The sequence below is a fragment of the Diprion similis genome, chromosome 10 (genome assembly GCF_021155765.1).
Source record: "Diprion similis isolate iyDipSimi1 chromosome 10, iyDipSimi1.1, whole genome shotgun sequence".
Taxonomy (NCBI): Eukaryota; Metazoa; Arthropoda; class Insecta; order Hymenoptera; family Diprionidae; genus Diprion; species Diprion similis.
This window is the reverse complement of record NC_060114.1, coordinates 10396155-10507914: the sequence shown is the minus strand read 5'-3', so window position 1 is coordinate 10507914 and position 111760 is coordinate 10396155. Positions and strand designations below refer to the sequence as shown.

Below are 111760 nucleotides of genomic sequence, written 5' to 3'. Positions count from 1 at the left end.
GAGAATTCATGTTCAAAAATATTCTCAGACTATCATAATTTTTTGAAAAATTCAAAAAACCTTTGTTAAGCCAAATGCACTTGATGTGATTTATTCGAGGATTTTAACTACATATTTTTAAGTAATACATGAATATAATTAACCAATGACATAGTCAAATCCATTTTGCCAACTGTTAAAAAATTACCTACAGAGGAACACTGTGTTGAAACTTAAAACTTTTTTCAACTGCTATATATACATTTGATTTCGATCTTTCATCAATTAGAATCGTTATGCCCATATTTTCCCTGTGCCCAGATCGATAGCCGCAGAAGAACTCAGGCAGGCCGTTTATTCATCACGAAAAATGGAGTCTTCATTTTGTGAAGACATGCACAGCAGGGTTTTATCGACTTTATGACAATTCCCAAATACAAGGTTCAAACAAGCGCTCCATCAAAGCAGAGCTGGAATCATATTCTTCATATGAAGAAGAAATAAAAATACGACGACGACCGAAGAATCAGAGAAAAAGGACGAAGGGAAGGATCAGGAAAAACAATATAGTCTGAACCAGTCGACCGTCGATCTTGAGACGCCTCCTTGACTCGAGGGGATATAAAAGAAATCCAAGGAAGGAAACGTTGGGATTCCCACGAATACTGCCATTATTTTGTAACGATTTCTATCAAATTAAAAGTACACGGTGAAGAAAAATTTATTTTCTTTCGATGTAACATCTTGTGTAAAATTTTCATCAAAATCAATCACGGCACTTTGGATAAAATGTAGATTTTTGAACTATAGGCGAGGAAACTGTGTGAAAAAAAAATTTTATTTTGAAAATTTTCCTTCAAATTTTACTTCAAAATACTCTAAATCATGGATAATTGCATAACAAATTCATCACATTGAATTTCACGGGAATTAGTGACGAATATTCGGAAAATTGAAGGTTAAGAAAATATTATATTTTGTAAAATCACATCTTTAGTAGTTTTTCCAATTAAGAGCTAAAATATAGAGAAATATCTCCTTTTCGATGACACTATAATACGAAAAACTATTTTTGGAGAGAGAAAAAATCAGACACGTGAGTTCCGTTTTCTGGTTAAATCGAGTTGGAACACCCCATGTATAAGTGCAATGCTAAGCGCCTAAGTACTCTAATTACACGAGCACACCGGGATTTGAATCCAATTTCAAGCTAGATCGGATAAACTGGTGCGATCCGTGGCCATCCTAATGCCGCACAAATCTGTTCATCCACTACCACACGCCGTAAATTATACATCTGGCGATGTAATGATGCATACATGTATCTATATGTGTATGTATATAGGTATAGTATAAATTAAATTAGTACGAGAGCACGCAGTTTCCTGAACGGAATATTTTCACTGCGAAAAGCTCATGTTTTGTGTAAAATTTCTCAACTTCAATACCAGAATTTTTTAAAATAGTAAGTTAATTCTGTAATACATTAATGGTAAATTTTTTTTACAATATTTCAAGAGTTTGTACAGAAGACACGAGCGAAAAATTTTTTGAATTCATTTACTAAATTCATTACTCTATTGCTTATTCATAATTACAATAAAGTCAACAAATTTAGAAATAATCGAAATATAACTTCGCAATACCCATTCCTACAATAATATGAGATCATAGAATTTCCGTATGAATTCTAGTGAGCAAATATTTCAATCACACTTTATAGTACTTCCAGTAATTGAACTAGTTTGTTGTACAGTGATGAAAAGTAGTGCGAAAATAGCATATTCTGCAACAAGGAGGCAAACTTGGTCTTTCGGGACGAGCTTAAGCTTGTCGCACACGATTCTTAATATAATAAAAGTACATCACGCGTTTTTCACGAAGCCCGAGATTGAGGTTAGGGTCACCTAACGTCGGATTCGTTCGCGACAGCGCATGCGCGCATTACACTATTCCGTGCATGCGCATTCGCAGACTTACTCAGGCGTCAATGAAACGGGTACCTCGTGTACGACGTACGGAAGACACGCATGAAAAAACACATAAAACATAAGAGAAATCCATATATCAGAATCTAAATGTATTTTCAACTCAGCAGCGAATCCTTCAGGAAATGGACGAAAGACCGATTACGATGATTTAGAATTCACGGGTTGGTTCGCTTCTATCTTCAATATTATCTCGACGCTGTATTGCAGACGTCTGGCTTATAATCAGACATCGACCTTCAAGCGGCAAACGTCTAGCCAGAATACGCCATTAACATCAACCTTGAAATTTGCTAACCAAACTCCTGCCACTAGACATAACTCGAGAAATTTCGTACTATATTTAACATATCGTAATTTTTCATCACCTTTTTGAAGGGTTTAAATCTTCTCAGCTTTCATGGACTGAAGATAATGATACGTTGAAATGAAAAATTTTTTACTGCTTTCTGCGCGTTCACTTTTTGTCCTTTTGAAAAAGAAAAATCTGGAGCATTATCAAATTTGAATGAATGATTTTAAAAATACTGTGGTATTACACTACTCGTGTGTATAGATAAATATTTTGTCATTTATAAAAGCGTATAATCGTTAGAAACTCGGTAGATGAAATTTGGAAACGTTTATAACTGTATAATCCGAAATATAGCTAATCGCAAGCTAATATTTTATTTACTTTTTTTTTTACAGATTTAGCTCTTTTCTGTAAAAGTAAAATGAGTTTGTGAAAATTATTTACGATGTGCTTTCATTCGATTTTATTGTTCATAGAAAAAATGATTATACAATATTTTGTATAAAGCATATAAACGAAATAAAAATAAATTTCAAACGTTTCGCAATATTTTTACTTAGATCTTCGATTTAAAAAATCAGATATAAGGACTCGAGATTCTGTAGACCGATTCTACTTCATTGAAAACTCGACTTGTCATCGCTTAATATTGATCACCGATAATGATTTTTACAGAAACGAATGAGACGTAGTTCGCGATTGGAGAGTATGAAGTAAAAAAATCTTTAATCCCTTTGAAAACCATGCCGTAAAAATTCATGGACCGTTTTCCTTGGCTCTTCCACCCACCGTAATTCCAAAAAAATATGCTCAAATTCGCTGCCGAAATTTATCCGTTAAAAAAAAAATAGAAAAAATATGGCGACTAATTAGCAAGGTGCATGGATTACACACAGTTATTTGAGAAAAGTTAACGGTCTCACAGGCTCGAATCCAGGGGCTCGTTCGCATGGAAAATAAACAAACCGATTCTGGCTTTACCGAAGGATTAGGTGAGACACGTAAATTGGCCATTTTGGTCCGATATAGAACGCAAACGGCCTTTTGACTAGCATCAACCTACCTAATTGCCGTGTAGAATTAACCGCTTAATTTTCTAACCACTAATTATGCCTCGACTCCCTCCCTCTCTCTTTCTCTCTCTCTCTCCCTCTCAACTTCACCCTCTGAGATGCTGCAGCAAATTTACATGTGTTTTCTTACCCCAAAGCCTTGTCATTAGCGGCCCGCAAGATATTACAAATTCCGCCGAAGAGAACCAAGAAAAATTAAACGCTGATATTTATTTACACGCCCATTAATTTTCCTGTTCTTTTCTCTTTCAGTTCGTCGTAGTTTCATTATTTTTATTTTTATTTTTTCCCCCTCTCATTTGCAATGGAGCTGATACTGTACACTCAGAAAAAAAAATTTTGCTCGTAATAACAAAACTTTGATCCTGGTAACAAAATTTCAGGATTAATATACTCACGTCCGAGCAAAAATTATTTTCTCAGAACTAAAAAGTTTAGTTTATCGTGTAATCCGAGGAAAATAAAATGTTTAAATAATGTTTAAGAAACAGTTTAGCACTACAATACCATAGATTCTGTTGCTGTTTCTTAATCGGATCTGGACAGTAAAATTATTTTGCTTGAAAGATTGAAAAATAATTGTTCAACAGTTGTACCTAACTGAAAAAATTATCGTTTGATTCTAATTTACGCTGCACGAAGCAAGTGCTTGTATTATTGAAATTACTGGAAAAGATCTAACGAAAAATTCCTTCCTACAAGATTGAGGTTAAAGTCGCGTGTGTCTTGAAAAAAATGTTCTTTGCCCCAAAATTTTTTGAGATCTAAAAAACCTTACGGTGCCCACTTTGCCCCACTCTCCCCTAATAATTTGCTAAGCCGACACATATAATATACATATATACATATCAGTTGCTCAGAGGTTCCAAAGTGAAGACAGGAAACAGCTTCAAAGATGAAAATCGCTCGAGGAAATAACTAGCGAGAATTTTGTAACATTAGTAATTTAAGCCCGGATAAAATGTTTAATTTTCCAAACATCGCATTCAACTTTGATGATATTTTATCATCAATTTTTCATCAATCCGTCGCGTTTACAGTTGTAGAGTCAAGTGTAGGTTTTAATTGAGGTTTATCTCGGGTTTCTCGATTCTATTGATTAAAGTTGGGGAGATTAATCCGGCAGCGATCAGGTTTCCTGTACCGTGCGTAATTAGAATCCTTGATTGCTAAAGCGAGGGGTTATTTAAAACGAGGACCATGTAGCATCGCGCAGAGTACGTATGTTCAGAAAGGATTATGCAAGAATTGCAAGAGATGTGAAATCCGTCGGCTTAAATTTCACGTCCTTCCTTCTTCCCGGTATGATAAAACGATCTGTCATTCAACGGCTTACAAATGAACCTCGATTAACTTGCCAGCAAATTCAAATCGAATTATAGGTCTGCAGGGCGAACGATTTCATCGTCACGGGATAAGATTGACAGTGACAGTTATTGCTGTCATGATAAAAATGACAGTAAAGGAGGAGCAGGCAAAATGTGGTACCCTCAAAATTTGATAAAAAAAAATTTGTTCCTCAAAACCATTTTTTAAATAGGCAAAAATGATTTTTATAAACATTATTGAGCATTATTGTGAATTTTTTTAAATTTTCAAAATTTTCTTTTATTTCCTCACATCTGAAAATCATTTTTATTTTCTTTGGTTACAGTTTAAAAAAAAGGATTTAGCGAATTTGCCATTCAACTCTATACTTCCATCTTTGTGACAATTTGTGAACATTTTTCTATGCAACGACTGAACATTTTTTTGCAACAATACAGGTAAGTATGTGAAAATTGTTATCATCGGATATTTCGTTGCAAGCAATTTCGTTTGGGTAGCGACTTTTTTCCAACTAGCATAATCGCTTAATTTTCTTTTTCAAAATGAACTTTAACACAATGTGACAATCAGTAGAGATAGAGAAGATCGATTAAAAGCAAAAACAATCACCAAGACGTTGGCGAAAAGAATAAATAAAAAATCAAAGTCAATCTAGTTGCAACGTATCAAGAGGCTGTATAATCACAAATTTTCATCGCGTATTTCGCTGCTCAAAGTATTATTTTATTCGTTTACGCGAGCATTAATTAATAAATACGAATCGTGCATGACGGCTGAAAACGGCTGAAAGAATATGACTTTTGTTTTTTGAGTATCATGAATCAATTTCCGACAACACGGTACCCCTCACCTTCTTAAAACCCCTTCAACCTACAAACTAACCTTTCGCCTGACCTTTAAACTATTTTCCTCACGCACGCTGGGGAATTGCGGTGAGATTCGCGTACAATTTGCTTCTTGATTTCTGACACCAGGGTGAATTTCGCGCTACTTGCGAAGCTTAACAAAACAACAACGCCCTAAACCTTCGAGGAAATGCGGATTCTAATTACCCGCAGACACGAACAAGGAACCGTATTCGAATATGAAAATAAAACATCTGCCTCAAGTTAATTTGAACGCCGAAATATTTTCCTAGAATTGAAGGTCAAAAATAAATATGCGACACACTTTTTGCACTTTTCAAATATAATCGAATCAAAAAAATAGTTTCATAATTCTAGAATCAGGTTTCTTATTTATATTTTTTACGCACAATGTTTTTTTTTTTTTTTTTTTTCATTATTATTTTTCAAAGACAATTTATGCAGTCAATCATTATTACGTCACACTGTAATCAGTTTTCGAAATTGTTCAGCGTTTGGATAGATTTTTGTCGATTGTTTGACTGTCGCAAGTTTTTTAATTAGAAAATTAATTGATATTATCTGATGAATTTTGTTGCCAATATCGTAGTGAGGAAGAAATATTACAATTTAATCAACTTTTCGAAGTTTCAAGATTTCTCTGTTCACAAATTCATGAACAAAACACTAAAAAAAACTTCTCAAAGCGTGGAAAAATTAAAAAAAAAAACAAACCCTTATTTTCGCTGAAGATTAATTTCAGTGATTTTCAATCATCGTCATCCATTCGTTGAATAAAAAATCAATGTTAAGCAATTCGTAATAATCAATGATAATCTGCAACGATCGAATAAAAATAAGCCTCAACGATCTTTCTAATAAATTAAAAATGGGTTCATCAAATGTTTGAATATAAAATATGACGGTAATAATGATAAACAAGTAAGTTTGTCAGGATTCCTCCCATTCCTTCGCCTTCCACAGAAAAGAAAAATTAAATTTGGAGCCATTATAAAAATATCATCATTAAAGTATCGCAGCCCTCTCGGTGCTTTTAACACCGTAATATGAGTATCAAACCCCATCTGTCGCTATACTATCCGGGAATTGACGGTACGTGGAACTCTGGATATTGATATACATATATGAGGCATTCTGTGCCAACTTGACGATAACAGTTTGGCCTTGACCTTCTCACACGTGATCCCCATTCTCACATTATTATTTCAGCTGTAAGATATAACAGCAGAAAATATTTTCCGATATTTTTGTCAACAATTATACTCGTATAATTGAATTAGATTGTTCATTTTTTTTTTTTTTTTTTTCCTACGAATGACTATTCCAACGATTTTGAATATTTTTTTTTCAAAATTATCAGTAAATAATATTTCGGAAAAAAGATGTTGATAAAGGTAAGAAAAAAAGATTTCAGTTTAGCGAAATTCAATTCTCTCGAAATCCATTTTCTAAATAGTATAAAAAATAATTTACACCTCTCAATTTTAATATTGACACAAAATTGTTGTCGTTTGAACAAAAGATTCCGAAGAATTCTTAAAAGAAAATTTTAAACAGATACAGCTATATTTTTTCTTTGATTAATTTATTTATTTATTTATTCTATTCTTTCTCAAGTACAATAAAAATTTGATTAAAAGATTTTGAAGAATGTACGAATGCATTTTAAAATTGAAAGAATTGTGCAACAAACCGAGATTTGGATCCGGGGAGATGGTCAAATAAGTCTTAGTCAAACTTGTCATGGAATGCTCCATACATGTATACGTATTGTAGACCAATTATATTTCGGAACTGCGAATAAAATCACTTAGTAATCGCTGAAACAAGCCGTGCGTACGGTGAAACCGATTTTTACCACGTTTTTGATCATGAATAACTTCCACTGCTCGTTAATCAACTTTCCCAATTTCGATGTAACCCATTTATAATTTACTCCGAGAGCAAAGCAACGAATTCGTAAAAATCCATCGTGTTTTCTCGAGCACAAGAAGAAAAAAAAAAAAAAAAAAACTAACGCTAATTGATGAAGTTTAAATTTTCAATACTTTATTCATCATTTTTTATCAGAATTAAAAGCAGGAAAAATTTTATATTTTTCAATGCTTGAATGTTTTATTTGTGAATCAAGCGTATAATTTTTTATTTAAAAACAATTTTACTTTCGTCTTGGGTTTAACAATAATTCGTCAAGTATAAACAAATGCATCACAAATCATGCATGGATCATAGATTATGCATCCTTTAACCAATAACGTAAAGCTTAAAAGTTCTGAAGCTAAATTTTTTAACCGTAAAATTCACTATCCGTGTATGAACGCATAATTATTTTCGATTTCTAAAACCAAAATCTGTGAAAAATCTCAATATTTGATAGATTTTTCAAACCCCAGGATTATTGAATGGAAGAAGCTTAAAAAAATACTGCAAAAAAATAAAACAGCTCGAATTTAGAAATTAAAGTAATCGCCTATCCGAAAATGATTCGGAGAAAAAAAATTCCAGAAGCAGAATCGAAATCAACGAAGTCGGAACGGTAATTGAACACAGTACACAGGCTTGCCCAATAAAAGAAAAAGGATCAAAGAAAAAAAAAAAAAAAACCCAGAGAACAGATTTTTTTTCTCCTCTTTTTATACGGCTGGCAAGGGTTGATTAACGTCCTTCTAGATATAAATACAGCACATTGAACGCGATGTATAACGTAGATTATTTGTTATTTCGTTCCGTATCTCTTTGATCATTCAAAGGCAAAATAATGTATAAATAATATGAAAATAATGATAATACGTAAAAAGAGAGGAAAACCTGATAAACATGAAACAAAAGCTACGAAGGAATTAACTGGATATACGCTGCACCGCATATAAAGAGAATGTTTTATCGTTGAATCGGTTTACATGTCGCAAAAGAATCAAAAGCCTTATCTTATTATGCGGGTGATGCGTATAGAATCGACGTTATATGTATACGAAACGAAATTGGGACTCGAATCTTCTGGCTTTTATTATTAATAATAATATATCTATATATTAGGGTGGGCCAAAAAAAGAGATTATTTTTTTTCGTTAGTCAGCATGAAAATATCGTTCAATATGGCGGAAAAAAAAATTCTGTAAAAGTTTGAGCTCTCAATATTAATATTAAGAGGTGCCTGTTTGCGATTTTCCATTTCCTGTTTAAATAAAACGGGAAATTTTTCTTTTTTCTTTTTTTTATTGTCATTTTATTACTCAACAACGGATTGAAGTATCGTAAAGAGGAATTTATGTTTTTTTAGGAAGTTGGACGATCTACAAAAAAGGTGTCCTCAGATTTTTTCGTAAATCTCCTGGCTCAAAAGTTATTAAAGGTTAAAAATTAGTTAAGTAAAATTTCACTATGAAATAATGGTTGAAAAATGAAAGAAATATAATATATCTCAAAGTTCATGTTATCTTCTTTACCGAAACGTCGACATTTTTCCAAAATTTCCGATAACTTAATAAGAAATAAGTTTCTAACGTAAATTATTGTACAAAATTTGTATTTTTATCAACTTTTGATACATATATACATATACGTTTAGAGACAAAAAAAAGAAAATTAACGGAATTCAATTCAAGCTACAAAGATGGAATTACAAAACCGCGGAAGTCAAATGCCTCTCGTTTTTCGTTAATCTGAGGAATTTCGAAGGAATTTCGAAGCTTCGTTTAAAGCGAAGGGTAGACATGAAAAATTAATCGTTACTCTGAATTTCGATTAAATAATCCTAAGAAAATTTACCGGTGAAAAATCGATTTTTCAAAATTTTTCGGATGATCATATCTGTCACAAAATCGGTGTGACATTTTGATCTCAGGAACGAAAAATTTAATTGGTTCGATTCTTAGATCGGTGAATAAAAAATATGACGGCAACTTATATTTTAGGCAAACAAAATTGAATCAATCATAATTACAATTTGCGCACAGTCAATATTATATAGACAAAATTCAATATTAACACAAGCGAAGAAAAATCTTTCAAACGAACTTCTCGAACGAAAGAAGAAATATTTAACGTACCAAAATGAAATAAATGCTTTGAAGATAATGAACCTGAATTCAATATTTTTACGTACAAAATGGCGGACCGTTATCAACGGGTCAAATATATATTTAATTTTGAAAAAATTGTTGTACAAGGATTTTGATGTTGTTGTTGTTCTCAATTCCAAGATCTAATTGTAAGTTCAATTGTGAAAATGAAATTATACTCAAAGAACTTGAAAACCATAAAAATTATGGGATTTTATTGAATAAAGCACAAAACATTTGATGAAATAATTTGAAAAAACGTTGATTTAATTTCCATCGCAGTGAAACGGATGGATGCAAGCAGGAATTCATCTCGCATTATTAAAATTCCATCTCTCGTTTAATCGATAAGACGAATCGAAAAAATTGTACAACGAGAACCGCATTGAAGTCAAAAAATCGACGAACAACCTCTTGAGCAATATTTCAAAACTCAAAATCCTTAGAAAACTTTTCCAAAATTCAAGAATTCTCATTTCAAGACCTTCGTTTCGTTTATAAATCAACAACTTTGAAAAGTATCAAAACAACAATAAAAATACTAGATTCCAGTTCGAAAATTGAGCTTAATTTTTGTCAACTAGGAAAAAAAAAGAATTGAAAAGAGAAAAAAATATCGATTAACCTTGCTTATATTTTTTTCAACCGGTTGTTAATTATTATCAATTGACTATCGTACAATAATAACAAATTTTCATAGGAAATTTCGAAAAATAAATCTTACCTAGATTTAAACAATTTCAACGGTTGATTTAAAAAATTTCGAATGAAAATTCTTCTTCGGAAACCTGCCTGAGTAGAAATCACACAATGCATAAATTAATGATGCCAATATCTGAGTATCCAGTAATTAAACAATTCACCCGAGCCGTGAAACGCGTCGTTGATTTCACATGAATTTTATTGAAGCAACAGGCAATACCGATAAATTTTCTACCGCTTGTCTGGCCACACATTTCGCTGTATATTACACGTAATATTCACAGTATAGAATTACTTTTCCTTGCAAATGTAACAGATGATTTATGAGTATACGAGATTGTACATATAGTGAAAGCAAAAATATTCACCAATAATAATTGTGTGAATGGTTTTAGTTGACAATATCCTAAGGTTCTTAAAAAATCTGTAAATCATTCCAATTTTGACAAAAACTCCGAAAAAGTTGATCACCTTTCGCAAATCTCTGCAGAGAAAGTTAAGTAAAATTTTTTAATGAATTTTGTAACAACAAAGGTATTATTTTCTCTTAAAAATTCTCTAGAATCCTTACGAATATTTCCTCTTTCCTTTCGACGCAAGTGAGAAGCGAGAAGCCACACATACTTTCTCATACAAATGTCAGATCGAACTTTTTTCCTTTTCTTGACAACAACGCATTGCGATTGGTAGACAGAAAACGTGACGTTGACGGGACGAGCTTCACGCATGTTCAATATTTACGAGTGGAAAATCGATGGCGGGTAAATTTCCATTTTTCCACATTACAAGATTTGCATTGCAGATATTCCGTTTAAACATAAAATTTACGAAATGAAAATATCTTACTATCACGTATTTCAAATGTGATTATGCAAGAAAATGAACGTATCAAATCTGCATTTTTCTGTTTCTGTTTCAACTGTTTTCTTATTTTTCAAATGATTTCGATGTAACTAGGATCGCGGATTATAAGTATGTTTTCTTTCGTTACGTTTTACTGAATTTCAAAGAGTCACAAAATTGCGAAATAACGATTTTTTATCGGCATGAATGTTACTAACTTCAACGTGATTGCATACGTTGGAGATTTCATGACTGAATCATTGCAAGCGTTTCGAATCATCGATAACTGAGTTCCGACATATCGGAATAAATTGAAAAGTTGAAGATAAATTATTACACAAATCGATAAATATTAATTAATTTTATTAGTTCTAGCTGTAATGCGGACTTGTTATAAGCCGATCGGTTTCTTTTTTTTACACTGCATGTGGCAAACGATAACGCATGACGATCTAATTCGTATCAATCATCGGCTTAGAACTGTACGACGATTAAGTGTCAAAACAAGAGGTGAAAATCAAGTTTATTAAATACAAATGTCAAATATTAATCTGATGATCTTGGACAAACTGATTTAATGGCTGAATACTGCTAGTATTTTTGGAGTGCATGAAACAAAAGGTAAAACAAACGAAGCCTTGGTTTCATAATAATTCAAAGTGGCTCAAATAATTGTTTTTATTTTTAAAAGAGTAAACAATTGATACTAAATTCAAAATTAAAATCAATTTAAAAAAAAAGTAAACAATTTCTTACGAAACTGTAATATGTAACCTGCATGGCTTACTTCATCAGATTTTTAATATTATTTATAATATACTCTTCTGCGCGTGAAATTCAAACTTAAAAGTCTCCTTTCAATCCAAAATGATCTTTCACGTTCCGTTAGTTTGAAATATTCGACTCTTCTTTCCTTCTGAGTTTGATAAAAATGCGCAGGAACAAGCAAATTTTTAGTTAATGCGTAGCGGCCGGTTTTTGTAGCATTTTCTAGACATTTTTTTCTTTTTTTTTTTTTCTCTTCCTCTCTTTTTGCTGACCAATAAAAAGATAGAATTTCGAAATTTTTGTGATACGTTTATCAACATTTCAGCAGTGTTTAAAAAAAATTTCAGGCATAAATCTTCATAAGAAAATGAGTTGTACCACCTCGAAGTCACTCATCCTAAAAAAAAAAGGTTGTCGAGTATCTCCACGATATCTCAAAAACGGTTTGACCGAATTGCTTTGAAATTTTCATGGTAGTTTCGACACATGATTAGTCGTAAGATGAACTAGAATCATTTAAGCGATACTATTTTTTTTTCAAGGCGGTACTTAAATCATTGAAACGTTGATAAATATATCATAAAATTTTCAAAAAAAAATAATCTTTTCGTTAGTTGTCAAAAAAAAAAAAAAAAAAAAAATGTCTAGAAAATGCTTCAAAAAATGGCCGTCTCACGGGACGATCCCCTGAATAAAACTCAACAATCGACCAACACCAGTCCGTCTTTCCAATCCTAAACATTCGATATGCAATCCTGCCCACAACTGCAGCGAATAATAATAAAGAAAGAAAGAAAAGCCGCATGCAATAAGATATAATAATTGATTAAAGCTGAGAGATTCTGATTTCTGATAAACCGTCGGAGAGGAATAAAATCTAATAACGCAAAGCAATGAGAATAAGAAAACGGCGCTGCAGTTATTCTCGGTGTGTGCAGGAGCTGCATTTCTTCCCATTTATTGCAACAACACCGCAACGCTGACGTGTCACGCAAGTTGGTTTAAAGTCGTGCCTGCCTAGCTACCTTGTGAGAATCTAAGCGCTGAAGTTTGCCTCTATTATATATTTAGAATTTATAAACCCTCGGTCGAGTGGGGCTGCATACTTAAATAGCCATCCTTCACTTCACTGCTTGAACAATTTGGATTTACATCAAGAATGACGGAACGTGCCTTAAGGGGATGGAATATTGCGATTTATTTTAGCCAAAGGTTAATTATTCACTTTACGATAACAAAGAAGCGATCAATTAAGCGGTTACAAAGCGACTCGCGTTTCCCAAAACTCATCTCAATCGCCCAGAAATCAACGGATTATCATTTCATAGCGAAATAACAAAAGCTTTGGACAATTCGTTGGCTCGATTTATAAAAAAAAAAAGAAAAAAAAAAAGAAAAAAAAAACTTTTCATTCTTTAGTGAGAAAAACATAAGAAGCAATCAATTATTTTATAGTTATTCGACTTGCACCTTATTTAGAAAATTATATTTCATGGAGATTCATCTTTTATGTTCAAATGGCGTTTGAAAACATTTGAATTTAAACAGACCACTTAATTACTTCTGCAAATATTTATATACATGTATATTAATATATTATTTCACCAGTTATCGCTCAAATTCAACTATAAAATAACAAAAACAATACATTGTCTTGAATTTTCAAATTGTCATCCGTTTATACCGAAATCCATGTTCATAGAATTTCGATGATAAATTGACCAATTCACAAAAACTAGACATTAACTCAACATTTTATCGCTGAATTCAATTTCGTGTAATACATATGCAATTCAGATGACCCACTTGATCACGGGTTACGAGAAAAACTTAAGATAAGAGTGAAATGAAACTGTAACACGAAAGCACCGAGCAATAAAGAGAATCCGAAAAGTTCATACGCAATAAATTTGTTTTTTTTTTCTTCGCTTTTTTTCTCTCCCTTTCTTTTTTCTTATTCTTCTTCAATGATTTTCTTTACCGCAACTTAAATTAGCATGATATCCTTACCGAAGCGTTAAGAAATGTAAATTGAAAACCGACCCGCCGGTAACTCGGTTACGTGAAAATATCAAACTTTGGTGAAAATACCGGAGCAACTACGTCCTCGCTTAACCGGTGCCGAAAATATTCCTTATCAACAACGACGAGCGAGCTCTAATGGACTGTTTAAGGAAACAAAAAATAGCAAATAGCAACAATAATTAAAATAATAAAGCAAAGAGTAAAATGACAATAATGTAGAATAATAATAATTGTGATTGTTTTTTTTTTCTTTCTGAATTAGATCGTAAAAAAAACCTTCTTTTCTTTTCATTTATTTTTTTATTTTTTTCGTATTCAATAACACGAGTCTATTAGATAATTTTTACAATTTATACATCGATGAAGTTTATTCAGATCTAATAAATTTTTTACCTTACCCACCAAGTTTTATATAACAGGTTTGTATTTCAGTAATAGTACTTAAAAGAAAAAAAAAAACTGCCCTGCATTCTCGAGTAATAATCCTCACCTCTGAATTCCACCCCGAACAATTTTGTACAATAATTCACAGATAATTGCCGCATTCAGAGATAACAACGCCATACATGTCCAAACTGTATTATAATTGTCTCGAAAAGAGGCATTAAGAATTCAATAACGACGTTAAGAGGTATAAGGTATAAGCATCAACGATATGCGAACGAAACCCTGACATTAAACAGAAAAAAAAAGTGAATTCTATCTTGCATTCCACCCTCACGAAGGTTCATCACAAATAAATTTCCACTTCCTAATAACGTAAAACTTTTCGAAACTGTAGTGAAATTTGTCGCGGAAATAAATTTTCCACCGCTATGCGGAATAAAGATATTATAAAAATAACGATATTGTTTTGCAATAAAAATAATGAAACTTCCTGTCGTACTGACTTTGAATAATAATGTTCTTAATAATTAAATAATGTTTTAACAATACCGAAACTGAATTCAACAGCAAACATTCGCATTAAAAAATTATTATGTGTGTTTCTGGTATTGTTTAGAGTGAATAGAAAAAAAAAACAAATCATACAACAAGCACAAAAAATTGCGATAACTTTTTTAATGTCCCGAACCTGCCTTGAAGTTTAGTCACCTTGTGAACAAGATGACCTCGGAGAAAGCTCCGGATCAAGTAACAGGAATAAATTGCGAGCTGCTACAAGCAAAGTTTTTGCCGGAAAAGTAAGTTTGCAAGTTCGACGAGATCGAAAGAATTACGGCCGAGGTAAAGCGAGGGAATCCTTTTCAACCTTAGTACCGAAATAATGGTTCTTCTTGTTCATGATCCGCAATATTTTGAGTCCAGCCACGGGCGCGATTCTCACTTTCCAAAATAATTCGAAATCTCGGTTATCATGATAAAAATGTATTTTATTTTTGCTTTTCGCTCTATATTTTAGCAGTCATTATACCGAAAAACTCTTTTCGCAATCAAAGGAATCGCGGGTGAAATGAAGAAGCAAAAACAAATCTCTGAGAATTTATTACCCTTCAATTTCAATCAATTGCGTGAAGAATCCGAGGGTGGCAGCCCTTCAAGATAAATCACTAGAACCTGATCTAATCTCGGTCTCAACGCGCGCGACGAAAGTCAGCCAACTGAGCGAGAGAACATCTGCTAATCATTGTCGGTCTTTTATCTTTTCTTTCAAATTTTGGCCCACGATATTAGAGTCTAAAAAATTGCATTTCATTTTCCGAAAACAAAATCCTTCGCGTTTCCCACCAAAAAATTCATTTCTCTAACAATAAGACAAACGTTCTCCGAATCACAAAGCAAAACTCACACTCAGAAAAATAATACGGTATTTTCAACAATATTTAATCACATTTCTTACAATTTACATTCGTGTTAATGAAAATTTGTGAATTATGTAAACAAAGGACTCTTCCAATAAAACAATACTTTCTAAAGCGAAGATTTCGAATTGCCGAATGAAATCTGTCAACCATTAAATCAAACCATAAATAATTTCATCAGTTAATAAATCCAACGATTCAAAATTCAGACTTTCACATACAATTTTCATCAAAACCGACTCACCCAAATCCGTCGATTCGTTGCTCAACGATTTTCCTCACCGTACTCGATCATCTTGATCACACACAGTTGAAACCCGCGTACTAAATTAAAAAAAAAAAACAAAACAGCGCTATACCGAACCGTTTCAAAAGTAAAAAGAAAACTTAAACAAAAAAAACTTTGCTAAAAAAATCACACAAGTGCGGTGCGTACGTTTGTGCAGAATTGCGATACGACGATGGCGCTAACGAGGAGCGAGCGAACACTGATAGTCGTCGGCGAGCGTCTGACTTAACGTTGAGCAAGACCACTTGTAGCTCGGCGAGAGTCTCCGGCGCGCGTCAGCGAGACTGGCTGGATGGCGGGCAAACAGGTGAGATCGTCGCGACGCGCCTCTCTCTCTCTCTCTCTCTCTCTCTCTCTCTCTCTCTCTCTTTCTTTCTCTCTCTCCCTCTCTCTCGCTCGCTGGCTAGCTCGCTCTCTCGCGCTTACGAGCTGCGCGCGCAACTCGCCATCGATCTAATTTGGCCTCACCTACGAAGGAGAGTTGCCTCCCCCCTTTTGCGTCCTTCCTGCGTAGGTTCGTCGTCCTTATTGTCCCTGCCGGACAGCTGCTGCCTAGACCGATTACAGGGCATTGCGATCTTTGCAACTCGGATGAAGGTGGACGGAAGATACGACGTTTTCACACTCTCGATTGTTTTCGGGTAGCTGGATGGGGGTGGGGGTGGGGGTGGGGGTGAAGATAGATGGAAAAATGGCTCACATTGAATTCTTAAATCTGCACCGATTAATTATCTGTAATGATATCGTTACGTCTGACTACTTTTGGGATTCACGGTATACCTCGGGAGTTTTCCAATGTTAAAAAATTTCTATGAGTAAAAATTTTTTAATGCAAAGTATTTGATTTTTTAAAGAATTTTTCGATACTTGTAAGGGGGTTAAAATGGCCAAGAAACGGATCGTAATAGATGGCCAGGGTTAAAGAAGGAAAAATTTTATTTACAGAATTTTATAATTTTGAACGTCAAAGTGTGGAGAAGTAAAATGGAATGTTAAAATATAAAATCTACGAAATTCGTCTCGATTGTCTGAAATCGTGAAGCGAAAATTGCCCCAGCTGGTGAGGATGGAAATATCGAAAGATGAGAAAACGAAGAAGTCACGTTAGGCAAATTTTTTGAAGACACATTTTTTTAAATCTGTTCTGTAAAGAATTTCTAAACTTAGAATGCCGAAAAAAAAATTGGAAAAAACAGCAAAATACAGAAAGATGAACAAAAAGAAATCCAAGACATGCAACCGTCAATTTTCTAATCTCTGTATTGCCAATAAATTATCAGTATACAATTCACCAGTTAATAACTGTCCGAGTCTGTTATGAATGTGATTTCAGCAGCTCGCATTTCTAATCCAAACTCGAGATGAGTTAATGTGACTAACGGAGTTTAAAACATACAAGATTTTGACGTATCGCCAACTTTACGAACAATGAAATCATCCAATCTCGATGAAAAGAAAAAGTGCACTGTCTGACCTGTCAATTAAACTATAATTGATATTAATTATAGGCAAAGTGCAGTCTGATGCAACCGGGTCAAACTCGAGCTGTCATTACAGATTCTAACGATGAAAGCAAACACCGCTGGATTAATTTTTCACTCAACATGTGTGTTGGATAATTAATTCAGTTTTTGTTAATCACGCATGTTTTTTATTCTCATCTTCACCCTCGATAAAGTATTTATACTTAGCGCAAAAGTGAATTTACGTACCTTGCTACCTCAGTAATAGTTGTACATAGAAATTTATAGGAATCTGCGGAATAAAATCTTTCTTTGCAGTATTGAAAATAATCGTGAATCATTATTAATTACCTTGGATTCTTTGAACGTAAATGACTGAAAATTGTTTAAATTGCATACTAAATGTATTTCAAATATTTTCGCAAGTATAACGATTAAGATTTATTGATTGCTGTATTTCTGGTGATAAGTTACAATATGGAAAAAATCGTTATAAAATTGAGTGAATAACTTTCATCGCAATTAAAAAAAAATTCTCTTGAAAAATAAACTATTCATTAGCTTAAAAATAACATAGATTTTGAGTTTTCGCTCATCAAATGTGCTTGAAAATCATTTCTACTGAAATTTTTCAAAGTTCTTTTAAAACAGCAACGTTTATCAGGCTAAATTTTCAAATGTGATAGCTAAATCGAAGTGTTTCACTCCTAATTTTGAAACATTCTAAATTGGAAAAATTTGAAAAAAAAAAAAATGTTTCATATGAAATTTAAAATTAGAGAAAATTTAATAACTTTGGGCGACGTATATCGCCTCCTTTTTTCGCACCTAAAATTTATTTACCCATGCTTTTTAACGCCACAAGGTTCCAGATTTTTTTCATTTCATTTCTCCCCGACCAGCTTGGTGTCCAAAAAATGCGAGGGCTGTAGCGGACGTGAATGAATATTTACTCAGGTCACGGTGTGAGGCTTAAATTTTTAAAGTGTTTTGAAAATGGAAATTCTGTTCTACTAACTCACTTATACCTACTTCATTTCTTTCTTCCAGCAAAGAATTCAACTCTCTAACTGAAACAAAGCTTCTATAAACTTTTCAAATGTAAGTGAGCTGCTTTTCTTCCAATCGTTTACCTAATTTAAAATGAATATTACATTGTAAAAAATATTCGACAATTCGTAATCCCGAGACTAAAATAAAATTTAAAAAATTTTTCCCTATTTTACAGCATTCTCTGGAAAATCGAATTTCTCGTACATATTTATTAAGTTGGAGAATAACAGAAAAAAAATGTCACAGTGTGAAGTGGCGGACCGCGAATATCATAGCACAGGGACAAAGGGAGCGATAACCGTGCGGCAGAGGAATTAAACGAGCGTGTAGAATTCACGGCTTTAATAGGAATCACGTGATTAGGTGTGAATGAGACTTTATCCCTCGGAGCGCCGTGGAAGTTAGGGTAATTACATTGTAATTATCGCCGCAGGGTGGCAGGGCTATATATTGATGAATTTTACACAAATTGACTTGTGCAAGTCGTGAAGAGAATTCGACCTAATCAATAGACACTTGGCAGTAAAATTCACGCAGATTATTTCACGAAAGAAAAATACAAGTTATCGAGAAAATTATGAATCTTGTGAAGAGAAATTTATAATCAATCAAGGCAATTCTTCCGCTTTCGGAATCGGGTAAACATCCTCGGTTGGGCATCGGGTGTATATTTCATGCTCAACCTGCAATCCGTTACCGAATCTCGCCAGAAAAGTAACGAGAATTTAGTTAACTGCTTGAATAATGGATTCGGTCGTTTGGTTAAATTCGAAGAAAGTATCAAACGCGCAAATAATTTATAGAATAAACGACTCTTTGAATTAATTCATGGCGTCGACTAAAATCTGGAAGCAAAACTATTTATCTCTGTAATTATTGAAGCTCTTTAAAAATTAGTCGTGAAATAATAAAGTAAAAACCTTAAACAATTTTTTATCAGAAGACAATAATTATCCCAAACCAAAACATGTTTTCTGAACTTTGTCAGGCACATGAACCAATAAATCATCTACAAACTCAACTTCCCTTTATATTATGACAGATTTTTATAACAACGAACTTTCCAAGTGAATGCATCTAAATTACTTTTAACAAAATATTGTTATCTCATAAATTTTTAATTATACATATTTTGCAATACATGCAAACATCGTGTCCTGATTTTTCCATACTTTCCCAAGTCAATCATCTGTATTGAAAAAAATTTCTGTCAATCGTACGCATTGCCAACATAAAGAAGCTTAAGAGGTATAAGAAATTGAATTTAATGGCTCGAAACTGGCAAATTCACCCTTCTTAATAAATTTTAGCATTACAATCGTTGATTCCGGACCGCCGAATAATTTTTCCTGATTTTCAGTTCCACGTCGATGACGCGAAAAATTACCTTTTTTGTTTGTGTCTGTTTGAAACCCGTCGAATAAGGTGTGCAAAAATCAACGAGCTTATTATCCAAGTACATCGATCAAGCAGTTGGCCTTCGGTCCCACCCCCTCGATTTCGCGGTCTTTCAAACTTTCCTCAACTAAGCCTCGACGATTCTGGAGGCATTATATTTACAACAAGCTAAGCGGAAGTCGAAAAGAAGGAAGACGGTGAGGAACGGAAATTTAAGCAAGGATGAAAGTAAAGTTAATCCCTGTGAGAGTAAAGAGTGTTTTTACGGCTGTTTCCCTGTTGATATTGATGAAAACTTGTCGGTCAAAAAATTACTCGACATTCTAAAAAATGTTGGGAGGAATTGTTTATATTAGAGCTGAAAAGTACGTGGATAATAAAAAAAGGATAATTTTTAGTATAATCTCGATGAAATTTTCCATTAAAAATTATTACTACCGTTATTTTTCTGCAAAATGTATGGATGTAAAAAATATATTGCAAGCGTACTTGAGCCATCAACCCACTTCAAATTTTATCAAAAGTTTCGTCCGATGCGGTGACTCGTTATAAAGTGAGCGAAATTTTTATCGCTAGATACCCGAAACATCCAACGGCGATAAGCTAATCAGCTTAGCGGCATTCAATTAAGCTGCGCACATATTAGGACAGCAGTTCGGATATGCGTTGTATGCGCTGCTCAATTATAGGGGACCTCTTCATATTCGCATATGGTTTTATGTTATGTTGTAAACAATATTTGGCACCGAATATCAGTTTCAAATATTCAAGATGAACCTCGAGTGTGAAGTTTCGCCGACTTGGAATTTGTTGTTAACGATATTCGACACGTAGTCGGATTTTTGAATTTCGGAAATTCAACTATTCGACAATCAGAATTATGAACAGACATAATTTAACTACAAATTTTTAATATGGATATACCGAGATTTTTTCTTCACGTTCAGAACCATGGAATTCACGTTAGATAAACTTTATATCGGAAAAAAACATCGTTGTTGAAAATTTAACAACCAACATTGCAAAAACTTATCTAAACACTTGCTTGGTTCCTTTGAATAATCTGATTCTTTTTTATAATCAACAAACACAGGCAATAATCAATACCTAAGGTTTTTTACTTCCATTAACTTTTTCAAAAACAAAATTTATAAAACATTTTTCTTTATCGCATGTTAAACTATGCAGTTTGCTTTTCTTTGTTTTCAAATTCAATATGAATCGTAAAGACAATATTTGAAGGGTTATCTATCGAAAACGTGACAACTCTAAATGAAAAATAAATTTCTGAGAACACGTTTCGGTATTTGAAGACTGAATAAACATCTTAGTTTATATTTTTTGAAATCTCATAAGTAAACAATCTTGAACGCATTAATCCATTTGTATAATACAAGAAGAAGAAAACAAATCACAAACATATTTATTTCGTTTTAAAAAAGTTTAAAGATTATAAATTCTCTGATCTTCGTAATTTTTTCGGTTCGTCATATTGAACGAGAACAAAATTCTCTTAACTTTTACGTCAACGAGTAGATACCCACGTATAAATTTGTGAGTAATTCGAGATAATTTAAAAATTTCTTTCCATGCATCTAGATACTCTGAAATTATAATATTTTTCAAAGGGTTGAAAGGAAGAAAAATTTTCAATCTATCTCGAATATCATTCACAAATTTATACAGTCTTTATAGACGGTTATCGACTCGTTGATACAAGGGTATTAAGACTGAAATTCATTAGCATCAGTTGCCCAGCACATCATTCTTCAAGCTTTTAGGTTTTTATATTCGCAATTCCCACAGCCCCAGACATTTCTGTCTAGACTAAGTGACCTTTTAAATCATCTTTAAAATACGTAGTCTTCTCCGAATCTGTTTAAAAGCTTTATTAATTTCATTCAGTATAATTTTTTACCAAAGTAACTAATTCAGATATCATCCGCTCAAAAGACGAAGCTGGTAAAATCCGAAGCATATCGTTAATTCATTTATTTTCAAATACTTACGATTCCAATTCAAGCTGACAGGATTAAAACAGTATTCAATGAAAGAATTACGAAATAATTCAAACCGAAGAAGCTAAACTAGACTAAAGAACATAATCAAATATCATCAAGTCCGAACTTCGTACCCTCGATAAATTCTGAAACTTAAAAAATAAAAAAACTAACATATTTGTGCGAAAGAAGATCAGTCATCGATAACTTTGCGACATAATACGACTGCCCTACCGTTTTTTTTTTTTTTTTTCTTTTTAAACGAAGCAGCCCTTTTGCGGAGAAAAAATTTTATAAGAGACTTCGAGAATTGGCGAGATAAAAAGAAAAGTTGGAAATCGGCGGAAGGGAAGGGAGATAAACTGAAGCGAAGTAAATGGGGCCACCAGCCTACAATAAACCCGAGTACTGGGAGGACTACAAGCCTGGTAATGTGCGGGGTCGGAGGTCGCCAGCACGGCTCAACGAGTCAATTCGTATAATCTAACTAGAACATTCGAGAATAGGGGGTGCATAAAAAGAAACAATGTAATTCCACACGCGTCTGTCCAACTTCCTAATTGAGTTCCACGCTTACTAGCGGATACCTTATCACTGTACTTTATTGGCCACCGTTACTACCGAGTTGCATGCATCTGAGCAGGTTGACAAGTGGATACGATTTTGTGCGACTTTGAGAGTTTAGATATTTTTTTGGTGATTCGATTATGGTTACATTGTTTGAATGCAATTAAGGTGTTTTTCAACTTCTCGTTTCTCGGTTTTTATACAAAAATTAATGTGATTGTAATCATTCCGAAAAATATGCAAAGTTGAGTTTATCACTAATTCTCGACGTTTCGGGATCTAGAGAATCATCTTCTACCATTTTTGAATTGATGATTTACTTATGTATTATTGCAAGGGGTGAGGTTACCCGTTTTGTCTTTCTTTCTGACTCGAGGAATTCTTCTCAATTTTCCAACGGAAATACAGACGTGTCACATTTTTTACTCTTGTATTTTGTGTAACATGTTTCGTCTAAAGCACCGATATAGACGAACCCAGAAGCGATTTGTGGAGGAATTCCGATTTTTCTCACGTCACGTTCACCGTTTTTATTCAGGGAAACTTTTCGTAACAAGAATTGCCACAGTGACTGTTCAAATTTACGGATGCCTCGTACTTTTTAACGATATTTCATAGTATTATAAGCCCAGAATAATCAAGTAATTTTATAATATCAATTACTATAAAAAGTTTAGTTAAATTTCCTATCTTTAACACAAAGTATCGTAAAAATGTGCAAGCTAAGCTGTCTGCAAATTGACAATAAATATGAGCTTATGTTTTCATTAGCTGTTTATTTTAATGTTACTTCACTTTTTTTTCAAGTTACTTACAAACTAGAATAATTATTTCTAAAGTCAAGATTCACATAAATTTCCTGTAATTTCTCAGAGGCTTTTCACATCATTCTTTTCATAATCATAGAAACTATTCAACAAGAAATTCTCCGAGTTAAAAATGTGGAATAAAATATCCAACATAGTGCAAGCAATCGAATTAAAATACGTCCAGGTATTAATGTCTACTTAATTCGATAGTAAAAAAAAGTCTACGATCATCTAAAAAAAAGTTCCGTATCTTTTATCGCTAAAGTCTATTCTTTCTTTACTTGCACCGCATTCGTTGGAAACACGGCAGTACTAACAAAGTTAAAATCATCAGGGAATTGGAAGCGAGTAATCACATGTATACATATAGATTATACGTAGGTAGCCCAAACTTTTCACCGGAGTTTAATTCAGTTACTTTTCAAACAACTCCGGTTCTACTTCTGTTCCGACACTTCCGGCCACCACTGAACCGAATCGAATCTGAGGCCGAACCAGAGTTGCAGGTTTTAGAAATTTTGAGAAAATTGTTGCTGTATTTGTTTTCCTTTATTTTTTACCGGTTACACCTCATGGAATGAAATTTTTTCACAATAATTTTAACACCGAAAAGATATGGAAGAATTTTACTTTAGATAATTTGAAAACCATCCACCTCTCCGGCGTTCCGTAATTCCTATTCATTTCCAACAACTTTATATTCGTTTCAACACTGTAACAGCCCCATAATATCTTTTTATGGCCGTTCTTCGACTTGGCTTCAAGCCAAGTCCGACGGTGTACGTCGAGTCGTAACTCGAACAGCGGCCAACTGGCTCAAAAGTGCATTAGACCAATTCTATTGGAATCATATTGAGAATTATGCCTTCTTAACGTTCGACTTACCATATTGTTTTATTGAAAATTCAAAAACGCATTCTTTGTCAAATTGAAAAGAAATGAAAAGTGAAATAATCGAGGAACGTCATATTGTATACGAGAGATAGAAGCAGTTTTGATTGGTTGAAAAATTGACGAAAAATTTTGCATGACATAACTGCATAGTTAATACGCGGCTATAGAATGAGATTTAATAATCTCCTAACCATTAATAACATTTTAAAATGACGTGCCATGCACGCAGTTAAGAATTCAGTCCGAAGACAGCATCTCACAGCTGACTTTTCAAATTGAAATGAATGAATGCGTGAGGTGGTGAAAAGACAAAGGAACAGGTATACCTTAACAAATATAAGGTACCTTCATGACGTTGGATGCCGCAATTCTAAATAATTTAATTGAAACCCACGCTACCTCATATTTCAACATTTGAATTGTCCAAAAAAATGTATTTTGTTGTAACGAGATCTTTTTATAATTATCGATTAAAATCATTCCGATGGATTGAAAAAAAATCAATCAATTCATCTGGTGAAATTTTTTATTTGCAGATTTTCGTAGAAACATTGAATCAAATATCCCTCACGTGACTATTTTCATTTCTTTTTCTCGCAAGTTCAAAACGAAATTCAAAAATTCAATAATATTTATCAAGTGAAATAAACTTTTTTTAAAATTAAACACATCATTTGATCTAATGAGCTAAATTGCATTTCCAACCTTCTAATTTTTCCCTGGTGTAGAATATAATGAATATTAACGGAGCATAATTACGTATTGATCACTATTGTTATCATGGAAGAATGTGTGACGTGATAGTTGTGAAATTTTCAAAAGTGGCCGGAATAGTTTAAGTTTCCACGTTAAGATCACAAATCGTTGATAAAATTGAGTCAAAAACAGTATCCGTGAAAGTAGAAAAAGATCAAGACCCACTTTCCTCCATTGGTTTTGTGTTTTTTTGGTTTTCTTTTTTTGCATATTTCATTTTCTCCTCCTTATCCAAAAGGTATCACGCTTTTCCTACACGAGGTGTCTGACGTAACCACATAAGCTTAGCGGCAGGGTTCCCAAGGAAATTAAATAAGAAAGAGAAAGTCGGCGGCAAGGGTGGTTGGAAGGAGAAAGAAAAGGGGCTACTTTAGCATCGGCAGCTGCGGTTCCACACTGGAAAAGGGCTATAAGCTACCCGCACTTTCTTCTGTCTGCGATCTGATTAAACCGCGTGCTAAAGCCGCGTTCCGGAGGTTCGCCAATCGCCTATATCTCCCTGCAGAAAGGAAGGGCTAAGTGCCGGTAAAAGTTTCCACCCCCGGACAACGACGCCGAAGTAGATGCAGCCGATAGGAGGAACTGGATAGGAGAAAAAATTCCGATATCCATTTGGCACGAGGCTCCGTACATCCATTCGAATCCGCAGTACGCACATTTTCATTTATTCGGATCCCGATTTTACTTCGGGATAATCCAGACGCTCGTGTTGCAGATCCATTTCAGTAGTAGTAATTTGCTAGAGAATTTGAAATATTTTTGAAGAGAATATCTTACTGTATGATGAAATTTCTGCACTCCGTTAAGAAAAGGTTCATTTTTATAACCTATTTTATATCCATTTAAATAGATTGATTGAAAATAAAACCAGATTCGATCAAATTTAAAATTTCGGTCCACCGTCTTGAATTTTTGACCCCAAAAACCATCGAATACTATCTTGTTTCAAAATTTCACTCAGCACAAGAATTAATGTGTGACTCAAAGGGTTAAGAAGAAATCGTAAGTAGAAATGAATTGGTCGTGACATTTCACTCTTCTTTCATTCGCAGTAATTTTTTCAATTTAGAGCCATGGCACTAACACCCCAGAGCAATGAAACTTCCATTTTGTAGGTACTCGAAAAGATTCAGAGCAAACGTTTACGGGTTGTAATCTCTCCCTCAAGTTGACCCTCGTTTTAGCCACCCTAAGCGGGAACCCTCCTTTAGGGAATGTCCGCAAACAAAAGTGAGTACTTAGCTCTGTGCCATTTTCAAATGTCTTCCACAGTCTGGATGGTTTTACTCTCTGGCTATTTGTTGCCGTAGTTGTGTAAAATTAAAACATTTGGAAGACTAAATCAGTCCGATCGAAACGATAGTCGATCGCCAGATAGTTTAAACCATTTGAAATGGAGTATTAAAAAAGTCTGTAAGAGTCTGAAACCAAAAGTTTTCAAAAGGCATTTAATCATTCACGCATCTTCTTTTCTTCTTTTTCTTCATCCGTTTCACCATTGACGTCAGTATCCAGTTGCCACAAAAAAATTCTTCGTTATTTCTAACCGATTCGAATGTCAATTTTTAAAAACCATTAACCAAAGCACACTAAATTCAGACTCAATCAACCGATTGCTTGTCGCAGAATTCGTGCGTCCCAATTCAAGTAAAATCTCTATGATTTTGAAAAAAAAGTGCTGAAAAGTTTTCAAATTTCAACCGAACCTTTGATAGTTACTAAGTCAATCCGTTCACCCAAAACCATGAATGGATCATTCCTCACGACCGTAAAACCTTGCGTTTGCAAATCTTGCAACTCTTCAAACAGCAACAAATGTTGTTATAATATTTTCCACGCATTTTTTCCAATCGTTGAAGTAAAAGAGAGTAAAAAATGAACGATGGTTCTGTCAGAAAGTAAGACGTTACTTCTTGGGTTCAGTATTGAACAATATTACTGTCACTACAGTTACCAATCCACAAACGTAAGTCTACCGCAAATCAATGATCCTACAGTGAGACCTCCAGTATTTACTACCGAGTCGTTACTGCTTGGTGTGATGAATGGAAGCCATTTCTATGGCTACATCCGTTCGTCCTATTCATGTTGTAACTACGTACCATCACATCACGAGCGTTACCTTCCAAATTGTTAATCCCAACAAAATGGCGAGCTGCTCTTTCGCTTAGTATCTACCAAGTAGAATAAAAATTAGAACACCAATGACAAGTTTTAGCCTTATAATTTTAGCGGTGAGAAATATTTTAAATTAAATCAGCCCACATCCATGACCTGGATTTTCGATTGGAACATTCCTTCCATGGTTTCCATCCTTGTCAGGTTTTTTGTTCCGTCGAACATGTACGCCTGTCTCTGTTCGAGTTATCGCACCTCTGTCTAGGATAGAAGGACGATCTCGATCCTGTTAATTTCCTGGGGGACCATCGTTCTTTGTTTCTTTTATTTTTATATTCGTTTTACTGTTTTTTTTTTTTTTTTTTTTTTTTTGCCTCAACCGTGTCTTTTTCCACACATTTCGGTCTAGCTGCGGGAACAAAAAGCAACAAATACCTGAAATCGAGATTGAATATCCCAATCGGACCCCCACGAATTCGTTCACATCAATTTTTCACCTCTGAAACAATTCTAGGGGTCAAGCAATTCATCAGAGATTTAGAAAAACTTTTACTTTGTTCTTTGTTTCTTTTTATTCTCTTTTACAATACAGAGAAAAATAAAAAGGTCAATTTGACTGACTCATTAATAGGCAAGTCTGAAAAATATCCGCTCGGATGCCTTTATATTGCAGACCACAAAACGTTGAAAAATAAAATCTTTCGCCTATTATAAGTTATTTTATTCGTTTAGATGAATAACTCGTAAATGATTCGGACAACAAAATTCAAAATTCAGTCCGAAAATGGTCGGAGGTCGTTCTCTGTATTTCAAAACGTCGAGATTCAGTGGAAATTCAATTTTTCGCTGTCAGAGTAATTAAATTAATCTCCTCTAATCTCTTACATTTGCAAAAAATGTGCACAGGAAGTTGACAAGTTTCTTTGTTCACTGTTCATCTTTTCTGAATTTTAAAAGAAATTTCCATTTGGTAAACGTTAATATGATAGTCAGTCCAACCGAACAAGTTAATTTTCACAATTCAAATTGCCAGATACACTAGTTGTAAGAAAAAGTATGAGAACCAGGAATTTGAAATGTCAGACGCAAGACCCCAAAGTGAACATTAAACGCAACGTGTTATTATTTCGTTAAATTTTCCTAGATATATAATTTTCAAAATCATATCTTGAGGAATTTAATTTGTTTTTATCATCCAGTTTTGAGACTCAAAGTATCGAAATTGATTGTTTCCTCCACTACCACACACTGCATTTATTCCTGAAGATGACCATAATGATCCGGACAACTCAAACTTTTCTTCAAAACAATATCCAACCACACTAAAAAGCCTTTCAACCCGTCTAATTAAAACATCGAGAATATCAATCAGAAATTTCGAATAGCAGAGTGAAAAAAAAGGGTTGCCAATTTTCACCACCCCCGTCGAACATTCCAAGTCAAGTTTATTCGAGTTGAGGTTTTCCCGTTTTTCACCTCCACGTTGTTGCCTCCGAGAGGCCTTCTCAAGGTCCTTGCTTCGACCCTCGTAGAGTTTAAATGTGTACAGGTGACCCGACTTTTCCCAACATGGGATCCCAGCCAGCGAACCCATTCATATCCAAGGGTCGACTATAGTCCACTCGGTGAGTGTATTGATCTCGAGATTTGAACGGACCGATTTTTCGACGGTTTATCGAGGCCGGTTCGTCCAGCTCCTTGCTTGATTAGCATCCGCGAATGTACGGAGAGATTCGCGAACTGTTGCCTTTTGTGAGTGTCTGAGTTTTTGTGTGTTGATAATCGTTCAACCCCGAGAGCCTGCAGAGCGATTGATTGACGCTGGGCGTCGGCTGCTGCTCCCGACTTTCCATCCCCGCATCTATAGTGGTCAATATCAGTGCCTAGCACCCGAAACTTTCAACTCACCGAGTTCACCCCAAAACTCTGCTAAACTCGGCAGACTCAAGTTGGTGTATAATGTATATAATACGAATCGGTGCAGAACTTTGCGGTCCAAATTATACCGCGGGAAATTCTGTAGGTTTATTATGGCTAAAGCCTTGCCAGCAGTACCCGAAATGGTGAAAATATGTTAGCCTCGTCTCTCACGGGACTCCGTAATCAATCGTGCCCGCAATTTTCATCCTTGATTTGTGGAATACTTTGAAGCATTTTTTTAGTCAAAGAAGACAAATTAAGCTGATACGAGTATCTGGATATACTTTAATTAATCAAAAATTAGTGGTCGAGGTGGTTTTCTGTCAATGAAAACTTTCTTCACTTATTTAACTACGAAATGATAAATTAGACGACTTGAAACTTATTTACTGAAACTGATAGATTAGAATTTCAAGATAAAAAGATACCGTCACGATTTTTTGGTAAAGACTTTTTTCCAAATTTTACCGTTAACTTACAGCTAATTATATGGTTTCTTGCATAATTTGATTGAAAAGTGAGAGAAGTTGAATATTATTCCGAAAATATCGGCGAAGTCAAATTCATTTTAATTTTTAATGAGAACATGCATTTTGCTCCACCATATAGAATATCACTCTTATTTCCAACGTCATTCAGCAGCTTCTGTACGATCTCAGCAAATTTCGCTCAAAAACTATGACTTCATCACCATTTTGAGAATCTTTTTTTTAAATTCACGTAACTCAAACAAGGTTCTATGAAGGAGACTTTTCTGAATCGACCAGTTTCTTCACGCCCACCTTTCAGACACGAACAAAAAAAGAATGAGGTTCACATAAAAGGGGAGGGGGAGGGAATCGTAGACATTTGCAGAATGCGTTCGGAAAGCACGTGCGGGGGGGTGTTCGTCATTGGCTGTCGTTACCTTAGAATCACAAGATTGTATTTGCCGAAGAAATCCTGTACTAACAGAACCTTGTAACTCTAACATTCGTCCGTGAGTACTTTGTTATATACTTGAGACCATAAGATATTCTAGAAACTGCCTTTGCACCAGATTTCATTAGATTTTAAATTGAAGCATGCACCTGACGTGTAAACAGGAACTTTAGTACCAAAGATAGACTATTGCAATCGGTAAAAAAATGAAAGAGTAGCCTGATTTGAAATTAATTACATTCTGAAAGTAACAATTACATTGAGATAAGTAACTACCTAATATGCCTTTTAAAAATACAACCTGATTATTTACGCTGCGGTAAGTTTTCCATGAAAGTGTCGGTAGGAAAAAAGCATACGCGTATAAAATTCACACGAGAATCGACCATAACTTTTGTTGAAAGAGCCCTATTGGTCGAGTTCCGGTTTCCTACACACCGGCAGAGACCGGTATTATCAGTACAGTGGAATCCAGATCCTAATTTTCAACCTCGTAAAGTAGCCTGTGACCCAGATTAGACTTGCGTCGATGCCGAGCGCCCCGCCCCTCGGAGGGGATGATAATAGATAGAATGGCTGATGAAACGCCAGGAGGTGCGGACCCCGCAGGGGCCGCAGGGGCCGGAGAGCAGTCCGCAGTATCCGATATTGCCCATGATGGTCGAGCATTAACGACATGGTTCAGGACCTAGTAGGTTCATGAATTGCGGACATTTGAAAAGGCCGCCGTGTCGTGCGCTCCCGAACTCACGGTGAAAATACCTGAAAGATGAAGAAGAAAACAACATGATTTTTTCGAAATGAAACCACGTTACGGCGCTTTCGGCAATTTACACGATACCAGAGGCTAAGGGTGGGTGAAGGGGGGGCTTATTTTGTAGTAATTCCCCTAGCAATGATGTCTATGAAATTATGTAGCAATACAAGGGGAATTCGGGATAAAGATTCCCTTACCGACATCTTACCGACACTGCCAAGACACAAACCTTTTACTCATTTTCCCAAATGTTTGCTGAGATCGAGTAAAATTCAGTTCAAACAAGGAAAGTTTTTTAAGTTTTTTTCTACTATCATTCGCAAAACTATTCTATCTGGCTCAAACAATCCTTTTTTCTTACAGATTACGCAGAGTCTCTCTTTCAGGTAAATGTTATAATCTTGATAAAATTATATAAAATTCTTCATTTGGAATGACATTACCTATCTTTCAGTATAATTTCAGCCATTTCTCTTATCTACATATCGTTAAGAAAGAATTTGAAAATGTACAACAGATTTATTTATATGAGGATGAAAGATGAGTTTGACCCACAATACGGAGTGAATTTATCTGAACTAATTATCTCAAATAAAATTATTGAGGCAAAGTACACCATTAGAGCTTAAAATTCGCTCTTGTTGTAGGATGAACTCTTTGATGTAAGCTGAGCTTGTTTCTGTCTTGTATAATTAATTGATTTTCATAAAGCCTGAGTTGATCAACACTGATCATTTGTTGTTCCGATCCTTGGGGACATTTTACTTTGCCTACGGTCTACGTAGCTTTGAAAATATGTGAAGCGTACGGTTGTTGTGTTCTATTTCAGCTGGCTAAGCTCGTTTACATGTCTAGAATTCCGAATGATCTTGCATTTACTATTAGATTATTATTCTTATGTTAGCAATAGCAAAAGTTTATTTGTGACATTTGTCACTGAAGAAAAATTTCGAGCTGAATCTCGGAAATCAGTCTTATACCGCCAAAAAAATTTTATGCAACAAATTTCCGAGTAAGATCGTGATACGTGGATATAACTTGCGTAACTCAATTGGAAACTTCCGATCTCTGTTTCCTCCCTCAAAGTAATGCCTACCTTACTCGCCAGGGGAGCCCGCGTCTCGTACCTTTAAGGGCTGCTGACCGTCCGGTTTGGAATTATTGAAAAGAGTTTGATCCGTACAAGTCAAGGTCGACTCGAGGTCAAACTCACCCTTGTTACGCAATACAAAAAACCTTGTAAGTCTTTCATTAATCCAAGGGATTTGGCGGAATATATGGTCCAAAGTAACTATTGAGTTAGATTGAAGTTTTGAATACCTATCTATGTATTTTCTGGTCATTGCTACATTATTCTGATTGTTTAATTTAAATATAATAGCTACGAAGAGAGATTTTTCCAATCACTTTCAAAATCAGTACAAAGTTTAAATCTCTATACATGTTTTTGGTAAATCGAACAAACCCTCTCCTCCTCTCCTGTGTAGAATAAAAAATCCACACTTCAATTTCAGTTTATTTTCGTAACTGAATATCACGCAACGAGAATTACCTATACGTGGCCCTGGCCTACATTCGTCTGGAACCTGGCGACGACTTGAAAAATTATAGGATTATTGTACATATTAGATCGGTACACACACGAAATAGCGAAGATATTCGAGTAAATGTTTGTCTGCAAAGTGTTTGGCAGTCATCGGTAACGCAGCCCTTATAACTTGTAGAAATTCTTCCCTTTCGCCGCATTCCCACCCTTCAGCCAGGGCTGCCTCGTCCGCTAACCCAACTTAATCGACAATATTTCACCCACCACGTCTCCGCGCTAAACCAATATTAGCCTTTGCTCTATCTTAATTGGCCAAATTTACTCCGTGAACGTGAAGTGGGCGACTCAATAAGCAATCTGCGGACGAGGAGCTCGACGGGTTCGGGATAGTTACACTGGCCAAGCAATTCCAACAGGCACGTGTGTTCGATGCGAACGATTAACTATTTGTTCCACGTGAATTGCCTTGGGGCTATGAAATTTTGCAATTTGTGAATTCGCACAAGAATCCATTGACTTGATGAAAAAAAAATTGCAGAAACGTTCAAGTAAAAGGTTTGTGTCTTAGCAGTGTCGGTAAGATGTCGGTAAGGGAATCTGTATCCAGAATTCGCTTTGTATCGCTACATATTTTTATAGACATTATTGCTAGGAGAATTACTATTGAAAAATCGCAAGAATTGTCAATCAATACGATGTTTTAATATAGAATTTGGTACACAACCTTTTGTACTCAATCTTGTTTCTTACAATTATTTTTCAAGCTTTCTTATCTGTAGGATTTGAGATTTTATATACGCGAGGGAAGGTTTTACAATTAACCATAACAACCTTCAGAGGCAAGACTATAGTGATGTTTTTCAATTTCCAATTTTTCCATCAATCCCACTCACCGATTTTCGTTGAATTTGAATTCACGCCCAAATTTTGTAGAATTTTTTCTCGTTAGCTACAACATTCTTACTCAAGAATTTTAGAAACTAAATTCGAAGAACCAATATTGCGGATTGATTAAGGTGACGCTCATCGATCATTCATCTGACATCGAAACGACGTTATAAGCGAACGAGGGAAGACAAGTTTACTCTGCTTTGAAGTAGGCCATTGGAAAGCGACATGTACTTGTAATACAAAATAAAACGTGAAAAAAGGAAACGAGAATTCAAGGTAAAGTAAGATTAACGACGTCGGAAATATGATACAAGAATAATTATAAAATAGCAATGACGTTGAACATTCGTAAACGAATAAATATTAAAAAAATTCAGGCTTATCGAGTTACAATTCAACACTTGAATTTCACAATGAAAGATTCTTAACTTTATAACTTTATTTGGTTCTCTTTTCTTTCTGACAGGGTGCAGCTGGTGGCCTAAAAAGTTGAAGCATGGTCTTCCAGTGGATATTTTTAGGGGGGATAATAACACGGACTGTCGACAAAAATCGATGTCCATGGACATTCAAATACGAATTAGGAGCTCGACTCGTCGATGACGGTAAACGCGTGTTATCGCAACGACAGTACACCTGTTTCAATACCTGCGATATCATAGACAAGTAACCGATTATTTCTGACATCGTAATTGGCGGAAAGGAATTCAATTTTAACATTGTTGGAATATCGAAATTGCAGATTTTTAGCAGTAACATAAGAAGGTATTACGCTAAAATTCGCAATTTCAATCACGGACGTTCTTTTATAATTACAAAAATTTTTCACCAAGTATATTATTTCATGAATAAAAAATCACTTGACATGTGAAAGTATTTTAATAGGCTCGTATTTAATTAAATCAATTCTCCGATTTAAAAAAAAGCTTATTTTAAATTAACCGTTTCTCTTTCCGTGCCTTTCAGCCAATCAATAATCCTTAGCTAAAGACCGAATCACAGGTTCCAAATTAATTACGATCGTTGCGACATTAATTATTTCTACCTAAGATCCTGAAGAAAAATTTCGAGTTCAAACAGAACTTCCAAAATTGTCAACCAATCGAACGTAACATCAAAACTAAATCGTTCAATATTGTACTGCGAAAGTTTTTCTATTAAAAGAATATTACGCAGGTTTCAATATTTTTTTTCCCTTTCTTTCGCGCCAATTTCTCACCTGCTTTATCCCAACCCACATCAAGGTGTGAATAACCAAATATCCCATTGCTAAGGTCACCGGATTATGTAAAGAGAACATGAACCGCATGCTGCATACCTCAGTCACGTGTACAGTACAACCATGAAGTAAAACGAGTAGAAGCAGTTCAATTTCCGTAGTAAACATCGCCTGCGGTGAGGATCGGGGAAGGAGCAAGTCAAGGAAAACACTCGAGGGAAATGCCGCCGGATACGTGGTAAATTGTGTGCCTTCATCGGATGGACGGATTTTACGGATCGTAACGAAATGATGGTTGAATATTCGAGAAAGACCCGTTGCTGGAGAAGAATTGCAATAAAAGAAAGACAGAAAGTAAGAAAGAAAAAAAAAAAAAACTCCAATCCGTTCGACATTTTTTTAACTCACATAACGCTGTGAGATATCATATACATTTCTAATTCGATTCGATGCATCGAAACTTTACATCACTTTTTACGTAAACTTTTTTTCTACGTACATTTAAACTTCGTGTCATTATTTATTATTCATTATTCATTATTCATGTATGACATAGTTGAATTTGATTTTAGGGTTAATCACCGGTTACGATTAATAACTGAATCAAGATTTAGCCCCGTAAGTTTCTCGCTTAACTTCCGAAAGTCCGAACACTTGAGGATCTACTGTTCCAACATCTCAGTTTCTCTCCAGTTTCCAAAACTCGGTATGTACCACAATTTTGGGAAGCTCGACTAGTTGTAAGAAGCCAACGAACCAGAAACTGGACCAAACTGGATAGCAAACGTGTGAGTAAAACTGTTGGTGTGTCAACGAATGATTTTGAAAACGTAGTTTTTGTGCAACATTAAGTTTAAGTCTCTTGAAGCTCAATTATTTGAGAATTCAAAAATGCAAAACGATCATTCATGAAGTAATACTCGTAAGTAATTCATACTTATTCCCAACATTCTGTTCTTGATTTTTTTTACAAAACATACAATCGAATAAACATGGACCTGAGCGGAAATCCGGTTGTTAATTTTCTCGTTGAAATTCTCGGAATTCGTAAACGTCATATCTCCTTTCTCATTTCTATGGAGATCATACTCGAGACACCGTATAAAAAAATTCCACATTCATTCGCGATGGATAAGAATCTTGACTAGAGGTCTTCCCGACAAGTGTTTTCTGCAGCCTGACTGTCTCCATTCGTCGTGACGTATTCCCGACTCCCACATGAACGTCTTTAGAAATACTATTCAACCTGTAGGCGTACCGTAAGACTGTACATTGTCAGAAAATTTCCGTGAGATGATTCTTCAAAGATAAATTCTTCTCACTGCGTGTTACCGATGCAGAAATATTTTTCACGATCTTACAAGTTTTCTAAATATTATTTGGAAAAAAAAAACATTTCCGTATAAACGGAACAAGAGTTTTTCTTTCAGATATTTTTATAACAATTTTTCAATGTATCTCCTCCTTCGTTTATACAAATTTTCAGACCATTATCGAGACCCTGAAGAACTTTCTTCAGCAGGATAATAACCGAAGTAAATTCAGAGAAATACGTACCGTCCTATCGTATTTTGCAACAAAGAAGCCGTCTTTTTCAGCCAGTTCGAGAAAAATAAAAAAAGGGAAGATACTTTCATACTGCTGTACGAATCCAGGAATGGGGGGACAGAAATAAGCATGGTTGTCCGTCGTGCCCGGGGCGAGAGGCTGGGTCGATGCCATTACCTTGCGCAGGGATTTGGAAAGGTACGAAGAGAGTTGCGGAAAGCTCTTGGCTGGTGGAGGAGTATCTGTGTAAGATCAGGAAGAAGAGAACGGGGCCGAGGGTTTGTGTCAACGAGACTCGACCGAGAAAATTTGAATATAAATGGAACGGCCCGTTCGTCGAGAAAAAGCAAGCGTGATCCTTGCACGCATCCATCGCCGTATCTCCATTGGATGCCAGCCGCCAACTGACGCTTTGATTTCATCCCTCAAATTAATTATAATTCCGCGCTTTGGTTGATTACATTCCTGAACCGCAACGCTCGTTTACCAAACCCTAATCACTTTTCCTGCACAGCTGCCCGGGGCCCGGTATTATTCATCAAAAATAAACCGTAATACACGAAATTTCCTAACGCTACCCCTGACGGTTTGCCGCAGGGACCGTTTACCTGTCCGACGTGAATCCAGCGCGATGTATAAGCTCGCAAGCATGTATCTGACGCGTTATGCTTCGTACGTTTTTTTCCACCTTGAGTGTTAACTAGATCGCCAAACCTAAAAATTAAATTCGGATTCATCAAAATTACGGTGTTTTCGTAATGAATTATCTGAAACTGCAGATCGTCATCTAGCTCCTCCGATAATTATATGGTATTTGTTTCGTCAATTTCCACCGAAGGATCAATTATCCAAGTCACTGAATAGAAACAATTTTGCCTCTGAAGCGGAGTTTCATGGTTTTGTATTCACTGGCGCATGCGGAGATGGTTTCAACCGTTGAATACAGAATTTATCATGATTGCTTCGTGACGTCTTCTCATGATACCCACTAAATACTGAAAACTAGATAAAAATGAGGACCAGAAAAAAAAATAATAAATAATTAGCAGAATGGTAAAACCGGTTCTAGACACAGATTCCTACTACCGACACTTACCGACGTTTCACTGAGACTCAAACCCTTTTCTGCGATACGTCACCACCTTAGTTGATACAAACGCATTTGAAAAATTTAGATTTCTCTGCAGTCTGTTGAAATAAGCCTTGCTTGCATCCAAATATAGAAACACTGCAGTACGAACGTCGTGAAAATGAGGAACCAACCGATTTTCGACTGTTCAAAAATACAATGCTGTCCCACGATATCAGATACGCGACATGTTCGGACGAAAGAAGGTTGACGTCTTCCGCGTCTTACAGCTGCTTCTGTTTCTGAGTAATTGCGTCCATGGATTGGCAGAAAAAAATGTTTTTAATCATGGACGAACCGAGAGTGGTAAAAACTTCACGGGTCGGAAAATGGGTGAGATCCCAGATCAATTCCAGATTCGAATCGAGTAGACTAGAATCAATTCATCGCGTGTTTACGATCTTTGTGTTACAAAGTAAAACGGTGTTTGCTTAGGTTACTTTTGGCACGTGACTGACATGTTCTTTGACCCTTATTATTCACCCTTGGGAGCTCCCGAAGACGGTGAGTTTTCAAAGAATTCCAAATCTTGGAGTGGCTAAATTTACTTCCCAAAAACGGAAATTGATGGTAAAATTAATTTATTCTAATGAATTTTCCTCTTTTTCCCGTACCTGAAAGACTGTCACATAAAAAATTCCGAAAACTTTACGAGGAATTGCGGTTTTTTTGGTGAATTTGGTCAATGCTCGGCCTTTGGATTGATGGAGACTATAGCGAGGGCGATGAACGCAACTACGCGATGGAAAAGCACGGCGCCAGACTTCTGCATTTTTACAGGGTGAGTGAATAAGTCTACCTATATAATATGGAATAATTTCACGATGCGTCGCGCTTTTATATGTCTGTACGGATTCTTCTTTACGATCATTTTAACTCCTGTACATATTTTTTATTGTCGAATCGCTATCGGTACGAACGCTATAAAAATCACTATCCTATCCACCGTATATAAATGCTGTAATGAAAAATACTATTTTTACCATAAAAATTTCAGAAAAAAGTATCCAAATACAATTTGAAGATTGTTTCTCTGATTTTGTATCTAAATACAATATAATTTACAATATAATTAACACATATAATTTTTTTCTCAATTTCATTAATCGCCTGTCAAAGCTCATTTACTTCTCTAACATATCAACAATATTTGTCATACTTATTTCAATATACAAGGGCAAATAGAAAATTCAAATTCGTCGAAAACAGATAGTAAATGATAGCGAGAAATCTTTCCTATCACAAGAAAAACTTGATCTTATCTTGTTACAATTATTATCATTTTTATTGTAATTTCTACTTCACTTTTTCGACTATTTCTAACAATATACTGAATTATATTTCAGGGTAGGAATAAAATAAAAAATCCAATTCGATTTTCAAGATATACCTTTTTGGCCTTTTTTTATGCTTCGTCAAAGAATGGTTAAAACGCCTTTTTTCCTGTTTTAAACTAACAATTTCAGAAAAAGTAACGGAAATGATAATAATAAAACTTATCTTTGTTATCCTTGCGTTTGGATCGAATTCAGTTTCTTCACCCTTATTGTATAATCAGGAAGTTACTGATAATAGGAATCTACGCTGTCCGAATATCGGTGATCGACAGGACGATATTTATGAAACAATCAGCGCTTTCGTCACGGACATTAGGAACGCTGGTTTCGTAACCATCTATCCAAGCTACGGCTGGTACGATTATCAACCTCACGGTCATCACCCCCTAAAGTTAACGACCCACTACGAGAGAGTGAAAAATCTGTTACGCGACGAACGAGATTCTTCAGTAAGTTTTATCGAATTTAAATCAAGCCTAATCTAACCAAATTTTCCTTCTTTCGTCCTTTTGACAATTTCATTACAGAAATTTATCAGATGCTAGTTAAATCGAATGCAATTTTATACAAACTAACAAAAATAATATCTCGATAATATTATTTTTCATTCTGTCACACGTTTTTACTGGATCAAAACTTCAAAGCAGTTACTTTTATGAATCTAGAATAAAGTCAATTGCTCTATATCTCAAAGAACTATTGTCAAAAGAGTTTGGACCATAATCCCAAGGTGAAACAGATTCTTGGTCAACCCGGACCGGAAATTGGGTACTTTTCGCGCGTTCAACCACCGGAGAATCGGATCCGGGTTATCGTGATGAATACAAATTTTTACGTAAGGAATCATATCGCAAGTCGTCGACCTGATCCAGCCAGACAATGGAGATGGCTCATCGAGGAGCTCAGAGCATGTCGAATCGCCGGTCAAAAGGTCAGCAATAAAGGTCGTGACCCCAAAAATAAATATAGAATATATCGTATCAGGTTTCTGTTGTATCCATAGCTCGATCAGAAAATGCGTCATCATCTCGCTTAACTCTTCACGATGTTGGCTTATTTTTTCTGGATCATGAAAAACAACAGAAGTTTTAGATCGTAAAAAATATTTACATCTTTTTTTCTCCCCTCTCTGAAGCTCAACTATTTTTTAGACGAATATTATTCGAAATTTTTAAGATCTCACTTCCCGCTCATGATTTATACATTGCCAAGTACAAGTTATGTGAAAAATTGAATCAAAAAAACAATACCAATTCCAAAGAAAAAAAATCAGCTCGTCAATCAAACATTTTCTAATTTTTTTTTTTCACAACTTTTTAAGCTCACAAGTAAAAAATATCAACGTCAACGTGAATTCTCGAGGGTTCGAATAAATTTCACATCGTTCCGTCAAAGTCCCGAAATTTCAAATTCTCGGCAACGGTGTTCCGTTGTTAAAACTCACTGAGATTGCTTGAAACAACACGTTTCTTAAAATCAGCCGCTCAAAGCTCTCTATATTTTTACACCTTTTGAACGATTTCGCAACTTTATTCTTCTCCACCGTAACACAAGGCATTCATCGTTATGTCGGTACCACCGGGCTTTGATCGAAAAAGCTACAGCGAAGAAAACCTTGACAAAGGAAAAGAAAACCTGCTGGTATGGAGCAACGGCCACAATCGACGCTATTTAAGAATAATCAGTAAGTTTCGCGACGTTGTTGCTGCACAATTTGCCGGACACAGACACGAGGACACATTTCGTCTGGTGTACGACAGAAAAGGTACATCAAATATTGCACAAAACTTTCGCGATTTGAGATAAACTTGTAAATTCACGTCACAATTGTGTAGAAATTACAAAGTTCCAGTCAAGAGTGAAAAAAGTCGTGCAAATTTTACACAGAATAAGGAAAATTTTGATGGATTGAATTTTCTCGAAATTAATTCGTATAGGTACAACTTCGAATTAATTTCGAATAAAATTTTTCCTTTTTTTCTCACTCATTTCTGTTTCACTCGCAACACAAGGAGAGAAAAAAAGGGTTACGCGAATGTAATGAAACATCCTTTTTCTTATTCTCTGTACAGGAAAAGCTGTTTCCGCAGTGCTTCTTGCTCCGCCGATGAGCCCTCGTTTCGGCAACTATCCGAAGATTAGAATCTATATGTACGACAAGCACAGCGGCAAAGTAAGCAGAATATTGATGGTACAGCGAATTTTTCGTTTTTTATTTTTTTCTCACTAAATTACGCAACTTTGGGTTATTGGGATTCATTAAAGTCTCAATTAGTATTTTTCATTCATTTTGTAGATCAATTCTCAAATCTCATATAGAATATATTCGGAAATTATTTCGAGAACTCTTATCGTCTGCTCTGCTTCGTTGTTAAATGTATGACGATTTTTGCCAAAGGAATGAATTTAAACAACAGATTGAGTAATTATTTCTTCTCGAAAGAAGCCCACGTTCGAAAAATAAAACCAAAACTCTAATTATTAAATATGATTAGACACAATGCTTGCAGCATGTTTGCTGAAAAAATCTTGTTCACAAAGTGACTTAGGTGTGTAAAACCCTAGTTCAGAGAATAACCAGACCTAATTGTTTGGAAAAAGAAAAGAATCTCACCATTCATTACAGTGAAATAATATTCTCTAATAATTTTTGTCTCTCATTCGTATGGTGTTAACACTTTTTTCGTAACAGAAAAACCTAATGTTGAAAATTAAGAAAAATTGTTCTGTTTTTCGAGATGGGTAAAAAAAAAAAAAAATAACGAGAATTGATGTTATTTATGACTGTATGACGCTCTGTATTACCGGGATAAAAACTAAATAACAATGAAAGAAATCCTGCGGTTAAACAAGAAAGTTTACGGTGCACCCTAAAAATTCAGTATCTCCTAATTCTCAACGAAAATTAAATTACGAATCGCGTTGGAAGGTTTAAGCAAAATTAAGAAAAATGTTCAAGTTTTTATTTCTTCGCATTGTCGACTTCCCGCAGTTAGACAGAGCCTAGCATAAATTTCGGGCTGAATTTTAAAAAAGCTTTCTAAGGTGGCTGGTTTGACGAAAAATCGATACTTTCCATCAATTTCATTGCGAGATATAATCGTACGTTGAGTTTTCACCAAATTGTTATACTCGGCTATGAAAACCTTTTTAATAGTACAAAACTAAAAAAGACAGAAATTATCTACAACTTCTAACATAAAATCTTTAAAAATCAGTAAATTCGTTAGATTTCACTTTGCAATTAATTTTATTCTGGAAATTATTTTCTACTACGTGTTACAGATGAAACAGATTTTCTTTTTTTCACTAGGTAATTCGGTATTGCCATTTGTTCATCATTAACAATTTGTCATGCGTAATTTTGTAAAGTTAAATACTTAACGATTCCGCGATATTAAAAAACAAAAACAAAAAAAAAATTCATTGAATTTGTAGAACATAGTCTTGTGAATAAAATGACCCAACGTAAAGTGAAATCAAATGAATCTATTAGATTTTTGGCTTATTCAAGAGCTTTAAACCGAAGTATCAATATCCAATCTATTCTCTAATTTTTAAAAAGACATTGTAATTTACAAATATAATAATTTGATAAAAAATCAACGTATAACTATTTCGTTCTAAAATTTGTAAAAAAAATTCCCGATTTTTTGCCGACTGGAAGTATTTTAAGAAAAATCGTCTGATCAAAATTTCATTTAATGCCCAAATCCCGGAACCAATTTCGATTTCTCTGTGTTTCCAGCTCATCGACTACGTGCAGTACTACTTTAACTTGACGAAGGCAAACCAGGACGCGGACATGACGAGTCCTGAAAAATACTGGGAAGTGAGCTATTCGTTTCGTGACTTTTACCGACTTCCAGACGCAACGACGTCCAGCTTTGAAAAGCTTGTTAAAAATTTTCAAAGCGACAACAACGTCGTTTTTGATCGGTGAGTTGAAAAGCCCTTTGACCGATTATTCACGCGTTAAAAATTAGGCTGACTGTATTTTTCAAATTGTATCATTAAAATGTCTGTTATTAGATATCACAGCAACGCCGAAGGCCGTGTGAATCACAAAGCAACCTGCGATTATCGCTGCAAATTGATTTCGTTGTGCGTCATAACGAGCCTTGAATTCGGGCGTTTCTCCGAGTGTGTTTCCGGGAAATTCGCGGCCGACCAAATTCGCACTAGACTGTCGGTCCAACCCCTCCCGAAACCTCTGCGAGATCGCCTCTTTCGCCGTTTCAACCCCATCTCGGCCTCCCCAACTCCACCATCTGTTAATTATATGGTAATAATAATCGCAGGTATCGTCGTGGTGTCTCTGCGGTTGTAATTTATTCAGTAAGAGTAAAATTTTCAAGGGTTTAAAGTTATAAAAAATAAACACCTCGCATAGTTTATGATTTCGCATAACTTCTGAGATATGTTAGGATCGGACCGAAGACACGAGGGTTCAAGCATTTCAAACGTTTTAATCAAGAAACCTTGTATTATTACTGAATTGTTGTACAAATTTTAGCTTGTCTGATTTGAATTTGTACAAATTCATTTCCCATCGATAGTACGGATATCGTTGCGATCTCCTTCAGCATCGTCGACGTAAAAAAAACTTCGCTAGAAATTTTTGACAAATTATTTTCTCTCACCTTAACTTTTCATTCAAGCTGTCGGTGTCATTATGGATTTTAAAAAACCGCTGAATCAGGCGATTTGTAAAGTAATACATTCGAGAGATTTTACTGCGCAGCTGGGTAGCTGCAGAAACACGAGAAACAGCTGAAGGAAGATTGTTATAAAAATTTTTACATGATTTGCAGAATTCGCAGTCCCGTGGACCGTTCGAAATGTAATTTGTATGGACACAAATCTCATGCGTCATCAGCGCCATCTTGAATACAAATATCATGCGTCATCAGCGCCATCTTAAATACAAATCACATGCATCATCGCCGCCATCTTGAATACAAATCGCATGCTCGATCTATTTGACATAATTTTTATCATCACGTGACCAATCACGTGACCAATTTACGCAGAGCACCTTCACCTAAACATTACCGATGTTTATTATAACTTTTTGTGACCAATAACGTCACCAATTCCGCAAAGCACCTCTACCTGAACATTTCCAACGTTGAGAGTAGAATGGAATACGTTGAGTCGATATGTGTGTAACAGGAAGGTCCACGACACCAATTTTCCTTTCATTCCCCGCAATCAACCTGCACCCAGTTGTTTTTTTTTTTTTTTTTTTTTTTTTTCTCCTCTCCTCTCTTCTCGCAATCGTGGCTTCGCGCACAATTCAGGTTAGTACCAACGTACGACTTCCTTCCCTTCCTCCCCGTCGCTCGTTGCTCGGGTAACTTTGTTTCTCCGAGGGAAAAGGACTCTATCAGTCAATTCGATTCGTCCGGTCCGGTTGGCCGCCCCTCCTATCCCGTCAGCCTTCGACACCATTTCCGTCGGGCATGTAACTGTTCCGCGAAAAGCATCGGGTAGAGTTTCCCTTTCGTCGAGCCTCGGTGGGACCCAAGGACGAAAGATTGTCGAGTTCGATTTATTCGATCACGTTTGATGCAATTTCAGATACACCATATACACATACAGCTGCCTGGTAACCACCGACCCTTCGTAAGTTGAATCCTGAAATTCGGAAGTGTCTCGGAAAATTTCCGGCTCTGCTGGACCATTTTCGAAGATGCTGAGAGTTCAGATCCGTGGTAACGATGAAATGCGTAGATTCGCATTTTCCCAAGTTTTAAGGCTTTCTTGAACTATTTCTGGTTCAACAATCGCCAATTCAATAAACGGAATCATTTTGAGACACAAATTATTAAGAATTAGAAAAATGACGTGATGAAAATCCGTAGTATTTGAAGATTTTAACACGAACTTTATAAAATCAAGCTCCAAAACAAAATTAAAAATAAGAATATAATATATCATCAAGTTCGTTAATTTAATTATAAAGCAAAAAATCCGTGCATCGAAAGATCGATAAAGAAAAATCGATATTTCCAAGGCGTTTCTACTGTTTTGTAACACTTTCGAGAAATTGTCACAAACATTCTCTCAAATCTCTCGAGTAGTCTTCAATATATTCGGTCAAGCATATATCGTAATAAATTTTCCACCCGTAAATCCCGTTCGCATTTTCAGTTTTTCCAACGTACCCGCATCTCCTTTTCAAGGAAATTCCTTTCCCTCTGAGAAAATTATGTCGTATGAAATAAAAATATCTCCTGATGCCTCTGCACGCCAAGAAGCGAAGCTCCTTTGCAGTACCTACGTACGTACGTACATACATACACACTAAAGCGTCTCTATTTACTGGGCAAAGTGCCGGGCACCTCGCATGAACAAGGATTTCCTTAGGCGATCCGGGCGGTCGTCGTCTGCTAATGGAGAGGCTGATGCAGACTTTTCACCAGGACGATCTGCCCACGGCTCTCGCTACGAGCCAACCTCTTTCTCCGGGGAGTTCATCGCTTAATTTAATGCACTCAAACCCCGAATTTCCGCTCGACATACTCACCCTTCTCTCATCTTGTCATCGTCTGTGTTCCGTCGTTGTTTTTTTTTTTTGTTTTTTTTTTTTTTCTTGTGAATTCTCCAAAAATCTTTCCTCAAAGTTCATAGAAAAATTCTCTGTATAATTTTTGAATCGTTTCGGTGATGTTGAAGGATTTTTCACAAATTCTGAACAGAAACTTTATTTTCAATTGAAAATCTAAAAAACTTTCAATTTTCGTTCTTCTGACTAGGTATATCCGATCAATTTGAGTTAGAAGTGAAAATTGAACGAAATCAAAAGAATCCTGATTATTTGTTAATAAATTAATTTTCACCGTCAAGGTACTAATGACTTTTACAAGAATGAGTTACAGCGACATAAGGTAATTCTTATCATCAATTCATTCGATTAATCAAGTTCCTTCTCCCGCTCAATATCCATAACAATCTAATTATCGACGCATTTACAAACTGCACACCTAATTACGGAGCAATTTTGGCGAAATGGAAACCGGCAGTACCTACGTTAGCCACCACCCTGGGAGGCGCACTTTGGACTAACTAATTTTGGTTTTTAATTAAAAATTGATGACCCCCGACGGAGAGTATTAGCCAGATTAAAGAACGTTTATAACGGAAAAGCGCATCGCTGGCCTCTGCGTAATGTCAACAGAAAAATTAAAGGAAATTAAAGTGATCTACCAACCAGAATTCAACATGGCGCTGTTAAAAACTATCAGCTGATCGTTTCAGTCGAATAATGTGCGAATATCGAAGCGCAGAAAACTTCGTACGATTAGCAGACGTCATTATCGCGTCATTAAATCGATGTGAATAAAAAAAAAAAAAAAAAAAACACCATAACAGGAAACTTTACTCTGAAAATCAAATATTTATACTATATATTATATCGTAATTTCATGATTTATTTCGTAAGTAGCACCGAGTTTTTACAGGTTTTGACTTTACCGAATGAGGTCACGATGCAGGAATATGAGCATTCAAAGCATTTATTCGCGTCGCGTTGAGCTGGATTGTAAGTTTTTTCGTCATTCATGATGCAAGGTAAGGTGTTCCGGATAAACTACGAGATACGTATACGATAGTGAAGACTTACTGTAGCGCTAAGTGTAAGATCTTGTACGATTTTGCAAAAACAACCCGACGGAAGTGTCACACTGCGATAGCTAGTCGCTTACGCGGAGTAAAAGCGCTGTCAGGATTCATCAGCTTGTTATTTTCTTTTCAACTGCAACATCAGGACGAGAAGTGTTTTCGGAACAGCTGTTTAATACATGTCATTTAAAAAGAAGATCAAGTTCCATTATAAACGAGAAAAGAATTCGCGATGATTCGAAAAATTAACATTTATGTTAATAACTGAATTAGCTGAAATCTAATGGTCTGCTTTAGTTGATCTAATTCGAAGCTCGTCATAACGTTTATACAGTTAGTCGAAGTTCGCATAATGATTGCAAAGAAATTTTCAAACTCTTACGATCGTCAAATCGTGAATTTCGTTAATTTTCTGAAATTTTTAGTGACTATGAAATACTGATATTATGCCGATGTAATTTTTTCTCTTTTCCTTGAATCATTTTATCATTTTTCAATAGATGACTATTCGTAGATTTATTTTGAAAAATTGTCATCGCCTTACCGATTTTTTCCACGTTACTTTTCCTTTTTATCCACACTATGCAAATATACGTATAATACATTCATACATACATTATACGCTGTGAATTTCCGTCAAAGTTAGTTCAAAAATTTTGTTCGCGAGACGGATTTATAGGGATGTGTAACGATCCGACAACCGATTCGCTCCCGCGTAAAATCCTTGTGGAATAAAATATATTATCACTCAAACTTGGATCCTATGCAGGATCCACGTAAAGCAGTATAATTTTTCAGTCCCGTTTCAGTCTTCCCCCTCCCCCCTCTTCCATCACCTCCTGCCCTTCCCTTAAAGCAGCTGAAGTCAGCAAAATTCAATTAAATCCGCAGAGAAGAAAATATATACGTATATACACACAACGCTGCCTGAGCCCCAAAAACCCGTCACAGAAGAAACGACTTCTGGAGCTGCAAATTTATTCGGTCATAGGGACGTGAAAGGAGAGAAGGTCTGGAATATATATAACCTTCTCCTCTCGCCCTCCCCCTCCACATCACCGGCAGGATGAATCAAGGGGGAGGGGATTTTGAAATAAAAAATCTCTTTTCATACCTTGTATGTGTATGGTTATTGACCAGAAAGTGATTTAGAATGGTTTCGAACTACAATAAACAGAACAGAAGTTGGTAAATTTTAATAAATTTGGTCTCTTTTGATGTGACATGTTGAAATATGTTATTCTTTCTCTTTTTGTGTAACACAAGTTTCAGCAAACTTTGGACATCTGATGTAGTTACAAGACTTCAAGGAAGCCTCACTCGTTAGTGATAGTGTATACTGATATATTTATAGTAACCCATATTAAATTGGCCTGAAATTTGGAAGCTACAAGCCTAACATTATTCTTCAAAAAAGGTTGACTATTATGACTAAACAGGAATTTCAAGATCTTCAAGGACTCTTAGAATCGCATGAAAGGCTTACGCGACTGCATTGGTAACTACCACATGATTTTGACGGACCAGCTTATCAGATAATTTGAATGATTTGAAACGAATCTACTTAAGCATCAACCAATTTTTCATATCTCTTGCGTTAAGCCAAGGGAAATGAAAAGACTTCATTAAGTAAGTATAAATTTGTATCGACGAATAGACTCGTGCTTGTAACACATTTGAAAATGTGAAAAATATCTTCAAACTATATAAGTACAGTATAATCGAGCATCCCGTGCTTTTCTATAATAATCAAAAATCGCATGTTATTATAGGAATATCCTTGTACGTGCTTGTTATCTATGGTGAGGATTTCGATAGGCAGCTGCGTCCTAACAAGGACCTCAAGTTTCTCCGTAGAAGCACTTAGCACCGCAGGACTCAAACAAGGAAGGTGAAGCCGAAGCCGAAGCCGGGGAAGAGGCCACGGGGAGGGTCGATAACGTATATTACGTACACATACACATAACGTAATACTCCGTAGGAAGTAAATGGTACGACCCCTGGAGTGAAAAAGTGCTCTCTGGGTAACGGACAGAGATTCTATGTGCAGCGTACGATCCTACGGATTTGCACCGCAGGATACTATGATATGGGCAGACATGGAATATAACGCGATTGCGAGTATATGTAGAATGAAGTTGCAATAATGGATCGAGAACGTAGCGCAGCTGCCTGCGAAAAGGGATCAAATATGAATTTTTCTATTTACGACCTACGTGAAAGTTGATAAAGTTAAATGGAATATAATTTATGTTTTTGAAAGATGAAATTCACGCGTTTCAAATGTATTATTATTTTTATTGTATATGAAACGTTTCAAACTGTTAGTCTCAGAGATATTATCAACTTTCGACAGAATTGTTTACCGAGTCAAATTGTAAATTTCACATATTTATAAAATGTCAATAACTACTTTGCAACTGTAATAAGAATATTTTAGTCCTGTCTAAGGGGAGGTTTCCACGCAGTAAAATCATTTTGTAAAGATTGAAAAATGAATGTTTAGTTATTGCTACTAAAAATAATTATACTGCGTGAATTCGGTGCCACATTAAACAACGACAAAGAAATATGCGTTTTTTGCCATTGTGAAGTGACAGGCTGATACGATGGTATTAGAAAATAAATGATTTAGTTCAACTCATTTGATTAGATAAGACCATGGAACCCCTTCTAGTAATTACTTCTCTCTTGCGAGAAAGGATTTTCGACGTGAAACCAAGACTACTTTGTCACTTCAACGAAACACTTCGCAGATTCAGGATCTAACATATTATTTGATTCCACGGATAGTTAATTAGTAACTCCCTGGATTTTGTAAGTTTGATTGATCCTTAAGTAAGCTCTATAAAGCAATTTACTTCAATCTATCAGAGAGTGCTTCGATATTTTAATAGTACCGTGGAAAAAGTATGACTTCGTTAAATTAAATAAATTAAAATCGGGAATTCTTATTTACAGGTATATTTCATACAGTAAAATTTTTTTGAAATCTTGAAACTGTTATGTAATTGATTTTGGCAATTTGTCAACAAAATATGATATTCCTACGACGAACTTATCCACAAGATGCATCCACAATTTCATAAAAAAAAAACATTATGTTTTCGATTTCAAACATTATGTTTATGTCGATAAAAAATTATTACTTGGAATTATACAAATTTCAAATTATCATACTTTTTGTGAATTTGTAATGCTGCTCTTGTCACCATGTCGACCATAAAGGAGAATTCTCCTCCCAATGATAATAGAAACAACGATTTCGAAAAATAGTAACATTGTAATTAATCGATCCGTCGCTAATTACACCGTACGTGTAAACAAAATATCTTTCAATTCTTATCGCGAAAAACGAATAAGAGTAACAATGATTATAGACGTGTTACACTGAACGACACGAACACGCATTTGTATAAGGGTGCGTGTGAAGATGGATATCATTCGAGAACTTGCGTGACTTGACTGCCGTTATTTGCCGTGATCTCTGCGGCCGAATAGCTACTGTCGGTACATACGTATTGATATAGCAATAGAGGTTGACAAAACCGGTAAAAAAAATTCCTAAACACGACATTCTGGGATCAAAAGAATCGAAGATACCTGTGAATTATTTTGGCGAAAAAAATTGTCGGCATTCCCTTAAGGAAATTCGATTATTTTTTTTTTCATTCTTTCAGAATCTCTCAAGTTCAATTGCCTATAAAATAAAAAAAATTTTCACCTGCGATATATAATTTTAGAATCACTAAAACGGTACAAGTGAAGTCTAAAACTGATCAAGTTATCGAGAATACGAAATAAATCATCCAAAAACGTTTCAAAAAAATGGATCTAATGGTCAGAGCACGTTGAAATTAACGTTTAGTTACAAAGAAGTGCCAAAAACACCAAAATTGTTATATAAATATTAAATTAATGAGTAGTTATCTATTTCTGACGATGAAATGGTTGGTATGTAACTGTTTCCAAAAATTTCCTTCACCCACAAACATTAATCGCAGCAAATATCATTCACCGAACTATAATTTTGTCTATAAATTGTGCTCATCGCCAGAGTCCGACTTCGAATTTTCTTTCAAGTAATACTTCCTCCGTGAAAAAAGAGTGGATTTCGAAATAATTAACGAATACTCAATAATATTGCAATACTTAGCCGGAATGAAATCGCAAACTACGTCACCAGCTGCCCCAATGATTTTATGCCTGCGTTTTACCTCGAGTTTGTAAAATACTTATGCATTTCAACAACGTATTTCTGACATTTTTTGAGCACGGTGTGTAACTGAATTTGGCTATTTTATCCCAAAATTTCGAATCAAACGAACAACTGTAGCACCACGAGTTCGTAAATACACCTCTTACCTGTATTGATAAGATAATATGCAATTTTTATAGTAATCGGCAAGTAAATATTAGAAGTGAACCGATAACCCATCCACTTTTCTTACCTTTACAGTAATTTGCCACGTCGGTAAATTTCGCAGTTGGAGTTCCTGCGGCTTCCTCTTTTAGCGACGAACACCAGTCGCTGGTAAGTTGCTCCGATGATCAACCAGGAAGCAATTCCCTGCCTGGATGGTGGCACTGCGTGGCATAGCCAACGACTCTTGATATTTTGCCAGCTATAAGCACCCCTGTGTTGTGAAGATCGCTACGTTATCTTCTGTGTGTATAAAACTGAAAATCACAACTGCTGAGGATGAACGAATATTGATTGATACAACGAAATATGCAGCCTAACAAAATAATTTTCAAAAAATACAACAAGAGGTATTTGAAGCAGGTATTGCAGGTGTCATCGACTACTTGCATGCACTGCGACGATGGAATTTATCTTCAACACTCGTTGCGGTCAGATTGTGTAGGAATCGACTGTCCATTTTTTGAATCCGGTGTCTGTCGATCCTAACACAGCTTAGCTAATTTCAGAGGTAACTTTACCACAAATTGATTTTCAGAAAGTCAACGGCATAAAAGTCAGGGGCATGAAAGACGAGTTGAACGACGCGGTACCTCATAATGCCTAAGGTGACAAATAGAAAATAAATGTATCATGTGGATTGCGAGCTTCTTTGTGTCGAAGAGGCGATTGAACGAATGAATTGAATCAAATACCTGCAGTTCTGTTTCATTTTATACCAACTCCTTCTTGACATTCCATATTCATCAGCATATCATGTCAAATCGATAGATGTCGCACCCCGGCGACGAGGGTGACACGACTCTTTAATTGGCAATTGTGAGTTGGGACGATATTTGGATTTGTAAAATTCTAATCTTCAGGGATGACAAGTGACGTTTCTTTAGTTTAAAAATTGATCGTAACGGAGCAGAGAACAATATGTAACTTCAATAAGCATGCAAGGCTTATACTCATAATTATTTGCTTTTACTGAACAATCCTAATTTGAGAATTGTGTGACCCTCGACGCCGGGGTGCGAGCGTGCATCTTGTGCATGTGCATTCCAGTTTATGCCATGTCGAGATGATCAAAATCTCCAGACTCAAAGTGAAAGTAGGTCGGTGATTGCTATAGTCTTTATCAAATGAGCAGCGTTAGTAATACTTAGAGATACGATTTTTTAATACCAGAAAACTGCAATCCAAAATTTCCGGCAACGGCCATACCACGTTGAAAGCACCGGTTCTCGTCCGATCACCGAAGTTAAGCAACATTGGGCGCGGTCAGTACTTGGATGGGTGACCGCTTGGGAACACCGCGTGCCGTTGGCATCTTTTTTTTCCAAAGATGGATCCAACATTTGGCACCATTTTTAGGGATATCAGAATGCAGAGATCCCTCACCTTCGGCAACGGCCATACCACGTTGAAAGCACCGGTTCTCGTCCGATCACCGAAGTTAAGCAACATTGGGCGCGGTCAGTACTTGGATGGGTGACCGCTTGGGAACACCGCGTGCCGTTGGCATCTTTTTATTCCCAGAGACGGATCCAACATTTGGCACCATTTTTAAGGATCCTACAAATGACGACACGACATCGACTACCGTTTCTGATACTATACAATCGAACCCAACAATGATCGTGACGATACTCGTTCGGGACTTTGAGGGGAACCCAGAAAAGAGAATAATTGGCAGACCCAGCCGAAGTGACGATATTTTCATAAGCCAGTAAAATTCGATTCTAGTTGATTGGACTGTGAAAGAGCGGGGGAACTGTAAAGGAACGACGTAAATATCCAACATCCTTACGCAGTAATACCGCGACTTACGCAAACTTGAAGTCACGCGGCTTCTGATTCCTTTGTTTAGCAACATTGTTGTTCGCTATCTTTGGTGTTTCTCTTCTTGGGATTCGCATTTGACGCATTTTGCGCGAATTCAATGCGCACGATTACGACTCGACAGTCAATGAAAGTTGAAATTGGTTTGTCGTACGTTTTCTGAAAATTCGGAAAATGTATGCAAAGCCGTACCCCGAGGTACACGACGAATATACATTTTTTGACTTACACGTATATTCTGATTCGGCGTAAGTCAAGATCCGACAAAAAAATCACAAAAGTATCACCCGCATCTTTATAGTAGATTAGAGATTTCCTCCGATTCGACGAGACAATGATAATCGCGATCAAGTAGGTCCTATTGGGATCCACGAAATCGGTGTTGATCGAAAATCACTCCATCTTCGGATCGTGCGGCGTGCTTCTTTCCGGAAATAAGTCTTGGTTATCAAACTCTGAACGCCGCGTTCTTCCTCCGCTGGAAATGAAACTTGATCTCGTTTTATTTCCGCTGGTGACCCAGGATACGTTACCGCAGCCTTTATTGCAGTTTTCCATGCGAAACCACCGCAAGAGATAAAATAAGATAAGCCTATTTCTCAAGATGTTCTCGTGGCCTGTGTCATCGTTGGTATTTCGACCGACGAAGCAAAAGTGGAACTTTAATCAAAAATATTAAGTGCTTTGGATTTGCTTGGAAATTTCCCGATGAGAAGTTCACAGTATCGTAATCACCGGAAGGATCAAGAATCATCCGCGATTAACATGAGAAAAAAAATTTCCCATCAATTTCCACATAATCTCCATCATATTTATGCAGTAATACTGAACTTATTGTGGACCATTGTATTCCAATTGATACGTAACGTGATGCTGGTGTTTGAAATGTCAATTCATTCGTTGAAATCAAAGCGGAAGTTTTCAATGTCATTGAGCGCAATAAGCGCGCATATATTGTCATTCGATGGTACAAAAACGATAACGACACAACTTTGACGTCATTCCTACGCGAGCGCAGACTTCAATGAAAGGTCTTCCTTCCGTTACCGCGGTTTGCCATATTTCACGTATTTGTGATGAGCAGACTCATAATAATCAACATACAGCAACTCAGGGCATAATTTTATGTTATATTATCAGTATTATTTGAACGTAGAGAAATCGTTATTATTTAACAATAAGCCAAGTACGAGGGGTATTCTCTATTCATGTAATGATAACAATGATTGATACTCGGTACATTTATAATTACATTGAATATATATCGCATTACATATTCTTCTTCAACTCACTGTATGTATATTCTAATTCTTGTGCAATTCCCTATGACTCATGCTGCAAACTCACGCTTAGCGTATAAAAAAACTAATTTTCCTCCTCTATGCACGAACAATTAGTTATTCATTGAATCACGACAGACTCATTTCTCTAGAAAACCCTGCTCTGACGTTGTTGCACATTTACATTTTTCCTTATTACTGACTTTAACATATTTTTCAAAGAGCATCGCCCTATCTGTTCGCGATGCTACCAGGGACAACCCAAGAAACTAATAATTCGAAAACTTGTACACTTCACAACGCAAGGTTTATAGTTTGCTCGTATGAAAAAGCTCCACTTTCATCAATCCAAATAGTTATACTCTTTGAAGCCAACTATGAGATCATATTTTTTAATCCAAAGTGTCGAACTTTTATTTCAAGATGCCGTCACTACGGTTTTAGAATATAAAAAAATGGGTGCATTGAGTTTTTTCTCTATCCTTTAACTAGATTACGCGAAGAATCGTTGGTATAATTGTTCTATCGAATGGTGAACGACGACGTTGTACAAGTGTTGAGTACAATTTTTAAGACTTCAAAGGAGGAAATGAAAGTGAGTTTGATCTTGCCGCGTTACTACCTTATACCTACGAGAGAAGCGGCACGACAACATTTCATTCGGACCTACCGCCAAGTTCAGGTCTGGTGTGATATACAGTAGAGTCCAGAGCAATGGGGTTGAGAAAAAAGCAAGATTGGGCTTACTCCGGTCAAAACAACAAACGATCCTGAAGCACTCGGGAAGTTAATTTCGAGCAAATGAAAGAGGGGGTGTCATAGAGCCTGTGGATGAAGGAACACATGCTTAAGGTGCTCAGTGATCTGTAAATGCTGCGATGGAGACGCGTGTGAAAACAGCGCAGAGATTTGTCCGATTCACATCACAATATTGTGACCATAAGATTGTATGTACTTCTTTGTTCAGGAAACAAAACCATATTTTTATCTTTTTTATGACTAAGTTCAATGGCAGATTGCAGTCGCAATGGTTTACACCGTTGGTGCCAGTCAGTGTCCGCGGCTCTGTAGCCGAGTACGGGCATTGTGCGAGGAGGAAAGTTTACTGCAAGCTGTGATCTGAAAGAATTGTACAATTTCTCCAGATTACTGTAATAAAAAAAGGAATTAATCCAAAACAAAGTTTCACATTGAAGAAGAAATCGTACATCTATAAGTCAGGCATCCGGTTTACGGAGTAAACGAGGACCATGGAACGCGGCGATTTGGCCCTGATCTCGATGCGACTTGCATTATTTTTCGCTTGCTTGGTTACTACAGAAGGTGAGTAGAAACATGACAAGATTCAATTGCAATCAAGTGTGGTTTTAGTAGCTCGAATGTGGAACGGGTGAATTTACTTTATTGGTGCTAAGGAGGAAAAAATTTAAGAATCGACTTTCGAGCTTGAAAGTCGATAAGTCAGAGAAAAATCGATTGGATCAACTTAATGCGGCGTTCACGGGTGGCAAAACCGATATTTGATTAATACAACATTTTCTAAGCTACACGAACTGAATGACAAATACTTCTATTGAATAAATTATTGTTTAACACTGATACGAGGTTGTACAGTGAACGAAATATTAAGTTGAACAACCTGTATCATGTAGTTAATAGTGAATCTTTTTTTCAACCGAATGTCCCACTTTTCGATCCAGCAAATGTTCGATCAGTGCAAGATCATGTTCTGTTGGTTTAGAAAAATCTCAGTTGACAGAAATGAATATTAAGTCGAAAAATTCACAGCTGGTACTAACAACTGAACATTCGATTTAGTTTTTAAATCATTAATTGAAACAATTAATTATTCAACAGCAGTTTTATATAGTTGGGATGATCGAATGTTCAGGTTCAAAATTGAGGCGATATTTTATGAAACTTATAATAAACTTCGGTTGACGAGACCGAATCATGGGAGAAAAGGAAGTTCTGTAATCATTTGAAATGGTTCTGATGAAAAACAAAAGTGAAATTTTTATCCTAATCACGACAGTTGGTATATTTCTTAGCAACGCAATTAGCTTATAGATTTTCGCGAGTAGGATAAAACGCATGTTTAGCTTCCGATTAGTTTCCGATCGAGCCGGGGATCGCTCTCAAAAAGACCTATCATCCTACCTAGTCGCACATCTGCAGCCCCTACGCCAGACTTCAGATGAACTCCCACTTACTTAGACGATGAGATATATTTGTCTCCGTGATACGAAGATATTGCCAAATGGCATAAAGAGATTTTGTAGAAAAATGTAAAGATTTCATGAGTATTTCAATAATTCGAAACCCGTGAAGTTGATCAGTTATCGGATAAAATGATCGGAATCAATGAAATATTTATTCGGCATAAATATTTCGTTCATATAAATGATCCAACAGAGTGAAAATATGGATTGCATCACCTGTATATTTACCCACCTGCTTTGCACGTGACCACACTTTTGTGGGTTTTTCTTGAGCACCAAAATGTTCAAAGTGGCTAAACTTATTGGTCTGTTCGTGATCGTGGATGGATTCATTAAACTATTTGTATGGGAACAATTTTGTTGTTGTTTCTACCCACATGTGAATTCAAATCGAAAAAGGTATTTGCAATTATTCGAATTATGTTCCCTCACTCGAATCAACGAAACCAGCGGTACCTACCGAACGTAGGTTGGTCTAGTCCGAGGAACTCAATTTGTTTTTTTCAATGATCAAATGTTCCTGACAAAAGGCACGTTGACTTCATTCAACCATACCCGTTTAACGATGAATAAGATTGAAGGGACGGAATAGAAATCACTTAGTTTCACGAAATCAATTTGCTTACTAAAGCACACGAAGGGTTTGATGATTCGAGAGTAAAGAATTATGTGAAAAAACATTAAGATACTATGTGCTCAAAGTGAAACGAGTCTGATATTTAGGTGCAACGCACTCCTATTTCCGTGATATTCATGTGGAAGAGGGCAAACCGGCCACACTTTACTGCGAAATAGAAGGGCGTTCAATGAAGAATTTCAAGTGGCTATGGAGATCTTGGGACGACGAGTCCATCGAATATGAGGAGACAAATATTTCGAATATTTCACGCGTCACCGAAACAGATGTCGTGGTGACGCTTGAAATCGCAAACGTGACATCCGAACACGACAGAGCGATCTACAAATGTAGTGCGGATGCAGGTGATGACAAACGACGTATTCTGAGTGAATTACATGCATTATCCACCTTTCGGAGAGGGGAAAGCGACCATAATTTCCGAGCTGTTGGAACGGATCGCATTTACATACAGCTTGGTCAATCCGATTTCATAGCACTAATGGCAGGGTATAATACATTTATCAACCCATCTAAATATTACTGCTCGATTGAGTATTCAGTGAATGGTACGAGCCAATGGCAGAAGACAACATCGTTTTCGTCTGATGAGCTACCTGGTTATCACGTTATTCATGGATTACGACAGGGGACTACCTATCGAATACATACCAATATACGCGATTTAGGAAGCATCGACGTGGATCAATTCATATGGGCCACGACGTTCGAACGAGGTACATCCAATTCACTCTGATTGTGGGATATTCGTAGAGTTTTGAACCATTGCCATTCACAGACCCTATTTATTACAGATAATATCCAACGGTCAGACCTTGCGTGACAGACTTTATATTCTGTGCAGATATCGAATACGTTCCAGTCATTACAATTATCAAGGTTACTACAACTTCAGTAGAGGTTGAATGGACTGCACCTCCGCGGGACCTGGAAGGTTATATCAACAAGTACAGAGCTTTAATTGCACATGCGCACGTCGTCGGAGAATTGCTAGTAGAAACATCAGCACTAAGTCACGTATTTCATGGACTTTATGGGAGAACATACGTTATCAGAGTGGAAGCTTGTTCAATTGACCATTGTCAAAATCATTACCTGAGCAATAATTTATTAGTCAAGATTCCAGACGAGGAAGGTATGTACACCATTACAATCAGCTTCTATTGATGAAATTGAGACTTTTACGTCATGTTTCTTTAGACAATTCCATCAAACCTATTCATAGAAAATTGTGGAAATCATGCGCAATCTTTGAACCCGGATTGTGCAGAAATGTCCCGTTGTCTTTAGAAATAAATATCTATAAACTGCTCATAGAGATTCTGTCTAGAGTTGTTTGAACGTTAGAGCAATGTAAAGATAAGAAGCTGAATTGTTGATATTTTATCATTCGCTAATGAACACATAAAAAATAATTTTCTGAGAAAGATGTGACACGTACTTTTTTGTAATTATTGTTTGAAATCAGATATTTAACGTGTAATCAATGGGGAATCTTGTGGAGGCCCACATTTCGATTATAATTCAACGAAAACTGCTGAAGATGAAAATACGAATGATTGTATATCAATCAATATTTATAACAGAATTCGTATCTATAAAGAATTATGGACTACGCAAAAATTATTACAATTGTATTCTGACGCGTAGCTTTGAAAATATTCTAATCCAAATGATCGAAAATCGCCGAAAAAATAAGTCAGCCATACTTAAATGACGAATCTGACGCGTCAAGTACGGCTACATTGAATGAAAATCGTGCCGATTCTGAAATTCAACCATTCGAACACTGGCAACAAAACATACAGCTATTACATGCGCTGTTGCCAGATTATTTCATTAGGAAAAATACTTGAGTCTGAAGACAATCATTTATTATCGTCAGTCAATGAATGATTCAATCAATCCGATTAGAGGTGATCTCAGGAAACATTTTGATTGAAGTTATTAATTTAAATGTTCAAATATTTTATTCTAGTCCAACAAAAATCCGGATTTTATTATGACTTACGGTGTACTGTAAGAACAACCTTAAAAAAGTCAGAACGATTCTCCTTTAGACAAACCTCTCTACTCGCCCGACCCATCCCATGCATCCATATCCCTTTTGCACATTATCGAGAATGTTGAGATAACGACGAATCTTTGTAGCCCCCAATTAACATTTTCGTAATCTCCTTATGACCCATTTATTGCTCCACGTTCGGTTACTTCAACGAGAAGCTCCCTGCCTACCGGTTAGGCTACTTATCCTATCCATCTGAGATGCTTATCATCTAACCACTTGTATTCGTAATCTCCCATTCAATGTTGTTATTACAATTCCACTTCAGCCATCTATCACGTGGCAGAAGCTCATCACACCGTCTAAGTCAACTTTCAATCGTTTCAGCCAGCCTCTTGTTTCTCTCAGTATCAGTCCCACTGTTCCGAATATCTACAGGCTTGTCGTTTACGGCCTCATTTCTCCTCTCTTATGACCATTTACCCCACCAGTAGACCCTCCAACTAAAAATTACTCTCTGGTTCTTAGTTCGACACTTCGTTTAATGAATTTACTTCTGAAGACATTCTACAGCCGGCCCTGACAGCAATCACTCAGACCAGATCTACCTTTCCATTTTATACGAATCCCCCAAATGACTTCGCGCCCATTTGAGACAAAACTGATATTCCGTTCGATTATTCCTCAAGGTGAAATAAATCCAACATTCATCCCGACCGTCTCTACAAATGGATCGACGAACCATTCGATAACTATCAGGTGGACTGCGCCCGAAGATTCGTACGAGGGTCCAGCCGTTCATTACTACCATCCAGTATTGTCTGCTCCACACTACACGAATGAATCGGTATTTTTGAATGGAACCACGGACTCTTACACATTTTTGAATTTGCAGCAGAGCGTCGGGTATCAGTTTCACGTGGAAGCCTGTGGGAAGTACAGGAAGAATTGTGGTAATTCGAGTATTCCCATCGAAGCTTACACACTAGGTACGAGTATCCGAATCTCTTGCAGATACATTTCGTCATTCACATATCATTCCACATTCTTGATGCGTGCAGAAAAATTAGAACGCTGAGTGACACCTGTGATCCATAAAGTTCGACCTTGAATGCCCGCTTTGAATATTCCTAGGATACCATTTTAAGTTCACAGTGCTGACATATCTTAAGGCAGTAATCCGCGATGCTTGAATGAAACTTGAAACTGAACTGTACGCAAGCGTGTTTGGACTAACCGTGACCCAGCCTGTAAGATTGGGTCTTTCACCTTGTTATGAGCGTGATTAATAACAATAACAACAACAATAATAATTATAACAATAATAGTGGAAATAATAATAATATTAGTTTCATGGTCTCATTAAAGCTTCGAAGACTCAACGTCAGACTCGTGATTAGCGACCCAGAAAACCGTATGGTACCAATTTTCTTGAGAATCCCAAATTCATTCTTTCAGTTCGGCATATTGAATACGCCATTTTCAAACTCCAGAAATTCGAATGCAGATTCTGATAATATCTTCTTTGAATAAATCGAAAAGTACTAAACCGACCGAAGCCAAAATACCATTAGTTCTAAGTTTCGCAAAGCAGCATCGATTGAGACCTGAATCATTAAAATCAGGTGACTAGTTTTCGAAATATCGTCGGACAAAAATATTGAGCACTCACGTGCGTGCATGTACACAGATGTCAATTTGAAAATGATTGAAGGTGATTTTCTTGATCTTGAAACGTCGCGATCCATGAGCGAGAACTCAACTATCAATTTTCGGGGTAACTCGAATAACTTTCTTTTTTCTTTGAAAACAAGAAAGCAGGAAGTTTTGAATACTTATCCTTGTCTTCCGTTAGTCAAACGAGAATTTCGAAGTTTGTGAAATAGTTCGCCACTCAGAAACACGGAATAATTTTACCCACAAAAACATATCGCCTATTTGTTGGACGTCGTCATTCGCCTTTCTTCCGCTCTGACGTTGCTGCAAGAAATTGATGAATAATTGATGCAAATCTCAAATAACCGTAGGTGGTCCGAGGTTATCCCAAAATCCTCAAAACGAGTATATGATCGTGGTTGGAATATGGCTGATTGCTTCGGCACTGATACTCATCATCGTCATGAGCATATTGGCTGCTTGGACACTTCGCAAACAGGTACCGGAAAAAAGAAACCCTGACCTCAACGTCAACGGTGTCATCAACTGACGTGTGAAATCCTTATTTCCAGAGATTGAGACGGAAATTGATAAAAGCGAGACTCGAGTACTTCAATAACGGAAATTCAGTGACTTTGAATCCAGATGTGTCTGTGAGCGATCAGGCTGAGTTACTGCCGTACGTGAAGAAATACGAGTTTCCTCGAAGTCTGCTCACACTCGGTATTTATGCTTTTCCCCTATACATTCAAATTATTGTTCTGCATGAAAACATCGGAGTTTTAGGTGTCGACACTTGAAAGTGTTCCATGAAGTCCGAATTACCAACTAGAAATGATGAAAAACCATTTGCAGATCATAGGGTTTGAGGTGATCGGAAACTGTACGACGTTCGATTGAATTTGCCAAACCGAACGTCCCTCAAGTATATCGTAACTGAAGATAGTATAAAATATTGAAATCGACACGTGTTTGCCCTTTGATACTCTGACATCCAGCGGCGAGTGATTGTGCGTTGAGTTTATTCTTCAGGCGACATACTGGGAAGTGGGGCATTCGGAGTGGTGAGAAAAGGACAGGCGCAAACCATCCGCAGTCGGGAAGTAGAGACGACAGTCGCTGTCAAGACGGTCCGAGCCACAGCCAGTCTGGACTGCATGATGTCCCTTCTTCGCGAACTCAGGATCCTCTGCTACCTCGAAGAACATTTGAACCTCGTCTGTCTTCTCGGTGCTTGCACGAAAAATCTAGAGTACGGTGGGTCGTCTGAAGTGATACAGAAAATATCCTCAGATTCTACTGCTGAGCTAATGTGACAGTAATGATGTAAACCATGTTTCCATGAATGTGCGGACAGGCCAACTGTTCGTCATCGTAGAATTCTGCCGATTCGGGAATCTACACGACTACTTGTTGCGTCACCGACGTCATTTTGTGAATCAATTGGATGCGGATACCGGAGAGATCCGTGATCAAAACCGGGATGAAGTTGAGATCGAAGCCAACGATGAGGGGTAAGTTGCTTTGCCTGATGGAAGAAAAGAGAGAAGAATATTCATCAGAATGCGGCATGGAAAAAAATAATTCACTCGAGCCGCCAATTTGAGTATGATGTAGAAACAGCTAAAAAATTTGTTTCGACACTTAGAATCATGCGAGTTGAACTAACAAGTTTGCCACGTTTGGAAGCCAATTTTGCTTCGTATGCAATACCTTTGCTATTTCAGCTGAAATTCTTGCGGTTCCTACGTTGACCCAACAATCTACTAGTCCAACGGAATATTTTATTCCGTGAGGATTTCCTCACTTCTACTGTGGTCGTCGGACCCAACTGGTTGAGTTACTCGTATAACACAACATCAGTGTGTGTTCGTACAAAGCGATAGTAAATGATGAGGTCGTAGATTCCAATCGTTGTATTATTTTTCCCCCTTCCCAACAGTGAAGGATAAGGGCCACAGTGTAATGAAAATCCGGAGGTCAAAGAATCTAGAAAAGTAATATTCGGCAGTTGGGAAGTGGCTGGGGACGGAGGAGGAACACGAAGCGGCACTCTCCAACTCCCAAATATTACTGTGCACGATTGACCATTACTATCAAATTTCAGACAGCAAATAGAAGCTTCCAGTGACGACAGCGATCTCAGCTTTCCAGGCGTGACAGTGGACAGCGTGAGCACTGAACCGAAATCGGACGAACCAAAGCTGCGATCGAAATACCCGGGCGATTACGCAGGGATACATACAGATCCGATACGTACGCAAGACTTGGTGTGTTGGGCTTGGCAAGTTTCACGCGGCATGCAGTATCTCAGTGCGAAAAAGGTCGGTGAGAGTCTAGAATTTGGATTTGTCACAATGTGCATCAAGAGTCACGATTCGTGCAACTTCTCCCCACGATGTGAGTCACTCACGAATTTTGTATCAGGTATTGCACGGAGACTTGGCGGCGAGAAACATTCTCCTCTCGGACAATAACGTTGTGAAAATCTGCGACTTCGGGCTGTCGAAGTCCCTCCGTGACGAAGAGAACTTGACGAACAACGAAGGGGGTCCCCTTCCGGTGAAGTGGATGGCGATCGAGTCACTCAGAGATCGGGTGTTTTCAACGAAATCGGATGTTTGGTCGTACGGAATCGTTTTGTGGGAACTTTTCTCACTTGGCAATACTCCCTATTACGGCATACGACCGCATGACATGTGCCAAACTCTGGCCGACGGTTATCGTATGGAGCGACCGAAATACGCGCCTCAGAGTTTGTGAGTGTCCAGCGATTATTTCGTTCCGCCGGATGTTTGTTTCTCAATTCTGTTAAATTTTTTATGTTCTTTCTAATTCGTTTTCTTTTCAAGATACGACATAATGTCACGTTGCTGGAAAGAGGAACCATCGGAACGACCTTCGTTTGATTCGCTTGCCTGGAAGGTTGGTGATCTGATAGACGAGCACGTGAAATTGGTAAGCGAGATGTTTCTGGGAAGTATATTTCGCCCTGTGCCATATACGAACTGACGTGTGATCGTGTTAGCTTATCGATGCACGATTCACAGCTGCATTGATAGCCCAAAAAGTCTACCACACATTCACCGTGATCAGTTATCCCTTACTCATCACGGAAATACGTTTCAGTATTACCTGGAATTGGGCAATCCTTACACCGAGATGTACGCCGGCGCCTGGAAGCGTGAGAGAGAGATCGAAACGCACGGCGATGAACCTACAACCTACGAAGACACCCAAGTTTGAGCGTAACAATGTCGTCGCAACCGCCTCACCAGTTCATGATTAATAGCATAGGTTTCATGATCACTCTCCCAGTAAACCAAATCGAATTAGCCAGTTCGGCAGAAAGGGAATTGACAGGAATTAAAACAATTGGCTTGAGGCTGTTTAATTCGCTTCAATTCGAATTCATTCCCTTTTTCAGACGTACTGAGTTCTATTCAATTCGTTTTCGTTTGCTGTGTAGTGAACGAGAAGAAATTATTAGTCGCGAGTTACAAGCCTAATTTTTTTTTGTGGCTTTGCAAGGCGCGTGTTAGTCGTGTGAATTGCGTGTTACGTTTAAAATCAGAGAGACTCTTAAGATCTCGAAGCCCCATGACGTCATAAAAATTGTCACGGTATTCGTTACTTATTAGAAGAATATTTTATAACTTACAAAAAAATAAAAAACCTATTATCAAAGGTATTAGATTTTAAGTATGAAGAAAATTATTTCGACAGATTCATAGATGTATGATCAATTGATTTTCATTTTTATTTTGGATTTTGATAAACGTATAAGGAGGCATCTTTTCACGATTTTGGAGTAATGAAAATGATTCAGAATATTTACTCACCTCGAAAAACTGAGACCATTTTATGTAATTTTCTTCTCGCTACTTCATGTTCTCCACTTGTTTACACTTCCAATGAACAATCCGAGATTTTTTTATTTCTCACGATAAAGACGTATCTGGGAACCATTGACTCAACCACGGAGTTTTTACCACAGACTTATAGAGATAGACTGCGCGGCGCTGACCGAAGGTGCGTATAATTAAAAAGAGAAAGCAGCAGCGGGAATTCGACGTTACTTTTGTTACCAACATCGAAATAAATTTCGTTTACAATCCTCATAATTTTCAACAGACCGTTGATAACTCTTGCAACAATTGAATTGGGATGTGCTATGGAAAATCGTAGCAGAAATCGCTTCGGATGTTGGTTAAAAAAGTTTCATCGGAAATACGAAAAGTTTGATTAGCTGAAACAGCTGAAAAGTTTTGTTAGCGCTGAAACAGTTAAAAAGTCCGGTTAGATGAAATAGAGAAAAAATTTCATTATCTGGAACAGACAAAAGGTTTCATTAGCTAGAACAAACAAAAGGTATGATTAAATGAAACAGTTAAAAAGTTTGGTTAACTGAAACAGACAAAAGGTTTGGTAAGCTGAAACAGTTAAAAAGTTCGGTTGGATGAAATAGACAAAAAGTTTCATTAAATGAAACAGACAAAAGGTTTCATTAGCTCAATCTAAAAAAAATATTTGATTAGCTAAAACAGTCGAAGTTACTATTAGCACAATGGAAAAAGTGCCTGCACCGACAAAAACTATGTCGAGTCTTACGTCTACATTCATGAAAACAGTCTTCTACTCTATTACTTTTATGATTAGAGAATAAATTATAAGTATTTTGAATCAAAATCCATTTTCCCCCTGGAATTATTGATATAAATATGTATTTTGTTTGAGTAATGATTAAATATTTTTCGTTATACTTAAAAAAAAATTAGTTCATGGCCCTGAAACAAAAGACAATACAATTAATAACAAATATTTTTGCATACCTCAGATATGTTTTATAAATACTTCCGACAAGATTCTTCACTACCGCTATACACTCTACGATTTTTAACCCCGTGAATTGACCGCCGGCTTGCAAATGCCGAGGTTTCTCTCAGAAACAAAAAGTATGAAGTCAACGCGCAAAAGGCGCGGCCGATTGATCCGTCAAAAAATCTTAAATGTTTAGGACTTGTCGCAAAATTCTGTAGAAAACCAATTCGCATCTGCGTCTTTTTGAATCCGACACATTGCGATGCGAATTGTTGTTCCAAGATGCGAGTCAAGTCCGGGAGGGAGGTTGGAGGGCATGCATTATTGTGTGGCGTGACGGTCGGCGGTCCTCTTCGACGCGAAGTCTTCGAGCTCAGCATCTCTCCCGATCTAGCGTACCACGGAACGCGATAGATGGTCCAGAGATGCATTTTGCCCATTCAGACGATCACAGAGATCAATTCAGTGAAATAATGATAGATAATGACTAAATAATCAAATCCAATAACGACTGGAAAATGATAGCAAAGTGACAAGAAATGGGAAATTGAAGCTGGTTAAAATTTGAAAGCTTACTAATAGTTCGGAGACTCTTTTATTCACGAGTCTTTCACGTGTTTCTGGATAAAAATCACTGTGATCATTTGACGCTGTGGATTACAAAAGTTAATAACATCGCGGTGCATCGCGACCTTCCTACCCTCGCCTGAGTCCCAACGGACCCACCCAACGGAATTGTTGAAAAGAGATTAACACGCACATCCACATCAAACCCCGCGACGGATCCCACAACGACCACCTACCTACCCGATTACCTATATTCGCTCTAAACGATTCTCCATTCTTTCCAACACACATCGTTCTTCTTCATTTGCGCCGTGGTCACTGTGACTTACTTTTTCATTGATTACCTGTGGGGAGCAAAACGTTTTTGTACCATAGTCAGCGAGAGGATTGTTTTAGTGATTGCTGGCGGACTATCGGTACATCAACCTTTTGTAAGATGGATTAAAAACATCCTGCATGCTTATCAGCATTTTTCTAAGCGAGCTAAGCCTGTGGCTGTTCGATAGTTTCTGGGCATTAAAGAATTGAAAATGATTCAAGATATATCATGCAAGCTGATTACGTTACGTTATGCCAGACTTTGAAACGCTATCAATTAAAGAATCGTTGGAATATGTTTAAACCTCAGGTTTATCCACCACTTAAACGACGTCATTGTAATTATATAATCTGTAGCTAAACACAATCTGTTTTCGCGAATGCTGAGTAAGTGATGGTAACCTGTCGCGATGCTCATTCCACTTTCAGCAACGTGCAAAATTTCTAACTTTGAGTGACTGTGATAAGATAGGTCAACTCTGATAAGAAAGGAAAAAAAGAAAATGCATCGACTAAAAGTCAAGCACCGTTGAGATCGCGAATGAGCCTATCCATGCAGCTAAGAAATTGAAGATTTTTGTAACAATTTTTACCGCCACGCCACGTGACAAAGGAGACCCAGGGAATTAATACCCGTAACCTAAACACGTGCAAACTCACCAACGTTGCCGAGTAATGGAGAAGTTACTCGGATGTCTCTGCTCAACTCTGAAAAAACGAAAAGGAAGCTCGAATTAATTTAGCAAACTGAGTTTTCCATTATTACTGTTGTCTGCTTCCATATTTGTTTTCTGCATGTTACGCAATGACAAAAATTTGGTTTCAAATGCAGTACATTGAATTTTCAAACAATGATTGAAATAAGTTTTCTTACCTCCTCCGGGCTGCTCCACACTTTACATATATATATGAAGTAGTTCTCGTGGCTTCTAAGGTTGTACGGTGGTCACACACTTTTCACACTTTTAACACTTTTCACACTGCAATGAGAATATAATAAAATAATAACAGGCTCATAAAATAAGAACAGAATATATTGAATAAATGCATAAAATTATTGAGCAGCTAAAATCATGCACGATCAAACGAGACATAGTAATTAAAATCATATAGAAAGTGTACCTTTCAGTTTTATTCACTGCATAGCGGGTGGTTTCATTTTTACTTTGTTGTCAGAGGTCGATTGATTGGATTACGTCATTTGGATCATCGCTAAATGTGGTTGATAGTGCTGCAATACAGTGTGCTGCTGTTAACAGGTTGAAAAAAAAAATACTTTGTTAGTATTTGTTTTGCAAAATTAATATACAAACGTTGAAAAATTACCGTTATTTTTTGCAAATATAATGAAGAAGTGAATACCAATCAATTTTAGCCAACCGACAAATTTCTCCGATTGAAACTAGCCCAAAGGTATAACCAAGAATAATCTCAAACGTATACCTGTTTTCTAGTATTCCACAAATTTGCGAGCTGTTCAGCTTCTGCATTTTGTTTTCCAACAGATATTCCCAGGGTCACTCAATGTCTATACTTGCTAACTTCTTTCATTCCTGCAGTAATTCGATTCTGTAACCAGGTGAAGAACAAAACTATAACATTTTTTTAATATCTGATCTAATTCAACATCCATATACTCAGGTTTATAAGTAATGCGTTATGTCAAGTTGTGGAAAATGTTATCGATTACATGAATAGGTCAAAATTGATTGGGATTGTTTTATACCTGTTGTTTAAATGTAATAAATTCATCAGTTCCGCTGCCGAGTGACGTCTTCCAATATTTATTGACAGAGCCTTTCAATCTAGGTAATCACTAATGCCAATCAACTTTGTTACGGTCTCTTTCTGCAATCAAGTAAGATAACACAATATTTTATTAGTATACTTAACGTATCTTTAACAACGATTTGAACAGAATTCAAAATTCACAAATAGTTAGCCAAGACACAACAGGTGTGTATCAGAAATCAATAACAGTTGACGATTTCGATTCTCACTCGAAATTTCCAAACGAATAATAACACCGTGACGCGTTAACTTTTGTTCAACGGTAATAAAGGATTTCGAAATGAAGGATCCTTCTATCGATCGATCCCCAGGAAGAAATTCGGAAACGGATGTAATTGCGTACAGTTTTTTCTCACATAAAAACAACGCCAAAATCAACGACGCAATAAAATTTTCATTTCAAAAACGTGTATCCACGTGAGAGACGCGATCCGTGATCATAGTGAAGTTAGTAACGTTATAGTAACGATTCATGCTGAGGAAAAACCGTTATTTCGGCATTTAGAAATTTTTTTAAATTCATCAGACTGTAATAAAACAAAACACACTCACCTTCCGAAATATTAGTTCCTTCAAAACCATTGTAAAATTAAGAAAATAATCATTTTTCCACAATGTTTCGTTACGAAACGTCACCAATTTCAATTTCGTGATCCGCGAACCGAAATCCGAGACACAAAACGCACGAAGGTCACCTTACGCAAGGTCCGTTCTTTCAGAATGTTAGAAAGAAAATGACAACGAATTCGATTTCAATCTCATTTACACTTTTCGTGTTGTAGCTGACTGCCTAAACAGACTAATTAAGTTAAACGTGCAAGCAATGCAACTACGCACTTACCGAAAATCAGTCGCACAAACAATAACAAACGACACTCGACGCAGAGACTCGAGAATCGAAATCGCTACAATCTGAAGTTGCACCAAATAACTCACCTTCGATGTCCTCGACTGTTTTTGTTTCAGCAACTCGACTCTTTTGTCGGTCATACGCTGTTACATGCCGTTCGAATATTATTCACACACTGATCGAATCACGTTATTCAGCCGTTTTTTTTAACCGTAAGGACCGTAAGTTATCGGTGCTCGGCCATGTCCCGAATAGTCAAAGCCTGTACGTATAGCCATCCGAATTCTCGACTCATATTACGATTTGCGTAGCTTCATTCCGGCTGCTCGGAAGCGACTGACGCCGCGCTTTGAAAGAGCTGGAAGATCCGGACATTGAAAGAGGTGTTGTAACGTGGCGGCGAATTAATAGGTAAGTCTGTCTGTGTTTCTGGTTGAAGTGAAGGTTGGGGGTGATTTTTAGCCGAAAAAAGCGTCTCAGGAAGACTTGTCAGATCCTTTGAGGATATTTTCGGTAACTTGAAAACTGACGAAGTTCTTTCCATTTGCTTATTAGCAAAATTTTTATTTCCGGGTTAAACCTGATTTTTGGCAAGAAAAATCGTGTTCTTGCGAAAGATCGTGAAAGGAAATGGTGAAAACTACCACCTCGACTTTTTTTCACGCTGTACGGATCATCGGCCTACAAGATAATATAGAGGACGGACCGATTTTGATGGAAAATTCTGTAATGCAAAATTTATTAGGATGAAGTTATGGCAACGTTACCGCAGCGATGAGCGTTTAGGAAAAATCGTTACTTCGCATCTTTAGGAATGTCTAAAATCTAGTAATCCTTGATGAATAAGATATACTCACGTTTCGAAAAACCAACTCCTAATTGAAAGTTTTTTTAAAATTGCGCAGTAATGATTTTTCCCCGATATTTCGTTACGTTAACGTTACTAACTTCAGCCTCATCAAAATTCAAAATCGCGACAGCTAATAAACACGAAATTCATTTTTTTTACAAATTGGTGCCTGTCTACAGAATTAACTAAATATATCTACGTATAATCGTACTATTGGACGCCGGGAAAGTACTTTTCTGTTTTCGAGGCTCCCGGCAATCGAAGTTTGCAAATAAGTCGGTGGAGGATCGGAGATGAATGGAGGAAATTACATAGAATGTAGATTTTCACCGTACCTCTTATTCTCCTCTTGGTTTTTCTACAAAACTTTTTACTTCCACACATTCACACTCTTGTGTCTATACAACGGGAGAAACGTGCGCTCTTGAGTCGTCGAAACACAAGTCAAAACAAGTCAAGACTCCACGCTCAGTCCCGGCGTGTCGGCTGCTGGGCTAAGTGAGTCCTTCCTAGTTATGGCTGCTAGGCGCTTAATTTGAACTTGACCAAGTTCGACTATACATGCCAAAGCTCCATAAAGAGGCGATTTAAAATGATTCACCGACCTGCGTGCAATAAACGAACGAATCGAGTTTCGTCCTACTTTGCAATTCACAGTCAAACCAACAACGCTAAATGATTTTTGTCTGCGAAGGATTTGATAGCAGGCAATCAAGTCTACAACTTTTCTTCTGAACTTTCTTTTCTGTGAAACTGTATGTAACTGTGAAAATTTGGCCAATTTCTGTGGATGATAACCAATCGGTAAAATTTTTTTTTCCAAATTTTGAAAAATTAAAAAGTCGCACAAATAGAAAAAGTAATGTGCAATCGATAAGAGCTCCATTACAAGTTACATATGAAAAAAAAATAATATGTAATGGTGAATATTCCATTACAAATAGCGTAATTGCTCCATCGTTATTTTATTTCGCTTACTAAAAGTTTCTTCTGGGCAAATTCGGCTTTTTTCCGTTTGAACTGAGTTGAATTTGAGTTATCGTCATTAGTAAAAACAAGTATAAGATATGAGAATTTAGTATAAATTAAATTGAGTAAAATCAAATTAATTAAATATTCTAATTAACAGCGCGAATCTTAGTAGAAAATACAGATTTATTATCAAACTTAGTAATGTGTATTCAATTTTTTACAGATAAATTACCGACAGATATTGGCACAGAAATTTAATTTACTCCCGACTTGACGACGTCGATAGTTGAATATTTTTCGTCGACTATCGATGTATTGACTTTAAAAAAAAATCGATCAAAAAAAATCGATGTTCCCGAGAGAAAAACATCGATAATCGAAACATCATTACGTTACAAATGTCTATAATGTGAATAACTTATTATGGGGCTCGAGTATAATTCATTTAAAAAATGTTTGCCTTTGTATTTTCATAAAATTTATTCACGGTATAGTGGAGTTTTTTGATAAAAATTTCTTCAAAACATACAATTGTTAGTGAACTTTAGTAAATATAATTGATTGCTTAAATTATTGACTTAGAATACAGTTAATAAAAAAGCCTTTTCAACTTTTCATTATGTTGATTTCTTACACTTACACTTAATCGCTAATTGTACTTGCTCGTATGTATCACGGTTTCTGAACGGTTTATAGGACGTCAGTCTGGTACATAATAATGTATTTATCATTTCATCACCCTCAATTATGACATTCTTGGGCATTTGTAACAGAATGAAAATCAATAAGTTATCTTATTACAGAAAAAGTCTATTTATATGTTGTGAAAAATTGCAGTACGGAGAAATATTGCATTTTCATCGCAGCTAATATCATAGCAAAATGTATTTATATAACGGATTCCTACATGCTTGGAACTTTGTCTAAACCGTTGAAGGATTATTATGAACATTGATGACACATATACACTCTCCAAAATGATTGTAAACCTATAATTGCCACATGAAAACTGTTTGTGACTTTGCAGAAAACGGCAATGTCGTGAAACTTTAAAAAAACTAATTTTCACAGTCTCTGATTGACAAAAATTTCAACTACCAGTATTGCGTTAGGTGCTTACTTTTCTCTCGATCTCTAGTGAATTTCATTATTATGGATTAAATGACACTGTTCTTATGAAATAGGACTAGAAAACAAATACGGTCAATTATTATATTGGATTAAAATTCTTCAGAACCGAGTTTCAATATTGATAATACGACCAAGTCGGCTTCAAAAGTTATCAAAGGCTCTCAAAAAATTTTACAAAAAAAAAGTTTCAAATGAATAATAAGACAGTTTAAAGTTATTTTTCACATGTTAAAATCGATAAGGTCACTTAGGCTGCTCAGTAAAGTTGTGTAAAAACGATAACTATGAAAATTAACAGTGAGTTAAAGGGTAATATGTTATCTAGGAATTTAAGCAATGTTTTTTAATTTAATTTTAGTAGTTAGGACGGAAATTAAGTAATGTGATCTCTCGTTCAATTAAGCTTGTTGCATGAGATGCATTCTGAGTAGAATCAACATTTAAAAGATCTCTGTCTAGTGGGACAAATAATCTTCACTGATCCTCAAATATAGCAGCCAGTTTCTTTACTTCATTTTGATGAGCGTGCATGAATGCCTTGACTTCCCACATCATTTGAACAATCTTCTCGTCGCTCTTTTCATCCATCGATATTTCCTCCGACATTTGAGGATTGAATCGGAAATAAGGAACGCCGATCATCGAGCACCATGATTTTGCACGATCGACAAGGCGACCATCACTTGCTGTGGCTTGATCGACCAACAGAGCTCCCAACGCACTCAAGCCTTTAGCAACTTTCGGTGTGTCCCAAAGACTTTCTGGTATAAAGACGTCGATGTTCTTAAGCTCTTGTACTGGAATGAGACCAGTACCCAGCGAGACGACAAGAGAAACAGGTTTCACTTCGTCTGTTCTTCCGACAGCTTCAAGTGCCAGATTGTACTCATTTATTTCTGTCAAAGCATCCAGTGTAGGATTATTCGCGATTAATCCTCCATCAAGAAACTTTCCGAACGCTCTGAAGTACGAAGGAGCTGCTCCCGTGGCTCTAGCAGCTCGCCAAACAAGCTGACGCTCTGGCGGGTGTGTCTCCATGAACTTTCCGCTAGGCGGAACTCCGAGCAGAGTGTTTGGAGATTCATAATTTCTAAACAAATGCAGATCCACTGGCATTCTGTCTGCCAACACTCCAGTTATCATCAATTTTGGGTGCTTAATTTGAGCCATTACTGTTTCAGTACCGACTGCATTTTTCAAAATGGTCTCCAGGCCTTCACTGTCGTAGGGTCTTTTGCCTACAAAAGCTTTGTCCTTTACATCAAAGTATATCCCTATGCACTCCTTCAAACTCTTGCCAACTGCTAGACCTAAGGCTAAAATACCACCTGTTGAAGTCCCAGCAATCCAGTCGAAACATTCAACAATTGGTTTTTTGATCACAGACTCGATTTCCAAAAGGATTTGTACCAAGACTAGCCCACGAATGCCGCCACCATCGAGGCACAACAGACGTCCACCGTCGAGTCTACACTCGCCCTTCAAAGCCTGGTTCTTTGCACTCGCAGTATATAGAACTTGATCCAAGACCGCTCTAGAAGCTGCTGAGGAAGGCTCAGGCGGCGCTTCGCCATTGAAGTTTTCGTTGTAACCGCAGCCTATGTGGCATCCTTCCATCTCAGGAGAACATCGCTGTGCTCCAACGGCATGTAGGATATAAAGGACCTTCTTCCCTTCAGTGTTGTCCTTTATGTTAACGAGATGCCTAGGTGTTTCGCCTTTGTGATTTGCTACATTGATGTCTGCACCGAATCCAATGAGTGCTTGAACTATGGCTGGACTAGCGTGAACTACGGCGTGATGCAATGGAGTATTTCCATCCTTATCAACGATATCAACAGACGCCATTTGTGTCAGCAGAGCAACGACGCACTCTAGTTTGTTTTTCAATACCATAATGTGCAGGGCGGTTCTTCCATCAAAGTTGACAAGGTCGACGTCGCAATTCTGTTCTATCAAGGCATTGATCGTTTCTCTACTCGTGGACCAGTGTAACGGAGATCCACCATATTTCATTTCATTCGAATTTAGGGCATCTGGCTTGTCGCGTAGGAATTCACCCACGTAGCCAGGTGTTTTTGGTTTACCCTCCACTGGGGGAATATTCACATCGGCCCCAATTAAAAGCAGAGCCTTAACAGACTCTGGTTTATTGGCATGGCAGGCAACGTGCAGAGGTGTGTATCCGCTGCTGTTTCTGGCGTTGAGGCTGTTCTGAGCACTTGGACCAAGGGCCATAATTATCTCTGAACTTGCATGCACCGCATAATGATAGACAGTGTTTGCATTGTGGTCCAAATGATCGAGGGAACTTTTGGCTGCTAAGAGCAACTGAACCATCTTCAAGTTGTTTGCTTTGATTGCGATTTGAAGAGGCGATACTCCGGATGTCTGATCACTGGTGTTTACATGGCTATTTACGGCTGCGTAGACAAATGCGTCATAAAGCAAAAGATGGGCCGCTAAGTGAGCCAATGTCCATGTCGGATGATTTGTCAGGAGGTCGCACAGCTTACCGATTCCACTTGTGCTGCACAGCTAATTGTGAAACAAAGAAAATAAACATTCAACGTTCGTTTGATACACATTTACAAGAAAGAGGAAAAATATTCACACAAATGATCAGAGAAGAACACAGAATTACTTTTTTTTCTCTTTTCGGCATATTGCTCTTTTTACTAAATGAAACTGTACTCTATAAAAAATAAAATAAACAAAAGAGGAGGTATTTAAAGAATGATGTTTGTGGAGTGAAAAAAAATGAGAAGTAAATATGCGCTCATGATAAATAAACAGATCATATAAGATCACTCTTACATCTTTAGAGATTTGAACCAGAACCGGAACCTTGTCTTTGAAGACTGCAAAGAGCTTCTCTGCAGGTTCCAAAGTATTTGACCGAAAGATACTGAAAACATTAAGAGGAAAGATTAGGTTTTAGTTCGTGCACTATAATTAACAATAATTTCAGTATTAATACCAAACGAACCTGTAAAGCTGGTCAGGGTTTTTGGTGCAAGATCCACACAGAACTATTTCATACTTTTCCTTCTGCTGGTTGTCCGGTCCATACAAATAGATCTTCCCTTGTCGAGACAATACTGTGCGATTTTCATATTGTTCAGGTTTAACTTCCAAGACTTTATTCGGCTTAGCATCCAGCCCTAATATATTACGAAGAACCGCGGAATCGTTGGTCAAATTCCCCAGCCAGTCCATCTTTCTTAACAATTTTTAATCACGAAAATTCTGTCAACAATAAAATAAGAGGTTTTATTACAGGGGTTGGGACCTCATATTTCGCATGCCTTCGAAGTCATTTCAAAGTTGCAAAATATCGATTATTCTTCTACATTTTACTACGTTAACATTACTAACTTCAACCAAGTTCGCAATCACATTTGAATTAATAATCTCAAGTTGATAATTATAATCAACCACCGATATGATTTTAAAATTACTCATATGTGAACATTCAGCTGTAACTGAATCAGCCGCAAGTTAAATCATTCATTTCACTTATGAGCAATAAAACAAATTGATAAATATTTGAAGCAATTTCCTTTATTCATGATAATTGCAAATATAGCTTCTATTACTTTGTCTAGCTTACTTTCTTTGTTCGCAACATTCTTTAAAATTAATTTTAGTCATCAATGAATATAACAGAGAATGCAAATACATCGAAAATACCAACAATAGTCTACTTGCTTCGTGTTGCTTGATAACTTTACTCTATACCGCTTATATTGATATTTGCTTATCGTTAGTCAGTACCTACACGTTTACTATACTTGAGCACTCACCTTGCCTTTGGATTGCCTTGCCACGGATTATTATTTATTGGCAGCTGGCGTTGCGTCGACGGTTCACTTTGGAGCTGCTTTGCTGCTTACTTCACACTGAACCTGAACAACGATTTCGCGTGTCGTGTCGTGTTGAGCCGACCGCGGAGCAGAGAAAACCGTGTGATTGCCTACAACTGCTAGAAATGAAACGTCGACCGTCGCGCATTCGCTTATATAACATTTATCTGTCAGCATTCGGGTTTGACCAGTCTTGACTCCTATGGTCACTGGAGATATCCGTTTAGTCACTATTGCCTGCTATTGCCACCACACTGGTTATTACAAGAACAAAGTTCAATGTTTATTATGTCACCCAGCCATTGACACACACAAAGTTTCACAGACACGTCATGAACTTGAATTTTCAGGAAATTCCCATCCTTGAATTATAGGTAATCTAGTAAATTGGTGCATACATAAATGATATTTGGAATACCAGCTGTTACAGTTGATTTTTTGTCGAACAAATTTTTCTATAATCATAATATTTTCGGGGCCCTGACATTACCAAAATTCTTCGCCAGTCGTGCATAATTTGTACACATATTCAGCGTTGCCTTTGCGTGCGAGTTGATCATATAATATTTCGTGAGCTCGAATATCATTACTTGTGCGCACATATGGAGAAAGTATAACTACATTGTCAATATTACGTTCGCGGGCTATTCTTGTATCTACTCGTATATTCCTACATTATATGTATTCGAGGAGAATCCACTGGGTTTAGTGGAACTTGTCGGTATATCGCACCTCAAGAAATTTAGATTATCTGCAGAATAGTTCTCATATTGCAAATTGCTTGTTCAGATATATGCATTGATAGTTATTTGCTCTGACCAATTTTGCACTGCATCTTTTTTTTGCTAATCAAAATGATTAAACAAGAATTTGTGAATTGTTGAGTTGGAAAGTAAATTTCATTCGATCTATTAAAAATTTAGGAGAATGACGGCTAAACCTGACAAAAATAAGTTGAAGATTATATATAAGCGCGTTGAGATTAAACTTTTTATAATGAATGTAAATACAAAGAAACATTAATGAACGTCATCTTTAATTGGAAATTACTTTATAATCAACTTATGTATGTCGTGTGTATGGTAAAACAAATATCACAATCTGCGGTTCACTTGTGAACTTTTATGAAAAGAGAAGTTTCGAAACAGTCCATTTTTTCGAAAGAGTTTCTTTGTAACGTTTGTGGAAATCGGCTATTCTTTCTGCTGGTGCATAAAAATACTACCGTTGGAAAAATCCTAGAGCTCTTGCCTAACAGTACAAAAATTAGCAGGCAATCGCATGAATAATATTCATGGTATATTGGATATCTATTCGGTGTGAATTGACATGCGTTAAAATTAAAAATTTCTAATTTTTTCCAATAAAATCGTTAAATACATTACAAAAATCAAATACTGAAACAGAGATGCGATGTTTTTTCTCTTTCAGTGTAATCGCAGGAGGTTTATAATTGAAAGAATATGTAATACACACTGAAGTTTATTTCTCAGCAGCAATTACAATAATATGTTCTACTATAATATGCTGTTTCGATATTTTCATATATTCATTTTATAATAGACAATTTCATTAACGATACGATGTGACAAATCATGCATATAGGTCATGACAGTCGGTGGTTTGACGTATAAGTGATTTAGTAGGAAATGGTTTAATTCCGGTAATAAAAGGAAGTTAGAAGAGTAACGAGAACAGATATGCTGTGGCTTGAGGTATTACACGCTCAATAGAATTACGTGACTATCAAACATATTATACAGTCTGGTCAAAAAATTTAAGATCACAAATTATGCGAAGGCGTAACAGCTACAGGTACACGTATAAATTAACCGAATTACCGCAAATTCTAAGCAGAATAGAATATACCGAATTTTTTATAGTTGTAAACAGATTTGATACGAAGAAAACTCTCCACGCATCCCCTTCAAATAATAACATATCGAGTTCTGCAGCTTTTCACTCGAATAAAAAAATGCTGCCCACATTACTTACGAATTGTCAACTTAATGATTGTGAGTAATTTGATTTTTATAATTATGTCTGATTAAAATAGAACAATATGATGTAAATATTATCAAGAACCATCGGTAAATTGATTTACAAAAACTATTATAACCTGTTTGTAATTAAATTAAAAGAATTAGATTTCGACCTTGGCTACTTGAGAAAAAATTGTACGTACATACACCTTGTAAATAATTCTCAAAAGTTTGTAAAGTTTCGTCTTTTCAAGTTACAGACTGCATTCACGGCGTACAATTAATTATTCTTGTTAAAGTTTCATCACTTATTGACCAGCCTGTACGCCCTACACAACACACGTAAGTGGGGAAACCCCCACTCGAGGCTGCGTTGAAATCGAACCATCGAAGTGAAGTTGGTTCTCTAAGTAAATCAAAGAACTGTCAAAACCAAAAGACAAACGACCGTCACTTCAGGTTCTCACGTGTTGCATCATGTCCAACAGACTCAGGATGAGCTATGCCGATGCACAATGCACATAAGCACAAAGGTTAAATCCAAAGTCAGGTCGATCGATGTTACGCTCGCGTCGCAATTAACGTATCTCGGTGTCTGTAAGATTATTGTAATTAAAATGCGGGAAACAATCACTCCCTGGAGTTGAACTTTGGAACGATCGAAACTGTTTTTATGAATCGAGAGTAAAGATAGGAAGATGAATGATGAACCGTAGCAATTCAGCGAAACTTCGTCAGCCGAAGACACCAGTCACCAGAACATAACCTGCAATAAGCTGATGCCGCGGCAGTACAATTAGTTTCATTTTCTAATATTTATCACAAAAATGGCATGGCTAGAAGCCATAGCCAGCAGCCTAGTCCTTCGCAATATTCTTGGATCAGAAATTCCCCCCAATAAAGTCTTGGAAGTTAAACCTGAGCAGTATGGAAACCGCACAATACGCTGTCGAGAGGATGGAATCGTTTTATATGGTCCAGACAACCGGAATAAAGAGAAGTTTGAAATTGTTCTGCACAGACCTTGCACCGAGACCCTACATCAGGCCTATAGGTTTGTGAGTCGCTAGTACGCGAAACAATATTTCTTTTATTGAAATTGTAACGATTCAAAAAATACGCGTAAGTTTTTTTTCATTTCTGTTCAATCTTTTATAATTCACATTCGCAATGTCACGTGCGGCTTACGCTCAAATTCAATCAGCCATACGTGATCGTCGATGCGCTACAAATTCTGTGCTTAAATTGCCTTGGAATTATCTCACAAAACTAATCAGTATTGATTTGCAGTTAGATTACAGAGCTACATTAAAGGTAAATAAATTGAAATTGGTACTGAAAAACATCTACCAAAGCTATGAATGATGTATTACAAATTTTTTGTGGTTTTTATAAGCATTGAGTAATTTGGTTCAATATACGATATTCTGTTATGCGAGTATCATTTTTCATTTCGATATGGATGTTAGGATGGATAAGGAAAAATTACAAGCAGACTATTATATCAGTAATTACCATTTTAACTATACCTTTGTAAAAAATATCTGCTAAGTTAATCAGAAATAAAATCCATGATGCAAAATACATGTAATATTTAATTTTTTTAATTTTCAGTCTCCTTCGGTCGGATACTTTGGAGCCAGCAGAGAACATCTTCACTGTCTATAAAGACAAGGTTCCCATTCTCGTACAAATCTCTAGAGAGGTGAGGGTTTGGCTAATTTATCATAATAAACATCTGCTCCAACAATTTTATAATTTTTTCTGCATTTTTCAACACAAACTTTCCCAGGTGTCAAGACTCTGGGTTAAGCCTTACAAGGATTTTAATGATTATTTATACATTTTTGTGTGAAATGATCCAAACTCTTATTCTTAAGCAACAGTTTAACGTTGAATAGTTCTTTTATTCTGCAAGTGCTTTTGTGAGATCCTTTCTAACTTTTTTAGTTATCGAATTGGGTTAAAATAAAAATTGAACAATTTTATTACTTATACATTCTGGTATTGAAACGATGCAATGTTCTTTTACGATAATCTAACAATAAATCTTGCTTATGGTTCTATTCGTTAGTTGTGCAACACAAATGGAATTCGTCGACTGTGCGACGTCCTTACGGAGCATCCAACATGGACCCTCGCTCATCTGGCAGCCCACCTTTCGTTGTACGACGCGTTGCACCATACAGCAGTGAACAGCCACCTTAACAGCAGCGACCCAGCAACAGGAATGTCGCCGCTTCAGGTAGCGGTTCAAACGAACAACTTGAGAATTGTTCAAATGTTGGTAGCAGCCCAAAGTTCCCTTGAGCATTTAGACCACAATGCCAACACGGTTTATCATTACGCCGCCAATTCAACCAAGGATATAATTCTTGCACTCGGCGCTGGTTTACCGAATAGCCTCAACAGTAGAAACGGCAACGGGCACACTCCGATGCATGTTGCTTGCCTCTCCGATAAACCAGAGTGCGTAAAAGCTTTGTTACTGATTGGAGCAGACGTAAATATTCCCGCCAGTGCAGGTCAGCCAACGAGTCCTGGATATGTCGGTGACTTTTTGCATGACAAACCAAACGCTCTGCATTCTCAGGACATGAAGTTTGGTGGAACTCCTTTACATTGGTCCTGCAGTCGAGAGGTAATAGACGCCCTGATAGAAACGAACTGTGATATTGACGCTCTGAATTTCGATGGTAGAACCGCGCTGCATATCATGGTAATGCGGAAGAGATTGAACTGTACCGTGGCTCTGTTGAGCCACATGGCGTCTGTAAACATCCTCGATAATGAGGGAAACACTCCTTTGCATCTGGCCGTCAGCCAGGCTACGCCGTTTATAGTTCAGGCTCTGCTTGGTTTTGGAGCAGACATAGATGCAGCGAATTACAAGGGGGAAACTCCGCGACATCTCACTCCCATTGAAGCCAATGCCGACGGAAGGAAAGTACTTTACATTCTCCATGCTGTTGGAGCACAGCGGTGTCCTCCGGATATGGAAGGATGCCACATAGGCTGTAAACACCTTGAAAACTTTGACGGAGAAGCGCCGCCTGAGCCCCCAACCTCAGTTCCTAGAACAATTTTAGATCAGATGCTGTATGTTGCTGGGATGGAGGAACTGTCCACACAGAAGAAAAGAAAGGTGGAAGGTGGACGTTTGCTTTGTCTGGATGGCGGAGGTATAAGGGGGCTGGTTTTGGTACAAACCTTATTAGAAATTGAGTCAGTCCTTAACAAGCCAGTGATTCACTGCTTTGATTGGATCGCGGGCACTTCGACGGGCGGAATATTGGCACTGGGCTTGGCGACCGGTAAGACTTTGAAGGAATGTCAAGCTTTGTATTTCCGGATGAAGGAAAACGCGTTCGTGGGTCCGAGGCCCTACTCCAGTGAGGGACTAGAGAACATTCTGAAGGCAGCACTGGGCACTCACACATTGATGTCTGATATCGAACACCCTAAATTGATGATAACTGGCGTTTTGGCAGACAGAAAGCCTGTAGATCTGCACTTGTTTCGAAATTACGATTCTCCAAGTGTTGTGCTTGGCATTCCACCCAGTGGAAAGTTCAAGGAAACATTTCCACCGGATCGCCAGCTTGTCTGGCGAGCTGCTAGAGCGACGGGAGCAGCACCATCGTACTTCAGAGCTTTTGGGCGATTTCTTGATGGAGGATTGATAGCGAACAACCCAACACTAGATGCGATGACGGAAATACACGAGTACAATTTGGCATTGCGAGCCATGGGCAGAGAGGATGAAGTGAAACCTATTTCCTTGGTCGTCTCTCTGGGGACTGGGCTCATACCGGTATCGCAGTTGAGAGAAATTGACGTCTTCAGGCCTGAGAGTCTTTGGGATACGGCGAAACTTGCCATGGGAATGTCTGCATTGGGAACTCTTCTGGTAGATCAAGCTACGGCGAGTGACGGTCGTGTTGTAGATCGCGCGAGAACCTGGTGTTCCATGATTGGCGTTCCGTATTACAGATTTAGTCCTCAAATGTCGGATGAAATTCCGATGGATGAGCGAAGTGATGAGAAGCTGGTCAACATGATTTGGGAAGCAAAGGCATTCATGCATGCAAATCGGGATCAGGTAAAAGAGTTAGCAGCTGTTTTAGGTTGTCATTAGTCAATAATATTCTCATTCATTTCTAACTTGATCAATTCCAACGCCATAGCGGAAACTCTAGTTACCAATTGTGTATGTAAGTAAGTTATGTATTGAAATTATTTATGTTTTAGTATAAAATTGCTGTTAACACAATCGTATTCGTGTCGTTGTCAATAAAATTTAGCCACTGCTGGTCCGTGATTAAAATTCATCACGTAACGAATAAAATATTGTTCCCTGTGACGTTTATCGACTTATTTTCATATATCAAATGTACTTCCCGTATTGACAAAACTGCGTAAAGCGTACTTTTACGTAGACATCGAATTTAAATAGATAAAGATTGGAAAATCTAAAAGTTTACTAATCTCGGGAAGTGATCACAGTGTGACATTTGAATGTGCGTGTAATTCTAAAATGCGCCTTACTGCCGGCAACCTAACGCAACACGGTAAGTAGTGTAGAACGATCGGCTTTTTGTTGAAGTCATCTTCAAAATTTCACCTCTTGTTCCCGTTCTTTTTTTCAATAATCTCACTACGATTTGACATATTGGTCTTTACTTTTCTAACCAGCTTGTCAAAATTTTCTCCAATGCCATTTCCTTTTTTAATCTTATATCGACCACAAACTTAAACTAAGCTACTGAGTTATTCGCGTGGTGTGAATGTATGTATGTACATACACTCCAGTCTGTCGTTCCCCAGTAGCGTTTTGTGGTCGTGTGATAATTTTTGTTTGTTGCTGAAATGCCCATATTACAGATATTATTACGCTATATACTTGATGAATACATATGTATCCTTTACAGCTATATAATTTACACAGTTTACGACCGATTATATAATTGCGGAAGGGAAGAAAAAATCACAGTGATTAAATAACCCATTATACCTCGCAAGCAGAAAAATAGACTTCGAAAACAACATTTTACAGTCATTTCATTGACAATATAAGTAAATAAAGAGATATGAATTTTTTATTCATTAATGACGATCTTGCTGTTATTCTCAGCACTGTTTGGTATTCAAGAGGAATTTTCATTACTTAAACGTCTGACTTTGCTATGTTCGATTCTCTATATTATTAAAAACCGGATAACGGTAAGTAGTAGAATTCAGGTCCTGAGGGTTCCGTACAAACTTAATTATCATTATTTTTTTATATGTGATATAATTGCAAATGAACTTTTTTCGGACTTCTTTTCTCTACTTGTGCTGTGAGACCTTACTTCTCTCCAAACTTCATAATTCTAGCTCAACGGGAAGAACTTTATTGGTTTTGATGAATCAGTTTGACATAAAGATGTGACATAAATGTCCGTATCTTTTAATTACGTTAACTTAGAAGATTGAATTTTTTACACATCTTATAAACCATAGGCCTTGATATTTGGAATTAATTTTAACTTGATACCTACACCTGTTCCGGAGAAGAAGGGTCTTGGCAGATGGACAGACAGACGGACCACAAATTGATCCTATATGATTCATATACTTGCGAGTCCCACTATTTCTCTGATATCGAATTTATGAACAAGAAACACGTGGGGGTGGATATTCATCCCGCTCTGTCGTTTAAGGGAAGACAAAATAAGTCTATTATTTTCAAGTGAGATCTCATTAGTGATTTTGTTCAACTGCTAAACAATTTGAAAAAGCAGAGATTCATCTCTTTCGGCAACGGCCATACCACGTTGAAAGCACCGGTTCTCGTCCGATCACCGAAGTTAAGCAACATTGGGCGCGGTCAGTACTTGGATGGGTGACCGCTTGGGAACACCGCGTGCCGTTGGCATCTTTTTTTTTCCAAAGATGGATCCAACATTTGGCACCATTTTTAAGGATCTCTGGAAGCAGAGATCCCTCTCCTTCGGCAACGGCCATACCACGTTGAAAGCACCGGTTCTCGTCCGATCACCGAAGTTAAGCAACATTGGGCGCGGTCAGTACTTGGATGGGTGACCGCTTGGGAACACCGCGTGCCGTTGGCATCTTTTTTTTTCCAAAGATGGATCCAACATTTGGCACCATTTTTAAGGATCTCTGGAAGCAGAGATCCCTCTCCTTCGGCAACGGCCATACCACGTTGAAAGCACCGGTTCTCGTCCGATCACCGAAGTTAAGCAACATTGGGCGCGGTCAGTACTTGGATGGGTGACCGCTTGGGAACACCGCGTGCCGTTGGCATCTTTTTTTACCCAAAGTTGGATCCAACATTTGGCACCATTTTTAGGGATATCAATATGCAGAGATTCCTCTCCTTCGGCAACGGCCATACCACGTTGAAAGCACCGGTTCTCGTCCGATCACCGAAGTTAAGCAACATTGGGCGCGGTCAGTACTTGGATGGGTGACCGCTTGGGAACACCGCGTGCCGTTGGCATCTTTTTTTACCCAAAGTTGGATCCAACATTTGGCACCATTTTTAGGGATATCAATATGCAGAGATTCCTCTCCTTCGGCAACGGCCATACCACGTTGAAAGCACCGGTTCTCGTCCGATCACCGAAGTTAAGCAACATTGGGCGCGGTCAGTACTTGGATGGGTGACCGCTTGGGAACACCGCGTGCCGTTGGCATCTTTTTTTACCCAAAGTTGGATCCAACATTTGGCACCATTTTTAGGGATATCAATATGCAGAGATTCCTCTCCTTCGGCAACGGCCATACCACGTTGAAAGCACCGGTTCTCGTCCGATCACCGAAGTTAAGCAACATTGGGCGCGGTCAGTACTTGGATGGGTGACCGCTTGGGAACACCGCGTGCCGTTGGCATCTTTTTTTTCCCAGAGATGGATCCAACATTTGGCACCATTTTTAAGAATCTCTGGAAGCAGAGATCCGTCTCCTTCGGCAACGGCCATACCACGTTGAAAGCACCGGTTCTCGTGAGTTGCCTCTTACCTCTCGTCCGGTGAGGATGTGCTTAGCGGGTGGGTAAGGCCCAACTTACCATTTCGGTGATACCCAACCTGAACATAGCGAAATATTTAACTTGAGTCATTTGTTACCGTGTACAGGGCCCAAAAGCGCTGCAAGCCCTCAATTACCGCTAAAGTGGGGCACGGGGTACTACCCCACCGCCCCCAATGCACAGGGTCCAAAAAAAACCCTTAAAAGCCATGCTACCGCCGCATAAAAGTTTGGGCGCAAACAAAAGGAAAATTTCCGACATATCGGGTGAGTGTTCAGTTCAACCTGGCTTAAACAAGGAAGAAGATGAGATTACTGACGAGTCGCTGAGCGACAACACTCTCCCTTCCGAAAAAATGACAAAACCGTCTGGACTATGCCAATTAACGCCGCAAGCAAGAAAAATCACGCAGCTGGAAAAAAAACCAAAGAACTCGAGGTACTCAATCAAACCGAATCTCGTTGTAAGAAAAAAACCAACCACAATGAAAACGCAAGAAACATCAACTGTCGCACCTCGCGAACAAAACAAACCTGCGACAGAAGCCGAAAGCCCGGGTTCAGAGAATGAACGCCAAAGCCACAAAAATCTCGCCCATCACCTAGAGATCACCAACCCACAAACGGAAGCCACGCAGTCGGCAAGCATCAAAATTACTACCCCAGCAAACCTTGAGCTTAAATTAATGAATGCACTACAAGAAATAGAAGAGCTCAAGAAACTCAATGCAAATCTGTCATCCGAAATCGCATCCTGGAACAGAGTAAATAGAGACTCGGTACCGCAGATCTATACGCCTCAAGGAGGAACAGCAAGGCCGAAAGAAAAAAATCAAAATATCGATCTATTGATCAACACCATCGATGATGGTACGAGTTATGTGGAAGTACCAAACTTCCCTGGGCATCTCGGCCTTGACCAAGCATCCACATCCTCTAACACCGGAGCAGCAGCTGACCAAGACGATACGGACACAGTGGGGGCTTCACACACTTCAGACGATCGCCGCACCAGCGATAAAACAAATCAACGGACACGACAACCCCACGATCAGCAGACCAGTGTCAACGACAGTCCACATTCGGTTCAGAAACGTAAAAAAATTAACAAACCCCCACCCATTATAGCTTTAAACCAGTCTGCGCTAGTATTATCTAATTTTATGACTTGCACATTGGGCTTCAAAGACTTCCATATCAAACGAATCAGACACAATAAACATATAATCTCGGTTGAATCACTGTCAGAATACAAAAAAGTTTGTAAGATAATGAGAGAAAGAAAGCTAGATTTTTTCACGTTTACACCTTACGAGGATAAAACTAAAACCGTAGTGCTCAAAGGTATTGACGGAGGATTTTCCCCCGCAGATATATTGGAAAACCTCAAATCCAGCAATGTTGACGACCTAAAATTTCTAAGTGTGTCTAACTTCGTAACGCTAAACGCAAAAAAATCTAACAAAACACTGCCGATGTTTCTGGTAAAACTCTCAGCTGACAGCAATCTCTCTAAACTAGGCAACATCTCTAAGATACTTTATCAATCGGTGAAATGGGAAGCTTTGAAAAAAAAGGATAAAATACAATGCAAACGTTGCCAACGAATAGGGCATGTAGCGGCGAACTGTAACCTAGGCTACCGATGCGTTAAATGCAAAGAAACTCACGGACCAGGCGAGTGCAAGATCCAAAAAGACGACGGCCTAACCGATAAATCCTTGATATATTGTGTCCACTGTAAAGAGTACGGGCACCCAGCGTCTTACCGCGGTTGCCCGAAACTAGTCGAGTATAACCTAAGCATAAAAAAGAAACTAGAAGTGAACGAAAAAAATAGATTAGCAAAGATAAATAAAATAGCAAATAGCGTAGACCCTAAGATATCATACAGTGAGGTAGCCGCAATAAACATAGCGTCTAATAACCAGCATGCTAACCAAAACCATAATCTAGAGATAAGCCATGATAATAGAAATCAGAACAGCGCAGCCACCTCTTCCATAACTGATTTTCAAAATATAAACACCCCAAGCTTGAACGGAATCAGTGCCCAACTGCAGAAAATCCAGGAAGCGGTGTCAACAAACGCGCAGAATATCCAAAAATTATTCGAGCTATTTACCCAAATCATAGCCCTGCCAATCAACAATGAGTGAAAACAACCTGACTCTGGATAAACTCAATATTATATCAATAAACGTAAACTCATTGATAGCAATTCAAAGGAGGATGAACCTAAAACACCTCATTGAAAACCAAAACCCGGATTTTGTGCTGTTGGGTGAAACTAAGTTGAGCAAAAAGTACAAAGTTAACATAGAAAACTATACAATTATCAGAAACGATCGTCCTAATGCTATTCAGGGTGGTGGAACAGCCATACTCGTTAAGAACGAAATTAAATTCCAAGAAATAAATCCTGCTTGCTTATCAAGTGCTCAAACCCTAGAAGCATCGGTTATCAAAGTAAAGATAAACCGGAACTACAACCTATACATTATTTCGGGGTATGCAGCGGGTAATGGCAAAACGGAACTCATCCCAGAGCTAACGAGGTTATGCGAAGAACTAAGACTAAACGAACCTAGGAATCTGTACATACTAGCCGGGGATCTAAACGCTAAGCACACTTCATGGTTGAACGCCATCAACAACCCTAGAGGAGTAGCTCTGAACAAATGGGTGGCTGAGAATGAGATCGATCTGAGATCGAAGCTATTTTGCTCTTCCGTACCTTCGTATCCCAGAGGGAACTCATTCTTAGACGTATGCATCGCGGATCAAAGGTTAACATTTCATAACGTCGTTGATAATAAAAAGATCGAGTCACTGCCGTACGACAGCGACCACAACGCAATAAAAGTCACCGTCTCTTTCATCTCTGGCCTACCCTTTTGTTTGGAAAAAAAACAGCCACGCATTAAATTCAACTTTGCTAAGACCAAATGGGATGCTTTTCAAAAATACCTTGAAAATACAGAAGACACGAATATCCCGCATGCTAAGAATCTAACGAACCGCGAGATAGACCAATTTCTAAATGAATTAGAGAATACTATTACAAACGCCATAGCTAAAAAGGTGCCAAAAGCCAAGTCAAAAAACACGTTAACCGCATACACCACTCACGAAATTAAAGAGCTACTCAAGCATAAAACCTTCATTATTAATCAAATCAATAGACTACACAAAGCAAACCCGATAGGCAATTTAGTTAGATTGAATATGTTAAAAGACTTATTAAAGATCACCAGAAAAAAGATCAACGAAAAACTAAAGAAATCTATAAACGAGCACTGGGAAAAGAAAATTCAAAATATAGCATCGGACAAGCCGGACCAATTATTCCCGCAAATAAATAGGCTGTTCAGACCTCGCGGATCAACGCAAATCCCGACTCTAACCATTCCTCAAGAAAAAAGACAACTACTAACCGAGGCAGGATTACCTCCTGAGGCTCAAAAAATAGGTGTAGACCGTAAATATGTCATTACTAATCAAACGGATAAACTGAACGTGATAGGGGCGCATTTTGCAGCCACAAACATTCAAAATGATAACTTGGGTAAAGAACAGTTAACACGGTTAATAACTAAAACGGCTAATGACTTAAAAAACGAAATCATGAGCGATCATATACAAGGAAAAACACTTACCACTTTCACAGAGCGAAATCCAGCTTTCGGCCCTAGATGCGATATCCCCTCCGCCTACTTCACTTCACACGCAGAACTGCTCAAGATATTCAGAAGCCTTAGCAACAAAAATCAGCTGGATATGACAACGTACCAAACATCGTCTTAAAACATCTTCCTGAAAAGATGATAAAAAGCTACTGTATTCTATTTAACAATGCACTGAATAATACGTATTTCCCTACCAGCTGGAAAACAGCCAAGGTGATCGCGCTACTGAAAAAAGACAAAGATAGTACCAACCCCACGAGTTACAGGCCGATAAGCCTGCTACCTAACATCAGTAAAATATTCGAATCAGTCATTAACACATCCCTGACACAATTTTGTGACCAGAATGAGGTAATTCCGGAAACGCAATTTGGCTTTAGACACAGGCACTCCACGCTGCACGCCGTAAACAAGTTCACTTCGGACATATGCTGGTCACTCAACAACAACGAATGCGTAGCTGCCTGCTTTATCGACCTAGAAAAAGCATTTGACACCGTCTGGCTCGATGGGCTGTTGTACAAGCTAATAAAAAAAAGATTCCCAAAAGAATTGATTAAAATGTTATGGGTCATGCTTCACGATAAAAAATTCATAGTTACAGATGGGAACAACTCATCGACTAAAACATTTACAATCGAAAACGGCCTGCAGCAAGGCACAGTAAATTCACCTATACTGTTCAACGTCTTTAATAGTGACATTCTAAGCCTGTTTGAATTGAATACGGAACCCACAAAGAAGGCCATTGCGTTTGCGGATGACCTATTAATATATGTAACGGGCAAAAAGCCTTCACAGATGAAGCTTAAATTGGAAAACTTGTTTAGAAAAGTAATAGATTACTATCATTCATGGAAGCTTAAGATTAACACCACAAAATGTGAAACAGTTCTATTCCGGCCGAACCTTACACATCTAACGAAAGATGCGCGCAGAAATTGGAAAACGTTCCAGATATCCGACAGTGATAACGCAGGTTCGCAAGTTCCGCACAAGACCGCGGTTAAATACCTAGGAATAAACATTGACTTCCAATTGAAATTTAACACGCACATCAACATCCAACTAGGCAAAGCTAAAAATGCATTTAACATGGCGAACCGGCTGTTCTACTGTCGATACCTGGAACCGCGAATAAAAGTACTCTGTTATCTAGTATTAATTAGACCTATTATTACTTACGGATGCCAAATCTGGTTTAACATAAGCTGTGGAATGATGGAAAAAATAAGGATCTTTGAAAGAAAATGCTTAAGAGCCTGTCTAGGTAAATGGAGGTCGGCATCGTCGGCATATGTTAGATTGATTAGCAATCTAAAAATATACGAAGATGCAAAGGTGCACCGAATCGACTGCTTCGTACTAAAACTGATCAGACGGCATTTCGCGAATGCAGCTAAGATTAGGAGTAACAGTCTTATCTCGGGACCGACCCTCCCGAATCCTATGTACTTCAAGAAAACGTTAGAATCAGGATTCATACCGCCGGAGACTTTCCTTTACCTCGACAGCGAAGGCTACATCCAAGATAAAAATAATATCCCAACCATCTACCACGTGTTCAGAGGCAATCACGACAAGAAAATTCAGTACGACCCAAACCTAAACTGCGAAGATAGAGACAATACGTTGATAAGGTTTAACCCCTCTCTCCCGACGAAAGATAGAACCGATGAACACAGACAAAATATCAAAACTTTCTGGTGGTTGGATAAAAAACCCTAAGTAGAAAAAAAAAAAAAAATCTAGTCTCAACTTAACTAATTATAATCATGTAAGTGTAAATATAGAGTTAAGGTTAGGTTAAGAAAGAATAAGAAATAAGGATCGATCAGATTTTCCGGCCTTTTTCCTGATCCAACCGTAAAAAGTCTGAATGAACGTGCTCTGCTACCTCGGAGGATAAACACTTTCACACTGATCGTATGAAAAGTACAAATTTATTTGAGTACACGAAAAGTTAGTCGGTTAGTGCTCGCACCTGCGAGCCACAGCGACCTAATCTTAATTCCATAGTGATAACACGTTTTCGAGGTTTTTCCGTGTTTAATATTACTCTACATTTGTAAGGTACATGTGAATATTGTATTGAATGGCTTCCTACGAATAAACTTCTTTAAAAAAAAAAAAAAAAAAAAAAAAAGCACCGGTTCTCGTCCGATCACCGAAGTTAAGCAACATTGGGCGCGGTCAGTACTTGGATGGGTGACCGCTTGGGAACACCGCGTGCCGTTGGCATCTTTTTTTTCCCAAAGAGAGATCCAACTTTTGGCACCATTTTTGAGGATCTGAGAAAGCAGAGATCCCTCTCCTTCGGCAACGGCCATACCACGTTGAAAGCACCGGTTCTCGTCCGATCACCGAAGTTAAGCAACATTGGGCGCGGTCAGTACTTGGATGGGTGACCGCTTGGGAACACCGCGTGCCGTTGGCATCTTTTTTTTCCCAAAGAGAGATCCAACTTTTGGCACCATTTTTGAGGATCTGAGAAAGCAGAGATCCCTCTCCTTCGGCAACGGCCATACCACGTTGAAAGCACCGGTTCTCGTCCGATCACCGAAGTTAAGCAACATTGGGCGCGGTCAGTACTTGGATGGGTGACCGCTTGGGAACACCGCGTGCCGTTGGCATCTTTTTTTTCCCAAAGACGGATCCAACATTTGGTACCATTTTTAAGGATATGAATATGCAGAAATTCGTCTCCTTCGGCAACGGCCATACCACGTTGAAAGCACCGGTTCTCGTCCGATCACCGAAGTTAAGCAACATTGGGCGCGGTCAGTACTTGGATGGGTGACCGCTTGGGAACACCGCGTGCCGTTGGCATCTTTTTTTTCCCAAAGAGAGATCCAACTTTTGGCACCATTTTTGAGGATCTGAGAAAGCAGAGATCCCTCACCTTCGACAACGGCCATACCATGTTGAATGCACCGGTTCTCGTCCGATCACCGAAGTTAAGCAACATTACTTGAATTAACTGTTTATTTGTTTAGCTATTCATTTATTTATTTATTCACTCATTTACAAATTTATAAACTTAACCGGCTGAACCGGCGGTCTTTTTGCAATTACTGACCCCGTTGTATCCGCTATTGCAATTACTGACCCAATTGTAACTGCCAGGTCGGTAATTGCAATTAAATATCTTTGTTACGGTACCTATAGATAGAGGTTTGAGTTGAATTATGTGGGAGGTGTGTAAGAGTAGCAGACCCTGTATCATCTGTCAAAAGTTTCTTGGATTAGCCACTGGAGTCGGGGGCGCTACAATCGGGCAGAAACGTAGCGCGCTGGGTTTCAGATTTGTCAGTCGAGCTCTGGATATGGTGACGACCAGAAGTGTTCGAGACCCTCGAGACAGTTAGGGCTTCACATTCGTCTAGCAACGCAAAAATATGCTGCAAGAAATTTTTTTTAGTAGAGATAACAATAGAAATTAACGAAAATAAATGGTATGCATTTTTATTGGTATTTAAACTTTAAGAAAAAATTTATTTCACTTCATTTTTACAAAAATTACTACGAAAGAAATCACGTGATCTTACAACACGAAGAAAAAAATTGCTCCACAGTCGGCATTATATCGGTCGGTAGTTATAGTATGTCGATCCGAATTTTTCTTATTTTGATTTTTAAATTTTATAAAAATAATTGAAGTGTAAAATTTATGACGTAAAACGCATACTTTTTTTTAAACTGCCATGAATTGGTGAATTTTTCGAAATTCAAAATTCCGACTTGACATGCTATCACTTCAACTTTATTTGAAATCGATTTCTTAAAATCATACAGTTCGATCAATATTTACTGGAGATATAATGTCGACCGTGGAGCAGCTTTTTTTTCTTAGTGTTGTGGATCACGTAATTTTTTAAATAGTAATTTTAGTAAAAACAGAATGAAATACATTTTTTTATAAAGTTACCAATAAACAATGTGTATTATTTATTTTTATTAATTTCTATTGTTATCCTTACTAAAAAAAATTTTCTAGCGCATTTTTGGCGCTGCTAGACGTATGTAAGGCTCTGATCGCGGTGCTCTTTTGTCATATAGAATATCAAGCTTTAATACTCAGGCGTTTGATGAGAAAAATTATGTATTGGTTAACTGTAAAAATGTATTGGAAACAGTATAACTATTGGGATTGATGAAAGTGGAGCTTTTTCATACGAGCAAACTATAAACCATGCGTTGTGAAGTGGACAAGTTTTTGAATTATTAGTTTCTTGGGTTGTTCCTGGTGGCATCGCGAACAGATAGGGCGATGCTCTCTGAAAAAAAATGTTATAGTCAGCAATAAGGAAAAATATAAATGTGCAACAACGGCAGAGGAGGGTTTTTTTAGAGAAATGAGTCTGTCGTGATTCAATGAATAACTAATTGTTCGTGCATAAAGGAGGAAAATTAGTTTTTTTATACGCTAAGCGTGAGTTTGCAGCATGAGTCATAGGGAATTGCACAAGCATTAGAATATACATACAGTGAGTTGAAGAAGAATCTGTCATGCGATATACATTCAAAGTAATTATAAATATACTGTGTATCAATCATTGTTATCATTACATGAATAGAGAATACCCCTCGTACTTGGCTTATTGTTAAATAATAACGATTTCTCTACGTTCAAATAATACTGATAATATAACATAAAATTATGCCCTGAGTTGCTGTATGTTGATTATTATGAGTCTGCTCATCACAAATACGTGAAATATGGCAAACCGCGGTAACGGAAGGAAGACCTTTCATTGAAGTCTGCGCTCGCGTAGGAATGACGTCAAAGTTGTGTCGTTATCGTTTTTGTACCATCGAATGACAATATATGCGCGCTTATTGCGCTCAATGACATTGAAAACTTCCGCTTTGATTTCAACGAATGAATTGACATTTCAAACACCAGCATCACGTTACGTATCAATTGGAATACAATGGTCCACAATAAGTTCAGTATTACTGCATAAATATGATGGAGATTATGTGGAAATTGATGGGAAATTTTTTTTCTCATGTTAATCGCGGATGATTCTTGATCCTTCCGGTGATTACGATACTGTGAACTTCTCATCGGGAAATTTCCAAGCAAATCCAAAGCACTTAATATTTTTGATTAAAGTTCCACTTTTGCTTCGTCGGTCGAAATACCAACGATGACACAGGCCACGAGAACATCTTGAGAAATAGGCTTATCTTATTTTATCTCTTGCGGTGGTTTCGCATGGAAAACTGCAATAAAGGCTGCGGTAACGTATCCTGGGTCACCAGCGGAAATAAAACGAGATCAAGTTTCATTTCCAGCGGAGGAAGAACGCGGCGTTCAGAGTTTGATAACCAAGACTTATTTCCGGAAAGAAGCACGCCGCACGATCCGAAGATGGAGTGATTTTCGATCAACACCGATTTCGTGGATCCCAATAGGACCTACTTGATCGCGATTATCATTGTCTCGTCGAATCGGAGGAAATCTCTAATCTACCATAAAGATGCGGGTGATACTTTTGTGATTTTTTTGTCGGATCTTGACTTACGCCGAATCAGAATATACGTGTAAGTCAAAAAATGTATATTCGTCGTGTACCTCGGGGTACGGCTTTGCATACATTCTTCGAATTTTCAGAAAACGTACGACAAACCAATTTCAACTTTCATTGACTGTCGAGTCGTAATCGTGCGCATTGAATTCGCGCGAAATGCGTCAAATGCGAATCCCAAGAAGAGAAACACCAAAAATAGCGAACAACAATGTTGCTAAACAAAGGAATCAGAAGCCGCGTGACTTCAAGTTTGCGTAAGTCGCGGTATTACTGCGTAAGGATGTTGGATATTTACGTCGTTCCTTTACAGTTCCCCCGCTCTTTCAGAGTCCAATTAACTAGAATCGAATTTTACTGGCTTATGAAAATATCGTCACTTCGGCTGGGTCTGCCAATTATTCTCTTTTCTGGGTTCCCCTCAAAGTCCCGAACGAGTATCGTCACGATCATTGTTGGGTTCGATTGTATAGTATCAGAAACGGTAGTCGATGTCGTGTCGTCATTTGTAGGATCCTTAAAAATGGTGCCAAATGTTGGATCCGTCTCTGGGAAAAAAAAGATGCCAACGGCACGCGGTGTTCCCAAGCGGTCACCCATCCAAGTACTGACCGCGCCCAATGTTGCTTAACTTCGGTGATCGGACGAGAACCGGTGCTTTCAACGTGGTATGGCCGTTGCCGTAGGAGAGGAATCTCTGCATTTTCATATCCCTAAAAATGGTGCCAAATGTTGGATCCATCTTTGGGAAAAAAAAGATGCCAACGGCACGCGGTGTTCCCAAGCGGTCACCCATCCAAGTACTGACCGCGCCCAATGTTGCTTAACTTCGGTGATCGGACGAGAACCGGTGCTTTCAACGTGGTATGGCCGTTGCCGCAGGAGGGAAACTTCTACTTTGTGAGACAGTTCAATAAGTTTGCGAAATCTTTAGCTTCATGAAAGAAAAATTTTAAAACCTGAAATGTCTATGAATTCTTTGAAAAAAAAGAACACTTGAAGGACGGTTAAGATCTTTGATACTAAATTGAATCTAATATCCTCAAATCAAATCGTGCAGGTCAATACGAACAAAATATTGATAAAGACGATTCTTCCTATCGATCTCAGAAAATAAACTTTATACCTGATTTCTCAAGCATCTTTGTAAAACAATAATCCTTGACAGATTTCAAAAGACTATTGTAACAATTAATGCTACAGTAACTGCACAGTTCCCCATTTACAATTAGTTTCAACTGACATCAAGGCACGTGGATCAGTGATCAGATCTGAGCTGTGCAGAAGTTTGACATTGTCCAGGTGGGGCCTTTCCTTTTCGAATTGTACATCTTTTTCTACCAAGAGTCGAGATGTTAACCAGAAGCGTCTTTGGCTTACTATTTTAGCTATTGTATACATATATTATATGCCTATAACATAGACAATATGTATACACATGTGCCCTAATAGGTGGACCATCATAAATTGTGCAATGAGGCGCGTATTCGGATATGACATACGATATACAGAGTGAGTAGCTCACGTTCGAATGGTCTAACGCGCATGCGCTAAAATTCCAGAGTAAAAGAAGTTGACACGAAAAAAATGGGTAATTAATGAAAAATTAATTGAGAATTATATACCATTTTACCTGCCCACTTCGATTATGGTTGGAATATTTTGGTTTTGGTGACAGAGTTTGTGTCTTTTTTTCATAATTTATAAAAATATCGCAAAACTGTCAAAATATCATCATTTAAGGAGCTGTGGGCTCATCATAGGGGGTAGAAAGAACCTGAAATAAATTGTAATGATTTTTAGAGTTGGAACAACGACATAAAAAATCGTGGACCAAATACAAGAGGGTGAGGGGTCAGATCCTAGTCAAATTGGAGTGGAATGCCTCATACATGTATGGTACACGCATGTATAGTAGATATATAGACATTAATGCGAAAGACACCCATGCACAAGTGTCAAGATTTTTCATTAGGTACACGGTGTTCGACGAATTGTTAATCGATGTTTAGGACGGTGCTCGTATACAGCGTGTCTCATTTTAATCAATCAAGTCAAGTATCTCGAGAATCAAAAGCACGAGTGAAAAATTTTTCGGACAAAAGTTGTAAGGGTCAAAGTAGGACAGAAGACAGAAAAATTCCAGCTTCCAACGATAAGTCAACGCAATCAAAAGATACGGCCGTTTACGTCACATGTTTTGATCAAATCAAAATTATAGGCTATCTCCCGTACCAATTAAAGAAAAAAGTCGAAAAATAGTTAATTTGTAGCTATATCAGACAAAAATAAAAAAATAATCAGTCTGTATGGAACCATCAGGGTGCAAGTCTTACTCGCACGTGTCCGGAACGGTAAATTTTTTTCATCGTCATCTGCAAGGGCATCAAATACTGCGTCAGAAAGGCCCTGCATACAAAAGACCTTAATTACCGCCTAAACTCAACCGGTAATGAGATACGAGCCGGTCAAGTTGCTACGGAAGGTTCCCGTCGTACTTGGTTCATGAGATTTGGATGTTAAGAAGGATTCGCAGAGGCGTGCATCTTACAGGGGCCGCAACGCGAACGTTCTCGCTGCAGCCTCTTTTATCTTTTTTCCTGAATATTTGTATTTTCTTCCAAGAATCCTGCTTAACGTGCAAAACTCGTGAACCAAGTGCGACCGGAACCTTCCGGATAAGTAAATTGACCAGTCGAATTTGATACCCTTTCAGATGCCAACGAAAAAAAATAAGGATCCATTAAAAAAAGAGGCAAGTTGACCATCGTCTGGTCCTTGGCGTGTCTACTTGGGGGAAATATTTGAACCTTACAACTTTTGTATGAAATATTTTTCATTTAAACTTAATTGGTTTTCGAAATATTTGACGGGGTTGATTAAAATGAGACACCCTGTATAGCATCATCTAGCCTCTGTCCATTTACGGTGACAGCAAAAGCATCGGCGCTTATCATGCAAGTGCTTTTACGAGTATTGGATACCGGCTTCAGATACGAGGAGGTATGACAGCATGCTTTGAATAGCAACGTATTCAACGTATCCATGCGTTGCATATTTTCCAATTACGAAAATACCCGATTGATGGATATCGACTCTGGTTGTCCGCAGCTCTGCAGCTCACCAATCTGATCGACAAATTGGTGTGATATGAATTTTGATTCTCTTCTTTGATGGCTCAAAGTTGCTGCAATTACGCAATTCTAGAAGATAGAAGATAGTTTATTTTTATGATTTTGGATTACTGAACTTCACTCTAAATTGTCACAAAGAGCTTCAGTCGTGTTATTCAAATAGTATCAGGCTATCATGAATGACTGATTGTGAGTGCAACGGCATTACAATTCGCCTCACGAATTACTTACAAACTAAAAAATGGGACCAATCAATATTTTAATCAGTTCTACTATCTATAAGCGTTAGAATTCTACGGTTTTCCAAACTTTTGACTTACAGCGTGGTCTCGCTGAAAATTTCATAAATTTTCTTTCACTCTGTACCTCGGGTTATAAATATAATGTACATATAATACTGACTCAAAAAAAAGAGAACAACTGGTCAACATTTTTCTCCACAAATCTATGTAGATTATATTTCAAGGGTAAACATTGTTGCGTAAAAAAGTTTTCAAAATTTTTAGCCTACCTTTGGTAACAAATGCAAATCACTTTGCAGATAATGGGAATTTTTAAAATCACGGTGAAGTTTGGAAACTTGAAAAATTTGTAGTAGAGAAATCCAAGAAACAAAGTCATAAAAAATTAAAAAAACGGGGTTAAAATTTTCAGTAAAATTTCAATTTACAAACATTTTCCAGTGAATTTTGGGTAGACAATTTTTGGCGCAACGAAATCAGTGCACCTAAAAGTTCGATCAGATCTTTAACAACATGTCAATTGATCTGCAATAGATTAATTATGTTCGTCGATAGTTCAATATTTTTAAGAAAATTTAACATATTTTGTTTTAAAAACTATTTTCCGTCAACGGTTGTATTCACCTTTCTTAAAACATGCATCTATCCAGTTATTCGTCTGCAATTGGCGATTATGGACCAGTAGTGATTCTCCAGCTGCACGCGGTATTGTGGTCCATGAGAAAGTATATTCGAAGCATCAAGCATGGAATATAACACATTGATCTGCGTTTGCGTATGCGCAGAGCTGCGTGATTCCTCTCCGGTTGTCCTGACCGGGTAGGCGAACCAACAGGTGACGAGGGAGACACTCCCTCGAACAACATATCCAGGTTCCCAGTCTTCAGAGCCCGAAGGAACGCAAATATTCAGTGCACCGTCATCCCTTTTGTTCATCAATTTCATCAGCACAGCCGCACCCAAATTGCCAAAGTCTGGTTGAAAACGTTGGTCGAGAAGAAGAAGAACAAGAACAAGATAAAAAACAATTAAAAAAAAAAAAAAAAATAATACTCGCGTGTATAAGAAAAAGCATAAAATCAATGTGTGAGGTGTTTATCCGACGTGTTAACAGTTCAGGGTATATAAAAATAATCCATTTTTCACTACGCGCTGGATTGATCATTTAATGTGGATCCTGTTATCTAGCCAAGTGTTTACATCGTTTGATGCGGTTTTTGCGTTTACATTATCGTAACCGGATTGATCTTCGTGTTTATTAACAAACTCAACGATCCCGAGATATTCTATTTTTGTAAAATTCGTGTAAAAAAAACGAACCGACACGTTAAATTACATAACCGTGTAACTTTCTTGTTTAACAAACAATAATTGTGTAATGACACATGATTTTCGGAACCACGGTGTGGCGGACAGTAATTCATGCGTGCTCACCGGTGGACTTTGCTTGATTTATAAATCATTGTGCTCAACGATTCTGAAGTAAACTGTGAGTAAATGCGGTGAATTATTGAATAGAATTTAACCAGAGACAGCGTGAATGAATAAACTAAAATATGTAAATTTCAGTGCAATTTATTCTTCCTTTCTTTAAAATCACCCGTTATATTTCGTCAATTTGCCTAATACATAGAATACATGTGAGTGTGATTAATGGCACATCAATTTGTAGTGGTGCCTAACAATTTTCTCTCACTAAATTTGACAATGAAAACCTCGATCGCCATTGACATGAAATTATCCTTACAGAGAAAAAGCCTCCTTTTCATGTTGAATGAGTAATAAATCTTCGACTCGTGACATGTGATAGTAATCTTTAATTGCAACAAGTATCAAAATTCAAGGGGAAGAGTAATTCAGAGGTAAGATCATCTCAATATACTGTCAACTTTTATCTAGGAATCTTTATTTTTTACGATTTATATGAATGCAATGTTACTAGTAAACAATGGTATTTAAAAACAAAATTCTATGCCACCTTCGAGTACGAACTGCTTGGCGAAAATGCGGCGTCGTTAATTACTCTGACCAATTCCAAAAAAGGATTTTGAGCTCGGCATAATTTGATGTATTTATTAGAGAATTGAGACTCTATTGAGAAATATCGCGAATACATTAGTCGAAGTTCTTTGTAGCGAATTTAGGCTTCATGAATTCGTCCGAGAACTTCGCCAATTAAATTTCTATTCTCAGGCTTATTTGCTTTTCATTTTTCTAAATTCTTGCAATATTTTGTTGTTCCTGAATGCTGGAAATAAAATTTGCATTAATAATTATTGTTCAAAGAAAAAACAACAAATTTAATCTATGAGCATTATTTTGGTTTGAATAAATTTACGATAACCTAGTAAATGTCATTTATTTAAGTTGTAATTAAATTTAATAATCAATTGGTTTCAGTTTTTCTTTCTTTGCATGCCTGAAGAAGACGCAAATTCTGTTAAAACGAGCTCTAGTTATGGTTTTAAAATGAACTGGATATTTTGAGAGAAATCTAAACGTATTAAAATTATCAGCTTAACGATATCACGTTAGAAAACTAAAGCAGAAAGTTTTTCAGAAACTGTGCAGAAAAACTAAGTGCAGAAGAACAAAGCTATTTGTGGAAAAAAAATCTGTTAAAATTTCACATAAGATTACAGAAACATACCAGAAGCTAGTTGAAAAATTGAAGTAAAAAGAAAAAACGGAAAATGCAGGAAACTGTAGACTTTTGAAAAATAATAATTTTTACGAAAAAATGTAAAACTTAATTATTTGACCATAAGTGCGGTAAATTTTTCAAGAAAACGATTTACACAGTGTATTAGAAAAACACTCAGACATTTTCCGGTAAAATTTTCACCAGGGAGTAATAAAGTAGGGATCGGATGTAACGAGAACATCCGCTTCGCACTAAATCCGATAAAACAATACAGCGTTGTTAATTTCGGACATGATGAATCGAGGCTGTGTCGATAATCATCGATGTTAAAGAATCTCGGCAAACGGCCATATAACAGCCGTAGCAAATCGCCTAGGAAAAAATAGACCGAATAGACGAATATAAAAGAGAGAAGATAGATCGACCATAGCTCGTCGGTTATTATTAACCGAAACATTTGTTCTTCGTTCGAGGTGTGTCAGCTAAACCTGCCCGGGAAAACGATAAGATCTTTGCGTTTCGAACCCATCGTACCAAAGCTTTGACTCCACTTGTCTCGCGAACTTTTATACAATGCCCGGTTTACACTCGGCTTTACGACTTCTGATCTAGCGATTATACGACTCTGGATTATAGCAGGTAAACAGCCGAGTAAACAGCGAACACGATATTTCCATCAGTTTTGGCGCCGATCCCCCGATGCTGGGGCGATCTGGACTCCAGAGAGTGGATGTACGTGTCTGTTGACTGAGAAAGATTTCATTCCTAGCATAGTTCCTAGAAAATATTTCTAGTAAAATGGGCATCGTTACGAGGGACTGTTCAAATATTGATCGACTTGGAAGAAAATCTGGCACAAGTAATTATTTACTTTGATTACACCGGGTAATACGAATTCTGAGTCTGCAGGGTTCTCTAGAAGTCAAATTTTGATTTCTTCTGCATAACTAATCATAGAAAAAATAGTTTTATTAGATAAAGCTTGCTTTTGTAGAAACCAAAACGATATTTCAGATTTTAAGAAAAATGATTTGTTCTCTCAAATTTTTATTGTGAATAACAATTAAACAAGTTTCAAACGTTTTTGCTTGTTCTTCTGAATAGGTACCTATATTAGCTGTGAACTAAAAACTTCTAGGACTCGTTAATGAACGTGAAATAGACCAAAGTAAACTTTACAAGTGATGAATGAAGGTTTGGGTTATCATTAGATGTATAAAATTAAAATTTATTTATTTAAATACAAACTCAAGAAAAAAGCTTTTTTTTGTGTCTTATACTTTACATTTTTTGGTTATTGAGACATTGAATCTGTTTTCAGTAAATTGAAACCTCAAAATTCATTTCTGCACTAAAATTAACTTATCACAATGTTTACGAGAAAGTACCATACATCGACCATAAACCATACATTGATTCTTTATCTACAGCTACAAAATTCATTTCCATTTTGTATGTGTACTTCGTTTATGGTAACATATGACAATCATTAATAATTGTTCGTTAAACAAAACTACAAATTCCTCTCTGTGTATCCTTAGTTGGTCTGATTGTGTACACTCGGCTTGATTGACTCTGGCAGCCCTGATCGAGCTATTCTCGTTTCAGAGGTAAAACAGATTCGGAGAATTGTGTATCTAGCATGGTAACGAGTTATGGAAAATTGTGTGGAGAGCAGGTTCAAGTGCATCGTTATTTCAGACTCTAACAATGCCCCAAGGAGGAGTTCATTGGCAGGGAACCCAAAGAAGAGCCTGCGCTCCGGGGGCGCATTGGAACGTACAGGTAAAGAAGGAATTTACAGTATTCTTGTAATATACATACAGGTGTACATAGTCGTGAATATTTATATGCAGATGTAGTCGTTGCAACGCGATTACAAAATAATGAGAATCAGTTAAAAATAATTGGACAATACATTATACTTTTAAGTTTTCTTAACATGGTGACTACTGAAATAGTTATTGTATTATGCAGACGCCAACTTTAGGTTTCAGTAAGTGAAAATTTGGTGAAAATATTTGTACATCGTTATAGGAACTACTCAGGAATGAGCCGATTTCGAGTTCTTCTTGATCAAATGCTGATAGAATCAACTTAGATGAAAGCTAGAGTATTGCAAAATCGGTTAGTGCAATGATCAAAAGATATAAGTTTAAAGTGACTGAAAATAGTTTGATATATGCAGAACTGTGAAAAACGGTTTAAAGCAGCAGTCGGAAACATTTAAAATCAACATTGGAGTTAGGGTGGCGTTAAAAAATCCATTGGTATAAATAATATGGTTGATAGTATAGTTATAATAAAAAAGTAGTTTGATTTGGTTATAAGATACTTGAAATAGTTTTTAGCCAGCTGGAAAGTCGTTAGTGAAACGATCAGGAAATAGCTTGGGATTATTTATCGCAGTAAAAATAACCTTTTCTTGAATTCTTGACAGTCTTTTAAACATTTTTGCAATTAGCGGAGAAAAATTGGAAAGTTGTTATAAATAGTTGCAAATAATATCGTGAATACAATAACCCACTGAAATTTCAACCGAAATAATATCTATCTTATGGTAATGCACATTATATTTAAAAAAAAATGATTGGAACGATGACTAACGGATAAATATTATAGGTTAGGTAATAACAATTTCAACAGAATTTATACGGAGTTAAACAAAATATTAGAAAGTTCTTTACTTGGTTCAATTATGGACAAACGATTTGAACCGATGTTTCGTATAATATCATGTTATACAAGCAAATGTAAATAGTTTAAACTGATTTAGAGCATTTCCAATAATATTGGGAATGTGTCGAAACAGTGTGGAGTGGTACACAGTGGTACAGAAAGAAGAGGCGAAAACAGTTGAGCATGTTTTGAAAATAATTTAAATTTATTTGAAGTAGTTTGAAGAGTACTCAAAAACAGTTGAAAAAAAGTTGAAACGGTGGGAAAACAAATTGAGGAAAAGTTATTAGGACTTACATGTAAAATATAGAAAGACCGAGAGAGAGAGAAGGAGAGAAAGTGAGGTTAGGATAACTTGACTTGGAATGCTTAAGCCAGGGTAGCACGATACCTAATCTACCGACAAGACAAAAAATGAGAAGAGCACTCTCGGCGAGGTATAAAAAAAGCTTGACATAAAACGAGAGAAAAACGAAAAATTGAAGATGGAAAAAGCCGAGCATGCTAAAGCGTTCGCGGCAATTTCGCGCGCATGAGATTTGATGGCCGTTATCAATGTATGTAGGTGTGTAGGTATTATCTACACACGTACAGCAGGCTTGGAATTTCACGAGTGTTCGCGGTTAGACGGCTGGAAAAGCGGATCAAGTACTGCACGTAACAAAGGCTCGAGTCCTTAAGAAGGCGAGAAAGAAGCAAGACTTAGCTCGCGGGACTTTCGTTTTGAACGCTCAGGTCGATTTTCCCTGAATGTCTAAAATGCGCGAGCCTCTGCGCGCCGCTACTCATTTTCGCTTAAATATTTATATTTTTGATTCAGTGTTTGCAAAAATCGTTACATATATTAGCTGTAATTGAATTATTCGAGAACTGACAGTTTTAATAATCAAAAACGAGAAAACTGTATAATGTCATGAATTGGTGGGCGTTGTTGATAGCATCAGTTCTGATAAGTTATTAAGACAATATTTGATGATATTCAGCAGAGCAGATAATTTATGTATGGGGTATTCCACGCCAACTCGATCATGTAGTGTTAAACCCCGATCATCTCAAAATTATTTCATGTTTTTTCCACGTTTTTAGAAAATTAAAATAGAGGCTGTAATCAAAATAATACAATCTATAGTGGCAATAACCGTCATATCGATAAAACGGTACTAAAAAACTAGAGTTAATTAAAGGAAAACATTAGGTTATTGCATTAGTACTTCTGTGAATCGTTTTGATAATTTAAATAATTTAACATCCCACGAGCCGACAGATCCGTTTACAATTAGATTCAGGAGGGCGAGATCTAATATTTAAATGACGTTTATTTTAGCTTGTTATACCTAGAAGGGATGAAAACTGGGAGGGCTCAGTGTATAATAATCTGAATATTTCAACGGTTATTCATGTTCAATTTCCGTTGAACAACTAGTCGTTTATTAGTCGCAGTTCATGATCCAACGAATTCTAGCGAACATCTCAGACTTATATATATATTATATTGCAGAGATAAATATAACGTATTCATTCATTGACTGCGAAATTAGTGATGTGCAGCTTCTCTCATTACTCTTGATGAAATCAATTATCTACGAAATCCTATTCTGTAGTTAAATCCAGTAATTAAAATTAAATCGTCAATTAAATCCTGATTGACATTCATTAAAGAGCTATTTATGGGTCAGATGAAATTTATTACGATCAATGATTTGTATCATTTGCATTTAATCATAGTTCAAAATTAATCTGTATCTGTAGAAATATTATTGTTTCTAATATTGGTTCAATCATCGTTTTATAAATCAGTATGCACGATTGCGTAATTACAAGGTATATAAATTTTTGGCGCAACGCACATGCTTTTTATGTAAACCTATTCCTTAAACGGCATTGATATTCAATTTGCCAGGTCGTTAGAGGAAAAGTAACGACGCGCTGCTTATGGCACGCTTGCAAAGCTCTCGGCATCGGACTTTTGCTGATGCTTTTGGGTGCCTGCATGGCCACGATCGGTAAGGCTTATCACAGCTTATTACATTACACATATATCTACATTTTGCATTTCATCGTCACCGTGATTTTATATATATATACTTGAATCCAACATGGCCGTAGGTTTCATACGAAAATTGATATTATGCAGCGCTTTTGCTTACACGCTAATTATATTAGATATTCGCCGTATATTCTCTCTATAAGGAAATACATAAACGGTTTCACCTATAATGAAGTTTTCTTGAATCGAATGTATCGACAGACTTGGTTTTTTTTGTTGGAGAACTCGAACCCCTTCATTTTAGAATCTAAAATTCCGTGTGAAAATGTTTTTTGTGAACATTTTCCGGAATCTTGATCGGTCGCTTTTTCTCTTAGTGAAAAAATTTTCATTTGTTAAATAGTTTCATATTAAACACCAATTTTAGAACGTTCGAGAATGCAACAAGTATTATTATACATCTACCTACACCCTACACACGCAGTAAGCGTGAGCACAGCTGTTTTGAGCCGAATAAATATCCCTAAAAATCAATTACTGTTCTTCATACACCAATTTTTTGCAGGTTATTACGCTGATCAGCTCTCAATGGCGCAAGAAATTCGAGGCAACTTGACGGTCCGGGTGAAAAATGAGTCTCGAGGCTTTCATTTAAACAATCTGAGCTACGCTGGACCGATCGTAATGGGAGTCGGAGGTAAAGTCAAGAGTTCCTTTATTCACACAATATGTAACATTCCAACGACGAGAGTGATAATAAAAAGTAAAGGAGTAACGAATTACGTTAAAAAAAAAGTCAGAGAAAACATCAGAGTGATTAATTAACGGCTGAAGCTATCTGGACTGTAAAACTGTAATGGTTGTCTGAATGTTTTCTTTGATGTGTTTTCTTCTGTGTAGCATTGATGTTTTAGAAGCTAGTCAAAACAATACAGAATGGAACACGGCATAATAATATCAGCAAATCTCCTCACGACGTCAGAGCCTGGTTGTCGGCTCCATTTTATCACCACATAACCTAAGTTTTTGATTTCAATAGAGGAAAATCGTAATTCTCGGGCTTTCAAATCACTCATGTCACATAAATTAATCAATCATAGTCAGTAATATACCTGTTCTATTATTCAAACGCGAAAAAAGACTATACTATCAACAGTCAGCTGTCAGCCTGGTTGCATTAGTTTAATTTTTCCCACCAGATGTTACGTTGCAGAGTGACAATTCCAATACATAATACTCGATTCTCAATCCGTCTAATCGATGACAGCTTTGTTCTTCTCCTATTATATCGAAATAGAACAGACATATAACTTCTGCAACAGACGTCGACGACGTTTCAAAACTATCTAGACTTTCCCGCCAGCATACAATTCGCGATAACGGCATATTGTATCGTGTAATCGTGTATTCAAACGGTTAAAATCCGATGCCATGTATGTATGTACACATCTATAACAGCGTGTAGTGTGTCCGTTGAGCGCAAGTTCCCTTTAGTTACGTGTAGAACAGCGTCAGCGTTGTGCGCAATGATAATCGAAACGTGTATTTTATCGGGTGAAGGAATTTCGAAACCTGTGTTTTATGTTAATAATATAAATCAGAAGACTAACAGAGTGCACAAAACTCTATAACTACCAAAAAAAAAAAAGACAAAAGAGTCTGCCCCCAGAGAGATTTGAACTCTCGACCCCTGGTTTACAAGACCAGTGCTCTAACCCCTGAGCTATGGAGGCTACACAGATGGAAAGCATAAAAGCTAATATTTTAAGCCGGCATGACTAGATCGCGTAGTTTGTCTCAACATTGACATTTATTAGTCATTGACGTCTGTTTGCCAGTTTTTAACACTTTAGTGGATGAAATTGTTCACACTTTTTGAACGACTGCTACATAGATGAATATCTTGTGGGACGGTTTATCAATCTAAAATGTGATTCGAGTATCGTGAAAATATTTTTTTCCTATCTCGATTCGTGATATTGGAACAGTAGAACTGATTTTTCCGGTCATTCTAGATCTGCATTTTTAGCATTCTTGTCTTTAATTACATTCGAAAATAACTGCTATCTGAATTGGTGACGATTCAAATCTTATCATTGGCTGTGGTTCGTGAAATATTAATAAAAACATTTCTTTGATTTCATCATTAAAATTGATATAGATATTATGTCTAACGGAATTAATTTATAGTTTCTTGTTTCTGGAATAAACATTGAAATAATGGAAAAATTACAGGAAAATTTCAGTTTAAAATTCGAGCATCGTAACTCCAGACTGTTTCACTTCATTAGCAATCGGCGCATATCTTTCACGTGATACTTGAAGTATTGGGCAAAATTAAAATCAGTTTAAATCAAAATCTTCATCATGAAAAATTCCAAAGTGTGAAATGGAGAAATTGAAAATAATGAAAAACCAAAAATTTTCAAGGTTTCATCGTCGTGGCGGCCTGCGTGATGACATTCGAGGCACGAGACAGCGCGGCGAAAGTGGTGCCGGCTCGTTTTCGTTTCAACCAGAACACGCCGTGCAAGAGCAACAAGCAGCGAAGTCGAAGGTCAACGTCGTGTCAAACAACGCGGTGGGACCACCAGCTGGGTCTGTTCCGCGTGCACAGAAGCCCGAGTCCGTCGACGCACGAGGTCTCGAGAAAGCAGTTAACGGCAGAGCTGATGCAGTTCTCGAAGAACTTGGAGGAGAAGAACAACCCTCAGCCGATAAAGAAGAGCCCGAGCGCCCCGAATCTTGCGGTAAAAAACTCGCCGCGCAAGAAGCCCAGTCGGTACACGGGCTGCGCGCTGCTGAACGCCGAGCTACTCAAGCGGCACGCGATGTCGGTCGATAACGCGGCTTACAATCCGCAGATGAGCAAGGAGAGCCTCGAGTACAAGACATCTGAGAGCCAGGTATCGATGGCGATGGATCTCCACATGCCGAACAAGGGAGGCCCAGTTACTCTGAAGATAAAAGACCGGTCGGACACTGCTCAGCGCCATCAGCTGCTCAGACAAACGAGGATCGACGACGACGACTTGCAGATGGAGCTGCGCAAAGGGGCGGCCGGCGGGCACGCGGGGAAGTACCAGAGCTTCGCGAAGTACCCGGACGACTTTGTTTCTCGGAAGCGGAACTCCGTCGACCTCCGGGTGCTGGAGGAGCTTGAGTTCCGGCGAAGCCCGAAGGATTTCAGGAAGATCTCGTCACCGAATTTCCTAAAAATGTCGCTAGATCGGGTCGGTGGCGAGGTGAGAAAGACCGAGAGAACTCCGGTTGGGTACAGAAAGGCAAGCTTGGACTGCCGGAAGTCTCCCGACATACGGAAGAAGGACTATCGGAAGTGCTCGATGGATAAGTGTACCGCCGATCACTTGTCCAGCGGAACATTGGAGGTGGAATTTCGCCCGCGGTCCGACACCGGGGAATTACCATTCAGGCGTCATCGGCATGGTCGGCAGCTTTATCACTCTAGGTCGGACGATAACAGACGGAGGTCCTTCGACAAGCACAGGAGCGACTCGCAGTGCAGCAGGTTTTCTTTGAATACCCAGAACCAACCTGCTCCAGACGTACTCGCCGCTTATGAGCTGAAATACTTTGCTACTAACGCCTCTTTCGACACGGACGGGAGTCGCGGTGACGTTTCGGACGACAGTCACACCGTAGATATTGAGGGAAATGGACTTCCGGTTGATGGACCGAACGAGACTGACGCTTTGCTAGAGGAACCGGAACTCGAAAATTTGACCGAAGTGGACGTTGAAACTTCCGGTGATGACATTGATGCCCCCGATGAGGAAGGTGATACTACCTTGGATTCGAAAGCGGATAAACAAGGAGACGGTAATTTGGTTATTTGAATTTTTTTGAACTGTCCATATGAAAATATTTCCTGTTGTCGTTTGAATCCAATCTTTTTTTTTTTTTGAAGTCTCTTTTCACTTATGTTGAAAAAAGTGTTTTAAAAACAATTTTGCTAAAAAGTTGAAACTGCCTCATTTTCACTACACTTAAAAAAAAAAGAACTGTGAAAAAGTTACAAATTTTTCTCGTTTCCTTATTAATCTTTACGTTCCGAATTGTGTTTTCAGGAAATGCGTAGTTCCAGTTAGGAAACGAAACATGAACGATGCCGAGCTCACCATCTGGAATAAATTTCTATCGTCGCGGTGACTTGAGTAAAAAAAGGAAATAAAATCATGACACATCTACAATTATATGAATGCTGCAGATATTGAGAGAGGCTTTAGCAGTAAAGATACGTCTAGATTTATATTCTAGATGTACATTGTTTAACTCAATTGAGACAATCAATTTTTTAATCTAACGGGGAGCATTTAAGTAATTGCTGTTTTTATAGTTAGGTGTTGAACGATTTAATGTATATATAAATATGTGTATACGGTAATTTAATGTTCCATCGGAGGAGAAGGAACAATAAAATTGGTCGATGCACAAGTTATGCATTTCTCAACGATTACTGATTCGATGTTGTACACGTACGTTCGATGAGTGATACGATTGTAGTAAATACGTTGTCGTTGTCAACTTGTTAAAAGGTCATTAAAAATAAACAATCAGTACGTTGTTGAGTTGGAATTATTTAGAACTTTCAAGCTTTTCTTATTTTACTTGTCACTGTTCAGATCATTTAAAGACAATCTGTATTTGTGATTTGTTGGTATTCTAAATAGTTGAAAAATCTTGCAACTTTGTATCGGGCTTCGAATTCTGAGTAAAATTTGTTTGTTAGAAGAAGAAAAAAAACAAACAAACAAATTAACATCACGCATTACTTTTACGCATACAGATTCTTGGCCTACAAAAATTTCACGTGTTGACGATTCGATCAACGCAATTATCTGAATATTTTTTAGATACCTGGAATGGTAGAATTTATATTTTGATCAATTATATTGACTGTAGTTATGAAATTGATGGAGATAATAAGCTAGAATTAAGCCCCATAATAAGATTGTGATCTATAAAAGGAGAAAATTAAATGAGAATGAAAAAAAAAACTGGATAAAAACTAGGCGAATACAGAATGATCCAGCTCAACTCGACGAGCATCAACTATAATACTCACTTCTTCTCACTTCTTTGAGAATTCAAAATAAACAGGAATTGTATCAGGGTTTCATAGGAAATACGAGGTTTACTCGGATTCAAGGGATGATATGAAAAATTCAATAACATTGACAATTCTTTTAATCTTTGTACACAGAAAGTACAGAGAAAGTACAGTTTTGATGGTGAGTTTTTCGTTTCGAATTTGTGTTGAAATTTCAAAAGTCAAGTATGGTTAGAAAAAATTGACACGAATTTGATAAAATTGTGGAAAATATAATTACGTTTTTATAATGAACCTGGCTTTCAGGTATGAAAAAAAATCAACACGATCGAGCAATACAAATCGATATTGTGAACGAACGAAGTTCACTAGCTACTATAATGAAATCTAGGAACTACGAGATATACTGAAGTTGACAATCACTGGAAAACTAAGAAGATATTATAATCTACGGAAGAATTGAAGCAACCTTTTGTTGCTTACAAAGAATATAACGAAATAGATGTTTTTTTCTTTACGATAAGATCGTCTACTATAATAATATGTAAGTAATTAACTCATACGGCATAAGCTAATTTATGCCAATTTCAAATAATCATACATATTATACAAAATATGCGTATATTTATACATAAAGATGTTAAAAATTTTAGATGAAAATCACTCAACATACATACAAAGAGAGGTGGAGAAGAAAAATAATGAGAAAAACATAAAAAGCTGTGATCAATGTGTATTATGTATGAATTATGTAATATAGATATTACGTAATACTTATATCGTATAGATATATATTATATATTTAATGAAAACCGTATCGCGGCTCTACGTGCGTCGAATTTCACAGCATACTAAATTGACGAAAGTATGCAAATGCACAAATTCGTATAGATAATCAGATATATACCATGTGCGTGTATACTTCGATATTGTTTACATATGTATATCATAATCATATCACGCTCATACACTTGAAGCATCATATACACGTACCCACACATATGATACGTATATATAAGGAATTCTCGAAGATTTTTGTATGTTATATAACAATGCAATATGCGTATATACAATATATATATACATATGTATATTATATATACATATACTGAATATTGGTGAGGATGTTGTGAAAAACCAAAAAATATCAAAAAAGTTGAAAAAAAAACAAACTGTGATTTATAATTGTTGCATGCTGATTGTTGTGATATACCCATGAATATATTGAACCTTGAAGTTTATACGTCCCGTATTTTATTCCAACCTAATACCATGCTTAAAATTTACTTTCGCACGTGTTACAATTATTATTCCGTTCAATTTAACTCGTTTGTGTATTCGATTTAACAATCCACAGCTGTAATGTCATTGATTCTTTGAAATTTAGGTCATTTGTTTGGCAAATATCTCGATGCTAAATTTGTAACTGTATTTCGTTTTATGCGGTGGCCCGGGTAAATTGTTTGCATAAAATATTTCAGGCGTTGTATTCCGAGAGGTGGCGCCAATCCGACGAGAGTTGTACATACTAATCGTTGCCGCAGGCCATCGTCATTATCAATGCAACGTGACTAATGCACCGGGTTCACTGAAGCTGCAGTCAAGCTGCAGTACCACCCTTTGACGAATTGCCGGTTCAAGTCTATTGTCACGATGTGAGAAAATTGAAACTTGAGTTCAAACTTCCAACATTTTGTTGCATATAATTCGTTTTCGATCACTGAAGATATTACATTCTATATATTAGGGTTCCCTTCTTTCGTATGATTTTGACGAATTTTTCCCGGATTACTCTCCAAATCAATTTCAAATAACTCAAAAACAACTGCAAAATTTTTTCAGTTCCGTATCTCAAATCTAATCGGTGCTACAAACTGGCTAGATTTTCCCATTTCAAGTACACGTGTTACGGACACATTCTCAGTACATAATATTTTATTGTAAGGGTAATATGTTGAAAAAAAATTTGTAACCGCTAAGTTTTAGTGGGAATTAGTGCTACTATCTGTAAAAAAAATCACATCATAATACCAGGCAGACTAGACGAATTGCACACCCTCGAAACCTGATTTTTTTTTGTCTTAGAGGAAGTGCAATTTTTCTAGATTATCTGGTATGATGATGTGAATTTTATCTGAGACAGACTGAAAATGAATGGATTGATTAACGAGTTCTTGTAATTTGTTTACTTAAATCCGAGTTATTACCGACAAATGTCAATTCACGTTATACAACTGCGAAAAGATAATCCCTTCTTGTCAAATTTGTCTAGAGTCGTCTTACGAAAGAGGGAGAGAAGTAGAGAGAATGGAAAATAGAGGGGAGCTTGAAAAGGCGCTCGAGCGAGAGCCAGAAATCGGAGATGGGGGTTGAGGCAGTATGGATCCGAACTTCGAGCGAGAACAACGTAATTTCGGAGCGCTGGATCAGCGAGTCCCAAAGTAGCTTTCGAGCGAGATCAACACGGCAAAGCTGCGGGCTGTCGACTCCTCTAGCATTAGTTTGAGTCAATCATCAATTTTAAGGCATCTGGTCATGTTAACCGTCTCCCCTTGCTAGCTTCTTCACGTTTTTC

At 37.2% G+C, this 111760-nt stretch overlaps 5 protein-coding genes and 14 non-coding genes across 21 annotated transcripts; 15 read left to right on the top strand and 4 right to left on the bottom strand.

Moving 5' to 3' along the window:
- Window positions 1–37197: 37197 nt before the first annotated feature.
- Window positions 37198–42818, top strand: LOC124411419 (acid sphingomyelinase-like phosphodiesterase 3b). The gene is made up of 10 exons (XM_046890512.1): window positions 37198–37342; window positions 37445–37513; window positions 37631–37790; window positions 38585–38795; window positions 39041–39277; window positions 39901–40111; window positions 40419–40519; window positions 42095–42285; window positions 42379–42631; window positions 42774–42818. The coding sequence occupies exons 1-10, from the start codon at window positions 37198–37200 to the stop codon at window positions 42816–42818; spliced, it is 1623 nt and encodes a 540-aa protein (XP_046746468.1).
- An 8772-nt stretch (window positions 42819–51590) lies between these two features.
- On the top strand, window positions 51591–51709 carry LOC124412023. The gene has a single exon (XR_006929747.1). It is a non-coding gene; the product is annotated as a 5S ribosomal RNA (ribosomal RNA).
- A 76-nt stretch (window positions 51710–51785) lies between these two features.
- On the top strand, window positions 51786–51904 carry LOC124412022. Its single transcript, XR_006929746.1, has one exon. It is a non-coding gene; the product is annotated as a 5S ribosomal RNA (ribosomal RNA).
- Window positions 51905–54752: 2848 nt separating this feature from the next.
- LOC124411690 (vascular endothelial growth factor receptor 3-like) lies at window positions 54753–63293 on the top strand. The gene is made up of 12 exons (XM_046890967.1): window positions 54753–54825; window positions 56448–57077; window positions 57206–57496; window positions 59056–59355; window positions 60394–60521; window positions 60595–60745; window positions 61055–61279; window positions 61380–61536; window positions 62130–62346; window positions 62450–62781; window positions 62875–62980; window positions 63152–63293. The coding sequence occupies exons 1-12, from the start codon at window positions 54753–54755 to the stop codon at window positions 63266–63268; spliced, it is 2727 nt and encodes a 908-aa protein (XP_046746923.1). The 3' UTR covers window positions 63269–63293.
- Window positions 63294–71778: 8485 nt separating this feature from the next.
- On the bottom strand, window positions 71779–75493 carry LOC124411691 (85/88 kDa calcium-independent phospholipase A2-like). Its single transcript, XM_046890968.1, has 4 exons — window positions 75129–75493; window positions 74312–74571; window positions 74140–74230; window positions 71779–73860 (listed from the first exon to the last, which is right to left on the bottom strand). Exons 2-4 carry the CDS (start codon window positions 74539–74541, stop codon window positions 71797–71799), a joined length of 2385 nt encoding a protein of 794 aa, XP_046746924.1. The 5' UTR covers window positions 74542–74571; window positions 75129–75493; the 3' UTR covers window positions 71779–71796.
- Window positions 75494–77693: 2200 nt separating this feature from the next.
- Window positions 77694–81506, top strand: LOC124411692 (85/88 kDa calcium-independent phospholipase A2-like). 2 transcript variants are annotated; one of them, XM_046890969.1, is made up of 3 exons: window positions 77694–78224; window positions 78785–78875; window positions 79245–81506. In XM_046890969.1, the coding sequence occupies exons 1-3, from the start codon at window positions 77998–78000 to the stop codon at window positions 81306–81308; spliced, it is 2382 nt and encodes a 793-aa protein (XP_046746925.1). In that variant the 5' UTR covers window positions 77694–77997; the 3' UTR covers window positions 81309–81506. The 2 variants fall into 2 exon arrangements, with proteins under 2 accessions (XP_046746925.1, XP_046746926.1); XM_046890970.1 differs by having other exon boundaries at window positions 77694–78228.
- Window positions 81507–82968: 1462 nt separating this feature from the next.
- LOC124412021 lies at window positions 82969–83087 on the top strand. The gene has a single exon (XR_006929745.1). It is a non-coding gene; the product is annotated as a 5S ribosomal RNA (ribosomal RNA).
- A 77-nt stretch (window positions 83088–83164) lies between these two features.
- LOC124412020 lies at window positions 83165–83283 on the top strand. Its single transcript, XR_006929744.1, has one exon. It is a non-coding gene; the product is annotated as a 5S ribosomal RNA (ribosomal RNA).
- A 77-nt stretch (window positions 83284–83360) lies between these two features.
- LOC124412018 lies at window positions 83361–83479 on the top strand. The gene has a single exon (XR_006929743.1). It is a non-coding gene; the product is annotated as a 5S ribosomal RNA (ribosomal RNA).
- A 77-nt stretch (window positions 83480–83556) lies between these two features.
- On the top strand, window positions 83557–83675 carry LOC124412017. Its single transcript, XR_006929742.1, has one exon. It is a non-coding gene; the product is annotated as a 5S ribosomal RNA (ribosomal RNA).
- Window positions 83676–83752: 77 nt separating this feature from the next.
- LOC124412016 lies at window positions 83753–83871 on the top strand. Its single transcript, XR_006929741.1, has one exon. It is a non-coding gene; the product is annotated as a 5S ribosomal RNA (ribosomal RNA).
- A 77-nt stretch (window positions 83872–83948) lies between these two features.
- LOC124412015 lies at window positions 83949–84067 on the top strand. Its single transcript, XR_006929740.1, has one exon. It is a non-coding gene; the product is annotated as a 5S ribosomal RNA (ribosomal RNA).
- Window positions 84068–86933: 2866 nt separating this feature from the next.
- Window positions 86934–108750, top strand: LOC124411693. Of its 2 annotated transcripts, XM_046890971.1 has the most exons (6): window positions 98591–98666; window positions 101150–101233; window positions 104028–104130; window positions 104680–104811; window positions 106545–107954; window positions 108203–108750. In XM_046890971.1, the coding sequence occupies exons 2-6, from the start codon at window positions 101159–101161 to the stop codon at window positions 108211–108213; spliced, it is 1731 nt and encodes a 576-aa protein (XP_046746927.1). In that variant the 5' UTR covers window positions 98591–98666; window positions 101150–101158; the 3' UTR covers window positions 108214–108750. The 2 variants fall into 2 exon arrangements, with proteins under 2 accessions (XP_046746928.1, XP_046746927.1); XM_046890972.1 differs by lacking the exons at window positions 98591–98666; window positions 101150–101233; window positions 104028–104130 and adding exons at window positions 86934–86938; window positions 92396–92400 and having other exon boundaries at window positions 104697–104811.
- Window positions 90213–90331, top strand: LOC124412033. The gene has a single exon (XR_006929757.1). It is a non-coding gene; the product is annotated as a 5S ribosomal RNA (ribosomal RNA).
- LOC124412032 lies at window positions 90409–90527 on the top strand. The gene has a single exon (XR_006929756.1). It is a non-coding gene; the product is annotated as a 5S ribosomal RNA (ribosomal RNA).
- LOC124412031 lies at window positions 90605–90723 on the top strand. Its single transcript, XR_006929755.1, has one exon. It is a non-coding gene; the product is annotated as a 5S ribosomal RNA (ribosomal RNA).
- Window positions 93992–94110, bottom strand: LOC124412026. Its single transcript, XR_006929750.1, has one exon. It is a non-coding gene; the product is annotated as a 5S ribosomal RNA (ribosomal RNA).
- LOC124412014 lies at window positions 94188–94306 on the bottom strand. The gene has a single exon (XR_006929739.1). It is a non-coding gene; the product is annotated as a 5S ribosomal RNA (ribosomal RNA).
- Trnat-ugu lies at window positions 105775–105847 on the bottom strand. The gene has a single exon. It is a non-coding gene; the product is annotated as a tRNA-Thr (tRNA).
- Window positions 108751–111760: the final 3010 nt, after the last annotated feature.

Bases quoted from the DNA above. Each gene is read 5' to 3' on its own strand.
- LOC124411692 (XM_046890969.1), top strand. From the start codon at position 77,998: ATGGCATGGCTAGAAGCCATAGCCAGCAGCCTAGTCCTTCGCAATATT. The intron at 78,225-78,784 runs GTTTGTGAGTCG...TTTAATTTTCAG, and splicing joins ACCCTACATCAGGCCTATAG to TCTCCTTCGGTCGGATACTT. The intron at 78,876-79,244 runs GTGAGGGTTTGG...TCTATTCGTTAG, and splicing joins TCGTACAAATCTCTAGAGAG to TTGTGCAACACAAATGGAAT.
- LOC124411693 (XM_046890971.1), top strand. From the start codon at position 101,159: ATGCCCCAAGGAGGAGTTCATTGGCAGGGAACCCAAAGAAGAGCCTGC. The intron at 104,131-104,679 runs GTAAGGCTTATC...AATTTTTTGCAG, and splicing joins TGCCTGCATGGCCACGATCG to GTTATTACGCTGATCAGCTC. The intron at 104,812-106,544 runs GTAAAGTCAAGA...AAAATTTTCAAG, and splicing joins GATCGTAATGGGAGTCGGAG to GTTTCATCGTCGTGGCGGCC.
- LOC124411419 (XM_046890512.1), top strand. From the start codon at position 37,198: ATGTTCGGACGAAAGAAGGTTGACGTCTTCCGCGTCTTACAGCTGCTT. The intron at 38,796-39,040 runs GTAAGTTTTATC...TATATCTCAAAG, and splicing joins GCGACGAACGAGATTCTTCA to AACTATTGTCAAAAGAGTTT. The intron at 42,632-42,773 runs GTAATAATAATC...GAGATATGTTAG, and splicing joins CACCATCTGTTAATTATATG to GATCGGACCGAAGACACGAG.
- LOC124411691 (XM_046890968.1), bottom strand. From the start codon at position 74,541: ATGGACTGGCTGGGGAATTTGACCAACGATTCCGCGGTTCTTCGTAAT. The intron at 74,231-74,311 runs GTTCGTTTGGTA...TAATGTTTTCAG, and splicing joins AACCCTGACCAGCTTTACAG to TATCTTTCGGTCAAATACTT. The intron at 73,861-74,139 runs GTAAGAGTGATC...TTTCACAATTAG, and splicing joins TGGTTCAAATCTCTAAAGAT to CTGTGCAGCACAAGTGGAAT.
- LOC124411690 (XM_046890967.1), top strand. From the start codon at position 54,753: ATGGAACGCGGCGATTTGGCCCTGATCTCGATGCGACTTGCATTATTT. The intron at 61,280-61,379 runs GTGGGTCGTCTG...ATGTGCGGACAG, and splicing joins CACGAAAAATCTAGAGTACG to GCCAACTGTTCGTCATCGTA. The intron at 62,981-63,151 runs GTAAGCGAGATG...AATACGTTTCAG, and splicing joins TAGACGAGCACGTGAAATTG to TATTACCTGGAATTGGGCAA.